The sequence below is a fragment of the Balaenoptera acutorostrata genome, chromosome 1 (assembly GCF_949987535.1).
Source record: "Balaenoptera acutorostrata chromosome 1, mBalAcu1.1, whole genome shotgun sequence".
Lineage (NCBI taxonomy): Eukaryota > Metazoa > Chordata > Mammalia > Artiodactyla > Balaenopteridae > Balaenoptera > Balaenoptera acutorostrata.
Window position 1 is genome coordinate 120,877,296 of NC_080064.1, and position 144,179 is coordinate 121,021,474.

Consider the following 144,179-nt stretch of genomic DNA (forward strand, 5'->3'; position numbering starts at 1 on the left):
CCTCTAATCATATATGTGTTAATTCTACCTTCTACAGGCATAAAGAATGTTTCTTGATTAGGGCCCAGTACTAATCCCCGAGAGGAGTCCCCTAACCCATAGGTCTTCTCAGCTCTTGGTTTTTCTCTCTGGGTGTCAGTACTGTGCTCTAGATATCTTTTCTTTTTCAAAGGAAATGGCTGTGCTTGTAGCTGACTAACTTTTTCAGCTTGCTTTCAGCCTGAAGAAAGTTAGGGTCCCAGAGATCTCTTTCATTTTCCATTGTCTTTGACCCTTCTTAGTATAATCTAATAGCCCTTCCTTAAAAACTTTCTGGGATTTCTATGTATCAGGTTCTAGTTCATTCCACAAGATAAAATCCATTTACACAATCCATTTTCAGACAGATTTTCCCCTACTTGGAGCAGCATGTCAGGACAGTGCCTTTGAGGTTCTTAGATGCTCTTTTGCTTAGCTGAGAGAGTATAGCAAATATCACCTTAAATCTTTCAAAGAATTTTTAAAAAGGGTTTTACACTCTTGCCCTTGATTTTATCTATATCCTGGGGTGATTTCTTACTTTGAGAAACTTACATTAATTATAGAGACTAGAAATGTGAAAAAGTTTCATTTTCTAACCTTATGTATCCTTGGTCCATATTTCCTCTGAATTGTTTGGAAACTATTACTGCTCTAGATTGTTTCTCTTTTCTCATACCTTATGCAACTTAAAAAAAATAATACTTTCAAACTTCTGCTTGAAAAACTTCTTATCCTTGTTTTGCTACAATCTATTTTTCACAATAAATACAGAATGATCCTTGTAAAAGTTCATGACAGTGGTCCACCTCTAACACAAATAGTGTTTTTGAGTGAGTTTTAAAAAGCTGTCTCTCCCTGAAGACATTTGCTGACATCTCATGGAGAACTGTAATGGATATACATATTTATGATGTCTACAAATGTGAATGGCAGCCTCTGAAGTTGTACAGTGCAAAACCTGTATATCTCTATGACTGGTTTTGCATTATTCCATGCTCAAAACCTTCTGATGCCTTCCCTTCACAGTCAGAAAGCAATAAAGTTGAAAGCAATAAAATTGAAAGTATGCAGAATATATAAATAATTCCTACAAACTAATAATGTAATTGGTAAAACACTTGGATAGACTCTGTACAAAGAAAGATATAAAAATGGTCAATACGCACAAAGTATTCAACATCGTTAGATGTCAGAGAAATGCACATTAAAACTCCAATGAGATAGTTCTATGCACCCACTAGAATGGCTAAAATGAAAAAAGGCTGCCAATACCAAATATTGGAGAGGATATGGAAGAACCAGAACTCTTATGTTGCTGAAGGGAATAAAGAAGGATACAACTCTTTTAGAAAGCCGTTTAGCAGTTTTGTTTCATTTAAAGTCAAAAATACACTTACCCTATGACCTAGCAATTTCAGTTAAAAATATTTACCCAAGGGAAATGAAAAGATATGTCAACACAATGACTTGTACGCAGTAACGGCCAGAGGAAATAATTCAAATAAATACTAATGAAAATAGATAAATAATTTTGGTACGTTCATACATTGGAATACTAATTAATTAGAAGTAAAAAATAGGCTAATCATACATGCAAGAACCTGGATAAATTTCAAAAAACATATTGAGCAAACAAAGACTTACCAAAAGAATGTATACTCTGTGATTCCATTCATATGAAGTTATAGGATGGGTGAAACTAATCCATGATAGAAAAAAATGAGACTGTATGCTTCAGGAGGCAGGGTGGAGACTGACTGGAAGTGGATATGAAAGAACTTTCAGGGGTGATGGAAACATTCTATACCGTGTTTGAGATGGGGTTACAAGGGTGAATATAATTATCAAAATGTATCTAATTCTCTACCTAAGATCTGTGCATTTCACTGTATACTAATTTTATTTTAAAAAGAATCAGGGGCTTCCCTGGTGGCGCAGTGGTTAAGAATCTGCCTGCCAATGTAGGGGACACGGGTTCAAGCCCTGGTACGAGAAGATCCCACATGCTGCGGAGCAACTAAGCCCATGCACCACAACTACTGAGCCTGTGCTCTAGAGCCCGCAAGCCACAACTACTGAGCCCGCGTGCCACAACTACTGAAGCCCACGTACCTAGAGCCTGTGCTCTGCAACAAGAGAAGCCACCGCAATGAGAAGCCCGTGCACTGCAATAAAGAGTAACCCCTGCTCACCACAACTAGAGAAAGCCTGCGCTCAGCAACGAAGTCCCAATGCAGCCATAAATAAATAAATTTTTAAAAATTTAAAAAATAAAAAAGAATCAGTGCCTGGGTCCAACACGATCCTTCTCCTGGCTGCTTCCCCCGTCTCATATCCTACCACTCTACTCCTAACTTACAGTGCCCCAGGCACTATGCCCTGCTTGTTCCTCAAACCTACCAAATACACTCGCACATTCTTTTTTTTTTTAATGTCTGTTCAGTTCTTCTGCCCATTTAAAATAATTAATTAATTAATTAATTTTTGGTGGGGTTTCTCTAGTTGCGGCGAGTGTGGGCTACTCTTCATTGCGGTGAGCTGGCTTCTCATTAAGGTGGCTTCTCTTGTTTCAGAGCATGGGCTCTAGGCACACAGGCTTCAGTAGTTGTGGCACACAGGCTCAGTAGTTGTGGCTCACAGGCTCTAGAGCGCAGGCTCAGTAGTTGTGGCACAAGGGCTTAGTTGCTCTGCGTCATGTGGGATCTTCCCGGACCAGGGATCGAACCCATGCCCCTTGCATTGGCAGGCGGATTCTTAACCATTGGTAATAGTATTTACCAGAAGAAACTTGAGGTCTACAGTCAGGATGATAAAGCCCATGTGCTCCATGACAATGGTTTTGCAGTTTTAACAAAGTAATATCCATACACAGAACACAGAATCCTCCAAAGTCTGTTCCAAGTTTCATTCCCAGAAATTACTTCAATGAGTAAATACTTTCTAACTCACTTGCAGCTTCACTATGTCCTGCTAATTCATTATGCTGCTCTTGCTCAGGAATGATCTTTAAAGCATTTAACATAGCAAAGTTTATCAAACATATTGTTCCCCAACTGCTTGAAGTTTATCCTACAACAGCTTCTATGACTCATGGAGAAAGCAAGCTATAAGGATTACAAGTGATTTTTTAACCTTTTTAAAAAACAGAATAAAAAAAAAAAACTTTAGTAGAAACAGTAACATTTATAAGAAGTAAAAAAGAAAACAAATTAAAGAACTCAGAAAAGAAAATAAGCGCAGTTTTTCCTCAACTCTGGTTTTGACTCACTGCATGCTTGGTGCCAAAAAGCAAGCAACAAAATAGATTCATGGAAAAGAGTAATCCATGAGAGCAAGACTGAAGACTGAAGAATCAAAGGACTCCGTATAACAGAATCATCCAGAGGGTTTAATTAATAGAAGGCTTTCATTGTAACAGTTCATCTATAACAAGTCCAATGACATGGACACTAAAGAATCATTGTCCCAGGCTTCATTGTCATTGGGAAAGGCTTGGTTCCATAATAGACATCTAGAGTTCCACCTCCTAACTATTCTCCCTCTTTTCATACCCTATAAAGGCACACAGACATTAGATTCATTTCCTTCTCCCTGACTCCCCTATTATCTAGGTAGACGGGGGTGAGAGAGTACTGGAGAGAGATGATCTGAGAAATAAAACCTTAGATGATGACATTATTGAATGTACTCTGCTGAATAGATATTTCCTCCAAATAGCAACAGTGAAAAAGATGTATTCCTGAAATACATCAGCAATTTTATAGCTTTAAATCTCTTCCAATATTTTTCTTGGGAAATAATCTGTGGTCTTGCTCTTTTCACCCACCTCTACCTTTCAAGCCTTATTCTCTCTGATAGTCCCTCGTGTACCCTGAACTCTATTCACTCATCTACCTATGGACTTCCAAGCATACCCTATATACTTGTTCAAGAACCCTTGCCCAGAATTCTCTTCTTCCCCCATGATAACTTGTAGGAATAGTTCTTTTGAAGTTTCACAAAGCTTGCATCTCTTCCAAAGAGGCTTCACAGTTGTCTCTTTTTCTTTTAAAATACTACTGTAAGAATTTCTGCTTCTAACAAGTTAGCACTGATGTCATTTTGCTTTCATAAATGTCTGATTCCTCAAACATTGTAATACCCTAGAAATCAGTAACGACAACTTTTATATTTTTGCATCTCCTGAAATTCCTGGCATAATGTTTATTGCATCAGTATTGAGAAGGCAAAAGCAAATCCTAGCTTTTACCACTGACTACCTATGTAAATTTCAGTACAGTATTTTACCTCTTGGAAACTCTGATTCCTCATCTGTAAAAATGATTACAAAAATGTCAATTTCAAAGAGGTGCTGTAGGGACTCACTATGACAGTATACGTAAAGCACTTGGAATGGCACTTGATCCATGGCGTGTGTTCAACAAATGATAGCTTAAACAACTTCTGTGTTCTGTACGGTTGAGGTGTAGTAATTATCTTCTCCAGATAACTCATTCAGATAATGTCCCCAATTTGGCCTGCAATTAAAAGCAGGACAGTCACCTGTGAGAAAGAATACCTAAGTACTTAATGACAGCTCTAATCTACCAGAAGGACAGCTCTTCTTAAGGTGACTTATTGTCACCAAACCCACTTGTCTCTATGAACAATTTACTCTGCAACGAGTCTAGTATTACCTGTCAATTCCTCTGGGATTTATTGCAATGTGATAAACTTTCCAAACAATGGAAAGTCTTCCCAAGGGATAGTAAATAGCTATCTGGATAATTTAAAGACAAATTTGATGGGAAAATGCAAATTTTGTTCTAGTCAAGTGAATTGGTGAGGTTTCAGGGCTCTTCGCAGCCTTGCAGTATGGTACCATTCTTAAGCCATGTCTTTCCAACCATATTGTCTGCGACATGGGTGAATTTCTATTTCAGATCAATTTAGTATGTAATCAGTAACTATTAGGATTGACTATCAGGCAAACACGTTCAATTAAATTACATTTAACTGTACCATAACATTTCAAATCATCTATATACTTCTTTAGTTTTTGAAATTTTATTGCATATTGCAATTGGATTGAAGTATGTACATATTTCCTTTCCTGGAAAAATGGCCACTCCTTCCTGACTGATCCCATTGCATATTACACAAAGTTCTTCCACAGCACCACCAATACATTATTGCTCCTGGGGGGCAGGCAGCAACTAATATTTATTCATCTTTTAATCTTACTCTTAGAGCCTAGCACAAAGCTGGCCCATGGTAGAGGATCAACAGTTTATTCTTTCAGTCAATTCATACGCTTTCTCAGTTGTTCCTACTCCATCACTAAGTTGCTCTGTGATGTCGAGTAGATCATTTCTCTGGGCAATGCCTCTGTTTCCTCCATGGAAAAGGAAGGATTTGAATCTCTGAAATTCTATCATTTTATGAAAACAAGGAAACAGAATGAAAAGAGACATTGAATACAATAGGCTTATCCCTAGGGCACTCACAGATACGTGGGCGAGACTGTCCTGGTGCTCAGCTTTCCAGATCTCATTTTCTTCCTACCCATATTATCTCCCTCAGGACAGAGAGTGACAGTGTTAGTAGGAGCAGAGATAAAACCACCTTCTTTATTAGATCTGCAAGAGACAAACAGGCCCCCCATACATGTAGAGAGTCAGATCTGCCTTGGCTTTAATATGGTTAGAGAGCGTTACTGGACCTCACCCTTTAATTTTTTAATGAACTGATTACCAGGCTCAGGGATCAAAGACTCCTGTTGTTTATCTTTACTCTTTTAGTTTAATGATTTCTGACACTCGATCAGGGTGTCCTAAAGACCCAGATGAAGTTTTGATTGCCATTCAAGATAAAATAATAAAAAACTCACCAGGCTCTATAATGTCCTACTATGAACCTAAGGGGTGATGGAGAATAGCATTACCCATGTTTAAAATGAGCTATCCCTGATCCTTATTTGATAGATAAGGAACCTAAGACTCAGAGACAAACTGATTTCCTTGTTCTGGGCACTGGTCAAGCAGGGAAGCAGGGTTTCCTCAAAATATTAGGGAAGCATTTTCCTGGAAAAACACTGCTTGATGAACACAAGTCTTTTATTTCTATCCCCACTGATGCTCCAGGTGCTAATAATGCTTCCTCTAGGATTATAGCAGGTATAGAGAGATAAAAGGTGGAAAGAATCAGCTTTATTGATGGCTGTTCAGTAAACACAAAATTCAGAGCTTCTTGATAAGTTGGATTTGAAATTGTGGCTAGCATCTTGGGCCAAGCTAGGACCATCTTAACACTTCGCCCTAAATGTAGACATTGACATCAGTGGGAAGGGTAGGGTTTGATTTACTCATTCAAATGGCAAGGAAGAAACTGGAAAATGGTCCACCTTCAACAAATGGAGGAATATCTGTCCTGTTTATCTGCTTCATGATGGAAGAGTTGTCCCCTCTTATAAAACTAGGGGCAGAAAGTACACGAGAGAAGGAGAATGAGAAAAGTACTTACATTACGATTCAATTTAGTAAACATACTGCAAGTGAAGTTACCCCATTGAGCATGAGGTTCTCGAATTTCAAATCATCTGCACCTGCTCCTTGAGTTGGAACAAAAATGGGTGGAAAGAGACAGGAAGTGTCCACTCCAATAATCTACTTTATGGGGAGTAGAGTAAAAGTGTCTCTTCTATGGAAATGTAAGAAAGAAAGAATCAGTTCCTCCTTCTGGAAGCTTTTAGTTTAGATCTTCATTTCTCTCCTGTAGTATGGCCAATAAGCGTCTTAGTATGTTTGTCAAGATTCTTCTAATTTATGTTTTTCACTGCATGAAGGAAGGTCTTCTTTTTAGAAGATTAAATAATGCCTCCAACTTTCTACCAAACCTTCAATATTTCCTTGAGAAAGTCATCCACTCTTTCCTCAGATTCCTATTAAATGGGGAATGATGGTAATTGTTGTGCAAGGTTTTTGTGCAGGTTAGATGAGTTAATATCATAAATCACTAGTAAGTACTAGTTATTAGTTTCCTCATTATATTTACCTTCCACTGCCTTCTCTCAGCTACCCCTAGCTCAGTACATGGTATTCCAATCAGTAGGTATAATACTACCATTGTTCCTAGGGAAATATGGGCTTGAGCCTGGAAGTACTTAGCTCATTCATTTAATTTAACAACACCTTATAGATCTCGGCTGACACAGGACACAAGGCCCCAAAGACGTCCATTGGGTTCTCCAGTTGAGTTCTAAGTCTTTCTGCAAACATGGGTTAGGCTATGGTGTTGCAGAGCTAACTGCTGATCATCTAGAACTGAGGCACTAGTAGAAAACATGACTAGAGACACAGTTGTGAATTTAATAATTTGGAAACAATCACTACAGCTATGAAATTATCATAAACTGAGTGCAAAGAAGAAAAGAAAGCCAAAGACAAATATGTAAAGAATATCTATTTTTAGAGCAATGACCTTTAACCATCTATGTGTCTTGAACCAATCATGAATATTGTCTCAAGTTTTCCCACAGCAAATTTAAGAGGTGGTTAGGGTGAGTCATTATAGCTTCAAGATTAAATGGCTTGTCCAAAGTCACACAGTGAGCTAGTTGCACAGCTACGAATAGAACCTAGGTTTCCTAAACCCCTGCTAAAGAAAAGCTGCTAAAGTCAGGTATGGTGGGACTAGAGAAAGCCTTACTGTTGCTGATGCCAGAGTGAACTTTCAAGATTTGGTCTTTGGAGAAGAAATGCCTTTCCCTGCTCACCTCACTACTTTTAAGCTCTTGGCAGAAAGAAACTGAAAACATAAGAAAATATTATTAGTGTTAGAAAAGTGCCAATCTCAGCTAAGCTCTGTTGAGTCAGTAATTCAACATAAGAGGATTGGTAGAGAGGGTAAGAATAAATAACTTCTAAGCTTCTCTGAGCATTTGAATTTATGATCTATAAAATTCCATCCATAAAAGGGAAAAAATTTGGACATGTAAAATTATAGACCAGTTCTGCCCAGGGCTTAGTCATTAGCAAGGGAGTTTTTCATAAATAAAAGGTTGGGGGTGTTTCTGGGTTTTTAACAGACCTAAATGTCTCAGATGTTATGGAAACTTGCTAAGTGGAAGGCACTGTGCAAAAAACTTGATAGGTACTATCCCTCACCTTATGAAGCTTAGGATCAAGAGGAGAAAAAATTCAGTGCTAAACGTTGTCCAGTAATGCATTCAGATTTTTTTCTTTTTTCCTCAAGTTACATTTATGTAAGACAACATAACACATACCCAGAGGAACTCAGTCCTCTGTCATGCCTATTAAACATCTTAGCCAATATATTCCTTGATTTAACAAGTTCTTTTTGAAGATGTTGGTTTCTCAGTGGAGCCAGAGTATATATAAGGATCACTGAGCAAGCAGTAGATTTTTTTTTTTTTTTGGTCTTTAAGGAGCTTACAAACAAAACAAAAAAGTTTTAGTTGTACTTTTTTCATTTTTGAAGTAATAAAACTACACTGAGAAAAATATGAAAAAGAAAATTAATGTCACCCCATAATCCCACCATTCTAACACTCTCTGGTCACATCTTAGTTTCTTATGCTGATCTCTCCTTTTCTCATGGATTCTTAACTATCTCGAGACCTAGGACTTGGTCCTTGGACTTTTCATCTTTTCTATCTTAACTTTCTCCAAAGTGATCTCACTTAATCTCCTGGTTTTGTGTGCCATCTGTATATTGATGACTCCCAAATGTATAACTCCAGCCTAGATTTCCAGCTAACTCCTTTATAGTTATACCCATCTCGCTCCTTAGCTTCCAGCAACCACTAATATGTTCACTACCTCTATAATTTGGTAATTTTGAGAATGTTACTTAAATAGTATCCTACAGTATGTAACCTTTTGAGATTAGCTTTTTTTGTTCAGCATAATTCCCTTGAAATCCTTTCAAGTTGCTACATATATCAATTGTCCATTCATTTTCTCATTATGTATGTACCACAGTTTATTTAAACATTTATCCATTGAAAGATACTTGAATTGTTTATAATTTTTGGCTATTACAAATAAAGCTTACAAATAATGTTCTATGAACACTCATATACATTTTTGTGTGGACATTTCATTTCTCTGCAATAAACCCCCAGGAATGTGATTGCCGAATTGTATGTTAAGTATATATTTAGTTTTCTAGGAAGCTGCTAAATTATTTTCCAGAGTAGCCGTACCATTTTACATTCCCATCAGCAACGTAGGAGAGATCTAGTTTCTCCACACCCTTGTCAACACCTGGTATTGTTTGTCTGTTAGATTATAGCCATTCTAGTGGGTGTATAGTGGTATCTTGTTGTGGGGTTTTCCTTTCCTTAATGTTTAATGATGTTGAACATCTTTTCATGCATTTACTTGCCATCTGTATATTCTTCTTGATGAAATATCTTTTTCATGTCTTTTGCCCATTTTTCCAGTTGTAGATTTTTGGGAGTTCTTTATATATACTTGATAAATCTTTTGTCAAATATGCGGTTTGTAAATATTTTCTGTCTGTAGCTTGATTTTTCATTCTCTTTACAGAGTATTTTGCATAGTAAAAGTTAAAAATTTCACTTAACTGTGTTTATTACAGTATTTCTCAATTGATTTTACCATGATTACCTTTTTTTTGTCCATAATTAGCATCTTAAGATAATGAGCATCTGCAAAACACAGATTTAGAAATGCTGTTTCAGCCATTTCCTTACTTCTACCTCTGACATCCAAGTGTACCTGTCTGATGCACCCAATTCTCCCAGGGTAGGGGCCAGGAGCTAATCTGAAAACCAAATTTATGGCAGTGAGTGCTATGAGAATGCACCATATCCCCAGTTGCATATTGTATTCTGTCAGGGGCTTTCTAGAGGCAAACTCAAAGCAAGTAGGAAGTGATTTGGAAGGTGAAAATTTTAGTCTCCATGGAAGCTGGCAGGGAAAAGACTTCAGATGAATAAAAGAGAAGCACTAGATATGGATTCTAATCCTAGATATGTCACTAATTGTCTGTGTAACATTAAATAAGCCACTCCATTCTGGGCCTCAGTTTCCTCATCTGTAAAAGTGAAAGGGCTAGCTACAGCAAATTTAATATTCTATAATTCTAAATCACACCAATACACCAGCTGATTGCAAATGTGAATCTCATCTTTGATGAAGTTATTGTATGATTCTACTTGGAAGCTCTTAAAGGGGGATAATTTGAGCATTGGGTGTGTTTAAATAAGCCCTTAGACCCCTCCAGGGTGAGCCAATTTTCTGCACCACTTTTCTAATAAAGACATAAGGTTTTCACTCTGTTTCTTCTAGGATCAAGGTGTTGAAGCAAGCCTCCACTTCTACAAGTTTCCCATGTCAAGATACTCTGAAATCTACACTCTGTTTCTCTGATGTTTTACTTCTAATCTAAATCAACATTGAAAATCAGTGATCAGGAATAAATTAGGACAGAATGAAACCATCTTTTCTAAAGTTAAATGGAGCTTGAGGATAGAGAGGGTACAAGAATAAGAGATGAGGAAGAGGAAGTTGGTGAAAAGGCTAGGATGATGATTAATTAGCCAGTAGGCAGATACACATCCATCCAATAAAAGAGTGTCATTAAGATTGGTTTATAATTAATTGCAACAGCTTCTTTGCTTAAAAGGAACTTCACACAAAAAAAGCACATCACCTAAGCAATTTGGAAATCAGTTTCAAAAGATGCTTTTTTCCCAACCTGTCATCCCAAGACAGGGGAACAAAGAACACTGTCCATATATGGAGGGGAAAGAAGGATGAAAGTAACTGTCAGTCTAACAATGCTGATATCCTGGTGCGGGAGGAGAGAAAGGCAGAAATGTTAAGTGCAAGAAACAGGTACATGGAAGTCTAAGAAAACAGACAGTGAGGGTTGATGTGGAAGAACATCATCACAAAATCATGCTGATACTTAGAAAACTATTAATTAGATCAATAAAAGTTTAACAATCTCAGATCTGAAAGGATTTGGAAGGTAATGTTGTCTGCCACCTTTCCCTTTTTCGTGTGCTCACATTTCTTTTCAACACAATCATTCATTCATTCTTCCATTTAGCACTTATTTTTTTGAAGTCCTACTATGCACCAAGTACTACCATGAATCCTGAGAACACTGAAGTGATTAAGACACAATCCTTTTCATCAAGGAGCTGTCATTCTAGTCTAGATTAGGCAACCAAAGAAATATTTATGAAATAATGTGATGTGTTTTTTGGCAATACCGACTGGGGGCTATTGAAAGCAAAAAGGAAGAATTCTGCCTGGGTGAGTGGGAAACCCACAGGAAAGGGATTTGTGGTTTGGGAGGTTAAGATTGGGAAAGGATTCTTAGGATTATTTAAATCTAGAATTCCCTTTGGGGATCTTACAGCACGAGTTTTGTTCTCTCTGAGGTATTCAACTGGTGAATCTGAGGTGGGGAGAATGGGGGATCTTCAAAGTACCAGCCTGCCATCAAATGGCAAAATATTACCCTCTTTCTGTTCTTGAGAGCAGCACTATAGAATGTTAGCGCTAGAAAGTATCTCACAGAAAGTGACATTTCCAGGAGGAAACTGAGGTCCAGAGAAAGATATCAACACACACACTGGAAAGTCTAACACAGTTGGGACTAAACTCCTAATCCAGTTTTTTTTCCATTACCCCTCTCTCCCCCACCCCATGCCCCTTTTCTCTTTTTTCAGGCTATACTTATAACCTCCCTAGGGTGCTAGATAATACTTGCATATTCTGGCTATTTTCATTTTCACGTAATTTTCCCATGAAGATTTTGTTGTTTCCTCCTTCAGACATGACCCAAGACCACAGGCTGGCCTCATTAACTGATCCCTATGACACCTTAAAGGACAGTCCTCCCTAGGGAGACACATGGACGGGGATTACTAGTCCCCAGTTACTGCATTCCCACCAGCCCTGGCCCTTTCTGCAGAGCTAAGATGCAAGCAATTTGCAAACCATGTTGAGGAAAATATTTATGCTTGCAGCCAGTTTGGCTTCTTCCAATGTCGTTTACAACCTTTGTGGTTTGAATCTGTTCACAGAAGAATTAATTGCTGGTTTTGAATGTTATTAGAGAAGAAACCCAACTAGTTCTCAGGGTACCCATCTGGGAAATTTTCAACTTCAGGAAGAATTGTCAGATGGTTTCAAAAAAATAACTTGACAAATTAATGCCCTTTACAGAAGTTAGTTGTGGGTGGGTGGGAGATGAATATAAATCTGGAGTAAATAGAGATGGCTTAATAATGGCAAAGTCCTTTCCCCTTCTGTATCTTTGCCTTTCTACAGTGACATTCAGAATCCTAAAGCCAAAGCCCATATTACACAGAGGCAGAAAAATGCAGCTATATTTACATGAGATTTGGGAAAGCTAAAAGCCCTCATCTGCTAAAAGTTTCTCTCTCCATTGACCCTCCCTCTGGTTTGGCCTGATACGTTTCTCTTTTAGATGCACACGCTTTGAGTTATTTAAACCAAACTCACAACCTTATCTTCAGAAGGAGAATACTAAAATGTATATTTTACTACATGCAAAATCACCAGCATCATGCTAGGCACGGAGCCAAAGTGTTCTGTGCATATTAAATAATGATGATGGTTTATTCCTTCATTTGCTGAATTAAATATCTGAACTCCCAGTTTACATCCAGCGCTGTGGTTCAAGATAAACTAAGACAGTTTCAGCCTTAAAGCGCTTATAGCCCCTGACTAGAGAGAGATCTATAAACAGATGATTGCAATACAGTGCAGCAAGTAATTATAATGGAGGGAACCACAAGTATGATGGAAGATCATTGGTACAGCTGGAGACAGGGAACGGCCTGTGATATCTGACTCCTAAAAGCCAGTGGGAGTTATTATTATGTGAATCCTGGCAGTCGCAGAAGTTCTTCATCACTCATAGAATTATAGGCTGGAAAGGGAGAGAGAACATGGCATCAGCAAATCTAGAGTGGCCAGCAGGGGGACAGGGGCTTGCTTGGGAGGAATGCATGAGGGGCAGGAGCCCTGAGCACTGGGTACTCAGGTAACAGACTTGACTATATCCTCTGCCAGGAAGGGAGGCCACCTAGATAAATGCTGGGGAATGGAGGTCAAGTGCAAATTCCAAAAAAGAACACTGAAGGCATCTTCTGGTTGCTTCAAAATATCCCCGTGTTCCACTCTGCTCTTAAACCAGTGACGTATTACCAGTATACATTCTTTCTGTTCCCACTTCTGTATGTCATCCACACGTATCTGTGAGGGGCTACATGGAAGGGAGCTAATTTTTTAAAATAATTATTAGGTGCTTACAGTATTTTAAAATTATAATTTATAATCTTCCCAACAGCAAATCAGTGAGTTTGGAATTACTAATCTCCTTTTATGTTATAAGACTGAAAAAAAAAAGTTAAGAAAAGTTAAGTAACGTGCCAAGATAATATAACTGAAACAGGAATTCAGATCCATAGCCTATGTTTTTTGTTCATGATGCGGTAACACTTTGCAAGTTTTGGAATCAGGCATGTTTGGATTTAAATTAATAAAAATATATTTGTTCCTTGTGTGATTTTTACTTTTATTTCCCTTTATTTTATTAATAAGGTCTTTGGCTGGTTTGTTTTATTTAAGAATCTACATAAATATTTGCTTCTCTCATTTGCCTATTTTGGCTTTCTTGAGAAAATGTTCTTAGCTTATTGAAATGATTGTCAGTGCTCCAAAAATCATGAGTTCCAGTCAAGTCAGTTTAACAGCTTCACTGGGCAAGTATCATGTATTCGAAACTGGTGAATACTCTAGATACCTCTCTTGCCCTGATTTATAATTTTCACATCCCTAATCACCACCTAAAATGTCATATAGTTGTTCATTTGAATATTGTTCATCTCTTTTTTTTCAGGCTGTGCAGACTGTTTTATATTCTGCTTTAAAAATATTCCTTAATCTTAATATGTGGAATTTAATATGTGGATTAATTCCCTTACATAATACGTGGTACACTTTCACAGTTTAACAGACCACATAGTTGCTGTTTTAAATGTTTAATAATTTATTAAATATAATAAATTATTATATTTATAATATTTAATAATTTATTAAGTAATAATTGGAACTTCTGCAACTGCCAGGATTCACATAATAATAACTCCCACTGGCTTTTAAGAGTCAGATATCACCTGCCCTTCCCTGTCGCCAGCTGTACCAATGTTCTTCCATAATGTTTGTGTGCTTCACTGATTTCCATATCACCAGAATCAGAACAACCAAGGACAGAGGAGATGAAGCAGTCTGGTCTGAGCCCAGACCAGAAGAATTTCTGTGATCTTGAGTCCTTGAATGGGGTGGATTGTACATTCTTCTGAAGGCCATCAGAATGTTGTCCATCTCTTGCACTAGACTGTGAACTCCATGAAACCAGGAACATCCCCAGTTTTGTTCAAAGACATACCCTCAGGAACTAAGCAGTCCTGGAAACCCATCGGTGCTTTACAAATATGTTAAATGATTGAGTGACTATTAAATACTGAAGGAAATATAAGGATGTGTAAGACACCTTTTGGTCTCAATATGTGTGCCTGGTAGGGGACCCAAGACATAAATGCATGAAGTTGCCAACTGACATAAGTGATAGTTTACCTATTATAAATTTGAGGCCTCAAATTCAGATGTGAAGTAAATTTAACGTTTCTGTTTAATAATCAGCCTAAACTGGATTTCAAGCCTCTATTCTGCTAGTGTGGCAGAAACTTTATGTGTTTCCTCTCCTTTCCCCGATTTGTGTCTAAGACTTGATGAGAGCTTGTGTAGGCCAAGCCCCAGGGGTGAGGATGCTGTCTGGACCTCATTTATCTATGCACACCAGTCATCAATTTGATGACCTTTGGTCCTCTCTCTGCAGCTCCTCCAGGACTGGAGTTCTCTCTGTCCCTTCTTTTCTTGTGCATAAAGGCACAGAAATCCTTGTCCTTTTTTTCAGCTATCTCTTAAAGTCTGCCTTTGGACCTCTCTGCATCCATACCCTCTCTGAGGTTTTGTCACCTTTCCTGGGCTCTGTCTACAGAACTGGGTCCATTCTCTGCTCTTGAGAGCGCCACAGCCCTCATACCACCTCCTGGGATTATGCCAGAGAAGAAAGGTATAGGGCCATTCTCTCTCTCAGGCCCACAGAACTCTGTTCTCATAAACTCCCCTGCATTGTTCCTTCCCTTCCCAAGCCTGGAAGAGTATTTTTCTAGTGTAGGAAGGGGGAACACCTCATTTTTCTCAATCCATATGTCTTCCAAACATTTTTATCTCTCCTCTAACCCCTTCCTGTAAGGTTTTAGGAAAACAAAGCCAGGATCAAGAGACTCACAAGCTTTGTGCCCTTTCCTGGAATGATGAACACAGATAACTAATATCTTGTATAGAAAGAAGGGAAATGGGGAAATATCAGGGGGAAAAAAAGGTTAATATTTCAAAAACATTATTTTACTATATTATTCTCCTAGTAAACCTCTGCATTCCTGTGAAAAACAGGTATTTTTCATCCAGTCGCTTTATCTCTACTCCCTCCCCAAAAGGTTAGGACCTGGGTCTGTCCTAAATTGGGCTCTCCAGGGCAATAATATCATAATCAAAGCAACCCACTTAAAAGAAAATAACCTAGTCTATATAATGGAGCTAACAATCTATAGGTCACAAATCAAACTGGCCAACGTGATTAACACTGGAATTGAGAAGCCAGTTCACATTCTGGGACAAGAGGTGAGTACTCTGTGGTTAATTAGATTTAACTCAAGTACATTGCCTTCTCCTCATAAGGCATTTACTCAGAACATCCATTAGTGTCAGTATTTTAGTAATAGGACATGATTTCTTGAGGGTTGGCATGCCCATCAGTGTCCATTCTTGTTCTTAGATGGCATGTTGCTAGAAAGTCTAAGATGCCATCTGTTTAAATGGCTCTATGTAGGGTCAGTTTTCTAGGATTCTTTCTTTATCGTCAGGCAGCTGTCTCTGTGCTGCAGACATCATGGGACTGGATTGGGATGCCATGGTCCTCGGATGGCAAACATATTGCTTTATGCCCCCATCACCATCATTTTCTACATCCTCTACAATGTGCGAGGTAGTCCCCTTCCCCATTGATTAGAGAATCCCCCGCCTCTTTATTCAGTCCCCCAGTGATTGCTCCCACTGTACCTAGAAGAAGCCCTCTCTCTGAGGTACACAGATAGTTGATCCTTTTTCCATCACTGCTACCAACATCAAAGTTCTTTCTCACCTTAGACATCTCCATGGGCTGGCGATTCCTGTGTCTCTTTGAGTAGGGGTGAATTCCTTGCTGGGAGGAAGAACTTGATTTCACAAAGTGGTCTAGGTGGTATCCCGTGCAGCTCACCTCTCAGCTCAGCTTGTCCCCCACTCCCCACTCATACCCACACCTTATGCGGTAAAGAACCTCAGGGACTACATTACCTGAATTTTACACCTCAAGCTCTTTTCATAAAGTGTCATCTGAAAATAGCTTGCTTAACATTTGTGGATCTTACTATTTCTATACTTTTAATTTCCTTTTTCTTGCCATCTGTAGGCTCACTCCATCCAAATTCATGGCAATCTGACCATTGCAATGGCATTAGGGAAATGCCATTTAGGCATTTCCCTAAATGGGGGGGCCCTTTCTTGAGTCCTCCAAATATTCACTCTAACCTATAGTCAAGGAAGAGATTACTTCCTCAGAGTCTTGAATTCAGTTCTTTTACCTTTCTAACCTCTATAGAAGTGGTTTTGGGTATTTGTACCTCCCACTGTTAAAATGTATTTTCTCCTGATGGACAGTCCCCTGACTTAGTTACTAGGTTAAATGTAACTTAGTTACCATTTCTTGAGTGCTTCCCATATTCCAGGCACTACTATTGGGTAGGGAAGAAGCACCAAAGACTCCCCAAAACCTCATTCCTTCACGGATAAACTCTGAATGCAAAAATCAAAGCAAAGTAGTAAAGAGAAATTAATATTTTTCATTTTTCATTTTCTGCCTTCATAGTTATGGTGAGTCAAACAGCAGGAATAAATGGTCATAATGTTGTCCAAAAGTACAGAGTGTGATTCTTCCTCCCAGAAAGCTTGGTGTTTTAAAAACATTTTGTTTAAATAATTATCAGTACTTTTATCTTTGAGAGGAAATTGAGAGTCATTAGAGAGAGATAAACAATAAGATCTGAGCCATCCACTTTTTTTTTTTAATCCACTTTTTTATGTTGTTGTTTTTAAGCAGAAATACTTTAAGTAGCATATTGGATGCTCCATCCCTTAGTTTGTGACCTCTTCATCTGACAAGTTAAAGGTGTAATAAAGCTGAGTTCAACATCAAGTAGCATTTGTGGTCTGGCAGAGGGTCAGTTCCACTCTAACTCAGGCAGCTGAGGAAGGGTTATGCCTCCTGTGTATACATAAGCCTTTTGTTTTCGTTGGTACAAACTGGCAGAAACACTCTTCACTTCATCCAGAGGCTTCTAGGAAACCACCTTTTACTTAAACCAATGGGCTTTAAATTACATATTTTTGTATTTTTGGTTTGGATTAAGGCCTTATATCTTTAGAGTACCTCTGTGAAATGTGTGCTGGAAGGGGTAAAATTTTATGTTTGTTAAGACAGTATCTTACCCTGGAAAGAAAAAAGGATGTGTAGTCAAAAAATGTGGACTTGAATTCTAGCTTTATCACTTACTGGCTGAGTGGTTTTTGTTTGGGGGGGTTCCAACTTAAATCACTCTTTATCTGTAAAATGAGACTAATAGTCATGTCTGTGTCACAGGTTGTAAAGATTAAGTAAAATAATACCTGAGTAACACGGTGTAAACTCTGAGTTGAATAAAAGATCAACTGTTCATTATTTATCCCATATTACATCCCACATCTCGTCATTAAGCATTCTGGTATGACTCATAATCTTCATTTTCGCCCCAACTCCTGCCAAGATCACCTATGATTGCATCATGCATGTGGATGCTCAACCAACAACATGGTCTTAAGCTCCTTGACCCCAAAATTCTTCCACTTCAGTAACCCAAGCACATGACTGAACTTGGACCTTGGAATGCCCTCATCTCTGGAATGGTAAATTCCAGTATTCCAAGATCTGACTATCATATCCTATCCTTATAGCCATTTTACTCCCTTATGTCAACCTATTCTTCAACCTCCTTGAGAATGTTTTGCTTACATTTTTCCTTTTTGTTCTCAATTCATCATTCTCTTTATGCTTTCCCTTCTCTTCCTACTCAATCTAAAGCTCTAGTAAGTCTCTTAAATTACTCTCACTAGTACTTCAATGTCCACAGACTCAAACCTCTATATCCTCCCTGTCAATTCCTAGCCATGGATAAACCCAGACATGTACCCTCACCACACATACACTTGAACTGCTGAGCATTACAAAAGGCTATTACATACGTATGTGTATTGTTACCACTAGAAATGTGTGGACTCCATCTCAGTGGTACCCCCTGTACTCTGTGACAAACCTTTTACCCGTCTCTGCTCAGTCTCTCTTCCATCCCTCACAGAGGCTAGCTAGTTCATGCTTTCTTTACACTTCACAGATCCTTACTCCATCTTTCCCGCAACTTCAGCAGATTTTTATAGGGAAAAAAATGAGGATATCAGAAGCTAAATCCCTTACCATCTTACCTCTGACCCTACAAACCTACAACTTATTTAAATGTATATTCGCCCTTGCTGTTTCTGCTTCTATATCAAAGGAAGCAGTTTCTCTTCTCTAGTTCAGTGCTATTTTCTTCACATTTTCTACATCTGATTGCCTATTCCTATAGGTGAGCTTATACCTTCATTATCCTCTTCTATCATGTATTTACTATCCTTTCTTTTTCTAACTCCTTTCAAATAGGATATAAACATGATCAAGGTCCTTTAACCATAATTTTTAAAACATCTTCTCCTTAAACCTTGCATCCTTCTCTATCTGCACCCTATATCTATCCTTCCTTTTACAACTCAAGGCAAGACCCAGTCATTTAACTGGGAGTCAGAAACTGGGAGTCACTCTAGTCTCCTCCCTTTTGTTGATCTGCTCACATTTACTCACCCATTAAATTATACGGATATTCCTTATTTTATATTTCTTGTATTCATCCCCACATGCACCTCACTGCCATCATCATCTCGTCATCTGTTTTCATTCTTACAATTGTCACCTAATTTGACTTGCATCCCTCAAACAACCACCAAAATGATGTTTCCAAAGCATAATGTTTTTCTTCCGTGGTTCCCTACATTTTATAGGCTAAAGTTCAAACACTTTAGAAGGTGATAAAGGGCTTTCAGTGACCTATCTCCACACCTTGTCTCAAACTTTAATGTCCACACCACTCAAATCTTTCGATCAAATACTTTATACTTAAAGATTTAGCTAAAAATTACTTCTCTCTGTGAATTTTTACTCTACTCTTGATGCCCCACAGGCTCTCTCATCTCCTTCTGGTAGAATGAGTCATTTTCTCTTTTGTACAACTAATTTTCTTTGTCTAGACTTATATCTCTGTGTCTTAGATACTTTATTATATTTAGCATTTATCTCATCTAATAGATTGCAAGGCAAGAGAAAGCAGGGACATATCTCGTTTGTTGACGTATTTCCAATACCTACTACAGTGCCTGGAAATTACCTAGTTCTCAAGTATTTTTAAAGAAATAAGTGGAGGAGTTGGAACCCTAAGTGGGCTTTGGAAGATGAGTGGAATAAAATGATATAGTAAAAAAACAAAGTTGAAAGATGCTCCAGAGAGAGAAAGAGACAAGAGTTGTGAAAATTATGCACTTTATGATTCTAGGAAGTGGTATTCACATGGTGTTCTGGAATAAATGTTTGTGTTCCCCAAAAATTCATATGTTGAAGCCCTAGTTCCTGATGTGATAGTATTTGGAGGTGGAGCCTTTGGAAGGTAATTAGGTTAGATGAGGTCAGGAGGTAAAACCCTCATGATGGGATTAGTGCCCTTGTAAGAAGAGTCACTAGAAAGCTTTCTCTTTCTCTCTTTCTCTGAGGATACAGAGAGAAGGTGGCCATCTATAAGCCAGGAAGAGAGCTCTCACCGAAAATTGAATTGGCCAGCACCCTGATCTTGGACTTCCCAGCTTCTAGAATTGTGAAAAAATAAAAATCTGTTGTTTAAGCCACCTGTATGGTGGTATTTTGGTATTTTGTTATGTCAGCTTGAGCAGACTAAGACACATGGTGATTATTGTTAGTATGTAGAGCTTCTCTGGTCATCCAAACCAGAGGTTATTTATCTATCTTATGAAACTCTGAAGTGCCTTTCCCCTCATAGTTTCTTACACTTACATGTTGCAAGATGTACATCTTATCTAAATTGAAAGCATCTGGAGAGCCAGGATTAAGTCCAATTATGAATCATGGCCCCTAGAGTTGTATAGCCCACAATCTGCACAACCACACATGGCACTTCTATTCTAAATCTATTCCAAAGTTATAATGTATGCAGCCAGGTTAGCATTACTGGGGAGTTATGTGAGTTGTGTAAAGGTTAGGGAGGGAGAATAAAGATTTAAGGGCATAGATCATAAACAAAAACCATGAAATGAAAATTACATTTTCTGAACTTCTAAATTTTTAATTTATGTGTTATAGATAATAATCTGAAAATAATACTTCTAAAATTACCTGAGTGGTGCCTGGCCTCTATAAGTTTCACAGATATACATGTGACCATATTTGGCAAATGAATCAGGGAGTTGAATATTAATTTTGTCCAACTAAAAGATTAATTTCATTCCTAGTGATTTATATACAAATAATATACCATATCTGATCCAACTCATCCTCTAATAAAATTTGAATGAGATTTGTCTGACACTTTCCCCCACTTCCTAAGGTTTCTGTGGTTTTACTAGATAACTCAAAATTTTTACCTGCTCAGTTCCTATTGAGGAAAAAAAATGTGTAAATTAGACACTAAATATTTTGGTGCTAGAGTTGTTAGGCTTATCTCCAAAAAGTATAGTTATTCAAACATAAACAATACCTTCTAGTGAAATAGAGCCACAGTTTTAACTATAGCTGTTACTCACTGGCATAAGAAAAAGCTTGAAGCACATAACCCAGAGCCAAGGGATTTTTCCTCATAATCAGAGAATATTAGAAACACATTAGAGGCCACTTCTTTCAATACTTCGTTTTACAGACAAGGAAACTGAGGTCCTGAATTTTGAAGCAGCTCAAAAAAGGTCTGTATTGACTATATTTTCTAATTTTCTATATCCTTGATGCTCTTGCAAATGAGGCCTTGATACTAGAGACACTGCCCCTCCTAGGGCTGGCTAATTCTTAGAGATAGCAAATGACTCCCCTGTGTGTATGCTTTTGATACACAAATCAACCAATCCAGAGCCCCCAATCCCAAGTATCTCTTTTATAAAACTCTCACACACCAAGTCAATATTCCCTCTGCCCTAAATCACTCCATGGTGCTGGGACTGTGACTGTAAACTTCTTCCTTCATGACAATCATTTCCGTGTCTGCTGTCTTATCCATACCTGATTAAAACAAATCCTAGGTACATTTTAATTTTATTTATTTATTTATTTATTTATTTTTAATTTATTTATTTTTGGCCGCACTGGGTCTTCATTGCTGTGCGCGGGCTTTCTCTAGCTGCGGCGAGCGGGGGCTACTCTTCGTTGCGGTGCGTAGGCATCTCATTGCAGTGGCTTCTCTTGTTGTGGAGCATGGGCTCTAGGCACGCAGGCTTCAGTAGTTGTGGCACGTGGGCTCAGTAGCTGTGACGCATGGGCTTAGTTGCTCCGTGGCATATGGGATCTTCCCGGACCAGGGGTCGAACCTGTGTCCCCTGCATTGGCAGGTGGATTCTTCACCACTGCACTACCAGGGAAGTCCACCGGGTACATATTTAGAAGAAAGTCACTTACATTAATAGTAAAAGATCTGTGACTAGGACCGGATTCTCCAGACTTCCAGACTCTGTGCTTTGTACTAGCCCCCTGGAGCACCTTCTGCAGTTCTAAAAGGGATGAAGACACCAGAGATGTATCTCTGGAGGAGAGGAGCAAAAGAGGACATAAAGATACATAGCTCTTGGAAAATAAAATATTTTAAAAAGTTCTATACAAGTGTACTGCATTACTACAGTTTCTGGGAATATCTAAAGAAATCTAGGAAATATTTATGTGTGTGCATACTTGTGCTTACATGTGAAAAAGGGTTAGTATGAAATTGGGCTGGTGCTGGAGTAGGGCATCAAGTTTGCTCATTTGTGTTTGTATCTATGCAAGGTTCTGTGCTAAGCATAGTGGTAAATTAGAAGATCAAGGGGTCCAATCCTTGCCTCCAGTTGCTTTCAGTCTGGATAATACCTAAACATCTTTTCAACATATCAGGGTCAGAGGGATGTGAGAGAAAAGGTACTACAGGATTACAGAGGAAGGAGAAATCCATTCTGGTTGGGATAGTTCAAGAAGGTTCTATGTCCAAACAGTAACTTCACATATTTCATATAAACATTGTTTACCATATGAAAGGGTCACACCTAAACTTACCCTAGAAATCAGTTTGGTTGTTTTGTATACATATGGGAATGAAGATATCAAAGTATCCTCCTGCATGTGTTGATACACATGGGGTAAAGGAGTCTTGAAGTTTTTGTGCTCCAATCCTGAGAAAATTAAAAGATGCTGTGTATCTCTAACCCGGCCCAGGAAGAAGATCTGATACCCATTAGAGATAAAAGGACAAACAAAGCACTAAAAATGCTGTCTTTATGAGGAACACTGGAATTTGAGGCCCATGAAGTACTGCTTTAGGGCTCAGGTAACAATGTGATGCAGAGATGGGAAAAAGAATTACTCATTGCTCTGAAGAAGTTGGCATGTTTCTAGGAACACCATGAAAACTAAAGGGAACAGAACTTTCAAGCACATGAAGGGTTTGTGATGTTGAAAGTACAGAAAATTAGTAGTCAAGGCAGTAATGAGGGGTCCCACACAAGTGACAGACAATAAGAATGAGGTGAGGACAGAAAAAGAGGAGAAAACTTATTCCTGAGCATTCATGAGATCAAGATACCTCAACTAGGGTTGGAGCCTTATGGTCCTGAATCATTTTGGGATTTTAAGGCAGGGAAATTTAGGTTATTCATATTAATATTACTTCATTTGTATGCACCCTAGGGCTATAGGACCTGGAGATGTGTTGGTTAAGTTAGGTTACACATTAACTTTTTCATTTTATCATCACAGTAGCACCATACAACTATTATGTTATTATTAATTACCTTTAATATATGGAGAAAAAAGAGAATTGAAGATTTTAAATGCCAGAATCACAGTTATTAGTAACAAAATGGAAAATAGCCTCACAGTTTTCTGACTTCTGGTCTATCATTGGCTTCTGTTTCATGTTGTTTCTGAACTATCATAGTCAGCCCTCCGTATCTGTGGATTCTACACCCATGGATTCTACATTCATGGATTTGAACCGCAGATCAAAATTAGTTGAAAAATTTTTTCAGAAATTTCCAAAAAGCAAAATTTGAATTTGCCTTGTGTGGGCAATATTTACATAGCATTTATGTTACATTTACAAATATTTACATGTTCATTTGTATGTTGAATTCACATTGTTTAAGGTATTATAAGTAATCTAGAGATGATTTAAATTATATGGGACGATCTGCATGGTTTATACGCAAATCCTATGCCATTTTTTTATAAGGGACTTGAGCATCCATAAATTTTGGTATCCACAGGTGGTCCTGGAAAAAATTCCCATTGGATATTGAGGGATAACTGTATTTGGAACACAAAAAATATTATTTAAGCTCCAATCTGCATGCATATAAAACTGAATTGACTGCTTTACTTGCCTAGAATGATTTTTCTTTTCCCCTTAATGAATTCAGTGAATGAGCCATTTATTTTTGACATATTTGACTCTATCAATTCTAATAGGAAAAGGGGACATAATCTCAAATATAGCAATAAAATAGGAGATCTATATTATTAAAGTCTACAGAGTAACTATTTATCAATATATAACTTCTTACAATTTTGTGAATGCATAAAGTTATCATGTATGTGCTTAGGGTTACTCTCCCTAACCGCTCAGAGATCTTTGAATTCTTGACACAATTCTTTTTCCTTGCCTAAAGAGTTCACAAGGACATTATAGCTTGCTATAATTTTGTGTGCCCCCAAAATTCATATCTTGAAGCCCTAATCCCCAATGTGATGGTATTTGGAGATGGAACCTTTGGGAAGTAGTTAGGTCATGGAAGAACCCTCAATAATAGGATTAGTTCTCTTACACCAAGAGGCACCAGAGAAATGACCCCTCTGCTATGTGAGGATATAGCAAGAAGGTGGCCACCTACAAACCGGTAAGAGGGCTCTGAGCAGGAACTGAATCAGCCTTCACCTTGATCTTGGACTTCCCAGCCTCCAGAACAGTAGGAAATAAATGTTTTTTTTGCTTAAGCCACCTGGTAGTTATTTGTTATAGCAGCCTGAACTGGCTAAGACATAGCCTTATAGTTAATTTAGTCTGTGGGGATTTCAGAAAGTGAATTTACCTGTTGAGAAGAGAGATTACTGGGCAAATAAACAGAACTACTGGCACTCTGTCTTAAATTAAAAAAAAAAAATTCTACGGTTTTCATCATTAATGAAATTTGTGCCTCTGTTATTTGGATGTTTCTCCTCTGAAGACAACAGAAAAGTCAGAAGTCCTCTAGGGAATTAAGCATTTAAATTTCCCATAAACTTTTAATATTGAAAGCAGAGATAATCAAGTCAGACAAGAAGGAAAAAATAATCTTTTGAAACCCAGTCTTTGTCTAAATATACAAAGCCAGACTTGCTCAGAGATCTTGGTCTTTGTCATTCCTCATGGGTTTTTAAAACGTTTTTTGGAATAGCTATATTGAAGTATAATTTAAATGTTATGGAACTGTAAGTATACAATTAGATGATTTTTAGTACATTTATAGAGACTTTCAACCATCACCACTCACCAGTCTTAGACCTTTTTTATCATGCCCAAATTTTCCTGCAAGGTCATTTGTAATCTACTTTTTCACTACCGTTCTCACTAGCCCCAAGCAACCACTCCTTTCTGTCTCTGTAAGTTTCCTTTTTTGACTATTTCATATAAATGGAACCATAGAATATGTAGTCTTTTGTATGTGGCTTCTTTCACATATCATATTTTAAGGTTAATCTATGACGTGGCATGCATCATTATCTTTTTCTTTTTACTTCTGAGTAGTATTCCATTGTATAGATGTACCAGACTTTAATCATTCACCAGTTGATGGACATTTGGCTTGTTTCCAGTTTTAATCTATTATGACTAATGCTTCTGTGAACATTTGCAAATGACTTCTTTTGTGGGCATATGCTTTTATTTCTTTTGGATAGATTCCTAGGAATGGAATTGCTAGGTCATATGGTAAATTTAAGTTTTTAAAGAAACTAAGTAGCAAATTGCTCTCTAAATTGACTTTACTTTCTCACCAGCAATGTATGATGGATCCATTTGCTCCATTTCCTAACCAATGCTTCATATTGTCTTTTTGACAATAGACATTCTTTTGGGTGTGTAGTAGCATCTTATTGTGGTTTAAATTTTTATTTTCCTGATAACCAATGATGTTGAATACATTTTCTTTCATATGTCTTCCTTGGTAAAATGCATATTGCTGTATTTTGCCCATTTTTAATTGGATTATTTCTTCTTACTATTGAATTATAAGAGTGTATATCCTGGGAAAAAGTCCTTTACCAGATATATAATTTGTAAACTGTTCTCCCAGTCTGAGGCTTTCCTTTTTGTTTTCTTGATAGTGTCTTTTTTGAAGCACAGAAGTTTTGATTTAATGAAATCAAATTTATCAATTTTTTCTTTTAAAACTTGTGCCTTTATTATATTATGTAAGACATTTTTGGCTAACCCAAGGTCACAAATATGTTCTCCTATGTTTTCCGTTAGAATTTTATAGTTTCACCTTTTATATTTAGGTCTATGATCTATTGTGAGTTAATTTTACATAGGGTGTGATGTAGGGTATAATAATAATTAAACCATGAAGTATAATTTTAGGTGTAGGTACTTTGGAGATGCCCTTAAACAGGTTGAGGAATTTCCCATCTATTCTTACTTGTTGAGAGGTTTTATCATCAGTAGGTATTGGATATTGTCAAATGCTTTTTCTGTATTTATTGAAGTGGTCTTGCATTTTGGGTCCTTTATTCTATTAATGTGTTATAATATATTAGTTGATTTTTTTCTGATGTTAAACAAACCTTTGATTTCTGGGATAAATTCCACTTGGTCATGGTGTATAGTGCATTTTATGTGTTGCAAATTTGGTTTGCTAACATTTAATTCGGGAATTTTGTGTCTTTGTTCATGAGATATTTCGTCTGTAGTTTGCTTTTCTCATGATATCTTTGTCTGGCTTCAGTATCGCAGTAATACTGTCTCACAGGCAGGCTGGAAAATGTTCCCTCTTACCCTGTTTTCTGAAATAATTTATTATAGATTGATATCACTTCCTATTTAAACATTTGATAGAGCTCAACAGAATTCACCAGATAGAAGTCATCTGGCTCTGAGTTTTACTTTGTGGGAAAAATTTTAAGTACTAATTCAACTTCTTTACGTGGTAGAGATCTATTAAGATTTTCTAATTTATGCTTTTCTAGAAATTGTCCATGTCATCTAAGTTGTCTAATTTGTTGGCATGAAGTTGTTCATAATAGTCCCTTATAATACTTTAAATTTCTTTAGGGTCAGAAGTAATATCTCCTCTTTCACTTGATTTTGGTAAATTGTGCTCTTATTTTTTTGGTACAATCTAGCTAAGAATTTGTCATTTTTGTTTGTTTGTTTTTTCAAAAAAAACTTTTGATTTCATTAATTTTCTTTTCTTTTCTTTTTTTTTTCTATTTATTGATTTTTGCTATGACTGTCATTATTTCCTTTGGGTTAGATTCCACCTTTCTAATTTTTTAAAGGGGGAAGCTTAGTTTTTTAATGTGATACTTTGCTTCTTTTCTGATATAGTTGTCAAAAGCTATACATTCTCTTTAAGCATTGTTTGAGCTGCATCCTACAGATTTTGATGTTTTAGGTTTTTGTTTTCACTCATTCAAAATAAAAACTTTTTATCAGTATGAAATATCTTAGTAACATTTTGACTACAGGATTTTCACTTGGTTCTTTTCTATAATTTCTATCACTTTGTTGAAATTCTCTATTCATTGAATCATTTTTATCATACTTTCTTTTAATTCTTTAAACATGGTTTCCTTTAGTTCTTTGAACATATATATAATAATTGCTGTGACGACTTTGTCTGATAAATCCAACATATGGGGACACTCAGAGACAGTTTATATTGACTGCTATTTTTCCCTTAGTGTGGCCACACTTTCCTGTTTCTTTGCAGCTCTTTCAATTTTGTTGTTGTTGAATATTAGGCTTTTTAGATAATATATTGTAGGTGGTATCTCTGAATTCTGATTTTCCCCTCTGATGTTTGTCATTGTTTTGCTTGCTCAGTAACTTGCCTGGAAAATTTTGTGGAGCCTGATTCTCTGAAATGCTGGTCACTGATGTCTTTGTTTTTATCTTTTTCTTTTTATATTTGAGTTTGGATTCCTAGTGGTCACACCTGTATCTGCATAGTTCAGTGTTTAGCCAAAGATTTAGTCAGACATTGTGCTCAAACACCTCACTCCAAAAAAGCATTCAGTGTCTGCTGATGGATTGTGTGTTTGCTGGTGTCAATCTTCATTTTTTCCTCTGAGATAAATAGAAAATTAACATGGTTCACAGTGAAATTGTTTATGTCACAGGTTCCCTGAGGAGAGGTTTACAGGTTTTGGTCCACAGCTGCAAAGTGGTTGCTCTTTCCCTTCTCACCTTTACTCCACTTCACCTCCAGGCAGTTTTTCTGTGTAGAAGGCTAGGTCAAAGGAAATATAAGAATGGCTCCTCTTTCAGCTTTATTCTCCTTGTAGTCTTTATCTGGAACCTGGTCTTTATAGAGACATTCCCCAACCTCCCCCTGTCTCCCCAACCCCACTGCCAGTTATACTACTTTCATACTACCCACACTACTGGGTCTCATCGGTTCAATTAAAGAATCACTGATGAGCTGTCAGGACCATGCCCTGTACTACTTAAGTTCATTTATACCCTGGTAGATGTCTAAAATAATGGTTATACACTGGTCCATGCCATTGGATTACATGTTAAAGCTGGTGGCTACAAGCATGAAGTTTCTGAGAAGTTATTAGGGGGCCAAAGATCCACCCACCAAATTCCTTCCACATGCCTTCTGAATAGACAAGACATCAAGTACCTCTTTAATAGGATTCCTCCAATATATCCTCCAATGCATAAACCTCATTACTTTCCACCACAGCTTTCTCACTAATTTGTCCAAATATTATAAAATTGAGTGGACTGCCTTCATATTTTGTCTTCCTCATGTCCTTCTTTCAGTTTATTAAAGATGGAGTTTTATTCTAAATTTTTGGTTGTTTGTTATATTCACTGCATTTTCTGAAGGCAGACCTTCAGGGTGTCATTGTAACTTGAAGTCCCCAAATCTATTATTAATCCTTTCTGAACATCCTGATAATTGAGCATCTTGTAAACCATAAAGACAGAAAATAGATTAAAATTTTCCTTTATAAATTAGATAAATTTAAAAGCAGAGTTTCTATAAGCCCTTTCCTCCTGACGCTAATGCATTTCATTTTCTTTTCAACTAATAGGCACAGTAGAACCTGTAAATTGAGGTCCAAGAAAGAACTCACTGAACCTATTAGCTCTGAAGTTATATTCAACAGTTCTATATTTAGGCAAAAATGCATAGCAATAATAATCATCTGTAAATGGATTTTGAGTCCTTGGGAGAGAACAGAAATGAGAGAGAGAGTTTAAAGTTTTATAACGATATTGTATAGTGGGAAGAGCTCTGGACTGGGAGTTACTTCAATCATTTGTTGTTCCACTGTGTAATCTGATTTCTAACACCGTGGATTTGGCAAAGATTACCAAACATGACCCAATAGCCAAATCCAGTGATGCTTTTCAAGCCTTATCTTTCTAGCCTTCGCTGCAACGTTTGATATTGTTAACCACTTACTTCATGAGATTCAATTCTCTCCTTTAGCATCTATAATCTATTCTATTAATTCTCCCTTTTTCTTCTCTGGTCATTTCTTGATAATTGTGTTTATGTTTTACAGATTTTTAAATCAGGGTCCAATAGTCTTCATTATTTATGCAGTCTCTAGTTATCTCATCCACTCTCATCATTTTAACTAAGATCTATAGGTTGATGATTCTCGCATATATCCCCCTAATCTGACTATCCTGAGCTGGAGACTCACATATTCTTTTGGACATATCAACTTGGATGTCCCACAAGCACCTCACACTCTGTGTTCAAAACTGAATTCATTTTTTATTCCAAACACAAACTTTTCCTGTTCCAATACTTAGACACCATCATCTATGCAGTCACTCAAATTGGAAACTTGAAAGCAATCATAGACTCCTTACCCTTGACAATTTTACCTCCTCATATTTCTTGAACTGCCTCTCTTTGGCATTCCTATGTTGGCATATTCCAGTTTTATTACTGTTCTAGATCATGGCCTCATCACTACTTGCCTGGGTTGCTCTAATCACTTCCTAATTGGTCGCTTTTCTTCCATACTGCAACCAGATCAAATAAATTCACATTCAAAATATTCTCAGGCTTAAAACCCTTTGAATGCCCCATATTACTGTTCTAAAGGATAAAGTTCAAATTCTGCCAATGTTGCCCTCCAAGACCTTGTGCAACAATCTCAGCAAAGTTCTTGCTACCTTCTGCTTCCACACTCTTCTGCTCATTGTTTCCTGTACACAAAATACCCCTATGCCTTTGCTCCTGCAGTTACTTTTCCCCAGAATGCCCTTCTTGTCGTTCTTGGCTTGGCTAACTTGTGTCATCTTCTCCAGAAACTCCATGTCAGGCTCTTTGTACACCTCTATCGTAGTACTTATGATACCATACTCAATTTTTAAATCTAGGGAATGCGTGGAATGCTTGGGTCTCCTGTCAGATAGTGAGTAATCAGATCAAAGAAAGGATTTGTCTTATTTTTTAAAATCTTTGTAAGTGCTTAATATAATTATGTTGCATTAAACTTAATTGTGATATTAACTATGACCTTGTAAAAGTTCATCTTTCTGAACTTTATTTTTTATACTTTGAAATGCTATGGTGGGTTTAACTGATCTTTTAGATCCCTTCCTGATCTAAATTTCTGACTATATAATTCTATTACCTTCTGGTTCAGTGCAACAGTGTCCCATTTCACATCTAATCTTACAAACAACATATGACTGGTGTCTCCTTGTCTCCTGTAAAACTCTTACCAGGACTACTGTATAGAATTTCTTCATTGTTTACTAAGTCATCCCAATGTATTTATAGAGATGTCTTTTTAATAATCTAATTGTGCCTTTATTTGTTGCCAGCAGAGGTTTATATATTCTCTTGTAATAAATCATATTAGTATTATATTCTCTCTCATGGCAATACATCATATTCAAGTATCATGTCCAGAAGACACCTGCAGCTCACACAGAAAGAAATAATAAATCTTTCAAAAATTTCAGACTTTAGGGTTTCCATAGTTGGAAGAGAAAAAGATAGGCTTTCAAATATCAAAAAAGGTGCTTCTCTTGATTCCTCTTTCATACCTTCACTAAAGAAAGGGTACATTTGATATTCTGAGATCAGCCCAATTTGAAATCTTCTACTCACAATTAAATACAGTCTTAAAAATGGCTGTTATAATAAGAAATATCACTTGAATAGAATTCTTTGGGTTTAAGACTAGGGAGAAAAAGGACAAAATTATGCTTGTAAGTGGCAACCACAGGAATTTAATAATTTAAAATAATGGAAGAGTTCAAACTATTTGTTGTTCTCCCACCTCATGGATTTTATTGACTTAACCAACTGAATAGAAAGATTTCTTTTGATACCAGATAAATCCTTAGTGCTGCAGATAGCTTCAAGGCATCCATTCTGAGACAGAGAAACCAGGCCATTAAAAAAAGATAGGGTCTTCTGTTGAATCAAAGAGCTGTCTACTACCTCAATCTCTAGTGTAGCTTTGTTATTTTCTTTAATGTATTGTGAATTCCAAGGATAAAAGACACAGATGTGCCAACACAATTACTTTCCAAACCCAAATGGAAATGATTTTGATGTTGTGTAACATTTAAGATTGAACTCATTTCTATCTTCTCCTTTCTCATTATTCTGAAAAATGTGCAATTGTGAACAGATCCAATGTAGAATAACCATTTTACTTGTGGGACTGATAAACAGAATCTTTGTGATGCGAACTAAATGGTGTTAAAGAAAGAGAAAATAGCACGTGTTCAGGTTCTATCAGCCTGGTTACTCTGATAAAACAACATTTGAAACATATTGATATCATCTATTTTTACCATTTAATCCTAGATTGACAGTAAAATCACTGGCATTAGGAATCTGGAGAATACATTCCAAAGGAAATCAGGCACTTCTTTTTAGTTTCATTTCTGCATGTATAATTTAGTCTGGATAAGTTTCATTTTGTAGGGGACACAAACATTTAAAATACTGTTCTAATTATTTGTCAAAGTAATCTAAGCATATTTAGGTAATTTAGAAAATATTCAAAGAGTATAAAGAAATACACAAAAGTTCCCTATGATCTTACTCTGGAGGCAACCACAATAAATAATTGGGGTTAACCTGTACCTATAGTGTTATGTTCTGACCTTAAAAAATGTAATAGTGTGTTGTGAGTATTTGCTGTAATGGCACTGTGATAGAAAAGGAAACACAGATTTTATGTAAAAAATATGACTGAAAACTAAAAATAGAAAACCTGTTCCATTAGTGAATTTAGTTTAAGAAATAAATTATGTAGATGTGAAAAAAAGCGGGAGCTTGAGCTATTTCCTCGAAAAGAATTATAGAATCAGCAAAGATAGTGATAGTCTCATGTTAATGGGAAAACTAAACTCATCGCTGTGCTATGTGGGGAATTTGGAAACCAAACAAAATCAGGATTGTCACTTAGGACCATAAGCGATATTTTTGTTAGCTTATCCAACATACATATGTAGCCCAGAAGATGGGTCAAAATACTTGCATTCTTTCCCCATCAAAACACCACCAATTCAATAGAGACAGACTCAGATAATGTTGGCTAACATTTATAAAATAACTACTTATCACCCACTATTCTAAGGAATTTACATGGATAATTCATTTAATTCTTAAAATAACTCTTTGAATTCAAGGCTATTATCTTCCTTATTTAATAAGGTGACAGATTTAAACTTAGGCATCTAATTCCAGAGAATCTGACATTAACCACCATACCGTACTGCTTCCCAGATCAGGATATGCAAGTTGCTCTATCCTTCTGTTTCCTCCCATTTTTTCTCTTCCTAGTCTGCCCATCCCCACTCCAATCTCACATACTAGAATCCATTTTGAAGGTGCACCATCAAGACATCAAAGCTTTAAGCAAATATCCTAGCTTCATCCTTGATGGATGACATCAGATTGATACTGTGGATCTTCAGAGGAGGATTTTTGATCCTTAAATTCTTCAGATCATGGTATTTACAAGACAAAATTTATTTCTCTTTATATATTGACTCTCACTTGTTATGTTAGCCAAGTCTCCACCTTTGTTTTTTGTTTTTTGGTTTTTTTTTTTTAAATCACATCTTCCTTTTCACAGAAATGGGCAGGGCAGAGAAAAATGAATAAGGGAGAAAGAGAATTCCATCCTACTACAAGTGTAATCAGAACAAGGAGCAAAATGAAATATATTCCCAAAAGTATATTCAATCATATGATTGAAATATACTCAATCATAACTGAATTTATGATGAACAAATTATTCTGAAGACACTTGTAACAACAGAGCTAATGTTTTGTTTTATCTTATTTTATTTTTTGAGCTGGTAATTGTTGATTGCCAAGTCATTTAGGAACATCAGTAAAGTTGGTTTTGCTTGGAAACTGTTGATTTTTTTTTTTTTTTTAAATACTGCCACTACTATTTACTATGGATAGGTTTGTAGATTGAAGTTTTTCTTTCATTTCATTTCTGATTGATTTGACAAATATTTGTTGAGCACTAAAAATACACAAGACCCAATGCAAGGAATGAAGGGGAAATAGGACATAGAGATATGAAATATCTTTTACACATGTATATCATTTCATTTGGAGCAGCAGGACACATACAAGCATATATGTATATAACAATTAGTTAAATTCCAAATTACTCTAATGACTGCTATTATGTAGTTTAAGTAGATCATTACTTACCTGTGGCTGCTGGCAGGAAACACAATCCATACTTCCCTTTAAAAGAATTCTCAAATTTTTGTGATAGAAGCACACAATTGAGAGGACGGCCAGTTGTGTGTTTCCCTTGTCCCTACTCTGAAATCCAAACACTATGTTTCACAAGAATTATTAAGCCAATGGCATGTTCTCCTTTTTCTTGGGGTAGGCACTGGAGGGATGCAAAAAGGAGCTATACAGTATAAACTCTTGAAACCCTACGATCTAAGTGGACAGTGCAGTTGTACAGCATTGGAAGAACAAATTATCCTCTTCCATCAGAGAAGTGAGTTCTCCTTGAGCAATACCTCAGTGTTTCAAATGCCAGTCTTCCTTCCTTTGTAGCTTTTAAATATTGGGAGGAAATGGCTGTAGAGAAGCTAAGTGGAGAATAGCAACCAACATTTCTCCTTTCTTTTTGCATGTCTTTCCCAAACTTGGAGGGCTTCTGAAATAATAATACCAGCAGAGGGTTATTATTATAATAAACAATTAAGGAATGAAATGTGAAATGTGAAATGCCTTGAAAAGCTAGAAGCATATTATATGTACAAGGTACTGTTCTTTGTTGACGGAGAATCTAAAATAAACACTGGGATGTTTTCTCATGGAAGGAAACTATCTACAGGTCACTGAGACGTGAACATTTTTGAGAAATGATTTGGATTCTGTTTCCTAGAGGCCAGTGTTACAGCTTCTGAGTAAACATCATTGCTCTTTAATTTGGTCTAGTAGGGTTATTCTTTCCTAACTGAAAGACAGGAAAAGAGTCTTCTACCAATGGTGTTTCCATTGTTTTAAATTACAATTTTACTCTGTCATTGTTTTGGGAATACAGGCTTACCTCATTTTATTGTGCTTCCTTTACTGTGCTTCACAGATATTGTGTTTTTTACAAATTGAAGGTTTGTGGCAACCCTACATTGTCAAATGATGGTTAGCATTTTTTAGCAATAAAGTATTTTTTAGTGAAGGTATGTACATTGGTTTTTTTAGACATAATGCTATTGCACACTTAATAGACTACAGTATAGTGTAAACATAACTTTTATATGCACTGGGAAACTAAAAAATTCGTGTGACTCATTTTATTGCAGTACTCACTTTATCCCGGTGGTCTGGAACCAAAACTGCAGTATCTTGAAGTTATGCCTATATTTGGAGAGGTGGCATAAATTAACCTTTCTAAAATGACTCATACATGTTTTGTTTTTAAAAAAAGAACAACACATTACTCCAGAGTATCAAGTCCCACTTTCAACTCTATAGCATCTAATGCTGGTTTCAACCACCATTTATATTTACCGTGTTTAACTTTCATGCTTCCCAAGGTAAGCAGTAAAATTGTCCCTTTCCTAGAGAGGCAGAAAGACAAGTAGAAAGGAGGTTTTCACTCAGCTATCTCACTACCAGAGTGAGTGATTGACTTTAGTGAGCCCCAGGAAGATTAAGGCTTGGAGAATAGATGGGATGGAGGCCAATGGTCTTGCAGTTCACCCACATGAGAGAGTGTTCTCTTGTACGGGGAGACAAATGAGAGCTAAGTTCTAAAGCAGCGTGATCTCAGTGTTCCCAGACATTGAATATGATTGGTCCTAATTCTGTGCTCTGTGATTAAGCTTTCTTCAGCTTCTCCATCTAACTTCAAATTCAAAATGTCAAGCACTAACCAGGTTTTCAAGTCCTAACCCAAATAATTTGATAAAAATGTGGTGTGATGTGCCTGACCATCCTGTTCTTCCTTCGTGTCACAGTCTTATTTTTATGTCGGCTATTTTAAGACTGAAGGTGCTCTAGCAGTTAACTAAGGAGAGCTGTGATAGGCCTCAGTTACTGAGTTTACTGACCCCGAATACAAAGTGTGAGAATGAACCTAAGACACAGCTCATGTTGTGCTGTGCATAGGAATAAGCTTGAGAGAAAACTGTAGGCTTGATGGGGAGAGACAAGGGAACAGGTAGTTTTTCTTCAGCTGCAAATCTATTTTGGATACTGAGCAATGGGGACTGGAATGAGGTCAAGGAGAAAAGATATGAATTAAGGTAGCTACTGATGAGAATTCATTTTTGAAAGAAAAATGCCCAAATGGGGAGGCATTATCTGTAAACGCACAATTCAGCAATGGTGGCTATTTCAGACCATGACAGGGCACTTTGCGTAACCATTCCTCTAGGTGCTATTCTTAGAGAACAAATTTATCATCGGTCTTTGTGGCCCATTTTACATAAACAACTGAGAATTCTAGGGGAAAAAAACAGAAACCAGAAGAATAATCTAGAATGAATCTTTACAAGGGATAAACTGTCCTATTATTCCTCAAGTCTCCCCTTCCCTCTGGCTCTCATAGGTGACACACACTGTTATTCCAACAAGCACAGAGCAGCCCTGAGACTCCCTGGTTCACCAGCTGAGGTATAACTTTCACATCATTTGGTTAGGCCATAGATAAGTAAGTAGAAATGTCTGCTTTCACTTAATAATTACCCAGAGACACTCAAGCTCTTCCCAGGATACCCATTCTACCCATGCAATATTTAAGTTAGGAAGGAAACCTAGTTTTTTTTTGTTTTTTGTTTTTTTTTTTACATCGAGGAACCAATTTAAAGCAAATATTTGGCCCCGATATCCCAAATATTTGCTACTAGGTTCTTCCTGTTTTTTTCAGTTCAGATGGGTATGTTGTTCTTTATTTTAAAATATTTAATTCTTTATAAAGAGAAAAAATAAAGATTTTGAAAGGAAGTTTTCTATTTACTTATAACATCTTCACCTGTTACAAGAAAATAAACTCTGGAAGCTAGAGAGGAATAAGTATTTAGTAAGCAAAATAATAACGCAGTAATTAGTATCTGGTGAGCTCCTACTGTGTTCCAGGTACATGTTGGTACCTACTCACAACATCTAAGCATAACAAGAGCATTGTTGGTCCTCTTTTACAGATAAGGAAACCACACTTCAGAGACAGGAACAAACTTAAGGTCAGTGGGGAAATGCAGATTTGAACTCGGAATGTTTTCACAACAAATCTTGTGGTTTTCCCACTTTACCGCATTTCCTCTCCACTTAGTGATATTTTAAGATATGTTTTTTCTTTTGTGAACAAAGACGACACTAATGGGCCATGTTTTCTAGGAGATGATTGGTTTGGGATGATTCGTCATACTCTCCTTGTCTCTTTGGTGTGCAGTGTCACCCTGGATCATAAACCTTTAAGCATCAAGTCAAACTCCTTGGCCTATTCAGACTTCTAGCCTCCATCCTTCATATCTCTGTCTAGGCTTTCTTGGTATGGCCCAAACTCACCTTTCAGATCTTCTCTGCTATTATTTCCCTTCACTAATCAGGCTTCAGTCAAACTGAGTGACTAGCGGACCTCTCTCACTCTGTGCTGTCCCTCCAAGACTTTACTGAATCCATGAACTCTACCAGGAATGCCTTCTCCCTCTCCCCTACCACATTCATGTGCCTTCATCCTGCCATCTTTCTCAGCCCAGCTCAGAGTCTTCCCTTGCTTCTCAAGCCTGGAAGTAATCTCTCCCTCTTGCCAACTTTTATAGCCTTCTCACTGTATGTTTCTGATAAACTTATCACTTTTTGCTTTGTAATATGGTTTTTCCATTTGAGTCTCTTTTGACTCAAGGGCAGGATCTATACCTGATTCACTGTTTCATCTTCCCTGGAGCCTAGGTTTTAATAATAAGAATGCCAGATTTAGAAGAAAAAAAATTAAAGATACCTAGTTAAATTCGTTTCAATTAAAGATTAATTTTAAGCCTAATATTTGAATATTTAAATATTACTTGGAGCATACTTATAAAAAGTCATTGTTCCTTATTTGAAATTCAAATTTAACTAGGTATCCTGTAATTTATCTGGCAACCTTACTAATAGATGCTCACCAAATAGTTTTTAAATGAATGAATTTCACCTTAGCGCTCCAAATCTGACTATGATATCATTAGCACTGATTGAACTAGCCTCAAATACTCGTAAATTACAGATAGCCTTGGAAAGGATCATAGTGGTAATTTAGTCCAACCTTCTAGTATTAGGATTATTTTTAAAAATGGGATCTCTCTAGACTTGCTCCAAATCACACAATTAGCCGATGTCTTAGCATACACCTCCTTGAAACTGGAACTTTTAAAAACATAAAGTAGATCATCAAAGCTTCAGAGGGCTATAAGGATGAAGAGAACTTCAACTCTACTTCTGTATGTGTTCACTTCCTCATTCTGAGGTGAGCATTTGCACCTAGGTCAGCTCTTGTTTTATTGCTCTATGTGTCTATACATCTGCACACATTGTTTCAAATTGGAAAGCCTTAAGAGTCAGTGACTGTCCTATCTGGTCACTGATTGATTCTGCTATATGAAATATAATTGTAAAAAGAACCCTGAAATACATCAATAGAACAAGGACAGACCCAAGTAAATTGATCTAGGCTACAGCTTTGGTTCCCCCCACTTCTGGCAGAGCTTCTCTTCCTGGTATCCCTGCTACTCCCCTGGAGAGGTTCAGGGAGCCCTGCTTTCCAGGCTTCCCTCCTTGTAGGGCCTTCTCTCTCTGGCACTCTTTCCTCCCATCAGAACTTTCCTGTCCTGCTCTCATCAAACTGCCAGGTGGAAAAACAGCCCTATAAACTCATCTGAGCAAGGTATTAAAGGTTGACATGGATTTCACAGTCTTAGTATGCACCTACCCCAAGAACCAGCTTAATGTCTTGCTTTCTGTGAAGCTTCTATTGATTTCCCCAGGAGGTCAACTGCTTCCTCCTGAGAGTTACTCTACACTTCTATCCACTCTCTAGTAGGTCTAGTAGTTCTATGGTTGAGGTATAATTAGCTGTTTATAAACACACACACAATGACCTAAAGGACGGGACAATACTTTGTATTTATACTGCCAACACCTAATATGGTTTCTGCTTAATAATAGGCTGCCAATATAAATTTGTTAAGTTTATTTAAACAGGGATTCCTAGATATACAACAATCAAATAGTGACTCTTTGACGATTAGAGGGTCAACCACTGAGAACAGCCAAAAAGGAAGGCTTTTTAAAAAAAAACCCTGTGGTCTAACAGCAGTCTTCAATTATGCCTAGCATGTCAGCCCTGAAGATCCTTCTGGGACTAGGACTATGACTGATTCAAGAATGTTTACAATGTAAATATTACAAACCTTAAACTGTTTTGTTTCTTCTAATTATTACCTCCAACTAGGCTATCTTAAATCTCTCATTTCTTTAATAGTATCTTGGACAGATTCCATAGTTTTTTGGTCACTTTTAATTACTAAACACAGACTTGTCAGTTTAAAACGGGAGGGGAGCAAGTGAAGCATGGCATCTCTTCCACTGCTCCCCTCCCCTCTTGGGTCTATTTGTTCTGAAGTTGGGGGCAGGCAAGAGGGACAGGAGAATCAGAGGTCATCTTACAAAACCATCCATATAATAGACCAAGGTGTAAGGCACTTCTAGAATCTCCCAGGCTTGGAATGGCTCTATACTGTGCTGGTGGCTTCAACTGATATGATGGTCTCTGTAAGGATGGAGTGCTTACTTCTTGAAGAGGTGTTCAGTTGTCCTAATGCTAGTCTCCCTCCAACCCTGCTGCAATATTTTTTCTGGATGGGGGCTCCCTCCCTTGGTCCTGTGGCTGTCTGAGCTGATTTAGAGATCTTGTCCCCCACCCAACCACAATATCCTTTCCCATGCAGTCTCATAACCCATGTGTTCTCTTCCAAAGTATTCTTTACTTTGGTGCCTTTAAGCCCTACCGGTACAGGCTACACTAATATGCTTTCTGCTTTCAGAATATCTAAATAAGTTATAGGCACTTTCTTCCATGTTTACAAACATGATCTTCCTCTGAATTCCTTGTCAAGCTTTCCGAAGAATTCTCCCACCACACTCCACTGTGTTCCAGTGGGAACTCTCAAGCAGGCCTGTAGGTTCTACAGATGAACATGGAGCAAGAGGACAAGCTCTCCCTTTTGTTGGCATATCTACCTCTACTTGTGATTCTCTTGTACCATGCCTTCCTTACTTTATCCCCTTAGCCAGATTTTCTTAAGTAGGGTCACTGGTCTGCAGCTGATCAGCTGTGAGTGACACTACAAAACTGTGGTACAGGGTGCCCCCCGCGATGCTGATATATAACTACCTTCAGAATGATATGGATGTAACGTGTTCATTGAAAGCTGACTACACATATTAAAACAAACTTTTTCACTATTAGCAAACTACCATGTTATCAGCAGTCTGGAGTTTGGACTTATTTTTAAAATCGTTTCTAAACTGATACATGCTCACTCTGTTATGTTCCTTTCAACTTTATCTTTGTGTATTCACTAAGTGCACAGTTTTAGAATACATAGACACTGTCAGTCCTCAGTAAATTAGGATAGCCCTCTACGATCTGTTGAATGAAACCTACTTTTCTCTATGATGACTCAAAGTGTCACCAATTCAATTACCTTTGTTTGTTCCCTTTGAAGATATTCAAACAGTGCTTTTTAAGAGTTCTGTTTCTAAGAAAAATAAAATGAACCACATGTACCGAGCATGTTGCACTCAAAAGGCATTAGTAAATATAAAAAAATAAGTAATTAGTATTCAATTTAAAAAGGAGGTATAATAAGGGATTGTATTCTGCTCTGAGGGGAGCTGGCACGTTTGTCCTGGTTTGAACCCTCAGGCTATTTATAGATCCTGTTCAGGAAGGCTTTTGTTTCACGGTGTTGTGAAACATGTTTTTATGGATTGAATTATGTCCTTCCAAAGACCTATGTTGAAATCTTAAGCCCCCAAATCTCAGAATGTGACCTTATTTGGAAACAGGGTCTCTATAGAAGTAATCAAGTTAAAATGAGGTCATTAGGGTAACGCTTAATCCAATATGACTGGTGTCCTTATGAGAAATTTGGACACAGATACACAAATAGGGAGAATGTCATGTGAAGATGAAGGCAGAGATTGGGGTGGTACATCTGCAAACCAAGGAACACTAAAAATTGCTATCAAACCACCAGAAGTTAGGGGAGAGGCATGGAACAGAGTTTTCCTCAGAGCCCTCAGAAGGAACCAACTCTGTTGACACCTTAATCTGAAACCGAGTCCCCCCAAAACTGAGTTCCTCTGCCGAGTTTATGATTAACCTCTCTATCCAAAATTGTATTGCCTTTCTGGTCCCAATCCTGTTTCCCTCAAGATTGAGGAGTATCAAATAAAAGGGGGGATTGAAACCACATACAAGCCCCTATTCCCTGTCCTTTGAAGTAAAAGGCTTTGCTTTAGTCTCCCAGGCCTCCCCAGAGTCTCAAAAGCCTGTCTCAAGAGTTAATGATTAGGAAACGTGAAGATGTAAAAATAAAGAATAGTTGTTGGGTTGGAAATTAGTAACAATTTAGACTATAAACCAGCCACATAGCAGACTCACTGAACTCCCAGTTCCCTGAAAGATATAGATAAAGGCCTGACACACATTCTTAAGTTGTTTTTACAGGGAGCAGACCTCCACCAGATGAAAACTGCTGACCGCAAGCATGTACACCCCAGATTGGTTGAAACCAGAAGACTGGTGATGCTCGAAACTTCACCTGGATTTCTTCACCAACCAATCTGAGAATTGTGCACAAGCTGATCATGTACCCTGCAGCCTCCTCCCTCACACTGCCTTCAAAACCTTTGTCTCCAGCCTGCAACTTGAAGATGGTCTTAGGACCTTAGTCCACCATCTTCCCAGGTTGCTAGCCTCCTGAATAAAGCAAATTTTCCTTTCCACCTTTCAAACATTGGCCTTTCACGTGGTGAGCAGCTGAACTTAGGTTCAGTACCGGCCTTGTTCAGTTACAAGTCTTGTACTTCTAGTCTCCAGAACTATGACACAATGAATTTCTGGTTGCCAAAGACACCAAGTTTGAGATACTTGTTACAGTAGCCCTAGCAAACCAACACATAATGCCTTTTTTCTAATCTCTTAATTTCTGAATTCATATACAAAAGAACTCATCCCACATTTGCAAGCAACTCCTATAAGGGGTAAGGCTAAAACAGAGGAAGGAGCTACTGGGATTTTGATATGACCAGGTTACTCAAAGTGTGTTTTTTCCACCCTTATCTCTCTAGCCCCTGCTATCTCTCCTTACCTCATCCCCTTTCAGAGCCAAAGAGATGTCATCATTCACTAAAAACTAACTCTAGTATATCCTTTACTTATTATTTTTCCTGAAATAAAATAGTTTCCTCCAATATAAATCTAGGATTCTACATTGGAAAAGTGGTAATTAGTTGGAGAACTTAATGAAGTCTTCTCAATTTTTATTTATGACATGAAAATGAGAAAATTTTTGTCTTTTTTTTTTTCTTAAGCGGAAGGACCTATCAAATTAACTAGAAAAAGTTCCTATTTTATTGAGTAGGAAACTGAAATCATAGAAACAATATATTGGTCTTTGCCCTTGCTTCCTGGAACAGAGCTCTTAACACCCTTGTAATTTAAGAGTTTCCTAAGTGATGAGAGCACTAGGAGCATCTTTTGTTCTAATAATTGGTCTTTGACCCTACTTTCTGACACAGAGCCCCTAAATCCCTTGGAATTTCCTGGATTATAGGAGGTCTTTGTTCTAATGAGGCAACTCTTGGTGGGCTTCTGGATAGTTTCAGGATGAGGGCTGGTCTCCAGAAAGACCAAGCCATGACTTGAAGCTTGGAACTTTTAGTTCCAACCCCCATTCTCTGGTAAGGGAAGAGGGGCTAGAGATTGAGTTAATAATTAATCACGCCTACATAATGAAGCCTCCATAAAAATCCCAATAGTATGGAGTTCAGAGAGCTTCAGGGTTGAACACATCTACATACTGGCAGGGTAGGGTACCTCAACTCCACAGGGACAGAATCTCCTATGCTTAGGACCCTTCTGGACCTCACCTTATGTATCTCTTCATCTGGCTGTTCATCTGTACCCTTTATTATGTCTTTTATAACAAACTGGTAAACACAAGTATTTCCTTGAGTTCTGTGAGTCATTCTAGCAAATTATCAAACCCAAGGAGGGGTCATGGGAACGCTGATTTACAGATGATTGGTCAGCAGTACAGGTAACAACCTAGAATTTGTGATTGACATCTGAAATGGGGGCAGTCTTGTAGGACTGATTTCTGAATTTGTGGGATCTGATACTTACTCCAGGTAGACAGTGTCAGAACTGAATTGAATTGCAGGACACCCAGCTGGTGTTGAATAATTGCTTGGTGTATGGAAACCACCACCCCCATCCCCCCACATCTGGTGTCAGAAGTATTGTGAGTGTGAGTTAAGGAGAAACACAGTTTTTCCCAGACAGAAACCAATATCCAGATATTTTCTAGTCCATTTGGTCCCTTGCTGGTAAGAAAAGGAGTAGCAGGAACCTGGGGATTAAGAAAGTACTACATTCCTGCAACTTAATGACAAGTAGGATGACCTTGGCTTCAACAGTAATAAGAAAAAAAAAAAGAGCTTTAGTAACACACAACTGGTTCAATAATGAGATTTGCAGTCAAGAGCAATGTCAAATAAATGATCAGAAACTCTCTATTCTACTCACTGAAGCATAAGGGGATTTCAAAGGAAGGAAAGGAGGTAAACTAGTATTTATTGACCATCCTTATTGTGTTACTACTTTATATTCACTATCTCATTTAACCCTCATCACAGCAGCCTTATTAACCATATTTTCTAGAACACTCAGCTGAGATGTAAAGACGTTTAGAAACTTTCCCCAGAAAACAATGACTAGTAACAGGCAGAACTGGGTTCTGAACTTAGTTAGCAGCTGTTCTTGACTCTAATGGACTACCTACATCAGAATCACTTGGGGAACTACTTTAAAGTGTTAGTTTAAAGTTCTTAAACCCAGAGATCCTGAGTCAGTTGGTCTGGAGGTGGGGGTCCAATAATCTGAGTTTTAAACAGTTCAGCACCACACATGATTTTGACAGAAGTCAGCAGTGAGCCACATTAAAAATTTTTTTCTGTGAGAGTGATTCTTAATCTTTAGTTCAGATCAGTCACTTTACCAGAGAACATGGGCTACTCTACAATTGAATAAAAAGAAACCCTCCCCATTTCAATGTTTACCAGCATGTTTTCAACATATTTAATATTTAAAGCATCTTAAATTGAGTTGGTACTCAACTGAAACTTCTTGAATTAATGAGCCATGCAACATGAATTAAAGTAACTAAGTCGTTAAGTTCTTATGTGACACCAGTGATGCTCTGACTTTTGGATTATTTGAAACAGTACAAGCAAAAGCTAGATACTGACACAAGATTGACAATTCTGTACGTTGACAAATAGGAACATTTAGAAAGCGGCCATCTATTATTATAATCATCTTGGAAAAAATGGTAATTCAACTTAAAAAATGTAGAAAAGACATAATACTAAACTGGTTTTTAAACAAAGTAAATTTAGCTTTATGAAAAACTCACTACACTGTCCTTATTTTTCTCATTTAAATTGATAAAACTTCATCAGGGAGCAAAATAGGTCCATGGGTCAGACCATATTTATAGACCAACTGTAGGGTTCATTGTTATAGGGTGTATAAAGAAGAAGCTTCAGTCCCTGACTTTAAGAGTATTTGCAATTTAGATAATCAAATTTACCTGTATGGAATGATTCAAAAGCTATATAACATAGTTTTTTTTTTTTTTTTTTTTTTAGTATGTAATTATGTGGTACATACTGGGAGAACAAATAAAAGAAAGATCTGTGTGGACTGGAGCAGGAAGTGAAGGATTGGTGAAAGAAATGATAGCTGAATTGAATTTGGCTAGGTTGGAAAGAGGGGGAGGAGAATCCTAAATGGAAAAGGAACAAAATGCACCAGGTGGAAGTAAGCTACTGAGAGTTGATAGTGATGTGAGCCGGGATTGTTGCAAGGAGACAAACCTGATAACAAAGGGGTTTTGTTTTTTATGTCTTATAGAGCTGGTTATTTATTTAATTCAGGGCCCAATCAAGGTTTACACATTACACTGGGTTTTTTTTTAAAACATCCTTATTGGAGTATAATTGCTTTACAATGTTGTCTTAGTTTCTGCTGTATAACAAAATGAATCAGCTATATGTATACATATATACCCATATCCCCTCCCTCTTGCGTCTCCCTCCCACCCACCATATCCCACCCCTTTAGGTGGTCACAAAGCATGGAGATGATCTCCCTGTGCTATGTGGCTGCTTCCCACTAGTTATTTATTTTACATTTGGTAGTGTATATATGTCCATGACACTCTCTCACTTTGTCCCAGCTTACCCTTCCCCCTCCCTGTGTCCTCAAGTCCATTCTCTACGTCTGCATCTTTACTCCTGTCTTGCCCATAGGTTTTTCAGAAGTTTTTTTTTTTTTTTTTAGATTCCACATATGTGTTAGCATACAGTATTTGTTTTTCTCTTTCTGACTTACTTCACTCTGTATGACAGACTCTAGGTCCATCAACCTCACTACAAATAACTCAATTTCGTTTCTTTTTATGGCTGAGTAGTATTCCTTTGTATATATGTGCCACATCTTCTTTATCCATTCATCTGTTGATGGACACTTAGGTTGCTTCCATGTCCTGGCTATTGTAAATAGTGCTGCAATGAACATTGTGGTACATGACTCTTTTTGAATTTTGGTTTTCTCAGGGTATATGCCCAGTAGTAGGATTGCTGGATCATATGGTAGTTCTATTTTTAGGTTTTTAAGGAACCTCCATACTTCTCCATAGTGGCTGTATCAACTTACATTCCCACCAACAGTGCAAGAGGGTTCCTTTTTCTCCACACCCTCTCCAGCATTTTTTGTTTGTAGATTTTTTGATGATGGCCATTCTGACAGGTGTCAAGTGATACCACATTGCGGTTTTGATTTGCATTTCTCTAATGATTAGTGATGTTGAGCACCCTTTCAAGTGTTTTCTGGCAATCTGTATATCTTCTTTGGAGAAATGTCTGTTTAGGTCTTCTGCCCATTTTTGGATTGGGTTGTTTTTTTGTTATTGAGCTGCATGAGTTGCTTGTATATTTTGGAGATTAATCCTTTGTCAGTTGCTTCGTTTGCAAATATTTTCTCCGAGGGTTGTCTTTTCATCTTGTTTGAGGTTTCCTTTGATGTGTAAAAGCTTTTAAGTCCCATTTGTTTATTTTTGTTTTTATTTCCATTACTCTAGGAGGTGGATCAAAAAAGATCTTGCTGTGATTTATGTCAAAGAGTGTTCTTCCTATGTTTTCCTCTAAGAGTTTTATAGTGTCCAGTCTTACATTTAGGTCTCTAATCCATTTTGAGTTTATTTTTGTGTATGGTGTTAGGGAGTGTTCTAATTTCATTCTTTTACATGTAGCTGTCCAGTTTTCCCAGCACCACTTATTGAAGAGACTCTTTTCTCCATTGTATATCCTTGCCTCCTTTGTCATAGATTAGATGACCATAGGTGTGTGGGTTTACCTCTGGGCTTTCTATCTTGTTCCATTGATCTATGTTTCTGTTTTTGTGCCAGTACCATATTGTCTTGATTACAGTAGCTTTGTAGTATAGTCTGAAGTCAGGGAGTCTGATTCCTCCAGCTCTGTTTTTTCCCCTCAATACTGCTTTGGCTATTCGGGGTCTTTTGTGTCTCCACATAAATTTTAAGATTTTTTTGTTCTAGTTCCGTAAAAAATGCCATTGGTAATTTGATAGGGATTGCATTGAATCTGTAGATTGCTTTGGGTAGTACAGTCATTTTCACAATATTTATTCTTCCAATCCAAGAACATGGTATATCTCCCCATCTGTTGGTATCATCTTTAATTTCTTTCATCAGTGTCTTATAGTTTTCTGTATACAGGTCTTTTGTCTCCTTAGGTAGGTTATTCCTAGGTATTTTATTCTTTTTGTTGCAGTAGTAAATGGGAGTGTTTCCTTAATTTTTCTTTCAGAGTTTTCATCATTAGTATACAAGAATGTAAGAGATTTCTGTGCATTAATTTTGTATCCTGCAACTTTACCAAATTCATTGATTAGCTCTAGTAGTTTTCTGGTGGCATCTTTAGGATTCTCTACGTATAGTATCATGCCATCTGCAAACAGTGACAGTTTTACTTCTTTTCCAATTTGGATTACTTTTCTTTTTCTTCTCTGATTGCTGTGGCTAAAACTTCCAAAACTATGTTGAATAATAGCGGTGAGAGTGGGCAACATTGTCTTATTCCTGATGTTAGTAGAAATGGTTTGTTTTTCATCACTGAGAACAATGTTGACTGTGGGTTTGTCATATATGGCCTTTATTAGGTTGAGGTAAGTTCCCTCTATGCCTACTTTCTGGAGGATTTTTATCATAAATGGGTGTTGGCTTTTGTTTGTTGGAAGATTTTAATCACAGTCTCAATTTCAGTGCTTGTGATTGGTCTGTTTATATTTTCTATTTCTTCCTGCTTTAGTCTCGGAAGGTTGTGCTTTTCTAAGAATTTGTCCATTTCTTCCAGGTTGTCCATTTTATCAGCATATAGTTGCTTGTAGTAATCTCTCGTGATCCTTTGTATTTCTGCAGTGTCAGTTGTTACTTCTTTTTCGTTTCTAATTCTGTTGATTTGAGTCTTCTCCCTTTCTTTCTTGATGAGTCTGGCTAATGGTTTTTCAATTTTGTTTATCTTCTCAAATAACCAGCTTTTAGTTTTATTGATCTTTGCTATCGTTTTCTTCATTTCTTTTTCATTTATTTCTGGTCTGATTTTTATGATTTCTTTCCTCTACTGACTTTGGGGTTTTTTTTGTTCTTCTTTCTCTAACTGCTTTAGCTGTAAGTTTGGGTTGTTTATCTGAGATGTTTCTTATTTCTTGAGGTAGGATTGTATTGCTATAAACTTCCCTCTTAGAACTGCTTTTGCTGCATCCCATAGGTTTTGGGTCGTCATGTTTCCATTGTAATTTGTTTCTAGGTATTTTCTGATTTCCACTTTGATTTCTTCAGTGATCTCTTGGTTATTAAGTACTGTATTGTTTAGCATCCATGTGTTTGTATTTTTTTACAGATTTTTTCCTGTAATTGATATCTAGTCTCATAGCATTGTGGTCGGAAAAGATACCTGATACAATTTCAATTTTCTTAAATTTACCAAGGCTTGATTTGTGACCCAAGATATGATCTATCCTGGAGAATGTCCCATGAGCACTTGAGAAGAAAGTGTATTCTGTTGTTTTTGGATGGAATGTCCTATAAATATCAATTAAGTCCATCTTGTTTAATGTATCATTTAAAGCTTGTGTTTCCTTATTTATTTTCATTTTGGATGATCTGTCCATTGGTGAAAGTGGGTTGTTAAAGTCCCCTACTATGATTGTGTTACTGTTGATTTCCCCTTTTATGGCTATTAGCATTTGCCTTATATATTGAGTTGCCCCTATGTTGGATGCATAAACATTTACAATTGTTATATCTTCTTCTTGGATTGATCCCTTGATCATTATGTAGTGTCCTTCTTTGTCTCTTGTAATAGTCTTTATTTTAAAGTCTATTTTGTCTGATATGAGAATTGCTACTCCAGCTTTCTTTTGATTTCCATTTGCATGGAATATCTTTTTCCATCCCCTCACTTTCAGTCTGTATGTGTCCCTAGGTCTGAAGTGGGTCTCTTGTAGACAGCATATGTACAGGTCTTGTTTTTGCATCCATTCAGCCAGTCTATGTCTTTTGGTTGGAGCATTTAATCCATTTACATTTAAGGTAATTATTGATATGTATGTTCCTATTATCATTTTCTTAATTGTTTTGGTTCGTCATTGTAGGTCTTTTCCTTCTCTTGTGTTTCCTGCCTAGAGAAGTTCCTTTAGCATTTGTTATAAATCTGGTTTTGTGGTGCTGACTTCTCTTAGCTTTTGCTTGTCTGTAAAGGTTTTAATTTCTCCGTCGAATCTGAATGAGATCCTTGCTGGGTAGAATAATCTTGGTTGTAAGTCTTTTCCTTTCATCACTTTAGATATGTCCTGCCACTCCCTTCTGGCTTGCAGAGTTTCTGCTGAAAGAACAGCTGTTAACCTTATGGGGATTCTCCTGTAGTTATTTGTTGCTTTTCCCTTGTTGCTCTTAATATTTTTTTGTTGTATTTAATTTTTGATAGTTTGATTAGTATGTGTCTTGGCGTGTTTTTCCTTGGATTTATCCTGTATGGGATTCTCTGCACTTCCTGGACTTATTTCCTTTCCCATATTAGGGAAGTTTTCAACTATAATCTCTTCAAATATTTTTTCAGTCCCTTTCTTTTTCTCTTCTTCTTCTGGGACCCCTATAATTCGAATGTTGGTGCGTTTCATTTTGTCCCAGAGGTCTCTGAGACTGTCCTCAATTCTTCTTATTCTTTTTTCTTTATTCTGCTCTGCGGTAGTTATTTCCACTATTTTATCTTCCAGGTCACTTATCCGTTCTTCTGCCTCAGTTATTCTGCCATTGATTCCTTCTAGAGAATTTTTAATTTCATTTATTGTATTGCTCATCGTTTGTTTGCTCTTTAATTCTTCTAGGTCCTTGTTAAACGTTTCTTGTATTTTCTCCATTCTATTTCCAAGATTTTGGATCATCTTTACTATCATTACTCTGAATTCTTTTTCAGGTGGACTGCCTATTTTCTCTTCATTTGTTTGGTCTGGGGGGTTTTTACTTTGCTCCTTCATCTGTTGTGTATTTGTCTGTCTTCTCATTTTGCTTAACTTACTTTGTTTGGGGTCTCCTTTTCGCAGGCTGCAGGTTCATAGTTCCCATTGTTTTTGGTGTCTGCCCCCAGTGGTTCAGGTTGGTTTATTGGATTGCGTAGGCTTCCTGGTGGAGGGGACTGGTGCCTGTGTTCTGGTGGCTAAGGCTGGATCTTGTCATTCTGGTGGGTAGGACCGCGTCCAGTGGCGTGTTTGGGGGTGTCTGTGAACCTATTATGATTTTAGGTCTCTGCTAATGGGTGGGGTTGTGTTCCTGTCTTGCTAGTTGTTTGGCATGGGGTGTTCAGCACTGGAGCTTGCTGGTCATTGAGTGGAGCTGTGTCTTAGCATTGAGATGGAGATCTCTGGGAGAGCTCTTGCTGATTGATATTACATGGGACTGGGAGGTCTCTGGTTGTCCAATGTCCTGAACTCGGCTCTCCTACCTCAGAGGCTCAGGCCTGACACCCGGCCGGAGCACCAAGACCCTCTCAGCCACACAGCTTACGTGTAAATGGGTTAAATTCTCCAATCCAAAGGCCCAGCGTGGCCGGCCGTCTGCGCTCTGCTCAGTCCTCCAGCTGGGCATTGTCCTCTGGGCCCGGTTGATATGGATAGCCTGCTTTGGATCCAGGTCCAGCTGCATACCCTAGCATCTAGAAGAAGCAGCCGATGCCCCCATCCTCCCCTATCCCTGCTGCAAGTCAGTACAATCCTGGAGTGCCCAGAGGGCATGTTTTTAAAAGTAGTAGAAGACAGAAACAGACTCACAGACAAACAGAACAGACTTGTGGTTGCCAAGGGGGAGGCAGGATGGAGGAGGGATGGACTGGGAGTTTTGGGTTAGTAGATGCAAACTACTACATATAGAATGGATGGACAACAAGGTCCTACTGTACAGCATAGATAACTATATTTGAAGTCTTGGGATAAACCATAATGGACAATAATATAAAAAAGAAAGTGTATATATATATATATATATATATATATATATACACATACATATATATACACATATACATATATATAACTGAGTCACTTTCCTGTACAGCAGAAATTAACACAACATTGTAAATCAATTATACTTCAACAACAACAAAAAAATGTAGTGGAAGATTAAGTTGGATAAGAAAAGTGGATTGGATGATGTGAGAAATAGACTAGTACCAGAATAAGGAGTCTAAATTTGAACAGATAAAAGGGCATTGCAGTTTCTCACTGTGATATTGTGATATAATAGGAAATATATATTTGGTCTTAGTCCCTGGCTCCTGGCTAGAGCTACTAAAAAACCTACTAAAACACTGATAAAGGTGCTAGGAGCATCTTCTGTTCTAATAATTGGTCTTTGACCCTAGTTCCTAACACAGAGCTCCTAAATACCTTGGGTAATAGGAGCATCTTTTGTTCTGAGGCAACTTTTGGTGAGCTCCTGGATAACTTCAGGATGAGGGCTGATCACCAGAAAGACCAAGCCATGATTAGAAGCTTGGAACTTTCAGCCCTGACCCCCATTCTCTGGAGAGAGGAAAGGGGAGAGGGGAGAGGCGCTGGAGACTGAGTTAATAATCAATCATGTCTATGGGATGTAACCTCCATAAAAATCCCTAAATATGGGGTTGTGAACACATCAGTGTGCCAGGAGTATGGGGCACCCCACCTCCATGGATACACAAGCTCCTGTGCTCAGGACCCTTCCACACCTCACCCTATGTATCTCACATCTGGCTGTTCCTCTTTATCCTTTATTATATAACTAACCGGTAGACATAAGTGTTTTCCTGAGTTCTGTGAGCCATTCTAGCAAATTATTGAACCTGAGGAGGGGGCTGTGGGAACTCTAATTTTTAGTCCATCAGTCAGAAGTACAGGTGACAACCTGGGACTTGCAATTGGCCTCTGAAGTGGTGGCAGTCTTGCGGGACAGAGCCCTTAACTTGTGGGCTCTGACACTAACTCCAGCTATCAACAGATAGTGTCAGAACTGATGCTGGTATCAGAGAATTGGCCATACGGGAAAAACCCCACACATTTGGCAACCACAAGTGAAACAGTGTTGAGAGTAGAAACAGAGTTTTTCCCTTTTCACTCACCTAGAGAAGAATACAAAGTTAAAACGTTATTTTGCACTTGTAGGAAATCTGTCCTAATTTTTGGTTCTGAAAGTATAGTGTCTGACACATACAAATATTCAATGAATTCCTGTTGACAGTATCATGGCCGTTATCTTTACAATTTATACAAAATCTTTGCAATCTTGTCAATTCTGATTAACCTAGGGGTTAGAATCTTAGTTTAAATTTCTATTCCCTACTAAGCTACCACCCTATGTGGTTTGCCACTCTGCTTTCTGTCTCCAAGCCTAAAATGAAAACATAACACAGTGAAATAAAATGTCCTCACCCCCCCCCCCCACCGCCGAACAACTACACCCCCACTGTGGTTAGGGGAGAAATAAAGTGATTTTGAGATAATTCATTGTCACTCGAGTTGGGAATGATCTCCTAGCACAATATAGTCTGGTTTATTCCTAAGAAATAAGTCAAAATTATGTTAATACTGTGATTATGAATTTCTCATATAGAGCAAATAGTGGTTTTCCTAAGGAAATTAATCCTTGGGGTGGAGTAAATGCATTAAATGTGTTGTTTTAGTTAATATTAGCTCCATGAAAAAACTTTTGGTGGAGCCCGCATCAATGAGCAGAACCAGAAGCAAATGACAACCAACAAATGGCTATAGCTGTGAAATTTCCTGTTAAGACAAAGGCAGAAACAGAGAGCCTGGAACTTTATTCTTTTTCTTTGGAATGATCATAGGTCCCAGGGAAATAAGGGCTGGGAGAGACCCTGGAAGCTGCCAAATTGTGGGAAAAGAGGGTTAGGAATGTGAGAATACCTACACAGGACATCTCTGAAGGCCTGGAATGCCCTTGTGAGGCAGGCTGCCAGTCTACCCAAAAGCCTACAAGAGGGCATAATCCCTAGAACACAAGGGAAAAGTAGATCAAAGAATCCAATCAACTAAATTCCTCCCCAAAGAACTGCTCAAGGCTTCATAGGTATTTTGTGAGTATTGTAGGGGGTTGGTAAAGGGTGGAAGGTATCTAGAGATACAATCTTTCCTAGAAGGACCCAAGGATACAACCTGAGGAACATAAAAAGAAGGGGTCTACTGCTCAGGTTACAAAAATTAACACTGTCCCTACCAGTTATAGGGTTCAAGATTAGGTAGCACAGTACAGCAGATAAAGACAGAGTTTCCCCCATTAGATTACATGGGTTCAAATTTTGGCTCCGTTTTTCTAGATATATGACTATAAGCAAATTGTTTAAGTTTTTTAAGTGAGTTAAGTTTTGGTTTTTCATCTGAAAAATGGGAATGGAAACTACTTCATGCAGTTGTGAGAATTAATGAAATAATACATGAAGAGGACCTAGCACCTAGAATATCTTCTATGAATGTGAATTATTATTTAAGTACTGTATGCAAAATGTATATAAATGGAAATTGTCATAATGGGTTATCTTAGGAGCAATATTCAGGTATCAATTTTGAATTTATATGGTCAACCTGTTTATCAGGTTGCCTGCTTAATAAATAGTCAGTGAAAACTGAAGGGTAATTTTTTCAACTACTAACGATGAAATTAGATACTCTTACTTGGTACTTAATGTAGAAATGTTTTGATAAAACACTCAGATACAGTCTCCTTTCTGAGAGAAAACAGGATTAGGGGCTATGAAAAGATGTTGAGAACTCAGAAGTTATTTCCTTCTAAGGGTTCATTAAATAAAGTCCATACTAGAAGAATTACTCTAGATAATAGAAATCACTAGTAAAAAAGAATCTATAGGAATGACAACGTGACACTAACACTCTGACAAAAAAAAAACTAGTTATCTCCAGAGTTTTCTGATTTGTGATACTCTGTCATTATTGGTTCTGTTTCTTTTAACTTCCTTTTCCAAAATTTGTTATGATTAATTTTAACATAAGCGTTCATTAATATTAACATTTTCCCCCATGACAATCTTTTAAACTCCTTTGAAATAACTGGAAACACCACAGAATATTATACCAAAATTGGAAATACCCAGAGAATAAAAATTGCATTTAAAAAAGTCACACTGGACAAATATTTTTATCAATATCCAATTTTTTGGACTATTAATTCCTAAGGCTCTCTATACTGTGTTAAAATAATATAGGTTGATGTGAAAGCTGGGGATAGGATACTAGGACGTTAGAATATAACATACCAAATTTTTGCTTCCTTAAATCTGCTTTAGAGTTCATCGCAAATTAACAGAAGACACATTTTATGGTTTCAAACTGAAAATTTCATCTGAATCCAAAACAAAGATACTGTTTACAGTACCTCAAATGTATAGCTCAGTTTCCAAATCTACTAACAAAGATGAACACAGCTGAGGAATGAAGTAGATTAACAGGTCTGGAATGATTAAAAGGTAATAAAAAGCAGACAGCTACTTTGAATTCAATGCTGCTTGTCTTCCTAAGCCTGAACTCTAAACATGTATCTTAAAGCCAATAAATTCAGAATCTAATTTTTTCCACCTAGAACATTGTGTACAATGTTTACACTCTAATTCTATTTACTTATGTAAAAGAAAATGAAACAGAACTTCCAAATTGTGTAAGGTTAACATTAATACAATAGCGCCACCCAGTGAATATGCTGTGCAAATAAAAATGTTACTAGAATTTACCACTTTAAATATTAGTGCATCTTCAATATACCTATAACCCCAACCTTTTAAATAAAATTATACACTAAAATGTCAATTCACAAATATATAAAAGCATTTTTACCTATTCATTCATAATTAACTACAGTTAGGACGTGTAAAGGATATTCCAACACTTGTAAATAAGGGTTTTGTATATTAGATACTACTTGTAATGTTGGCAAGCAATAAATGGTAGCTGCCAGGTCAAAGAGGCACACTGTTTCCTCTCACATGAATTGTTAGCCAGATGTAAAACTATGATACTCATTTGCTTTAGTAGATTTTACCTATACCTCACGATACATTGTTTCAAAGATTTTTTTGATGCCCTTAATATAAAGTATGTGTTCATAATTTCACTTTAGCCTGCTATTCATGGTTAGTCATTATTTTTAAGACATGAATAAATATTAATTATTTGTGTAAGTGAATTGAACAATGGCATCAATGATAGTCATCAAATTTGTAAACCAACTGATAATGTGATGTGGTCAAACAATGCTAGTATGGGGCTTCCCTGGTGGCGCAGTGGTTGAGAATCTGTCTGCCAAGGCAGGGGACACGGGTTCGAGGCCTGGTCTGGGAAGATCCCACATGCCGCGGAGCAACTAGGCCCGTAAGGCACAATTACTGAGCCTGCACACCTGGAGTCTGTGCTCCGCAACAAGAGAGGCCGCGATAATGAGAGACACGCGCACCGCGATGAAGAGTGGCCCCCACTTGCCGCAACTAGAGAAAGCCCTCGTACAGAAACGAAGACCCAACACAGCCAAAAATAAATTAAAAAAAAAAAAAAAAGCTAGTATGACCTCAGATATCATTACTATTCTACTCTATACCAATCAGATCATAGTTGGAGTACTGTTTTCAGTTTAAAGTTCATACAAATAGAACACTTCTTTCTCATCTTTTTATTTTTCATAGGAAATATAAGCACATGGGGGAAAAGTATAAAGAACCAAAGTATATTCAATAAAAAGAAAATCTTTTCACTCTGAGCCCCAGTCTCCCTCCTCAGAGGCTACTACTATTACTGATTTCTCCTGTTAGATGGACCATGTTTAAAAAGGAGTAGTTCAGGGCTTCCCTGGTGGCGCAGTGGTTGAGAATCTGCCTGCCAAGGCAGGGGACACGGGTTCGAGCCCTGGTCTGGGAAGATCCCACATGCTGCGAAGCAACTAGGCCCGTGAGCCACAATTACTGAGCCTGCGCGTCTGGAGCCTGTGCTCCGCAACAAGAGAGGCCGCGATAGTGAGAGGCCCGCGCACCGCGATGAAGAGTGGCCCCCACTTGCCGCAACTAGAGAAAGCCCTCACACAGAAACGAAGACCCAACACAGCCATAAATAAATAAGTAAATAAATAAAATTAAAAAAAAAAAAAAAGGAGTAGTTCACAATTCAACAACAAACACTGACTGGGTACCCAGTTTGTGCTAGACACAAGCGTTAGGTGCTAGGGAATCAAGTCATTTAGAATCAGCCCTGTGCAATAGTGGAGACAGACACAAAACTGATCATTTCAATAAAGTATAAACTTTTATTTTTTTCAGTATACAAAGAATACACGTGAGATCTCTCCCAACTGCATTGTATCTATCATTTTCATGTGTATCTTCCACAGGCATCTTGAGCTAGACATGTCCAAAACTCAATCACCAGTCACCTCCCAAAATGAGTTCACCTCTATATTTCCTAAATCAGAGAATGGCATCCCATTTATCTAGGGGCTCAAGCCAGAAAACTCTCACTCAGCAGATATTTATCAAGCATCTACAATGTCTAATGACGTCTAGACCATGAACATATGATAGCAAATAGGGTCCTCACTAAAACTTGTTTATGGAACTCATTCTTGACTTCTCTCACCTCTGCCCTCCCAATTTAGTCATCAAGTCCTGCCACGTCTACTTCCTGAATTCCAGTGGGATCTATTTCCATCCATGCTGGCAATACCCTAGTATAGGCTGCCATCTTCTTTCCCCTGGATTACTACAATGAGGTCGTAACTGGTTTTCCTTCCTTCAGTCTTGCCACTCTTCAATTCTATTTTCTCACAGCAGCTAGTCATCACCTAAATACAAACCTAATCTTGTTGAAACCCTTCAAACGTCTTATTACTTTTAAGAAGAAGTCCAAACGCCTTAACATGACTAGTAATACTCTTCATGATCTGGTGCCTCTTTACCTCCCAGCCCTGTGTCTAGAATCTCTGTTCCTAGGCTGTGCTCTCCTCTCATGTCTGGGTCCTCACGGTTGTTACCTCTCTTGCCCTCCACCCTTTAACGTGGCCAATTTCTAGCTAGTCTCCTGCATGGAGCCACTCAGACTAAACCACAATTTTATTTTATTTTTTAATTACTTGTCTCCCTTCCCTATGAGAGTATAAGTTCTATTAGGTCAGTTATTAGATTGATTATTATCACATATGCTTGTTCATTATTATACTTCCAGTACCTAGCTCAGTGTCTGGCATAAAATAAGAGGCTCAATAAATATTTTTTGAATGAATAAATCTATACCTAGAAAGTCAGAAGGAAAGTCAACTAGTTCAGACTGTGGATTAGGGAAAGGCTTCTTAGAAGACATCTGAAAAGTAAGTAGAGAAAGTAGGGATCAGGCAAAGAAAATCAAGACAGTCCAGACGGAGTCAACAAGAATAAGAAAAGGTCTCAAAGTATAAAACAGCCTCATGAATGGGCAGTGGGTGTGATGGGAAATGACAGTGGAAACATAAACAGTGGCAAGATCATGGAGGTCCCAGGGTGCAGGTTATGGAGTTGGACTTTGTCTTGGAGGTGATGGTGGGAGGGGTTGTAGAAGTTTAACCAGACCAGTGAAATAGTCAGATTTACATTTAAGACTGATCATTACGGCTGCTACTTAGAAGACAAAGTGGGGGATGCAGGTGAGGGCTGTAAGGCCCGAAGCAACAGTGAGATAGATTGGGCAGTTGAAAAAAAAGAAAGGGATAAATTAGAATTTGAATGGCTCATGAGCCCTCCCAAATGCATCTATCTAGGAGGCAAGGAAATAAAAATCTGAATCTCAAGGAAGAAGTCAGGGATAGCAGTAGTTTTTGGATCCTTAAGCAAATAGATTAAAACAATGAGAATGGATGATACTCTGAAGAAGATTTATGCAAAAAAAAAGAAAAATCAAGGTTGAAACTTACACTGTATAAAGGGCAGGCAGAGAAAGAGCCCCCTAAGAAGCACGAGATAGGCAGAAGACACAGGAGAGAAGCAAAGGGACTTAGGTTTCAAGAAGGGTCTGATTAATGGTGTAAAATGTAGCAGAGAGGTCTAGAAAGAGGCACTGATTAATAGCACAGGAGGAGTAGGCACTATTCATCTTCTGAGATCAATAAGAGAGAGGCAGATAAATGTGGTGGTAAGGGAAATGGGTGGGCAGGAAGTTAAGGAATGTGCTGCATGATGGCTTGAATTTTCTCAATTAACTGGGAACAAGGTTGCTGGAAATGTCTGTGGCCCCTGGGAAATCTCTATATTCAAATAAGTGGGTGCTTGACGGCAAGGAGGGTGTAGGACCCAGTCTGAGTATTTCATCTATTCCTACCACACTAGACCAAGTGAATCAACTGTTCATCCTCACTGACCCACTTAAAACAAAGCAGAAACAACAATTTGGAATTCTTGTCACTTAAAAAAGAGATTTTAAAAATTTTAACCAAAAGCACTAGCTACCACAGGACCACCACCTGAATTAAAGATAAAGTCCTAGTTGCAGGCTGCCATGGTCTCACTGAGCATCCCATCTTGTCAGTCAAAGGTCTGCTCAGTCCTTACAGGTCTGTCATCCAGGATCTAAAGTGCAATCTAGAAAAGGAACATGGAATTAAAATTAGAAAAGAAACTGGCATAAAAGTCGCAGATGCATGTGAATGTGTGTTAAGTGCTTGAAAAATATCTTTTACACTACTCTAGTCACCTTCAAATAAAAAGAGAAGTTGAAGCTGAGGACGGCAAGGTAGTTATGAGAAATCACTGCAAGTTATAAGACAGGGAACTGACAAATGATAAAGGAGTGTCAAAAATTGGGGGTGAGCTGAAGCTGCAGACCAAGAACCTGTTGTACATCACTTTGTGTGATTTTTCTCCAGGGTGCCCAGCTGGGGATTTATGGGACAGATTCAGGGTTAGGATTTTGACAGGCACTGGGGTCAGAGGCAAGGGATGCTGGGAGTTTGGATGTTGATAAACCATGCAGTCTAGGCTGGGAAGGCAGGTAATGGGAGGAGAGCTGACAGCGAAAATGAAATATAAGAGCAGATACAGAGCATGTGAGGGTATATAGGTCCAGGGGAAAAAAGATGCTACAGCCATAAAGAGTACTGGAGTCTAATTTTCTCCTGTAGTTAATGTCTTTATGGATAATGACAAAACTCTAGAAAGTTTAGGTTGGGATTTCTGGATTTCTGCCCTCTACTTCACAATGACCAGTAACAGACAACTGAATTTTGAAAAATCAGATCTACCCTTATAATCGAGACAATCTGAATAAATACCCATTCGTTTTTTCTTAATTTTACTTCTAATATAATTATCAATTTGCCATATCTACAGTAAAATTATCCACCAAATAAACAATTATTTTATTGTAAATAGAGTCATCCTGCTCTTCCTTCACCTCATTTTTCTCTCTCCATATGGTCCATTCTATTCTTCGTTTACATATAGGTCACTCTTTCCTTGTCTGGACTCTTAACAATGGTTCAGGCATTTGTCGAGCACTTACCATTTGCAAGATATTTTACTAGGACAATGTATAAATAATAATAGTCAAAATAACAGGTAATACTTATCGAGTGCTTACAATTCTGCCAGACACTTTACCTGAATGAATCCATTTAATCTTCATGACACCCTATAAAATATTATCGCTACTTTAAAGATGCATAAACCAGTTTACTTAGGTTAAACAACTTGCCTGAGTCCATACAGATAGTAAGCAGTGTGATGAGGGATTTTTTTTTTTTTTTTGGCTGCATTGGGTCTTCGTTGCTGCGTCCGGGCTTTCTCTAGTTGCAGTGAACAGCGGCTACTCTTCGTTGTGGTGCGCAGGCTTCTCATTGTGGTGGCTTCTCTTGTTGGGGAGCACAGGCTCTAAGTGCGCGGGCTTCAGTAACTGTGGCACGCAGGCTCAGTAGTCATGGCTCGCGGGCTCTAGAGCGCAGGCTCAGTAGCTGTGGCACACAGTCTTAGCTGCTCTGCGGCATGTGGGATCTTCCTGGACCAGGGCTCGAACCAGTGTCCCCTGGGTTGGCAGGCGGATTCTTAACCACTGCGCCACCAGGGAAGCCCCGTGATGAGGGATTTAAACCCAGCTCTTCCTGACTCAAGAGCTGAGCTCTCAGCCATTATGCTAGCTATGGTCCTTTACCCTGCCTCTAAGAAGATACCGCCTAGTGGAGTATGTGCATGCACAAGTAATCAGTTTGATTTGGTAAGTGCCAATGAGAAAGGTCTTTTTTCTCTCCTCTCCTCACTCCAAGTATTTTTTAAAAAATCTATTTTCTAACTCACTTTTGAATTTTACTAGATTCTGACTCTTGAGAATTACATCAGTAAGTGGACATAGAAAAGGAAGCCCTAAACTACTGAATATGAAATGTATTTTTATTTCAAATCGGTATAAATTTCTATATCAATAGGTATAGCCTCCACCACCCCCCTACAACAAAGCACCAGAATTTGTGTACTTTCAATACAGTCTTTCCAGTATTATTTTTCACTTGATTCAGTGCAGACTTCCCACCCAATACACCACCCTCACTAGATAATACTGTACGCTGCAGTCAGAAGCAAGTCCTATTACGGCTTCTAGAGCTCCAAGCCATAATAAAACTAAATGGTCCCCCCACCCCCGACAATTAGGCCAGTCGTATCTTCTGCTGCAAGACCCAGACTTGTGATCATGTATGAAGTGCCACGCATCATATGAAGAATCCAACTCACTCCGGGACGTGCAAATTTGGGGAACAGTTCAATGTTGGTAGCACCGGGAGTGCCTGGCTCCTGTAGAGGGATGAATGAAGGGAGGGAGAACAAAGGACACGGGTTCTACACTAGATAGTGCCACTTACTATACAAGTGGAAACAAATCACTTCTAAGCCCCAGGTTTCTTGCCTGAAAATGTGAAAGGATTTGACCAGATGAACTGTTAAGACTGCTCCCACCTCTTGAAGTTAGGCTCATCAACGCAGAATCAGATGATCTGTGTCCAAATCCTGGTTATGCTACTTGTGAACTACTGCGCACAGCTTTGGGCCAGTTGCACAATATCCCTTATTTAATCCCTCATTTGATGATAGTATCTATTAGCCCCCTTTCCCTTTTTAATGAAGCCTAAATGAGATAATGCCTATAAGCATCCAACACAGAACCTGGCGTCTCAATCAACGCTCAAAAAATATCGGTGTTATTACTCTGAGACTCTATGACTTACCCTGCCCCACTGAGAGCCCCACGTCCTCCTTCCCTTGGCCCCTTGAGTTTAGCTCGTTTCCAGAAACCCTCTACTCACTTTCGCTCTTCACCTCGGACGCCAAAACTGTTCAAAGGTCTCGCGGAACTTCGTAGCAGCCCCGGACTCCTCCCCCAAACCACGGCGCTCCCATTTCCTGCGGAATTTAGGTCCGACTAGACGCCAACTCCGCGAAAAATAGTTCCGATCGGAGCCCGGCGTCCTCTCTCGCAACTCCAGCACCAGCCGTCTCGTGTCTTTTGAGCCCAACCGGCACCCGGCGCGGCGGAGCGCAGGAAGTGGGCGGGGCGGAATGGGGCGGGACTTCCAATAGAAGGCGGCAGGTTTGAAAAGAGACAACGGTCGGTGTTTGCTGATTTTTGAGTTCGCCTGTAGCTGCTCCGCGGACTCGCAGCCTTCCTGTGGGCGGCTGGTGCGGTAGGTGAGCGCAGACACTCGCGGACAGAGGACGCGAGATTGAGTGCGCCCTCTCGCTCCGGAGCAGCCAGCCGGAGCCTGGCAGTGTTTTCGTTACGCGTAGAGCTGGGGAGGAGGCTGGAGAAGCCAGCCCCTGGGAGGTAGGGGAAAGCTCATAGGTCGTTTTTATTGGATTTTAGTCCCCCAAACAACCTGAGCCCAGTTCCTACGAAACGAATGGGTGTTTGCTGGTACAGCATAGACTACGGGAAAAGAAACTTGAGGTGCAGCTGGTCAGTTAAATCTTGTATTTGCATATTTTTAACCCAGGTATTTATAAGGTTATGGGGTTGCAGATGCTGGTCCACTGTCTTTGTAGACAAGTCTCCGTTGCTCAAACATCGCTTAACCAAAGTAAAACCCAAAAATCAAAAGGCAAAAGTATCATACTTAATCCAAAAGTCAGAGGAAGAGAGCGGTGTATGCGTGGCGCTTTGCATGCGTGGCGCTTTGCATGCGTGGCACGATCATTTTCCCTGAATGAGTTCAGGAAACTTTTTACTTAATTTTTTGAGGTTGGGAGTCTTTTCTCTTTGTTTTTGTTTAGCCTCTGCTTCCTGGGAGTTTGATTTCCACGATCTAGTTTATTTTAGAAAAATGAAGTGTCTGAAATTTAATCGGTATTCTTTCAATACCTACTGTGCACAGGATCGTGGTGTTGCAAATAAATGAGGAACGGAGGGGTAATTAGTAGTAAATGCCTGCTACTTGGTAGGCGATCTGAGGGTCACTTTACATATACTAGGTCATTTATATACTTTATCCCACCAGAGCTCAAACTGTATTGGAAGGTCTCTCTCCCCCTCTCTCCCCTCTGTCCTTTTCTCTCCCTCTCTACACACACATGAATGAATTGGAACTGAAGTTGTACTATCAAAGAAAGATAGAAATTGGATATGGGAGGTGGTTCCAAAAGGAAACATTGGAAATTTGGGAAACGTCTTGAAGGAGACTAACTTGTAACAGAAAATTCATGAGGTTATTTGATGTGGTGGGTAGGATGAGTAATTAAAGTATTTTTGTAAAGATGTTACATGATGCATTTGGTGTTCTATACAGATTCATCTGATAGCACAGTGTGCAAGACTTTAGAAGAGAGGGATGTGCGATAATAATTAATGAAGATATTTTACACCTCTTTCTCTATTGTGATCATCTCTGATCCAGATATAGTTTGTTTTGGAAAGTTGACTTTTTCTGCAGTCTTTGGGCAATTGATGATTTTTAAATCTATGACTTAGGTGAAAATATAGAATGCATATTTATGTTGAAAAGGACATATAATATATGGGGTGTCAGAATCTGGATCCAAAAAGATTCTGGCTGTAGAAGTAAAGATTGGAATTATGAAATTCAATAATAGGAAATAGGAATAATAGGAAATTCAATGATAGGAAATGCAAATTACAAAGTTCAATAATAGGAAATAGGAATAATGGGAAATGCAAATCCTTGCTTAAGTTTCAAATAATCAATTATGTAAAAAGAACATGGAGAAGTCCTGGCTTGTTGGCTATGAAGTCACGTAAGAAGTCATGGAGAAGCAGGCTATGTTGAAGAAGTTCTGGGAGTTTCAGTCAATCACACACACATATATATATATATTTGTCAATAAGTGTTATAGTAGCACAAGATCAGCAGTGACCATCATCAACTGTGTTGATATTCTGCCCTAAGCAGACCATATCTGGAGTATTGTGTTCAATTTGAGCATTACACTTTAAGAAGACATTGACAAAACAGTTTTAGAGGAAAGTGAGTAGAATGGTAAACTTTCTAAAAGTCATAAAAGGAGTGGCTATTCTTAAATTATACTTACCTTAGACAAGACAGGGCTAAGCAGAGATATGATAGCTTTCTTCACGTTTTTGAAAGTGGAGTCATAAAAACAAGGATTAATATATTCTATGTAGTTGCAATGACAAGAAGTAGGACCAGAAGGTAAGAGTTACAACAAACATATTTCTACACAGTATGAGAGAGAGTTATCTGATTATTAGAGACATACTAAGGTACTAAGTACCTTACTATACTTAGTAAGGTACTTAGTACCATACTAAGGTAGACAGAAAGTTTCCTTGAGACAGTGAATTCTGTGATGTTTGCAAGTGTTTAAGCAGAACTAAGAAGTTATTTGTTAATCATCTTTTAGAATGGCTTCCTGCATTTGTCAGTGGTTAAAGTTGCCAGAGCTGCCTTTTAACCCTAACATTCGGAGAAACATTAGGAGCCTAAAGAAATAGATTTCCAGAATTGTGGGTCATTTCAGTTTGTTTGCAAAAGTGAGTGTATTCATTTTGGATCTCTGGGCTCACACTGCTTCCCTAGAGAGTAGGAGATCCATAAGTAATGAACCAAGTATTGTTAACTGAGTGGCAGAGAAAGTGGCTTCTGTTGCTGCTGCTTCTATTACTATTGCTATTCTGTTAGGCATAGCTAGAGATATGGAGAAAATGAAAGTGTCTTAGCTTACTGTTGGCTCACAATGCAGTGCCAGAGTTCTATAAAGATTATCACAATACACTGTGGCAAGTATTATAACAGAGTTCAGTGCTAGCTGTAGGGTAGGATTTCTTAACCTCAGCATTATTGACATTTTGAACTGAATAATTCTTCGCTGTTGATTGGCCCCCTTATGCATTGCAGGATGTTTAGCAACATGCTGGGCCTGCTACCCACCAGATTCCAGTAGTGTCCTCACTCTAGTCCTGACAACCAAAAGTGTCTCCAAAGTTGTGAGAACTACTGCTCTAGGAGAACACAGGTGGGAATATTTTACTATCTAAGGACATTAGGGGAAGTGGTTTTTTGTTTTATTTCATTTTATTTTTCAAGTTCTCACTCTAGTGATTGGAATTCCTGCCAATTACAGTTGTTTTTTTTTCTTTCTCTTCCTACTTACATCTCAAACCGTATTAATCATCTCACTGTGTGTACATTGAATAGAATGTTAAATCAGATTACCGTTTTATTATTTATGCTGTTTTGCTGTTGTTTGTGTATAGATTCTGCTGATAGTGTTGCCTATATATCTTGCTTTGAGGATTAATTCTCAGGATAGATCTTATTAAACTCTGTGCCCCCCAGATTTAAAGAAGTTTCTCATCTGTCTGTTCAACCTGTCTTCTTTCCCATATGAAAGAAAACAGCATTAGGAAAACTAGAAAATGACTGTGTTGCTTTACAATAAAAGTTGTTTTAGGATATATTTGTCTTTAATGTTATCTTACTAGGATGTTTGATGATTTGATGGTAGTTAACACTACTATGAATATAGTTCAACCTTGGGTTGTTAATTTTGTCCTTATATTTATCAGCTTCTAGATAATGAAAATCGCTAGTTGTGCCATGTTTCTGATCTTTGTTTTCAATTCCTTCAGACTAACAGGAGACTCCCAAGATGGAAACTTTGTCTTTCCCCAGATATAATGTAGCTGAAATTGTGGTTCATATTCGAAACAAAATCTTAACAGGAGCTGATGGTAAAAACCTCTCCAAGAATGATCTTTCTCCAAATCCCAAGGTAAAATGTGGTTGTGTTTGCATGTGGTTAATGTTATTTGAAAAGAAATTAAACTACTAGGTCTATAGAATGTGGAGAAAGGCATATATATTACTATTTGATATAGGCTAGTCATTTTAATCCAGAGAAACTCTCTCACCTAGTGTAATTTTAAAATAACATTAAGTTTATATGTGGGGCAACGTCTACATTCCCATTAGGAATTCAAATCTTTTATATGGTTGTTTTCTCCCCCCGCCCTGAAAAAAAAGCTTCTAAACCATAGGCATATTAAAGTATATTAAACTTTTTATTATCAGAGTAGTGGTCTGAGGGTATCATTTATTGGTAAAGCTTGAAGGAACTTAACTCCAAGTGGTTTCCAATCAGAAAAAGTGCTTAGAAACAGTCTTCTTTGGAAGCTTACAGATTAATTTTCTTGCATTATGCCCCAGGGGGGAATTGACTTGTTTTGACAGACACTGTTCTTTATATCTTTAGTTATTAAATGCAAAAAAGAACTATTCATATGTCACAGAAAATCCCAAAGTCTCCTTCCAGTTTCCTGTGTTCATCTTGAAGTGATAACATAATAAAACCTGGTTTAATGATGTAGAACTTAAACTTTTTGATATTGATGCCTCTTTAATTCTTTAAAATAGAACAAATAATCTCAGAATAAATGAACTTGTATATGGATGAGAACAGGTTCTATAGGCCAGCATTTGGGAACCACTGATTTAGAAGATAAAAGTTAAAAATCCCATACTATCCTATTAAATTTATACCTCCTGGGTCATAGTAGTCACTTTAACAGCTAAGGCATCTTAACCTTAACATCTGAGGCATCAAACTAGGTTTCCCATGTTCTTTTTAAAAAAATATACCCTCATTATTTTTGTCATATGTCTGACAACCTGTTTTGAAAGACTAACCCATCTTCCATTCCCTAATGTGGATAGATTGCCTGGATTGGATTTGAATATACTTGCTAACATTCTGTATATAAGCTTAAACAACTGATCTTATTGACACTTATCACATGTGAGCAAACTGGTAAGTATATAAGGTGTTTTAAAATTTGGAAAAATTAAATATTTCAAGGGGAATGGAGTAATGTTATCACTCTTTTCTTCTTTGTACCCATTTACTGTAATATTGGACAGTAATGGTGATAGTGGTGCAACAGAGTATTAAAAGTTATTTTTCTATTGTAGCCTGAAGTCTTGCATATGATCTACATGAGAGCTTTACAGATAGTATATGGAATTCGACTGGAGCATTTTTACATGGTGGGTTTAAGATGAGGCAAAATTATGTTTTTTGCTGCATTTCTCATGTTCACATTGAGTACTGGTTTTCAGGATGGGAAGTTCTTGACTTTATTTTTAACAAAATCAAGGCTTATTTAAAATTAATGTCACTTACACGGGAATCTTAGGCATAATAATGGCCTATACTGATAGCTTTAGTAAGATGAAAACTATTACTAAAGACCTAAATGACACAAGTTATTGATGCTATGCAGTTATTGACAGATTTACAGTTTGTCTTCAGAGACTATAGTAAGCAACAACAAAGTCTTTACAGATACTGTTCTCTTCTCAGGAAGGACTCCCAAATTAGAGTAGGAGATACGCACTAAGATTGAAAACAATTGAAATAAGGCAATTGAGCTTTTAGCAAATTAGGTATTTCTAGTAGGAAGATTATTTTTCTTAATCTTTTTTTGCTGTTGTTGTTAAATCATCAGGGCATCATCTGAAGATGTACAAAAATGTTATATCTGTAGAGTCTCACCAATATTATATATTATTTAAAAATCAAAGGGTTTGTCCCTTATTTGCTACGAAACCTTGCTAAAGCTTAGTTTCTTTGTCTATAAAATAGGGATAGTACTCTGTCCTACTGTGGTTATAAAAATTAAGAAAGAATATATTGAAAATGCTTATAGCATAGTACCTGATATTTTGTAAATGCTAACCATTACCCCTTTATTTATTTTTTTTGATATCTTTATTTGAGTATAACCCCTTTATTTTTTAATTCATTTAAAAAGTCTTTATTGAGCACTGACTGTGAACCTAGCATTATTAGTATTAATGACAACTCTAGTTTTGTGGCAGGATCTGTATTGTTTGCTTGTTTGTTTTAAATTAATGATAATAAGTTAATATATTTTGATTGTAATCTATGATTAAGATTTCTTGAGGTTGAAGATTTTTCTCATTTTGTCTAATCAATGTGTAACTTAGAATTTCTGGTTTATTTCATTTAGATGCCAGTGAACTCTGAAGTCATGTATCCACATATAATGGAAGGCTTCTTACCAGTCAGCAATCTGTTTATTCATTTGTGAGTAAAGAGTCATTATTTTCTTAGTCCACATTCGTATGTACATTACATTCAGCTTTCTTAAAGACATGATTTTCTTTGGGAGGGAATTTCTACTATTTTTCTTTCCACTCCATCCCGTAAATATCCAAAATTGTACACTTTCAGCAAACACAGCTAACTGCCTCCACCTGTGGCACCTTCAGTTCATTCAATTGATGTATTAAGATATTGTGAGTCTAAAATTGTTGGAGGGTTTTGCATTCTTGGAGAGTCCTAGTACCTCAAAGAGTGTGGGTTGTTTATTAGAATCTGTAACGATACCTTGGTATTACATGAATATTTGTGTAATATGCAGAAAAGGTAGCTTTCAGTGCTGTAGGATTATATATTGTAGTAGACTTCTGACTTGGTCCTTTGACATTGAGAAATATATCCAGAAATCTTTTTGAAAATAAGATGTTTATGCCCTTTGGCTTAGTATGTAATTCACAGTACACTTTTCAATATGCTTGCTCCACTTTATCTTCAAGGGACTCATTTCTGCCCATCTGTCGGGTGAATGACTTCGAGATTGCTGATATTCTATATCCAAGTAAGTGAGAATTTAAAACAATTTTTAACGTTTGGCTTCAATCTAACATTTTACCTTTCCATCAATAAATGTGAAAAAATAAAGAGAAAAAGACTTCAAGGAACTTGGATTTAGAAAGTATATCTGATTCTCAAGGATGAATTTTTTCATATCCTATTATTGGAAATTTTTCCTTTGTAAAGCCACAGAAAAGCTGTTTTTCTGATTAGTTTTTTTTAACTCCTTACATTTGAAAAATGTCCTGTAAATTTGAGAATATGAATACAAATAATATGCAAGCTATGATGTTGCATAGTGGGTTAATTATACCAGTTTTATCAACTGTAGTAATTACTTTTTACCATGAAGAAAGTACCTTTTAGCACTGATAATAGTCATGATATTATATTAAAATGTAAAATTCTCCTAACTTTGTGTACGTTTATTCATTTGACCCTTTTGTATTTATATATCAGGTTATCTTATGTTGGAAGATATTTGGTGTGCTATTTAAAAATTTGTTTTTATCCTCTTTTGGATCTCCTCCTTTTTTTGTTGTTGTTTATTGACATATAATTTACACAAAAGTTCACCAATTTTAAATTATAATTGAGTAAATCTTAACAAATATATACAGTTATATAACCAGTGCCACAATCATGACCCCCGCAAAGGTCTCTCACATCCGTTTGAAGTCAGTTTCCTTTGGTCACCCCCTTTTACCTGCAATCACTGATCTGCTTTTTATCACTATAATTTTTTGACTTTTCAGAACTTCATGTAAATGAAAGCATATAGTCTGTACTCTTTTGTGTCTGGCTTCTTTAACTTAGCATAATGCTTTTGAGATTTGTCCATGTTATTTGCATTTACTAGTACTTTGTTTCTTTTATTTTGGAATAGTAGTGTGTCATATAAGTATATACCACAATTTGTTTATCCATTGTCCAGTTGATAGACATTTGAATTGTTTCCAGCTTTTGGCCATTGTGAATAAAGTTGCTGTGAACATTAGTGTACAAATCTTTGTATGCACATGTTTTCATTTCTCTGGGTAAGTACTAGAAGTAGAAATTCTGGTTCACGTTGTAAGTATATGCTTAGCTTTTTAAGAAACTGCCAAACTGTTCTTCAAAGTGGCTGTATCATGAAGCTAGTGCATTACCACTAGCAATATGTGATAGTTTCAATTGCTCCACATCCTCGCTGGACTTGATATTGTAGGTTTTTAATTTGACATGCTAGAGGCTGTCTAGTTGTATCTCATGGTTTTAATTCACATCTCCCTGATGACTAGATAATAATGAGCATATTTTCATATGCTTATTTGCTATCCATATGTCTTTGGTGAAGTGTCTATTTGAATCATTTACCTACTTTTTAAAAATTAAATTGAGTTGGAAGGCTTCTTCAGATATTTTGGAAACAAGTAGTTTATCAGGTATGTGTTATGAAAGTATCTTCTCTTGGTCTGTTGCTTGCCTTTTTAATTTCATAACTGTGTCTTTTCAAAGCAAAATATATTTCAATTTAGGATATTCTAATTGATCATTGTTTTTCTTTTGTCATTCATAAAACTATTTTTTGTGTTCTACCAAGAAATCTTGGCCTTAAGGATTTATTTGGCTAAATTTTATCCTATATTTTGCTGTAAGCGTATTGTAGTTTCAGCTATTATTGTTTAATGACTGAATTTTTGTATATCATCTGAGGCATAGGTCAAGGTTCATTTTTTTTCCTTTATGCATATGGTTATAAAATTATTCTAGCACCATTCATTGAAAAGATTATCCATTCCCCATTGAATTACCCTGGCACTTTGGTCAAAAGTAATTGATTAACCACTGTACATCTGTTAGAATGGCAAAAATCTAAAACACTGACAATACCAAATGCTCATGAGGATATGGAGCAACGGGAACTCTCATTCACTGCTTGTGGGAATGCAAAATGGTATAGTGACCTTGGAAGACACTTTTCAGTTTCTTACAAGACTAAATGTATTCTTACTGTATGATCCAGTAGTCACGCTCCTTGGTATTTACCCAAACGTGTTGAAAGCTCATGTCCACACAAAAACCTGCAAACAGATATTTGTTGCAGCTTTATTCATAATTGCCAAAATTTAGAAGCATCCAAGATGTCCTTCAGTAGATGAATGGATGAACTAGTACTTCCAGACAGGAGAATATATTCAGTGCTATAAAGAAATGAGTTATCAAGCAATGAAAAGACATGCAGGAATCTTAAATGCATATTACTAAGTGTAAGAAATCAATCTACAAAGGCTGTTTACAGTACCATTCCAATTATGACAATCTGGAAAAGGCAAAACTTATAAAGATAGTAAAAAGATCATTGTTTGCCAGGGACTAGAGGGAGGGAAGAATGGATAACCAGGGCACAGAGGATTTTTAGGGCAGTGAAACTATTGTGTATGATACTGTAATGGTGGATACGTGTCATTATACATTTGTCAAAACCCATAGAATGTGCAACTCCAAGAGTGAACTCTAATATGAACTATGGTCTTTGGCTGATAATGATGTGTCAGTGTAGGATCATCTTTTGTAACATATATACCACTCAGGTGTGGGATGTTGATAGTGGAGTAGGCTGTGTGTGTACAGGGACATAGCGTATATGGAAACTACTTTCTGCTCAATTTTTCTGTGAACTAAAGTGCTCTAAGAATTCTGTTTTAAAAAGTCAATGATCATATATATATATGAGTATATTTCTGGCTTCACTCTTTGCTCCATTGATGTCTGTCCTTACACCAACCATACAACCTTGATTACTTTAGCTCTATAGTAAGTCTTGAAATCAGGGAGTGGAAGTCCTGCAACTTTGTTCACTTTTTCAAAATTGTTTTAGTTATTCTGGTCTTTTGTATTTCCATATAAATTTTAGAATCAGCCTGTCACTTTCAACCCCCCTCCACTCCCCATAGCCTACTGGAATTTTGACTGAGATTACTTTGAATGTATAGTTCATTTGGGGGATAATTGACAACTTGATAATATTGGGTCTTCTAATCCATGTGTATATCCCTCCATTTATTTAGGTTGTCTTTAATTTTTCACAACAGTGTTTTATAATTTTCAGAGTACAGGTCATATACTTTTTGATAAATTTATCCCTAAGTACTTCAATTTTAAGTGATATTGTAAACTTCTTTTAGTTTAAATTTCTGATTGATTGGTTATTGCTAGTGTAGAGAAACAATTGATTTTTATATATTGACCTTATTTCTAGTAGATTCTTTAAAATAGATTCCTTAGGGCTTTCTACACGGACAATCATATTGTTTGAGAACAAAGACAGTTTTACTTCTTTTCCAGTCTAGATGTATTTTACTTATTTGTCTTTCCTTCTGCAGTGGCTAGGACTTCTAGCGTAATGTTGAATTAAAATGGTGAGAGCAGGCATCATTGTCTTGTTCCTGATCTTAAGGGGAAAGCATTTAGGCTTTCACCAGTAAGTATAATGTTAGTTTTAGGATTTTCTTAGATTGCCTTTATCAGGGTAAGCAACTTCTATTCCTAGTTTGTTTCGTGAATGGGTGTTGACTTGTTTTAAATTGCTTTTCTGCATCTAGTGAGAAAATCAAATGGTTTCTCTTTTTCAGTCCAGTGGATTACATTGTTTGATTTTTGAATGTTAAACCAACTTTGTATTCAGGATGAACCCCATTTGATTATGATGCATTATGTTTTTTAATATATTGCTGGATTTGATTTGCTAATATTTTGTTGTGTTTTTGTGATGATGTTCATGAGGGCTATTGGTCTGTAATTTTTTTGTAATTTTACTGCAGTGACAGACTTTGGATATCAGGGTATTGCTGGTCTCTTAGGATGAGTTTAAAAAGATTCCCTCTTTCATTTCCAGGAATAGTTTTATAAAATTTGTGTTATTTCTTCCTTAAATGTTTGGTAGAATTCACCAGTAAATCCATCTGGGACTGGAGTTTTCTCTGTGAGAAGGTTTTAAATTAATTAATAATTCAATTTTTTTTTTTTAATAAATAAAGGGCTACGCTGTTTGTTTATTCCCAAAGCTACTGAATGAGCTTTTGTAGGCTACCTTTTTCAGCAAGTTTATCCATTTCATTTAAATGGGCAAATTTATTAACATAAAGTTGCTCCTAATTTTCCCGTATCATTTCAATAGTCTTTGGGGTTAGTAGTGATGTCCCATCTCTCATTCTGACATTAGTAATCTGTTTTTTCACTCTTTTATTTTTCCCTGATCAGTCTGACTAGAGGTTTATCAATTTTGTTGAGCTTTTAAAAGAACTAGATTTTTGTCTCACTGATTTTTATGTATTTTATGTCTATTTTCTGTTTTATTGATTTTTGTGCTATTGTTATTCCTTCTTTTTTCATGCTTGCTTTGGGTTTGCTCTTCTTTTTTTTTTTCTCCTAGTTTTTTAAAGGTTAGAAGCTGAGGCCATCAGTTTGAGATCTTTCATCTTTCCTAATATAGGTGTTTAGTGCTAATAAATTTCCCTTTAGCCCTGCTTTAGCTGTGTCCCACAGACTGATTATAGATGGTTTCGTGTGTGTGTGCACATGCACGTGTGTACACGTGCACATGCATTTTGGATTATAAATTTAAGCTCATCTTCAGCAGGATAGTCCTGTGCTTCTTTGGCTTCTGGGCCATATCCCTCCTGAGATATCTTTTGCTTTTGGAAGTTATTCCAGGATTATCATAGGCTAAAGACCACTTTTTATCTTAATTCCTAATTTCGATAGTTCTTGGATCAAATATATAGTTTAATTTAAACCAAAAACCCATATGGCAATGGGCCCAAGGTTTAGAATTCTCAGAGGAGACTATTTCCTTACTAGAGAAAAGGCTGAGCCACTAGTAACTTTGTCATTTCCCTGCACTGTTATGAGAAATTTTTCTTTCCTGAATCTACCTTTTCTCTAAGGATGTAGCCTTTCTAGAGTCCCACATCTAGTAGGGATCTCAGTTCCAGTTCCCTGTGTCATGTGAGTCCAAAGCATCATCAACTGTTTCTATATGAAAGTTGATAATCTAAACCACTTGCTTACTCAACCTTGAGTTATTCTCTCTTGGTTCTCCTCATTTCTGGCTGTTTTTTTTTTTTTTAATAAATTTATTTATTTATTTAATTTTTGGCCGCGTTGGGTCTTTGTTGCTGTGCGTGGGCTTTCTCAAGTTATGGCGAACGGGGGCTACTTTTCGTTGTGGTGCGTGGGATTCTCATTGTGGTGGCTTCTCTTGTTTTGGAGCACAGGCTCTAGGTGCTTGGGCCTCAGTAGTTGCAGCACACAGGCTCAGTAGTTGTGGCTCGCGGGCTCTAGAGCGCAGGTTCAGTAGTTGTGGCGCTCAGGCTTAGTTGCTCTGCGGCATGTGGGATCTTCCCGGACTAGGGCTCGAACCCGTGTCCCCAGCATTGGCAGGCGGATTCTTAACCACTGTGCCACCAGGGAAGTCCCTGTCTGTCTGTTTTTAATAAGACTTTCTCTTTATCACACATTTTCAGCAATTTGATTATAATGTGCCTTTGGGGATTTTATTTTATTTTATTTTTTTACCCCCACTTAGATTTGCTCACTTCCTTGGATATGTTTATAGTTTCTATCAAATTTGGAAAATATTTAGCTATTTTATAAAAGTTTTTTCTGCCATTCCTTTTTGTAGGACTCCAATTACACATTTGTTATGCTGCTTGATATTGTCCCTCAGTTCATAAGTTCTCTATTCTTTTTTTTCTCTCTGGCCTTCATTTTAGATAGCTTTTATTGCTATGTCTTCAGTTTCACTAATCCTTTCATCTGTAGGTCTAATCCTATCTAGTGCATTTTTCATTTCAGGTATTTTATTTTTCAATTGTAAAATTTGATTCAGGTTTTCCCTTTCTCTCCTTATAATGCTAATGCTTTTCTCTACCTTCCTGAACAAATGGAATATATTTATAGAATATATTCATAGGCTGAATGAATTCAAAGGCTGAATCAAGAAGATAGAGTTTTTATAAATTCTAGTTGCCTTGGCCTCTTCAGACTCTAAAAATTATAGTTGGTTTCGTCTCTCCAAACTCTAAACTCTATCTTCATGACTCAGCAAAACCCGTGAGTTCTGTTTATATTCTACCTCCCTGGGGTACAGCCTGAAAATTCCCTTAAGTGGTGGGCTAGTGCATTCATTAATAGGGTTCACCTCATTTTATTTCTTTTGTGGATTGCTGTCCTATATTGCTTGTTGTTCAGTGTCTAAAATTTGTTGTTTTATATATTTTGTCTGGTTTTCTGGTTGTTTAAGATGGGATAGTAAATCTGGTCTCTGTTGTTCTTTCATGGTCAAAGTGTTTTTTTTTGGTTAAGATAATTCTGATCATCAAGTTAGAGCAGAAGTTCTTCACTTTGGTTAATTAGCATACACACATTTTTGTTCTGTAACTATGAGAGGAATATATGGTGGAAAAATGATAAATTTTTACTTTTATATTGTTTCAAAGATTTATTTAAGGAGTCTTTCTTTCTGTTTTAGAGGCAAAACGGACAAGTCGGTTTTTAAGTGGCATTATCAACTTTATTCACTTCAGAGAAGCATGCCGTGAGACATACATGGAGTTTCTTTGGCAATATGTAAGATTTAAGTGTATTTTTTGGGTCACATACCAGATCAATAACATCATTTATGCACCACTAATCTGTTTTGAAATGGTTGTCACAGATACCTAATTGTTTTATGGCCATTAGAATTAAATTTACATATCGATATTATATTCATATGAAATTGCAGATTTTAGTAAGCTGATCTCAGAATGAGATTTTCTTCTATATTTGGTATCATTAGGGAGAAGCTGGGGTTTTTGTTTTAATTTTGTAGCTGAGACTCCTTTTCCTTTATTAGGAAATGTAAGGGAAGAGAATAGTGATAACCCATTCCTTTTCTTTGAAGTTTAATAGATAATGTAGTGTTCTTTAAATAATTGAGATATTTGACGTTTATATTTGCTTTCTGGCCTAATTAGGTGTTTTGTTCTATTTATCATGCTTACTCAGCATTACATTATAACATTCAGTTCAAATAAATCACTTTAACAGATAGAAACTCATTTCATCAACAATTTAGGGAATTTGGAAAGATTATGGGTCATCTGTGTGATTTGTTCCCATCTGCCCTCAGTTTGAGGGTACCATACTTTTAGAAAAGCACCGGAGTAACACCGGAGAATTAGGCCTTTAGTGACTGAGCTACAATGATAAATATTTCCTTGTACAAATCATGTTCAGCTTATACCACCTAAACATCACATACTCTCCAAAGTGTACAGATGTATGTGCCGACACATACAAACACACAACTTTGTTTGGCTAATTTCACTTCATTTTTTTAAGACATGGCTCAGACAGCTATCATTTCTATGAACCCTCTGCGATACACCTTCCCAGCCATTGCCCAAGTTGGATTGGATGTCATTATATTCAGTTCTATGACAAGTTGTTTTGTAGTTTTATATTCGTTTTTCTGACTTGTCAAGGAGACTGAACTACTTAAGTCGAGGAACTACAAGTTAGTCTTCTTGGAAATTATTCCTGGTACCTAGCACAGGGCCTGACTGTAGTAAGAACTCAACATTTGTGTGTTGAATAAGTAAAGGAATTCCTAAGTCACTTGTCGTAAATGCCTAATTCTTTCTTAAATTTCTTATTTCTCACGGTGAAAGTTGTAGAGTGAGGAAGCATTCTGTAGCCAGTACCGGTAGATACTTTTTTAAACATGTCTCTGATTTTGTTGAAAAACACTAATATGAAATTGTTAAAATTGCTTTAATAGAAATCTTCTGTGGACAAAATGCAGCAGTTAAATACTGCACACCAGGAGGCAATAATGAAATTGGAGAGACTTGAGTAAGTAGGAGATATACAAATAAAATAAATGCAATTTCAAAATGCAAAATGAATGTAAGTAGTATTTTACAGTCTACAGTCTACTTCATCTCTTTTATCTTGCTTATTAAATAGCAGAGTGTTTAAGTTTACCTTTTTTGAAAAAGAAAAACTAGCTTTTCTTCTTTCTAACTTTTAGTGCATAATTTACTCTTTTACTTCTTTTTTGTTGTTAGTGCATCAGCCAGACATGTTTAAAGCCATTAACTTACTCTCCTAAATTATATCTAGTGGTATTTATCTTACATAGGTGAGCAGTAACTGACAGGATTCTCTTTTTTCCTTCAGATCAGTTAATTCTGTTAAAATTTTTATTCCTTCCACAGAGGTTTGCTGTTTTGTTTTGTTTTGTTTTGTTTTTTGACTCAAAGGTCAGATAGGAGAAGAAATCATTCAAGGGTTATGATTTCTTGGCTTTATATATATTGATTTTGAACAAAAGGATTTTTTTATCCCTTCTAATATGTTGATGTCTTTGGATTTTTCTGTTTCAGGTGAGAGCTCTTTTTTAGCCTACCCTGGCATAAATTGCCTTTAGAGACAGCAGTAAGCTGAAAAGACTGGGAGTAGGAGGCAGATATTAAAATTTAACATGGTAAATTCACCATAAACCATGTCAAAAGAGAAATGACAAACTGGAAGAGAATATTTGCAACATATGCAGCAAAGCCTTACTATCTCTAATAACAAAGGCCATGTAATATTCTTAATCTACAAAGAACTCCTACAAACTGATAGGAAAAAAGATAATGGAAAAATGGGCAAAGGCTATAAACAGGGAATTTACAGAGGATTAAGTACAAATAGCTAATTAAAAATATGTAAAGATTGTTAAACTCAGTAGCAGTCAAGGAAATGAAAATTAAAGTAACAATTCTACACCATCTTTTAAAAACTAAAGTTGAGAACATTCATATGGAAGAGACTGAAATATGTGTAAGTGCTGTTAGGAAGGATTAGGAGAGCAAAAGAAATGGGTGATACAGGAGCGAGATGTGAGAAAGTGAGAGCCAGAGCAGAGGTGGAGGAATCAACACTAAAATTAGGAGTGGAGTTAGAAAGGGTAGGTATGTATGCAGATGAGTCCACACAGAGATTTGGTGGCAGGAAGTTGAAGGAGCTCCTCTGATTTTTATTTTCTCTTCGTAGTAGAGGCCAGCCAGGTCATGGATTTTAAATTACTGTCATTTGGAAGAATGAGAACTCATAAACATGAAAGCAGATAGTTTTTTTCATTTAAGTTATTGGAAGGCAGAGATTGTTTTTGTTCTTTCAAGATTAAGAACTTGATATATGTTATTTTAATTTATTTTGCTGTGTTCAGTTCTGTTCCAGTTGAAGAGCAAGCAGAGTTCAAGCAGCTTTCAGATGATATTCAGGAGCTGCAGCAATCGCTGAATCAAGAGTTTCGTCAAAAAACGGTATCTGTTGTTGGACACCTTAAACTTTTTTAAAGTTTTTTTGTAGATGTGGAGGAGCTAAGATCACATTGCTTTCAATTACTAAAGAAATGGGGTATATCGCTGTGTCCATTTGTGCACCTTATAACAGATATATACTTCTGTTGTCCAGGTCAAACCATGATTATTTATTGATGTTGTCAAAGGTATATGCTATCTTGTTGACTAGAAATTTTTAAGATTTTTCTGTGTCTAAACCTGATGTTTCCAAACTCTGTACTGAGGCACCCTGGATACTGCAGCATACCCCCAGGGTGCTTCAGGATATTTTAAATTTTAAAGGGAAACAACATTCAGCATCTGTCATACACTGCTTGAACTTTTCTAGCTCAAGGTAGTTCACAGTTTCAACATGAACTCACATTACCTTCCTTTCGTATCTTTGTGAACATGGGATTTTGGCTTTTGCCATGATAAAAAGCAAGTGCTATGTGAAAATCATCGTGCAACAGGAAATAAGAATTGTCTGTGTCCAATGATTATAAGATGTGTGAATTTGTGCAGTGCCCAATTTTTACAGTACATACATCCAATTTGGAAGTAGTTGTGGCTGTTTAAGAATAAAATAAAAATAGTATTTTTCTTTCAATTTGTATGTATTACTTTTTCAAAGGGCTACTAAGTTATTAGGACATAAATACTTATTCAGTTATTTGGATTTAACTACTTAATAAAGGAACTGTTAGGTGTTTCTTTTGTCCTTAAGGTCATAATGAACAGAAAGTTTGAGCTTATCTGGTCTAATCCATTTAATTCCTCTCCTTTCTTACTTTTATTTTATTAAAAAGCATTGACTAAATTTAGATCTGTTTTGAATCATTATAAAACAGTTGTTTGCTTCTTTCCGTAGATAGTACTGCAAGAGGGAAATTCACAAAAGAAGTCAGATATTTCAGAGAAAACCAAGCGTTTGGTAAGCATCTTTTCATTTAACTAGCATTTAAAAGGTTTGAATCTTTTGTTTGGAGGAGTATTTTAACTGTGTGTTATTATTGTTAAATGTTTCTCTCTTTTTCCCTTAAAGTGAAACTAATTTAACTTTTGCCAATTTAAATATAATAGATGACTATTGTTTTAAAAAATATGGAAACACAAAAATGTATGACAGAAGTGAAAATCACCTGAAAGCTCACCATGCTGATACATGTCATAGATTACATTTCTCTGTGCAAATATACACATATATGTGTAATTCTACATAAATGCCATTACACTACATGTCTCAAACGTGCTTTTTTTTCATTTTACAATATAGTGTAAATAGTTATCACGTCAGTATATAGCCTCATTATTTTAATAACTGCATATAGTTGTGCATTCTATGTATATACCTTAATGTAGATTGTTTTAGTGTCTTATTGATAGACATTCACATTGCTTCTAATTTTTTTGCTATTGAACAATAGCACATGTGTGTTACACACCTACCCATGTACCTGTATATTTGTGCACCAGGCTGCTTTTTATCATACAGTAGATTCCTAAATGTAGGATTTCTGGGTTAAAGGGAATCACACTTAAATTTGGCCCACATTGCCAAACTGACTTCTAAAAAGATATCAATTTGCACCTCTACCAGTAGAATATGAGAGTATTCTTTTCCCTACATTGTTGTCAAAAGTGGATGTTTTTACTTTTTTTTTCTTTTTATCTTTGTCATTCTTATAGGGGAAAAAAACACCTCATTTTAATTTTGATTTTTTTGTTGTTGTTGTTTAGTGATTTAGACCACCTTATTCAGTGATTTGTTGTTATTTCTTACTTTGTGAACTATCTGTTTATGTTCCTTGTTCATTTCATTTTTTTTTTAAGTCCATGAATTAGGGGTATTAACTCTATTTGTCTTTCAAATGCATCATTTTTTCCTATTGGCAGGTTTATGTATTTTTGTAGTAAAATTGATAGATATAGTGTTCTACATTTGGGTTTAACTCGATACAGAGAAAGGCCTATCTCATTCCTCATTTTTTTAATCCCATATTTTCTCTTGTACTTTTATTATTTCCCTATTTTTTGTTGTTGTTGTTTTTTTAAATAAATTTATTTATTTTTGGCTGCGTTGGGTCTTCGTTGCTGCATGTGGGCTTTTCTCTAGTTGTGGTGAGCGGGAGGCTACTCTTCGTTGCGGTGCACAGGCTTCTCATTGCTGTGGCTTCTCTTGTTGAGGAGCACAGGGCTCTAGGCGTGCAGGCTTCAGTAGTCGTGGCTTGCGGGCTCTAGAGCGCAGGCTCAGTAATTGTGGCTCACGGGCCCAGCTGCTCCGTGGCATGTGGGATCTTCCCGGACCAGGGCTCGAACCTGTGTCCCTTGCATTGGTAGGCGGATTCTTAACCACTGCGCCACCAGGGAAGTCCCCCTATTATTTTAATGTTTATACTTTATAGCTATCTGAAATTTACTTTGGTATAATATATTCCTTATTTTTCTGTCACTTTTTATTGGCAGATGTTTTCATCAGAGTAGTATTGACTATGGTGCAATTTTATTACTCATTTCTCTCTGTCCCATTTAAATCTATATTAAAACAAAATCACTTTGTAGTTAAAATAGCAAATTTAGGCTTTTTGAAAAGGGAAGAAAATTGATGAAAGTCAATGCTAATGTGAGGAAAATGATCTCTAATTTTGTAGGGTGTTAAAAGAGTAGATAATGTGGTGGTGTGCTAAATTCTAAGAATAAAGTAAATAATATTGTTTCAAACATTCAGTTTTGGCCTCTGAGTTAGTTGATGAAAAGGTAAGAACTTTTTAAAATTTTTTAGTTAAAAATAATTTAGGCAAATTATACAAGCTGTATAGTAATATATTCCTATTGTAAAATACTCATATAACACACATATGCATATATAAAGAGAGAGAGAGAGGGAGAGAGAGAGAGACATGAAAGCCCCTCTTCTCTCTGCCAACTGTACCTAGAGGTTACACTTTTCCAGTCCTTTCTCTGTGCCGTTACATGCACAGATGTAGGTGCATATAGTCATTTGTTGCTGTTTTGTTGTTCTGTTTTCATAGGAATGCATTTGTGTTATATAAGAGAATTCTCAGATACTCTTCATCTTAATTCCCCAAATGGTTTGAAATTCAGGAGAAGGAAATTTGTTTTAGTTTAGTAACTGTGTACTGAGTACCTTCTCAGTGCTATTACTTTCACTGGGTTCTGGGAAAGCAAAGATAACTGTTCACAATCCCAGGTTGCTCAGTTAATTCAGAAACACATATTAAATACATAGTTATAGTATCACATGTACAATAACTGTTTATAGAAGGAATACAGAGGAAGTAGGAACAGGATTTTCAAGGATTAATAGAAACTCACTTGCAGTACAGGAATGGGATGATGGTACTCAGGAGGACCATACTATCAGAGAGAGATCACTTATAATTGTCCAGACATAAGACTGACTATATTACCAGATTGTAGAGTATAGTAGGAAGCTGGTGGAAGATGACACTGGAAAGGAGAGTAAGAGCTACATAATGAAAGATCTTGAATGGTGTGTTAAGGAGCCTGATCTTACCCTGCAGACAAATGTGAGCAATCAAGCAGGGGAGTGATGTGGTCAAAATTTAATTTAACCCCCACTACAACAAACACAGACCCATTTCTTTGTTCTTTTCCATTACTGTAGTGGCTAATCACCAGTTTTATTATTATATCTAACAATATAAAAATGTTTCCTCAACAGAATGAACTAAAATTGTCAGTGGTTTCTTTGAAAGAAGTACAAGAGAGTTTGAAAACAAAAATTGTGGATTCTCCAGAGAAGCTTAAGAATTATAAAGAAAAAATGAAAGATACAGTCCAGAAGCTTAAGAATTCCAGAGTGAGTTTCCTTTTAATTTTAATGCTTTTCTCTTTTTCTTTTTAGCAACTCTTGTTTAATTGTGTGTTAATTTTCTAATTTCCAGATTATCTATACATCTCTTCTTCTTAGGCTTTTTGCCCTTGTCTTTAATTTTTAGCTCTTCTCTAAAATGGATGTAGAAAAAGAAGTATAATTTCAAGATATTTGTTTAATTATGCAACAAATTTTTGAGGCTTTTGCCCTGGGTGATCAAAACAGAAATGACCTGTCCTCATGAGACTTAGTTACTTTATCTTAAGTGAGAAAGGTGTTAAACAATTTTAAAATTAGTTATATAATTATAAATTATAATATGTATTATGAAAAAGTATAGGGTGTGCATGTGTAGAGGCAGGAAGTATATGGGAACTCTCTGTACCTTCTGCTTAATTTTGCTGTGTACCTAAAACTGCTCTAAAAAATAAAGTCTATTTTTAAAAAAGCATGAAAAAGAGAAACAAACAAATAAAAAATAGGATAGGGTGCTTCAAAATAACATAATGAGAGTAGCCTAGTTTAGTATTTTGGAAATCAAGAGGTGGAGGTGGGAAGGAATGGAAATTTATGTTGAGATCTGAAGGATGAACAGAGGTTATATTAATAAATTGATATTGGAAGAGCATTCAAGGCAGAGGGAACAGCATATGCAAATTCTATGAGTTAGTAGTAGAGAGTAAGTTATATTCAAGGAAGAAAGCATGATGTATAAGAAGGAGAATGGCATGAGATGATGATGGAAAAATGGGCAATGGGCAGATTATTCAGGGTGCTGGATTTTACCTTAAGAGCAAGGGCATACCACTGGCTAGTTTAAAAGGGGAGTGTTGGAACATGGTATGATTTAAGTTTAAAAAGATTATGGGTTACTCTGGGAGATGGATTGAGGTATGTGGGACAAAAGTAGAAGTGGGTAGACAATTTAGCATCCTTTATGAGGAAAGGTTTTTAACTATTAATTAAAAAGAACATTTCTGGTTTATCTCTGAATTTGTTATTCAAGTCATTCCTGATAATTGAGAATTATCACACGGGAATAGACAAAGATTACTAGAACAGAAATGAGAGCTCAGAAATAGATCTGAGTATTTATGAGATCTATTTATTTAATAAGCAATTCTGATTCAATTGGCAGTTCATCTAGACGAAAAGCAAGTTGGGTCTATACCTTGCACTATTTACAAAAATAATTTTTAATTGGATTGAAAATTTAACAAGTTTACAAATTTTAGGAGAACACTTGTATTATCTTGGACTGGGATAGAATTTTTAAATTAAGATTGGAAACTCAAAAGCTATAGAGAAAAGTAGACGTGTGGAACATATATATAGTGCATATGACAGGTAGAGGGATTATATCCATGATATGCAAAGACACAAGAGTATTTACAAATTAGTAGGAAAAAGACAACCTAATGGAAAAATGAGCTGAAATATGATTAAGCATTTCACTGAAGACAAAATCCAACTGGTTAATAAGGCGGGAGGAGGGAGAGACTAGTGGGGAAAGGAAAGAAGCCTTTGTATTGTTGCAGTGCTTGTGGTAAACATATGCTCATTTCCTAATTTTAGAAGATTAATCTTTTTGAAAGAATTAGCTGTAGTAATAGTTATTACACAAATGAATAGGAAGATTATAATTGGTAATATAATTGCCCAGGAATAATCAGGAGTAGTTTGAGTATTAGCAGAAATGAACTCTTTTAAAATCATTATGAATAACCTTTGGAAGGTACTTCAATGAGTGATTTAGTAAAATTATGGTAGTTTTTCTTTGTTCAAGGATATTTGGCAATTAGGAAGCATAATTATGTGTGCTTAGACACATGTCAGTAATAGTGCTTTGTTACTGACCTAGAAACTTAATTGTTCTCTGCTCTTAAGCTTTCAGTATTAAGTACAGAAATTATTTAAGAGCAAACAAATTGACATTACTGCAGTTTCATAAAGGAGAGTGTCAACCTGGTTTCTGTGTTTTTTTTCTTTCAAAGCAAGAAGTGATGGAAAAGTATGAAATCTATCGAGACTCTGTTGACTGCCTGCCTTCATGTCAGCTGGAGGTGCAGCTATATCAAAAGAAAATACAGGACCTTGCAGATAATAGGGAAAAATTAACCACTTTCTTAAAGGAGGTTTGTATTGTATGGAGTTTTTATGTCTTTATTATGTAATAGTTTACTGTAGTCCCTTGGATTTGCTTTTACTTTCTGTTGCTATTTTCCTACAGAAGAGCTGGGTCATTCTACATTATAATAGATGTGGCAATGTGTGCTCAAGGATAAAACACTGTTGTTTTTAAACATAGCAATAGTAGACCCATTTTAACCTTCAGATGAAATGAATAATAAATTAATTAACATAGCATATTACCATGTATATTTTGGAAAAAAGTAATGGAATTTTAAACTTGTTCTGACAGTTGGAAATGATCTTCTAATCAGTAAGCATAAAGTCCCAACTTACTGCCTAACACTGTAGCTAGGATCTATAAAGAGATTTAAAGTTTAAGACACAGACCCTGCCCTGAGTGAAGATGGACAGCTAAGGCCAACGTTTTTAAGTTTCTTAGGCTAGAAACTTGAAAATCCTTTTCACTTCATTGTCCTAATCCAGACTGTCCCCAGGATCACTGACATAGCGTTTGATGAAAGATTTCTTTCTTGAGGGAAAAAGGGGTTGAAGGGTGCGTAGCCTGAGATATTCTTTCCCAGCTACACACTTCCCTTATCTCCCATCAAGAGTCAGCACAAAAAAAGATTGAGATCCACTGCTTTTGTTTCTAGGGTCTACTCTTTCCTCTTTATTCCTACTACCTTAGTTCAGACGCTCACCCCCTCAACTTAGCTTGTTGGCTGATCTTATTAACGTGTTCCTCTATTCCAATCCTTGCTGATAAAATGACCTGATAAATAACACCTCTCTAGGTGTCAGGTTCTTTCTCAGTATCCCTAGTGCCTTCCTGTTGTCTGTTTTGTTCAGTCTGTGTTCTTGTGCTGGGCTTTCAGTGTTTAAACAGTTTTATCACATTTAAAAATTGTATTTTATTACAGCTCATCCTAGAAAATAGTCCTTCATTTTATTTGTAAATCCTAATTGGTTGTATTGACTTTAAATACATCTCAAAAAATACAGAGCCTGAACTTGGAGGACAAAATTGAGAGTGATGAGTCAGAACTGAAGAAATTGAAGGCTGAAGAAAATTCCTTTAAAAGACTGATGATTGTGAAGAAGGAAAAACTTGCCACAGCACAGTTCAGAATAAATAAGAAGCATGAGGATGTCAAGCAGTACAAACGCACCGTGATTGAGTATGAACTTATTTTAAATTTAATGCATTAGAAAGTAATTAGAAAAACCTAATTCACTTTTTCCCTAAGATTCCAAATCTCCTATAATTTCAAAAAGGTATTCCACTGTTAGGTGACTAAAACAGATGAGTTAATTATGCATCTCATAATGTTGCTATATCTAGATTTAGAAATGTTTTAGGTACTAGTTTTTTTTTCTTTTCCTGATATCACAATTCCAAATCCTTTGCATAATTCTTCAAAAGGGTTCTGGTGCTACTGCTTATTTCAGTGTACTTTAGAGACAGTGGTCTAGAGTTGTATTAGAGTGAATCAACTGGTTCATTTTATTGTGCAGCTGGTCTGTAACATAGCATATTTTGAGAAAAAGTCTTATTTTTTTATTCATATACGAAGTAGTACTTTGCTAAGCATTTTGTCATGGCCGTCGTCATCATTGTTGTTGGCCAGTATGTTTGGGTGTTTCATTGGTAGAGTCTTCTTCCCATCCGTTCCAAAAATGTGTTTTTAGAATAAATGCCCCAGATATGTCTATGAGATGACACTATTTCAGCCTCTAAAAGGTGTATTAGGATGGTCTGAAGATTTCCTTTGCTCTTCCTCATGCAGGTGAAGAAAAAGGCAGAACCTGAGGGTTTTAATTTGTTGCCACATGCCTTGCAGGAAAGTTGTGCTGATTCGCACTCCTAACAACAGTACATGAGTGAGCACAACTGGGGAGATGTGACTTAAGATCTCCATGTTAAATAACAGCTTTGTGTGGAAGAGCTTACTGTATGCCATGACCTAAATATAGCGCCACCCTGCGATTCTCATCTGTTTGCTTTTGTATCTTGAGAAGAGTTTTAGGTGTGTCAGTCAAATACAGACAGTCTCTTTGGAATCAAAATTAGAGTTAAATGCTTGACTGTTTAGATTCTTAAGAAGAATTATAATTTAGCTGTCTCTATTTTCCTTTAGAGACTGCAATAAAGTTCAAGAAAAAAGAGGTGCTGTCTATGAGCGAGTAACCACAATTAATCAAGAAATCCAAAAAATTAAATTTGGAATTCAACAACTAAAAGATGCTGCTGAAAGGGAGAAACTGAAGTCTCAGGTGAGTATATGTTCATAAGAAATTAATTTTAGATTAACTCACAAGTTTAAAATGTAAATTGTGTCTTCCTCATTTTGAAGATTTTGTCAGTTCTCCAGAGTAGAAATTGACCCCTCAGGTCTGTTGCTTTTATTTCCATTTATAGCACCTTTTCCATTTCCCTGGGATAGTTTGCATGTATGTCTCCTCATACCTTTTTTTTCCTTGCCTTTTTTCCCTGTTAGCACCTAGAATCGTGCTTTGCAATACAAGTAGGTGCTCCATAAAGGTTCTGAATTTTTTTGATACATGAATTTAGATGGTGATTTAAAGTAATGTCTTCTAAAAAATTTTTGCAATTTTTCCTGATAAAAGGATCTCAAAAGTATTTCTTATCATCAGTGTTAAATGTATTTGAGTTACTACCGGTATTTTGAGATTTTTTTTTTAATGATAACTTTATCATAATTACCTAAAGTTACTCTGCTTGTTTCAAGTGTATTTATTTTATTGTTTCATAAACAGTCTCAAGTTTAATGAGGACAGGCCTCTTGTCTTCTACATTTTTATCTTCCAAAATGTCAGTATAATGCCAAACATAATATGTTTATTATGTTTATTTCTCTTTTTTTTGTTGACTGCCAGAGACCCAAAGAAGTAGTCTATTCCTGCTGCCTCTATCATATCTCATTCTATCCTCAGCCTTTAAAGTTTGTCCAGTGTCCTCAAGATTGTCCCAAACTGCTCTACCAGAAGTCACTAAAAACAGCCCTTTATCATGTAAAATCCCTTAGCCTCTTTTTTTTTCTCATTCTTCATCTTGCCTGCATTGATATCTTATCCTAAACCTCTGAAACCTGAAAGATATTTAAACATGCTGTCATTACCTTTCACCATTCACATTTAATTTGCAAGGATTCTTAATACTAAAAGAACCACATTAGGCAATCCCCTCTCTTGTTCTCAGGAACTTTTATCCTCTGAAATATTAGATTGTTAGCATGTGCACATGTAAGTGTATATATACGTAGTGAGGATTGTCTCAAGGCTACTTTAAGAGGAAGGAAAGAAAGAAAGGAATGGAAGAAAGAAAAAGAAAATGGCTGGGTTTCCCCTCCCATGGTCTGCCCAGTACACTGTCCTGATTTTTTCTATTCTTCCTTTTCTTTCTACATTCAACTACTTTTTTTTTTTTTTTCTGCCCTTAACTGGATATCTACCAAGCCTTTGGCCCTCTGTTTATCTCTAGAATGGGGGTTAGAAGGACCTTAGGAGATATTTAATCCTACTTCTTAACCAAATCAAATGAGCAGATATTTATTTGTTATCACATGGTCAGATACAATTAATGAACCAGTTACTAATGTAAGTACCTTTTGTCTATAGGTCATAAAAGGTGCCCGTGCCTGCCTTAAATTCCTTTTAGTTTTGTGCATATATGTCTTGCCAATAACATTTTAAGTTTCTCAACAATAGCAATCTTATTTTTTACCTTAGTATGTCATGTCAAACCATGCCTAGAATGCTGCCTTATATGTAGTATGCTTTCCATAAGTATTTGTAAAATTGGAAAGCCATGTAGCATGCTGTTTCTTAAAATTAGCCATGTAGTAGAACTCAATGAGGAATTTAAAGATGAGCAACCCCCCACCAAAATATATTGAATTAGAATTACCAGCAGTGGGGCCCATGAGCCTAAATTTTTTAGCATGGCTCTTGAGAACCACTGATGTGTCCTGCTTCATTGTTTTCAATATTATAGAGCTCATCACTACCCAAGCTGTTCTACTAGGACAGCTATAGTTATTAAAATGGTACTTCTTATTTTGAGTTTAAAAATTTTCATTTCTGTACTCTAGTGAACCAAGATCACCTCTCTGGAACAAATCTGTGTCCTCTTCTACTGAATAAAACTGTACTTAAGACATCTGAGGGTAAAGATCATGGGTTCTTTCAGCCTTCTCATCCAGGTTAATTAGCCCTAGTTTTCCAGCCGTTCTTTATATAGTTTAATTTTCAGATTCACTTTTCTGTTTACTGTCCTCTCTACTCTGTTTCCTGCTTTTTTTATTCTGTTTAAAATGTAGAACCCAGTACTAAACATAGTCTTCCAAGTGATGGTGTGACCAGCCCCAGAGCACAAGGCTACTGTTAATGAAGCATAATATTGGTTTGGATTTTTAGCGGCAGCATCTTGCCCTTGGCTCATATTGTGCTTGTGATCAATTAAAGGACCTCTGTCTTTTTCATATGAGGTTCTGCCAACTTAAAGTTTTTTCACCACACTTTAATGCAACTATTTTTTTGAAATTTTAATTCTGGATTTTACTGTTATTTATTTTAGGTTTCATGTTATTTATTTCCACCTAGGTTTCCAAAATTTCAAGGTCAGTTTAAATCTATGTATCATTCACATTAACTATTTCTCATGGCTTAGCATCACCTACAGATTTGACCAGCATGCCTTTTGCTCCAGGGGAGATAAATGTTGAGTAGAACTGGGCCCTTTGCTGTGTTGTATTTCTTCCTTCAGAATGGCATAGAACTATTGATCCAAACTTTGGATACAGCTGTTCAACTTGCTAAGTTGTTCTAACCGTACCTCTACCCAGACAACACTGTGATATCCACTTGTTCCAAAATAGCTTGGGAGAGTCTCTAAGTCCCCTGGTGAAATCAAGATATATTTTGTCAAAGAACCCTCTTTAGCTTACTTCATAATCATCTTTCATGAAAAGGAAAGAAGGATATGTTAAGATTGCCAAACTGTTCTTTGTGTAATTCTGTTGGATCCTAATGATCATCATATCCTTTTTTTCACTAAATATTCTTTTCCATAGATATTTCATCTCTTCTAGTTTCAATCATCATATTTATTTAGATAGCTTTCAATAATCTGTTTCCTGTTCTGTCCACCTCAACTCTACTTCTTATTTTAGCTGCCTGATGGATGTTTTCAATGGATTAGCTTATCACAACAAAAATAAACAATTATTAAATTACATTCAACATCTTTAGTGTCTTTCCTCTTCCTCACTTTCTCCTTCCCCCTCTCTCTCTCTTTCCCCTTCCCTTTCCCTCTCTCTTTCACTTAGTTTCTTCATATTCTTCAGTGGCATCATCATTTTCAAAATATCACAAAGAATTGCAATTTTGGATTTTCTTTAGATAATCCTGATATCCAATCACCAAGATAATGTCATTGATACTGTTCAGAACAAATCCTTTCTAATCATACTTCTATCACATAGTTTTCTAATACTCATGAATTCCAGCAAACACTGGCTAAATTTCTTCCTTGACTTAAGATTCTCCTGCATCAAATCTGCCCTGAATCCTAAGTATTGCCAAATTTAACCTGCTAAAATATCACTCTTATTACTACACCTTCTCGTTTAAAACAGGAACTCCCTGTTTTCCTGTAGTTATTCATGCATTTAGTCAGTCATGCAACAAATGGTCTATGCACCTACTAGGTGCCAGCCTTTATATTTGATTCAGGGAGTAAGTATGAACAAGGAAGGCATGATCCCTACCTTCTAGGATTTTTAAAGTTTTGTATCTCAGTTAATCATTTTCGTTGTTTAAGGTTTAATGGAAAGTGTATTCTCAATACAACTTTCTCTGGCTCCTTTCAGATATCTTTGATTTCTCTCCCTCTCAAATACTGTAGCATTTTTAGTCTATTCTGATCTGGGCTGTCCAATGGGGTAGCTACTAGCAACATGTGGCTATTTACATTTACTTTTAAATTAATTAAAATGAGATAAAATTTAAAGTTTAGGTCCTTGTTTATACTAGCTATATTTTAAGTGCTCAGTATCCAGTCTGGTCTGGATTGTATGTTTTTTTAGGGTAGAAAGCGTAATTGCATGTTCCATTGTACTGTTGTACTATTTACAGCGCTACTTGTAGAAGGTACTCAGTAATATATTGGTTGATGAATGAATACATACTTGGTGGGTACATGGCTACACTGGCCATAAAATTCCTTGGCGGTTATGTCATCTTGAATTTCTCTGATTTGAGAAGTGAGATAATTACCTAGACCAATGCTGTCCAAAGAACTTACTGCTAGGAATGTTCTGTACTGCTCAGTACGGTAGCCATTAGGTACATGTAGCTATTGAGCACTTGAAGTGTGGCCAGTGCAACTGAGGAACATGTAGCTGTTTAAATGTAAATTTAAATAATCGCGTGTCCCTAGTGGTTGTCATGTTAGGCACTGTAGAACTAGAGTTTGAGTTTAAAAGTATTTAACTTCAGCCAAGCGATCACAGTAAGACTTACTTATGATGTGAATGAATATGATAAAGTTCCACTTGGATACAGAATTTAATTGGAAATTGAAATATGTAGCTTTTGTGAGGGCTGTGATACATTGCTATTAATACCCTGTGAGGGCTGGCTTAGAACTTCCAATGTTTGTTTGCTTCTGTGGATGTGCCAGTGGAATTGGGCTTTAATGTTTCATTCATTTATTGCGGCTCTGCCTGTAGGATTTGGCTCCTCCCTGAGAATACAGTTGTTCTCAGGAGAAAATTGTTCCTCTGAGTGTGTTAAAATGGTTGGTTCAGATATTTACAGATCGTATATCTTTATTTAACCACACTTCATTTTAATAGTTTCTCATGAGTAATGTCTTTCTACCAAATTTATTCAGCTTTCTTTTTGGAATGAATAAATACATATCTCTGTAGAGCCAGGAAATTAAATCGATCTGTAGCTGCTGAATGTGCTGATTTTTTTATAAAAATGGTGTTCACGTAAGATAGCAACTAATTCACCTTATTTTTCCTACAAGATTTAAGAAATAAAGGTATCAAAACCTTTTGATTTATTTTCCTAATGATTAATATTCCATCATAGTTGTAGTAATTTGATGCCTGATTTAGATCTTGGGAATCTAATTACCCTCTTCTATTTTTGTATTAGGATTTAATAATGATCTATGTTTAGATTTTGGGAAAATGTTTAGCCTTAAGCATCTATTTATATTCGCTTAATCTAGAGCAGTAGTTCTCAAACTTGCATAGGTGGCAGTCTCTGGAAATAGTGTCGTTCTTTTTTGGAACATTTTGAATCCATACTATATTAAATTACAATCTATATAATTTGCTCAAAATCAGACAATATCTACACTAGAATTTAAACTAAGATAAATAGTAGCCAAACTATGGGTTTAAGAAAAGTTTAATGGGAGCAGCACTTAAAATTGAGAACATTTATACCCATTTATTGCTTTTTCCTTCCATTGGAAAAGGCCTGCTGTTTTATTTCAGTGGTGAAACACCTTTTATAATCTTCCAGAATACTACTTTTTCTTGTATCAAGGTTTGAGAATTGTTTTGTTTAAGAAAAATCAATAATGAACGGATCAAAATTGCATTTGATGAGTGTGAGATAGAATAAAATGCATGCAAAGTGGTTCATTTATTATTTTCTTCAGTCTATAGAAATTGTTTTGTAATTTTTTCTTAATTCTTAACACATCCATATAGGTTTATATGAAAACTCACTATTGCTTATAGTAGGACTGCCTGACCAGTTTGTTAAAACAATTCTAAAAGGTATTCATATATTTCTCAGTCCTGTAGATTACTTATTAAATCGGTTTACATATCATTTAAATAATGATCAGGGTCAAGTGCAGAGTACAGTAATCTAGGTATTTGCCAAGTAAACATGAAAAACTCCAAAGTAAAAATTTTTCTTTGATGATTAAAAATATGTTCTTAATGTCTTGGAATTCAAGCCATTGTTAATGTCTCTGCTTTATTCTTTCTAAGTAGCTGACTTTCTGATGCATCTGCACAGCTTAATAAGAGTAGGCATACGAGTGTGTACATGTGCATAAGGTACTTTAGGCTTTAAAATATTATTAATAAATATGAACGAGACTGTTGGAATTCTTGTAACTCATTTTTACTTTAGGTCGTTGCATGGAATCATTCTTATTATATTTCATTTTCTACTTAGGAAATATTTCTCAGCTTGAAAGCTGCTTTGGAGAAATACCATGAAGGCATTGAAAAGGCAACAGAGGACTGTCATACTAAAATAGATGAGAAAACAGCTGAACTGAAGAAAAAGATGTTCAGAATGTCAAACTGATTAACAAAATTACACATCTTTTTGTAAATAGCTTGCCAATTTTTAGTTTTATATTCGGAAAGGGAATAGTTAAGTTGAAGTTAATGGAAGTATCAAAAGTACCAAATAATGTTGGCTCAGTTATTTTTTATATACTATCATAGGTTATCATTTTGTAAGATAATGCATTTAATGTAGACTTTTCTGAACTTAAAATTAAAATGGCTTGTGCAGCCATTCATGTCTCTACTCTGCTCCTTGTTGTAAGTGGTGGTTGGAGTAAAACAGAAATAATTGCATTTGAAATATATAATTTTTCTCTGTTATTATCATGGCTGTTGCTGCTTTGTTTGTCGACATACAGAGGTATAGTAGTATTGAGCCCTGACTTTGCACTAAGCATTGTGGGATCTCATTTGATCTTCACTCAAGCAACTCTAGGTAGACATTTTTATAACTACTTTATAGATGAAGTAGCTATGAAGGTCCTGAGCCAAAATTTGAACTGTGCTCTGTATGAGACTGAGGTCTGGAATGTTTCTACTGTACCACACTTTCTAATGTAATTATTTAAAAGAGAAAGTATGAGTGTGGTAGTCTAATTCTTCACTGATGCCATGGCATTTTTATGAGGAAAATAAGTTAAAATGTGCAAACTGCTTAGAACAGTGCCATGGTAGACATGTATATGTCTGGTAGACATATGTATATATTAAGTATTGGTATTTGGAGTTCCAGGTACTTTTCTCTTTGTCAGAAATACTAAAATACTACGGTAAGTAGAGAGTAGGCTTTCAGTGAGAGGAAAAGCCCTGGAATAGGAGGAGTGGAAAGAGCTAGGTGTCCAGGGAGGAACAGTTGGAACACGAATTTGACCTATTGCTCTATCCCTTTCTTGCTTTTTTAAAATAGAATTTTAATCCATAGAAAGGTCTGTTTAGGAGGCTAGGTAACGGGTGTAAATATGACCATGTCTCTCATTTTATATTTAAAAAATTTTAACTCCCCTGGACCCATCTCCACCTTCAGCTCTTGCTCTTTTTTTTCCCACAACCGAATTTCTAGAAAACCTAATCTATACATGTGCTTCTACTTCATTCCCTGCGCATCATGGCATTGTTACTTCTCTGCATACCAATTCACTGAACTTTCTAAGATCACATTAATAGTTATCAAAATTCCCTGGACGTGTTTTAATCTTTATCGTCCTTACATTCTACCCGTCCAGTACTTTTTCCCCTTTGTCTCAGTAACACTGCTCTCTTGGTTCTCTTAATTCTCTGTTCCTTTTAAATGTTTTTCCACGAGGGCCTCATTCTCTGTTCTTCTCTGATGTGTTTGTGTTCTCTAGACTTCTGCCCTTGACCCTCCTTCTCTTCTCAACCTCTGTACCCCTCCTTGAAAACTTTTATCAACACCCACCACTTCAATCACGAATTAAACATCCATGCAACTTTTACTGCATTATATACATTTAGTTACACTTGTCCTATTTTTCCGGAATTTCAGACTTGGGTATCCAATAGCCAGTACAGTTTACCCTTGACAACCCTGCTTTGAACTGCAAGGGTCCACTTTTACGTGAATTTGTTTCAATAGAACTACATGATCCACAGTTGGTTGAATCCGTGGATGCAGAACCACAGATACAGAAGACCAGAGCATAAGTTGACAAAATCTGAGGTGGGTCCTGGGACCAATCTCCAGCAGATACTGAGGGATGACTGTAAATGGTTTGAACCTTTTGGCATTCTGGTGAAGCCTAAATGGACCTTTTCAGAGTAATGTTTTTCATGCATGAAATAAAACACAGGACTGCAAGCGATTAGATTCAAATATGATTATCAAAATACTTAAAAACATGTTATGGAAAAGGAACTGACCCACTTTCCCTCTTATGCCACTACCCCTCACTCCTTTATATCCATTTAGTTAGCAAGAACTCCATTGATGTACCCAAGTCTCCTTCTCTCACATCTTTGCCCATGTTGCAGTTTACATCATCATCATTTCTCAGCTAGTGTACTTGCAATAATCTTTTTTACCAGGCTTCCAGTCTCTAGCCCACCTCTACAAAGGTATTAGGTTATTCTAAACATGCAAATTAGATTATGTCAGTAATTTTTACAAAGTTTTTTAGATTTTCAAATTGTGCTGCTCGGGTGCCGTAGTGAACTCACAGAGAAACCATGCAATATTTAAATTTGCAAAGAAAGCAGAGTGATAGTTGCTATCTATTGGACACCAATGCAAACTACTAGCTCAAGGAAGTTCACAGTTTCAATGTTAGATCACACTACATTCCTTTCAATGATCTATCTTTATGAAGCTGGGTTTTTGGCATTTGCTGTGATACAAATCACATATCACATGAAAATCATTATGGAATAAGAAATGAGGATGGCAACATCCAATCTGATTTCAGGATTTGAGAATTTGTACAGTGCCGGATAGGCATGCACATTCAATTAATAATTGGCTATCTAAGAGTAGAATAAAAATACTCTTTCACTTTGTGTGTTTTTCTTTCTTAAGTACACGTTGCTAGGGCATAAATACCTATTAAGTTGTTTGAACTTAGGTTCAACTTGATACTTGAAACTGCTTGATAATGGAACTGTTCAGTTTCTTGTGTTTTGATTTTTTTGGCCAAGGGGCACAGTAAAAGAATTTCTGATATACTAAGGGCTTCATGAACTGAGGAAGTCTTGGGACCTGTCACTTACAGGAGAAATTTGCATGAGGTTCAAGACCCTTCATACTCTAGACTCTCATGTCTTTTCTCTTGCCAGTTCTCATTTGAACTTTATCCTCAAGTAACACTGAACTGTTTTAGCTTCCTTAGCACCTCACACTTCTGTGTGTTTTCACATTACTTCTCACAATTTTTTTTTTGTATGTCCAACTGGAAAATATGCATTTTTCAAGTCTCCACCTGAACTACAGCTGTAATACCTTTTTAAATGTCAGGTTTTCCTTTTCTTCTGTTATTATTTTCACTATAACTTGCATCATTATACTGTAATTTTTTACACATCCTCCACTGTGCTAGGCTTCATGTTTCTTGAGGCCAGTGATGTCTCTTTTTTTAGTACTAATAGTATAGCATAGTGCCAGGCACCTGGTTGGCCACTTTGTTTACTTAAGGAATAGCCATTTTTCTCTCCTATGACCAGATAATATAGCCATTGAGGCCAAGTTATCTTAATCCAAGAAGAGATACTTACCTTTCATGCATTTTTTTTCACATCAAACATCAACAGACGTTCTAGTAGTTCAGTGTCTTCACTCTCATCTTTTTTTTTGGCCCCAAACAGATAAAAGCCTTAATTAAGAAGCCCTCAGTATAATCCACATTAAAACCTATATTTGGCTGTTTTGATTGGAGAACAAATGACAAAATTTAGAACTTTTTTCTAACACCTTCTTGGAAATGACTATTTGGGCTATGTAACCTTTAAAAGTTTATTAATATAGAGAAATGAATGCTCTGAAAGAAGGCAGTGGCATCATGTATATGTGACATATGCTGAGGCCTGATCTTGAAGGAAATTCTGTGTCTATATAGACTTTAGTTATCTTTTATGAGTCCAGCTACTTATTAGCTATATGTAGAGCAAATATTTAATTTCAGGTTCAACTGACATATTTCAAGGAGCTAATCCATTTTATGACAAAGCAAGGGAAATTGAAATATGCACCTTCATAAGGCTGAAGTTAATACATCTGATTTTAGTTTAACGGGATGTTTCCTATTTTTAGTAAGACCAGAAAAGTTTTATATGAAATTCCATTTCAAGTTCAGGGCCTGCCACCTATTTCAATTAAGTTGGCCCTCTTTTGATTGAAATATGCTTCTCATCTTCCTATCCATATTGCCACCAGGGGGCATAACACAACTTGTATAACCAATGCTAGAATAACTCGAGTTTAATATTTGAAGCATCAAAGCTGCAAAATTTTAAAGTGATAGTAACTCAAAAAATTGTCAAAAGGAACTTAAAGACAATCTATTGGATTGTTGAAATCTATAGAATTGAAATAGGTTCTAAACAGTATCTTAAAATTCAAAGTTTGCTAAAAGGGTGATCCTTAGGCCAAAGCTCCAATCCTGACCCTATTTTATTATCTTTTTTAGATTATCTTGTCTAAGTTATCTTCCTAGTACTTGTTCAGGATTTCTAGCTCAGATTGCATGCAACTCTTAAAACTGAACTTTCCTGAGACAAGAATTTGAGATACTCATAAAACAATGAGCAAGTCACTTAGGGAATGAACCCTAGACCACCACCTGGCATTGATGTCTCAGTGTGACATGCTTTTTTTCTGATAAGATGATAAAGTCAGTCTCTACTACCACCATCCTCCTCTAATCCATTCATAACTGCCACTACATAGATCTCCCTAAAATACAAATTTAATCATCTCTTTGCCACTGCTTTACAAATCTTTGCTGCTAACCCATTTCAGGGTAAGATCCATAATACTTTGAAGGCCAGTACTTTGATGGAGGCAGTGTGGTGTGGTATAGTAGTTCCCAGACTGTAGTGTGTGTAATATTTGCCTGGGGTACTTGTTAAACATGCCTTGATTTGGTGGGTCTCTGGGAATCTACACTTGAAACAAGTGCACTAAGTTCTTGAAACAATGATCTTTGGAGATCACTTTAAGAAGCTCTGCTGTGTGATTAAAAGCATACACTTCAGAGTCAGTATTTGCATTTCTTTTCTTATAAAATGAGGATAATAAATACATCTATAGCTCATAAGCTCATATAGCTCATAAGGATTGAGTGAGTTTTATAAAACAGCACACCGCCTGCTACACAGCGAATACTCACATGGTAGCTGGTGCTGTTATAACTGGTAGTAGATTGCTCCAGGGACCAATCTGATATGTTTTCTATTTTCTGCACAACCTCTATCGGCAGTCCTTTACACCTACTTGGTGATGAATGAATAAATGTTTGCTGAATTAAAAACCCTAGTCTGCTTGACCAAAATGAATGCAGGATCCTAAAGCAAATAGTTTACAGGGAAAGAAATCAGCTTTGTATTTTCAGTGCAAAAAACATAGATCATGACGGTTTTATCTTACCAGGGGAAAATAGCAGGTACACTCAGAAAACGTGCAAGCTTCCCTTGGCTCCACAGGGTGTCACTGCTGACTCCTCTTTCCAGGTTGAGCATAAGTGTGAGGACAGTACGGCGTTTGGAGGAGGGTTCTCAAAGCTCAGGTTTCGGGCTTCCCTGGTGGCGCAGTGGTTGAGAATCTGCCTGCTAATGCAGGAGACACGGGTTCGAGCCCTGGTCTGGGAAGATCCCACATGCCACGGAGCAGCTGGGCCCGTGAGCCACAGCTGCTGAGCCTGCGCGTCTGGAGCCTGTGCCCCGCAACGGGAGGGGCCGCGATAGTGAAAGGCCCGCGCACCGCGATGAAGAGCGGTCCCCGCACCGCGATGAAGAGTGGCCCCCACTTGCCGCAACTAGAGAAAGCCCTCGCACGAACCGAAGACCCAGCACAGCCAAAAATAAATAAATAAATAAATAAATAAAATTAAAAAAAAAAAAAAAAAAAAAAAAAAAGCTCAGGTTTCATCAGAATCACATTGAGGGCTAAGACAGATTGCTGCCCCAGAGCTTCTCATTCAAAAGGTCTGGGGTGGGATTCTAGAATGTTCATTTCAATCAAGTGCCCAGGTGAAGCGGACACTCCTGGTTCGGGGATCCCACTTAGAGAACCGCTGCAGTAAAGAAATCCACCCACAGCTGGGGATAGGTTTTTTTTTATAGGTCTTCCACAGCAGTAGGGGCACATTGGTGTGCTTACAAGTCCCCTAGAGATCTTGTTAAAATACACATTCTCATTCAGCTGGTCTGGGCGGGACCTGAGATCCTGCATTTCTGAAAAGCTCCTGGGTGATACCGATGCTGCTGAACCACAGACCACACTTGGGATACCGAAGTCAATAGCCCTCCCTGTCTCTCCTCATTGATTCCAGATTCATAGCACCAAGTTCTTTGCTCTTCAAAAGAGATGGTATATGTAAAATGCTTGACACAGCACCCAGTGCATAGCCCAGCACTTTATACTGTGTTAGCAATTATTAGGATGAGGTATTTAGTGCAGTGGTGAAGAATGTGCGTTTTGGAGAGACTTTCAAATTCCATGTTTGTAACTTACCAGCTGTGTAAACTGGGTCATGTTACAGAATGGCATTGAGCCTTGGGTTCCTCATCTGTAAATTAGGGATTATAGTAGTCTTTATTTCACAAAGTTCTTGTAAGAATTAAATCAGAAAATAATTGTGAGCTACTTAGCACTCTTTGTATATGGCTATTATTACTAGTGAAATCCAAGAAATAGATGAGACAAAAATGGCTGCAGCAGATGCTAGGTGAGATTTTACGATTTGAAAGAAATATAATCTAAACAGAAAAAAACACCAGATACTCATGATTATGACCTACCCACTAGTAATGTTTATTTATTGCTCTCGGGAATGTCACCAGGCATACCTCAGAAAGGATTCAGAAAACACTGAGATGCTTAAAACCATCTTTTAGACTAGACTTGAAGAAGAAAATGTTATAGAAATATTAATATCTTTTTAAAAGTTCTCAGAAATCAATTGCATTTTATCTCAGAGGCAAATTTGTCCTCATGTAATCAAGGCAATTTTATATCAGCGCTCTTTCAAGCCAGAGACTGTAATTTATCTTTTAATCTACAGAATTTAGCATACAATGGAAGCAAAATAATATTTGGTGAAGAAACGAATGAAGAAACCCCACTGTATTCAAAGGTGCTAAGGCTGTCCCTTGTTAAGTTCTCCTATTTATTTTCCATTTTTCTTAGAAGGGTTCCTTTAGTTCTCTCACTGTCCCAGTTTTAGCTCTGAATGCCCCACATTCCGGGAAACTGGCTTCTGAGGGAACCCAGATGGTTGGTCTCCTTAGACATATATATTACATGAAGCCCTATTTGCTCCCTTACTTGTATCCATGGTTGGGCTCCCTTTACTTTCACAGAATTTAAGTCTCATCTTCAATCAATATCTCAGTGGTCATTTACTAAGAGTCCGCTTTATACCAGATGCCATATGAGTATATACACTGGAAGAAGTCAAGTGAAAAAGATAATTCCTGCTCTCAAGAAGTGTCCGTGGACATTGTCATCTCTTAAGGACCTTCTCTCCACCCAAATGTTGTTAGTCTTTTTTTGCCCAAATCCTTTATTAATTATCCATTGCTGTGTAACAAATTAGGTTACCAGGCCCCAGACACTTCTGGAGAAATCTCTCCCATTCTCTACCAGTACAGAGAAGTCCGACTATTTTTTTTCTTTTTTTGCTTACCTTTTATGTTCAGGGTGAAGGAAACTACCAAACTTTCTGTAAGCGAAGATTATTTTTCCAACTGCTCAGAAAGGCAGGTGGGGAACAAAAGCCAGAGCTCCACATGCCGTACCCACCAGAGGTATGCCTCTGCAGGGCATCTGCCCAGAGGTATGCTTCCTTCCCTCACTCCCCAGCCATCTGCAGAAGCCAGGGGAAAAGCCCTTCTCCTTTCTACATACTTAGCCCCAAAGTCACACTTAGCCCTCCCCTTTTGTAGGTATATGAAAAGGAAAAACAAAGCAAACCATGGGGTTTGGGCTTGAGTTCCCCCAGTTGTGATGTAACAATATATCAAGGAAATAGTTGATGTTCTAAGACCTTCTGTGACTGTACATTCTCTATATTTGCACTTAGAAATATTAAAGATTTATTTAGTTATTTAAAAACTTTGCTTCCAAATAGGATCTGATCTTCTTTGAACTTTTAATAAAAGCAAACTCATATTAGCCATATTTCTAGAATTTAGGAACCCATAGCCTGAACTCTACAAACCAGGTGAAATTCCAGAAATTTAGATCTGAAAACTTTGGGAAGCTCTGTTTGGCTCTTTAGCTGGGGTGCCTATATAAGAAACACAAATATGGTTTTGGGATGCCCAGTTTGATGCCTTTATAAGATACAAATATGGATCTTTTCCCACCCTTGTTTCTATTGTGGCAGTCTGGGATTACCATGTCCCATATATGTCTTGGTTGTCTGCATTTTTTCCTTGAGGACTCCAAACCAGCATACCCTACACTAGTCCCAATGATTTGATAGCTACATAGCATGCCCCAAAGAGTGACTCCTCCCAAAGGTGATTGCAGAGTAAACTAGTTCCTCCAATGTAGTCCTGCTTTCATCAACCCCAGGAGACGTGTCCCCTCAAAGTCTTTAAAATAGGTCATCGCCATGCGAGGTTAGGTGGCACTGCTCTAGTGGAAGAAGACTAGTAATCATAGTCACTTTTGTAAGTATCCACTGAGAAGTTTTCCCTAACTCTTCCAGATAAAATTAGTTTTAATTTTCTATTTTCCCTAAGGTCATCATCTTTTTTTTTTTTTCCTGGTTAAAAGTGAATTTCTACTAAGAAATTATAATCATCTGACATGGGGCCCTAGCCCAGAAACACTGACACAACATCAATGAAGGCTCTGTTTTAATTCATACTCAACCAAATCACAGTCACCAGCACTATTCTCAATGTAATGAAAAATCTCTAATGTGCTTAATTTGTCATCAGCTAGCGGAATCTATTCTGGATATTCAGAATGTCAGGCAGACTCTTTAGTTTGTTTTTTTTAAAATTTGATTGTAACATTTAATAATCAAACTCTTTACGTAATGACTGAGCATAAAGATGTTTCTGTTTTCCTTTAAGAAGGTTATTATATTTCAGAAACATACAAGGCTACTACATTGTGAATAATAATGAACATCCATGGACCATCGCTCAACTTAAAAATGAAGATACTAGCAATACAATCGAAGCCCTTTCCATAGCCCTCCATGATGACAAACCCCAGTCACTGCTCTCAGGTAACTATTATCCTGAAATTGATATTTATTATTTCCATTAATTTCTTTATACTTTTACTGCCTAGATGAAGCATCCCTAACAATATGTAGGCATATTGTTGAATGGCATACTACATATTCTCCTGTAACTCACTCTTCACTTAATGGGAACAACTTGAGAGTGATGACATTTTTGTTCAACGCTGTCCATATCCATAGCACCTAGAACAGTGCCTGACACATAGGAAGCCTGCAAATATTCTTTGAATGAATAAGCATTCTATTTTTGAGCTATGTCCGTATTTATATGTGTAGCTACTTTTGTTTCATTTTTCACTTCTGTGTAGTATTTCATTGCATGGCTATATCACATGCTCCTGTTGAGGGACAGGAGTTTGATAACTTCCTACTTTTTTTTTTTTTTTTTTTTGGCTGTTGTAAATATGCTAAGCACTAAGAAAATCTGTCTACATATTTCTTTATGCACTCATGGTGAAATTTCTCTGGGATATATACCAAAGAGTAGAATTCCAGGGTCTCCAAAGTGGTTTGCCATTTTTCATGAGTACTAGCAGCATTTGCGTGTGCCAGAGATTTCATATCTTCATCACCACTTGGTATAATCAGACTTCTTAATGTTTGCCAATGCGATGAATGTGAAATGACATTTCACTTTAGCATTCATTTTCCATTTTCCTGTTTACTAGTGAGGATAAACATCCTTTCATATATTTATTGGCTATTCAAGTTTCCCCTTTGGTGAACTACCTGTGCATGTATTTTGGTCATTTTTCTATTTGGTTACTTATTTTTTTCCTTATTGCTTTCAAGGATACATATTCTTACATTCTGGATACTACATTTTGTCTGTTGTATGCTTTGCAAATGTCTTCCATTTGTCTTCCATTTGTGGCTGGTCTTTCATGTTCTTCTCCCCACAGCACTTTTTAAAAACTTTCACTGTTGTACTTGTTCCACTGAATTGTAATGTTTTAATCCACTACATCTATTAAATCCGTTAAAAGTTTACTCCACTAGACTGTGAGATCCTTGAAGGCCAACTATTCATCATTTATGATTGAGGGCCTCGCACCATGCCTTGCCTTGATTGGGACACAATCAATGCTTTTTGATTTTGAGTTTTGATTTTTGAAATGAATAAGGCTCTTTTTCCTCAGACAAGGTGAAAAGCAGCTGGTAGGGGTAGTGCTGGGTTTGGTAAACCAGAGCCCATGGGCCAAACCAGCCTGCTCCCTGCTTTTGTAAAGAAAGGTTTATTAGAACACAGCCAGGCTCATCGCTCACATATTGTCTATGGCTGCGATCATGTCAAGATAGCAGAGTGCAGTAGTTGTGACAGACACCATATGACCCACAGTTCCAAAAATATTTACTATTTGGCCCTTCACAGAGGAAGGTTGTGAGCTCGGTCTAGTAGATAAAGGTGGATGCACTGGGAAGCCTGCTTACATCACATATTTATGGCTTCCAAAGAAAAAGTACACCTCATCTCTTTGCTGTCACTTTCTTTACATTGCCAGACTATGTATGTTGCAACTTCTTACCTCACCCTACCTTAAAAGAATGAATAACAAATGATATAGAATAGTTTAAAATAATCTGAATTAATGTAGGTCCCAAATAATGCCATCAGCCCCCAAATAATGTCATCATTCTATCTCTAATCCATCAATACAGAAATGGATCTTATTTCATAAGAATGTTTACCAAAAATTGCCTCCTGGATCATCAACTACTCAAGGACAGAGGGAATGTCTTTGGATTCCTTTATAATCCACCTTCCCCCTGCCCTCCTCTCCTGGCACCTCATTCAGTGTTCTGGTCACTGAGGTCACTCCATAAATGTTGACTTGGGGCTGGTGATGTTACAGTGGGTTATTTACCTTGCTGTGCTTTGTAAGAAATAACTGTGGCAGACAGACAAGGTGTAGGATGGGTGTGGGGCAGGCAAAGCGACAGAGGGAAGCAATGGAGAAAGTTAGTCCTAAAAGCATTTGTTAATTTACAACTCCTGGGGCTGCTGAAACCACTTTCAAATTTTGCAGCCTTTGACATTTTTGCAATTTTTCCATGTCTTTGCTGCTGTTCTAGTACCACAGATAAGAAACCCTCAAACCTTGCTCTGTTCTTGAATAATGAGATTGGAGAGAAAAGATCTTTTTCATCTTTTTAACATTAAAAAAAAAAAAAACTAGTCAAAGCCCAGCAGTTCAACAAATATTACTCATGTCACGGCAAGAAGAAAAAGGGACTTTTGAATAAAAAAAAAAAATGGAAAAGACGAACACAAGAGGCATTGTTTGCATATCAGAAAAATTAATCTACATAGGAAAGTGTAAGAGCCTGCAATTCAGAAAGCAAAGAATTAGGACAGCCCAGCTGAGAATAATTTTCTAGCCAGTTAATTTAATTGCATAAATCATTCCTTTGTTAGCAATAAAGAGATATAATTAAAATGAGATTGCCTCTAGTTTCTATTCTCTAGAAACTAAAGGAATTGATTTTGGGCAAAGCATTCTTCCAAATACCAGATCGGCAAATTACATTTACCTTTTTAGAAAAGCTAAATTATTTTGCTGTAATATCATGGTGGGTTTAATTAATTATAGATCTGCCATATGATCTTAAAGAAATAATTTATTTAATGTCCTTATAACAGAAGTTTGCAATCATGTGTGTATCCCTTTGGTAGATGGTGTGCAGATTTTTACAAACAGGTCAGAAGTTTAACAGGCAGCTGTCAGGAGGAATTTGAGGCAGTATAACGATTGTTTGGGGTTTTGCTTTGCTGTCCTTGTTTAAAATAAAAAATGCCACTGCTTAGTATTGCATAATTTAACTGAACTCATTTAGATTGGCTTTATTCTAAAATTGCTACTGGTAATTATTTGCTGTCTCTGAACCTTTGGGATTTAAAGAGCCTATAATTGTCTATTAAATAGGGGGAAATCAGATCAAAGAGGATTGCAAAAAGTCTCCTACTATAAAGCCCAGGTCTGCTGATCAGTCAATTGAATGTCAGAGAGAATTGCAAGCTGTGACAGAGAAGAGGCTCATTTTTATGGTAATGAATTTGAATTTTTTAAAATGTACTAAACTACAGTTGCTTGCTCCAGATTTTTGAAATTCATTGGCATTACTTAGCAACAGGGATTTACACAGAGGTGGGAGGGGATCCCACCAGCCTTCAGAGGGCCTGGGCTCAGGGAAAACTATGCCCCTGCACTATGGCTGCTGTCAAGTTTTCATACCACATCCTACCCCCGCAGAGACCGGTGACCCTCTTTGCTGTTTCAAACTTTAATTTCATAGTAACGTTTACCTGAGAGCAATGGGGGAGCTTGTCATCTTGGAGGGTTACAGAAGGGGTTTCGATTGTATTGCTAATGTTTTCTTTTAAGTTAGGCGTGGAACATGGGTGGTCATTATTATTCACTCCATAGGACGGTACAGATGGATCTGAACTCCCTCTGCTTTAAAAGTTGCAGAAGATTCCTGTCTCTGCTGGGCAATCTCTGTGTATGGACATCTTCTAGGTAGGTACTGCTAGAGCAGGTCCAGAACTTAGGTCCCAGATGCTTTGTAGACTTTTTACCTCATGCCACAACTTTCAGTCTCACATTTCTTCTCTTGGCTCGTTGCCTGACACCATGAAGATTGGCTGGTCCCTCATCAACCCTTTCAATGTGCTCAAAGCCGGCAATATCTCCTTGTCTTTGTGACTAAGACCATTGACTTGAGCAGGCTATTAGTGCAACTAATAACTAAAATGTAATGTTGAGGTTAATCAACAAATATCCTGATTTATTTGGAAAGTCTGGACTGGAAAATTCATCTGGAGGCACATTTAGTGTTGAAATGATGGCATCAGCCAGAATGGTTATGGAATTTAAATAATATTACAGTGTTAGCATTAGAAACAGCTCTTTACCCTCCAGTGGTTTCCAATTTATCACCTGATTCTGGATAATCTCTGTTAATTAATTTCAATTTTAGTCCTCCCTCTACATATTGTTTGTCTTAATCCACATCAATCAGATGAGGATTCTGACTTGCTCCACCAATAATGTGATTTTGGTTTTACTTTCTATTCAGTAAGTTCATTCATGGGTGGTTCAGATAATGTTGCTAATTAATTGGGTATATCAAGGGACATGCCAAGATGCAAAGCCTAGCCCCATGTACTTCAAATGTAATGCCTGTCCTGAAGATACATCTAAAAGACATATTAGTGTCACCAGGTGTAACAAGAATACTTAGGATACCTTGGGCCATCCCCTGAGTGCTTGGTCTGCTTCTGAGACATCATGACATTCATCCTCAAAACATTCAGAGTGTCACATGCCGTGAACTAGATTACTGACTGGGGACCTTAGGGTCAGAGCAGCTTAATATCACACGTTTAGCCCAGGTACAAGGAGCAAATTATCAGCAGTTCCTAGTAGCAGTCTCTGGTTTTCCCACATTAAAACTTAGACCCCATTCAGTCAGCTGTCCTGCACCAAGTAATGGTGAGCTGATATTTAACCAAATTATTTTGCCTCAGTACCATATATGGCCCTCATTACTGTAGTGTTTGAGAATAGTTTCAAAATACCCTCCAGTACACAAGTGCTTTTTGAACTGTTAGGAGTTTTAAGGGCTTTATCTTTGCAAGTACTGATAAGGGTTAGTAAGATTGCTTGATATAACCTGTCCTAGGGTTAGGCATTTGGGCTGCAACCTAGGACCAAACTCACCACCTCCTCTCCATGGTGTTCCAGACCATTACTACCACTTCTCTCTTCTGTGTCCCACAATTCCTTTACCTACCTCTTCATGTCTCACAGTAGCTTATTATTATTTCCCTGTATGAATAACTTCACCACCATCTATGAGCTCTTGCGCTTGCTTATTCACTGTTTAATCTCCAACATCCAGCGCAGTGCCTGGCATAGAGACACTCGATTCCTGTTTACTGTCATTATTAACCAATAGGGAATTGGGGGGGATTCCACATCCTTGGCCTCCGTGGCATCCTATTCACGTCCTTGTCTTCCTATACACAGTTCTCATCAAGAGGTATGTTGAATGCATTATTCCATGCCTAGCACAGGACCTTTCTCATGCTGGGTATTTAATAAATTTTGCAGAATGAAAGTCATCCTGCACCATGACAGGTCTTTTAACATCCACCAGGAGATATGTTTAGAGGTTGTCTAGAGTACGTAACATTGGACATGAAAAACTGCCATGCTCCTGAGTGGCCGCAGGCTGGCACTCCTCAGGGCTGCGTCTGAGGCCCTCTTTTCATGCCCTGAACTTTCCCTAGGCTTTGTCTGCTTTTCTGATAACTCCCAATTCCACATGTCCAACCCAGACCTTTCTTCTGAGCCCCAGGCCTATGTATGCCAGTTCCTGCTGGGCACTTGGATGTCCTAGGGGCCTCAATCCAACACACCTGAAATATAACTCATCATTTTCATCTCCCCTTCTTAGCAAGCAGTACCACCAGCAACCCAGTTGCACAAGACAAGGGAGAAAAAAGCCTTCCCTCATTCCTTTCTCTCCCTCATGCCCCACAACAAACCAATCAACAAACCAACCAACTCTCTTTTCCAACCTGATTTTTTTTCCCATCCCTTGGGCCCATCTGCCACAGTCTGTCTTGCTCTTCTCCATTTCACATGCTACAGCAAAGCCAAAATAATCATTGTTTTTAAAAAAATTACTCATCTCCTTAAAATGCTCTGATGTTTTCCCATTGCCTTTGGGATAAAGCCTAAACTCCCAAACATGGCTTTCAGAGCCCTTGGTGATCTTCTTTGTCTCATGATCTTCTTGCCTTCCCCAAGCTTTAAACGGTGGTTGCTTCCTCTCAATGTGCAGATCTCAACACAAATGTCATCTCCTCAAAGATATACTCCCTGACCACCCTGGCTAAAGCAGCCCTGCCCCTAACCCACTCAAACTCTGTCTCATTATTGTATTTTTTTTCCTTTGATGAACTTATCAGTACATGAGGTTATCTTATTAATGTTTCCCTGTTTGTTGTTTGTCTTCTACTAGGATTTAAGCTCCTCTTCAATGCCTGTCATACTCAAAGCTGCACCTCTAGATTCTAGAACAGTGCCGGCACATAGTAGACACTTTATAAATATTTGTAGATTTTCTGAAGCTGGCTTTATGTTCTGGTTATTTCCACGACACATCATACTCTGTCTCTCTCATTAGGGGCCTTTACACATGCTATTTCGCCCCCCTACCCCATGCCTAACACCCATTTTTCTTTTAAGCTTGCTAACTGCATTATTTACAATAAACAAGATATGGAAGTAACTTAAGAGAAGGTGTGGTATGTATATACAATGCAATATCACTCAGCCATAAAAAGAATGAAATCTTGCCATTTGCAACAACATGGATGGACCTAGAGGGCATTATGGTAAGTGAAATAAGTCAGGAAGAGAAAGACATATACTGTATGACGTCACTTATATGTGTAATCTAAAAGACAAAACAAATGAACAAGAACATAACAAAACAGAAACAGAGTTATAGATACAAACAGGAGGTTGCAGGGGGTAGAGGGAAAGGGGGAGATCAAGAGGTACAAACTTCCAGCTGCAAAATAAATGAGTTACGGGTATGAAATGTACAATGTGGGGAATAGAGTTAATCACTAAGTAATATCTTTGTATGGTGACCTATCATAAGTAGACTTATTGTGGTGATCATTTTGAAATGTACAGAAATACCGAATCACTATGTCATGTAACAGGAACTAACAGTGTTGTAGGTCAATTATATGTCAAAAACAAACAAACAAACAAACTCATAGAAGAAGAGATCAGATTTGTGGTTGCCAGAGGCGGGGGCTGGGTGGAGGTGGAATTAGATAAAGGCAGTCAAAAGGTACAAACTTCCAGTTACATAAATAAGTACTAGGGATGTAATGTACAATATGATAAACATAGTGAACACTGCTGTATGTTATATATGAAAGTTATTCAGAGAGTAAATCCTAAGAGTTCTCATCACAAGGAAAATTTTTTTTCTGTTTATTTTTGTATCTGTATGAGATGATGGACATTCACTAAACGTGTTGTAATCATTTCATGATGTGTGTAAGTCAACTCACTATACTGTACACCTTAAGCTTATACAGTGCTGTATGGCAATTACATCTCAATAAAAGTGGAAGAAAAAATAAAGTAAAAACATTATTTCCTCTAGGAAGACTTTCCAAACCTAGGTAAGGCCCCCTGTGGCATCCTCAAACATACTATACTTTTCCTATTGAAGACATTCAACACTATTGAAATAATTGAAGAATTAACTGCCTTCCACACTAGACTATAAGGGGCATATTTATGTTGTTCACAGTCATATTCCTAGAGCCTAGTATAGTACCTGGCACATAATAGGCCCTCAGTAATAACGGGAGTGGAAGAATGCATGAATGAAATCTATGTTCCTACTCCGTGTTTTCAGATCAGATCCCAAAGAGAAAGCACTGCTTCCTTCCTCCCAGGAGGGTGGATAAATATTCTCCTGTCATCCCAGCATGCAGACAATCCAGTGGGCAGGATGCTGATTGCACAGGCAACTCAGATTAGAAAGCTGCAGCACCAAGCAGACAGATAGAGAAGCTATTCCTAGGGTGGTGAGTAATTAGCATACACTTGGCAGAGTGTATTGGAAGGAGCAAACATCCTTAGCAGTACTCTTGGAAAACGCTCAGAACTTAAAGCTGCAAGCAAACAATGACCAACTGCAGACAGATACTAAGAAAAATCTTCACATAGTAGTAAGAGCCTTATTGTTTGGAGGCAGCATTCCAGAAAGACTAATAGGACAAGAACAGAGTATAATATAATATATGGCGGAATCTCCAAAATTAGAACTAGGCAGAAGAGGAGGAATCTGGCTGTCACTAGAACAGAGCTATTTTTCTTCTCTTGGCCACACCAAGCTAAATAATTTTTTTTCTAATTCCTTAATGAGGAGCAAATTGAAGAGGAGTGTTCCAATCCTATTTTATGATTGGTCTGGTTGATGTATAGAGAGTTCTTCCTAAATTGGTCATATTCCTTAAAGTGAATATTTTCATTTGCAGTTCATACTTTTAAAAAAAAAATAACATCTTCATATTTTTTAAAAACTCCAATACCATTGTACATTTAGACCAGGTAGCTGCTACTGTGACACGACCAGTCAAAATGCTGGCTCTCAAGTGAGCAAATTAGGTAATTTGTAGTTTTGCTTAAACAAGCTTATGTCTCTCTGGGTAAGCTACATAAAATTCAGTGGAATCATTTGGTAGATAATGAAATCCATCAAATGACTTGCCCAACCAAAGCGTTCTAAGGTGTACTGATGAAAAAAAATGCAGCTGGGGCTGGAGAACAGGAATTCTGCCCTAACGGCATAATTCAGATACAACCTCTCACCTCCGTGTTCTCCTATGCCTATTAATAGTCCTGTATTTTCTCTAAAGAAGAGCCTTTGCCATCCCAGCAAAACCTTAAAATTAGGGTTGGCAGATAAAATATAGGGTGCCCAGTTAAATTTGAATTTCAGGTAAACAAGGAGTACTTTTTTAATATAAGGATGTTCCATATTCATATTTATTGTTTATCTGAAATTCAAATTTAACTGGGCATCCTCTCATTTTTATTTGCTAAATCTAGGAATCCTAATTAAAATTCATTCAACATTAAAAGGAAAATACCGTTCCTCTCAGTTCTTTCTACCCATAATCACATGAGACCACAGAAAGTTAGAGAAGGAAGTGAATAAAGGTTCTTTGAGCTCTTACTAAGTGCCTACTGCTGTCACATGAAGCATAAATGTTACATTACGTGGACTTCTTAGGAAGGGAGAAGAGTTAAGAATCTACTGAGGGAGGTGGCATTTGTGAAGCTGGTGACTGGATTTCCACACGTGGTTTTTCGTTGTTCGTATCTCTGTTGGCAAAGCAGGTTGGTGTGTTTTGTAGCATTTATCTCCGTTGATAAAAGCCACGTACTGATGAAGCTGTGAACTCAATTTTCAAGAGTATAGGGTGACTCATTCTCTTAGGTTAGGGACCTCAGTTACATTACACTGGGAAAAAGAGGGGCCCTTTGATAAATCGTAAACAACCAGCTGATTGATTGGTCCCAGGAATTTAAATATCTAGGCATTCATTATAATTGAGCACTTCATTGGAAAACACATAACATAGACTATAGGCTCTAGAACTGTGACAGCTATATTGCAGTTTTATAACCCCAAATTTAATCAGCAGGTGCTGATTAATCCTGCTGTAAAACTCTTCCATAGCAAGGCAGTTGCCCAGATTCTCTGTGCTTCAAAAGGGGAAGCGGGGGTGGGTGGATGCGGGGTGGTCAGTGCTAAAAACATAGATGGTCATCCTTTTATTTTTGCTCCCTCGTTCTCTGGGAGTTTTGATCTCAGCTGAAGGCAAACTACCCTCTTTAGCACATGTGTTCATATAACCACCGTTTAATATTTTTAAAGACTTAAAAAAGAGTCCCCTTTTAAAATTATCCAGCTTGGAGTTTATAAAGACTGGGTTCAAATTTTCATAGCTCACTTTCAATCAGGTAAATATAAGACCCCTCCTGGCACCACCTTCCCAGACTGATGCCCCTCCTCATTTCGGTGCTCTCTTCCCCCAAACTGCACAGGGCTTCTCCCCTTGACCCGTTCTCCTGCCTAGAATGCCCTCACTTTCCTTTGTTTAGCCAAGTGGTCTTTATACTTCTGTCAACCTCCAGCTCAGAGGTCACCCCCTCCTGAAGCCAGCACTACCTTCCCCCTCAGACTGTACCAAGTGCTCTTCCTCTGTGACCCCACAATTGCTTTGATGTGTCTGTATCACTAGATGCATGTACACTAGATTCACATTTTAAAACATTTATTTTTATCTGCTTCTAAAAGTAAAGTTTGCTGGTAGAAAATGGAAAAGTATAAAAAACTAAGAATCACCAGTAATTCTGCCATTCAGAAATAACAGCATTAATATTTAGATGTATTACCTTTTGGACTCCTCTCCACGTACATTGTGATAGGTTAATTACAAACATTTCACCAATTCTCCCCCCCTGCATGCATTCTTGTCATTTGCAATGTGACTTTGAGGGTCCTTCTGTCAAGAGGTGAGGTCTGCTTTCCCTCAGTTCTGTTTGGGTTGATCTGTTGACTTTATTTGGAAAATAGAATATGACAGAAGTGACGGTGTGCCAGTTCTGAGCCTTGTACACTTCCACTCTCTCTCGGAACCCTGATTCACCATGAGAACAATCCCAGGCTAGCCTGATGAAGGCTAAAAGAACATTTGGAGAGTAGATGAGTCATTCCAGCTGAGGCCATCCTACATCAGGCAGCTCCCAACTGACCAGCTAATCAAAGATGCCCAAACAAGCCTAGTTGAGATAAACCTAGATGAAAATCGCCTAGGTGAGCCCAGCCTAAAAGTGGCTGCAGAATTATGAACTAAATAAATGGTTATTTTAAGCCACTAAGTTTGGAGAGTAGTTTGTTATGCAGCAATAGCTTACTAATGCATATATATGGACAGGGACCTATATATGCAACAGTAGTTTACTGATACATACATACATATGTATACATATATACATTTACATAGTAGAGAGTACAGCAATTACAACAAATTTGTATCCTGCTCTCCCTGAACATTTGAATTAAAACCATACCATTAAAAAAATCTTGCCAAGGATTATATTTATCACTGTATGATAGTCTATTTTTTGAATGCAGCATATAAAACCTTACATTTTTTCTACTATTCTGTATCTATCTATATATATATATATTTATAATAGAGAGCAGTTTAATGGACATCTTTAAGATAGAAGTAGAATTACTGGGCTAAAAGCCATATGAACATTTGGAAAGCCCTTGATACACATTGAGTAATTTTTTTCCAGAAAGATTACAACTATCTACACAGTCATTGGTGCTGCCAGAGATAGCTCATCTTACCATGATCTTGCCACAGTTAAATATTACTTTTAAATAAATTGTAAATTTGATGGCCAAGAAATGCATTAAATTATATTTAAAAAAAATTTTTATAAGTGAAGTTGGATTGATGTTCTTTTTTTTTTAATTAGCTATTTGTATTTATTCTTTTGTGAGTGGTCTCTTCATGCGCATTGTTCATTTTTCTTTTTTTTTTGTGGTTTTGTATTGATTTGTATGCTCCATATATTAATAGCATATATTACCAATAGCTACTATTTATTTCATGACTACGAAGAAGCAAACACCTCATATAAAGTATCTCATCTAAATTCTCACAAAAATCTTTTCAAGGTAAATTCTAGTATTTTCCTTTTTTACAGATGGGAAAAGTGAAGCTGGAGAAATTTAGTATCTTGCCCAATATTATACATAGAAGATCCAGGTTCCAGAGTCTGGCTTTTACCTTTAGACACTGCTACTTCACTTTGTTCATCACAATTTTTTTTTTTTAATTTACTTATTTATTTACTTATTTTTGGCTGTGTTGGGTCTTCGTTTCTGTGTGAGGGCTTTCTCTAGTTGTGGCAAGCGGGGGCCACTCTTCATCGCGGTGCACGGGCCTCTCACTGTCGCGGCCTCTCTTGTTGCAGAGCACAGGCTCCAGACGCGCAGGCTCAGTAGTTGTGGCTCACAGGCCTAGTTGCTCCGCGGCATGTGGGATCTTCCCAGACCAGGGCTCGAACCCGTGTTCCCTGCATTAGCAGGCAGATTCTCAACCACTGCGCCACCAGGGAAGCCCTGTTCATCACAATTTTGCAAGAATTTCTTTTTTTTTGGTCCTAACTTGTCAGTTATGATATTACATAGAGATTATCTCTTTAGAAGTTCATCTGTCTTTCCCACTATACTGTAAACTTCTTGTGGTTGGAATCATATCTTTAAAGCCGCTGCATCTAACATGGTCCCTGGACATAATATACATTCCATAAATATTTGTTAAACTAAATGGTTTGCTCTCACATTGGCACTGATACTTAATGGCCAGAGTCTTTGTCTAATAGGCTATTAAATATATTAGAATTCCCTCTTCCCCAACCAGATATTATAAAATTAGCAGGCTAATTACATTAGATCATTTTACTTAGTCAATTTATTTTTCCCAGAATCAGATAGCAAATGATGCCAGATCCACAGTCTATAATCATGATTGAAAGCAAATAACATTGGGTTTTAGCATTCCCCAAATGGCTACGATCCCGAATCACCTGAGGTAGAAAATCATTCACAATACTCCTCAATCCTCTTCCATATGACTGGAATTTGGTCAAAAGTACATTGGTAGTAACTTTACCCCTTCTCCTTAAAAATCGTTAGTGGCCAATCCGACTATTCCTTGAAAAATAGTTCTGGAAAAAACAAAACTTAGTTACTGAATACAAGATCTGTGCACAACTTTTATGGTCTTTTTCATATATCGGTCACTTTGAAAATAAGATCCAAAACTATGTTTAAGAAGATATTAAGCTAACATAATGATACACTGAACTGATGATTTGTTTTACAGTACCAACTTAAAAACTGTGCATGATTCCCCTGCTTTTAAATTTTAAATTCACCCTAAATTGGCCCAATTTTGGACTTTGTAACTTTTCCGAATGCCAGATTATACCTGTTATTTCTGTGAAAGTTCTTCAAAATCCTTGGTCAAAATAGAAAAATTTCTGATCAGATTCATAAAAGAGAGCCTTTCCAATCTGCACGCATATTGTCTGTGGGTACAGTGAAATCTCCTTGGAAACAGGAAGGATGATGCCATATATATTTATACAATGAAATAGTTACTAGGTTAACAAATGAGTTCTCATAGGTGCTTACAAAAATTTGTGTGTATATGCTTTCTAAAGCAAATCAAAATTAAATAAGCAACACTCTTTTCTTTCCTGGTGGGACGTTTAGCAACCTTGGGGATACATTGACAGAACTGCTAGCTTCAGCCTAGGGAGGGGTTGGAATAGCCTGGAAATGCTGAGCTGTGCCTTTGTAGAAATGTGCAGCACCTGGCACTAGTATTTTAAAACCCCCTGGAGAGAGTCACCAGTTTTTTAAAAGCTGAGCAACAACTTGCTGGGCTCCAAACTAGGTCAGGGAACGTAGAAGGTGGGAACTTTCTGTTAAGATCAACTTCTCATTATATTTAATAAGAGTTTCAAAAACAAGGTGGGGAGGGCATGCACATAGGATTTCTCAAATGGAAAAGACCACCTGGCTCCAAAATTCTGAAGTCTATTTAATGATACTCCAATCATTTTTTTTTTCCTATGTTTTACAGCGGGGTTATTAACCAGTAGATTGGAATCCTTTAGCAAATACCTTTTTCTCTTAAAAATGAATATAATATCAGCTCAGAAATATGCAACTAGATCAGCTCAGTGGTATAGTATAAATAAATAGCTTAGAAGAGATATTGAAATATATATGAATTTATTAGATAATCAGTGTGATGTTTCAAAATGATGGGCAATGGCTGGTGTAGATACCAGAGGCTACTTATCTATTTTGAGGACACAAAAGCCAAATTCCTGTCTTCTACCTTGCATAAAAGTAAATGTCAAAAGAACAAAGCATTAAAAGTCAGAATTTAGAAAAAATTACAAATCTCGTGCTGTGTTCTTCATTAATCCTGCACATTGCCTTACATATTTATTTCTGGATACTTTATCCTTTTTCTGCCGATGGGATACCCTTTTCAATTATACTTTCCATCTGATTTTTAAAGATTTTTTTGATGTGGACCATTTTTAAAGTCTTTATTGAATTTGTTACAATATTGCTTCCTCTTTATGTTTTGGTTTTGGCGGTGAGTCATGTGGGATCTTAGCTCCACCACCAGGGATCGAACCCACACCCCCTGCATTGGAAGGCGAGTCTTAACCACTGCGCCACTGGAGAAGTCCCACCACCTGATTTGTTAATATCAAGGACAGCTGTTTAATGTTAATCTTATACCCAGCCACTTTCTAAATTCTCTTAGTTCTAATAGTTGTTTTTATTTTGGGTGAATCTCTCAGAATATATACATATGTCTTTTTATTTTGTTTATTTCATTAGCTATTAACTCCAAAATACTGTTTAACTGGTGAAGACAGTAGGCATTTCTCTCATTTTCGGCTTTAAGGAAATATATCCACAGTTTCACTATGTAATTTTACATTTGTTATTGATTTCTATTTCATGCTCTTTGTTGTTTTTAAAAATTTTCATTCTATTACTATTTTGCTTATGATTTTTTTATGAATTGATGTTTATTTTTATTAAATACATTTTAACAGTCATTGTTCAATGGCTTTTTCTGTTAAATAACAAACATATTTAAAGTGAAAAACCACTGAACACTAAGATTTTTTAAAGCATTTAATAAAAATAACACAAGTAATATCACTTATTGCTACCTTTTGCTCTTACTGAAACTTCTCAGAATAAGTTCAACTTGGTCATGAATAATTTTTTAATGCATTGCAAGACTCATTGCTAATGTTTTATTTGGAATTTTTTGTATCTAAATTCATAAATGTTATTGGTCTATAATTTCTATTTTGTGTTTGTTTCCACCTTTTCTAATTTTGATAATGTATACAATATCCTCTCTTATTACTGGTCTATTCAAATTTCTGTCTCACCTGAAATAAGTTTCGGGTAATTTATTTTCTTAGAAATATGTCTATGTCATATAGAGTTTTCAAATTAATTATTATACTTTATATTTTTAAATAATTATTTTATATTTAACTGTATTTGTAATTGTAACAACTTTGTTTTCTGAATTTGTATATTTTTGTTCCCCTCCTTTTTTTGTCTTTTATTTCCTCTTGGAAATGTGTTTATATATTTTTTTCAAGTTGTTACAGCTTTGTCATTGTTTTTTTTGTTATTTTCTAGTTTTATTGCATCATTCTTAAGAGAGTTTTGGAGTCTACTTTCTTTGTGTGCACAAATGTGTATTCTCCTTCAGTTAGATACAAATTTCTATATATCCACTAAAACAATGCATTATTTGTGTTAATCAAGTTATTTCCTTATTTATTGAGCATCTACCATGTGTTGGACACTGTATGAAGTTCCAGGTTCATAGTGGAAACCAAAATAGACATCCTCCCTGTTTCAGATTTTAATAATTTTAATGAGGTAAATTTTACATAAAATAAACTGTTTCCACTCAAAGCACACAATTACATGAGTTTCATCAGGTGTGTATACTCGTGAAACCACAACCACAGTCATCATACACGACATTTTCATCCTTCTCTAAGTTTTCTTGTGCATCTTTGCAATCCATCTCATCCTCCTGGTCCCAGGCAACCAGTGATCTCTATTCTGTCACTATAGGTTATTTTGCATCTTTTACAATTTTCTATAAATGGGCTCATACAGTATACACTGTTTTGTGTTTGGCTCCTTTCAAACTGCATAATGATTTTCGAGATTTATCTAAGTTTCTGTATATGTCAATAGTTCATTCCTATTTAATGCTATATGATATTCTATTGTAACGATATACCACAATTTGCTTATTGATTCACCTGTTAGTGGACATTTGGATTATTTACAGTTTTTTTCTATGATAGATAAAGTTGCTATGAACTTCTGTGTACAAGTGTTTGTGTGGACATATGTTTTATTTCCTTTTGGGTAAATAATTAAGAGTGAAAGCCTGAATCCTAGGGTAGCTATATTAGATTAATCTTTATAGACAGCACAAACTTAGATTTTGGCTTTGGAACAATGTGTACGTTTTTCTTTATAACAATAGAATTTAATCCATATATATTTATGGGCCCAACTGAACTATATAGTCTCACTTATGTTATTTTGTTTTTATATGCTTTCTTTTCATTTTTCTACTTAAATGTTTTCCCTGATAATTTTTTTCTTTCTGGTGTAACATTTCCCAAAATATGTACTATAGAATAAATAGTCCTATTGAGAAACTTTACAAAAAGTAGTTTTCATAATCAAATAAACTGAGAAAATGCTTCTTCTTAAATATTTACAATTCATATTAGTAGTTTTTTAACTTATTTTTTGTTTATTTTTGGCTGCATTGGGTCTTTGTTGCTGCGCGTGGGCTTTCTCACGTTGCGGCGAGTGGGGGCTACTCTTCGTTGCGGTGTGTGGGCTTCTCATTGTGGTGGCTTCTCTTGTTACGGAGCATGTGCTCTAGGCACGCAGGCATCGGTAGTTGGGGCACGTGGGCTTCAGTAGTTGCGGCATGTGGGCTCAGTAGTTGTGGCGCACGGGCTTAGTTGCTCCGTGGCATGTGGGATCTTCCTGGAACAGGGATTAGAAGCACTGAGGATTCAGCAAAGTTTCTGTGCCCATGTCGTTTACCTTTTGGTGGGGCCAGCCAGCCAATAAATGTCTAAAAGTAAACAATATGTCAAGTGGTAATGAGTGTGTGAAGAAAAAGAATGGAGCAGGATAAGAGGATAGGGTATGGTACTTTGATTTATAAAGGTGGGCAGAGAAGACATCTTCCATAAGGTGACATTTGAATGAAGACCCAAGATGAGTAAGCAGTGCTGCTATCTGGGGAAGAGAATTCCTGAGAGCAAAGAGCAAGGGCTAAGTCCCTGGGGTGAGAACTTGTTTGGCAAAGAATTGAGTATAGTGATAGCAAGAGGACTGCCAGGGAAAATGGGGGGTGATGAGGTCAGAGAAGGTGGGAGGAGGGGCGTGATGTTGTGCAGGACCTTGAAGGTTCTGCTGAGAGCTTTGAATTTAACTCTGAGGGAGATGTGAAGGTATTGAGCAGAGCAGGGATACAATGTGATTTATTTTAGAAAGGTCACTGGTTCTTGTGTGGAGAATATCATAGGAGGAAGGAAGATTGTTAGAAGTCTTTTGTAAAAATATAGATGCAAGACATAACTAGGTAATGGCAAACATAGTGGGAAATGGCAGGATTCTAGATATATTCAATATAGAGACACCAGGATTTGCTAATGGCTTAGGTTTGGGGTGTCAGAGAAATACAAGAGTCAGCCATCACTTGTGGGGTTTTTGGCTTAAGCAACAGTTCAAATGGTGTTGTCACTTATTGAGAATGAAGATTGTGAATGAGGAGACCTGAGTTTGGTTTGATTTTGCTAAGTCTGAGATGCCCACTAGAAATCCAAGGGGAGATGTAGATTAGGTAATGGAATATATGAGTCTAAAGTCAGGGGAGAGATCAGGGCTAGAGATATAAATTTGGAAGTCAGCAATACATTGATATTTTTTTAAAACTACTGGACTGGATAAGATCACCAAGGAAATGAGAATAGATCAAAAAGAAAAGGAGTCCAAAGACTAAACCTTTGGTTCTTTAGTGTTATATCACTCACGGTAGTTAAAACTGACCTCACTATCTAAGAAAATAAAATTACCATGAAAAGCTTTTCTCCTTGTTGCCAAACTTTTTTTTTTATTGTATGAGAAAAATTTCTCCTCTCCTTTCTTTTTGAAAACATATTTTTAATAACCATTTAGATCAGTATATGCTCACAGCTTTCTTGTCTTTTTTCATTTTATGTTGATTCATTCCTCAATTAATAGCACATATATATGTATATGTATAACTTATTCACTTTGCTGTACAGCAGAAACTAATACAACACTGTAAATCAACTATAATCCAATAAAAATTAATTTAAAAAATAGCAAATGACTTACACATTTTCAGGATCGGTACATAAATGATATCTTTTCTTAGTCCTCATGTATTTGAGAGTATCTTTTTCTTAACACAGGTATTACAACTTCACTGAATATGGAATCCTTGAATTATAGCTATTTCCTTTGTACGCAGCAGTTGCTGATCTCTTGTCTTCTAGTCTTCTGTCATTTACTGTTAGAAGGAGAGATCCTGTGTTTGTTGGCTTTTCTTTACTTTTATTGTTGTGGTTATAGGTGTTTGCCTTTTTTTCCCCTGACTGGATATTCAGGGGATTATTTCTTCATTAAATTCAAAAAGTTACCACAATATATTGAGGTCTTGATTTCTGTAATTTTTTTTCAGATTTTAGTATTAAAGTTATACTTTCTCCATAATATAAATTACAGAACTTCCCCAATTTTTTTATGGTTTAAAACAGTTTAAACAATACCAAATATAAATGATAGAATTTTAATTATTTTCCCAATTCTTCTATGGTATCTGGGCCTTTTCAAATTTTCTATTTCTTCACAGGTCATTTTTGTTCATTTACATTTTATTAGTAAATTACACATTTTCTCTAGGTTTTCAAACATGGCTCCACAGAGGTGCATGCTATATTCTATTCCAATTTTCAAAATTTCTTCCTCATTTCTTTTTCTTTTTTTAAGTTTTATATTTTTACTCATTTTTTCTTTTCCCCTTAAACAAGATTGTGTGGAGTTTTTTAAAAAATTGTTCTTTCAAACAGCTTTTGGAGTTATTAATATTCTTTAACATTTTGGGGTTTAATTGTGGCATTTATCTTTACTAATTCTCTTCTACTACTTTATTTTGAACCCATTTGTTTCTTTATAAAGTTCTTAAATTGTGTACTAAGCTCCTTTGTGACTATTATATATTTTAAAATGAACATTTTATTTTTAATACATTTTAAATAAATATTTAAGCAACATTTACTGAAATTTTCCTTTGAGTAGAAATTTAGCTATTTCTCATAAGTTACAATATGGCACTCTTTCTTTCTAGAGATTGTAATTTCAATTTTTACTTCCTTTTGGATCAATGGCTTTGTATCAATAGAACTACTTTTATTAATTTCTAATGAGTTAAAATTTTTATGCCATCTTTATTTCTATTTGTATTGAAATAGATTATAAAAATCTGTTCTCTGAGAATTGTTAAAGTTTGTTTTATGGTAGTTACATAGAGTGATATTTATGTCAGGCTGGGGAAGACAGGAGGGTAGGATAGGGAAGGGATGATATTGTTAGATGTATGTTCTGGTTGCTTTCTTACCAGTTATTTTAGGTAGGGTTTCTCAGGTGTTTGTAACATAATTAAAAATAATGAACAAACCATTCAACTAACTAAATAAAAGTAAGCTATGAATGGACCAATGGTGATGAGAATATATCATGAACTAGGAATTATGAATAATCCACTTTTGTGAGCCCAAGTTCAAGTAAAAATAATAAACTGGGCTTTTAAAACATTAACATACAGCTTCCCTCTTTGATTTGTTAATTAACTTTAAACAGTACCCCATCTGATATTAATCTTGATACTAACTTGTTTTGTTTGTTTGCATTTGTCAGGTACCTCTTTGCCTAACTCTCTGTTTTCAATGTCTTTTTATAAAATTGTTTTAAACATGTGTCTTGTAACATAATATTTCTCAAACTTTAATGTGCATGTGAATTACATGGAGATTCTTTTTGAACTACAGCTTTTGTTCAGTGGGTCTGGGGTGGGACCTGGGATTTTGCATTTTTAGTCCAGGCGATGTTGATGTTGCTGGTTCTACACACTTGGGGTAACAAGGTTGTTACAACTGAGCTTTGTTTTTTTGTTGTTGTATTTTTCCTTTGAGCTTCATTTTTTTAACCAAGAAAACCTCAGTCTCTGTGTTTTAACAAGGGACTTCAGCATATTCACATTTAACAAAAACAAGAAATATATTTGGTTTTAATCTTTCCATTCTACTTTATTTAGCGTAATTTAGCATTTTATTTTTTATGTTAGTTGAATCAAGTTACTATTGATTCACTTATTCTCTTGTTTGGAAGTTCTAAAATAATTTTCTATTCAACTCATGGTGTTTTTCTCTTTCTCAACACCTGCAATTTATTACTTCATCAAATATTAATAAATGCCTACAATTAATTGTTGAGTGTATTTCTTTACTATTCTTTGAAAATAAAATGCCAACTATTTCCTCCTTCCATACAGGATTCATCCACTGATTCTCCCACCCCAATAAAATTAGAACTTCAGACTATTTTCTTCTTCTCTCTGCCAACAAGGGAATATCTTTATAATTCATTCAACCCATCCCCCTAGTCTATAACCCGCAGGTATTGCTGTAGTGTTATACCTTTAAGTTCAAGCTATATTTAGGTTTTCCCTTTCAGCATGTGCCTTTTATTCTAAGAATTTTAGCTTCACAGTGATGCTGCTCATTATCATCACTCTGTCATTATTCTTTTAGATTCAATTATACACATTGCAAGTTTCATCCCTCACTTCTTTTTCCTCTCCTTTTTGTCTTCCCCCAACTTAACTTCTTTCTTGGGATTCATTCATTGTTTAAAGTCCCTTTCATCTATGTTTCTCTCAGGGAGGGTATGTGAGTGGTCTATTTTCTAAATTCTTATATATCTTTCTCTTATTCTGATAGATAGATGATTGCTATCTTGGCTGGATATAGAATTCTTGGGTTGCATCTACTAACTTTTTTTTTTTTTTTAAAGGTTTTTATTTATTTATTTATTTAATTTATGGCTGTGTTGGGTCTTCGTTTCTGTGCGAGGGCTTTCTCTAGTTGCGGCAAGTGGGGGCCAATCTTCATCGCGGTGCGTGGGCCTCTCATTATCGCGGCCTCTCTTGTTGCGGAGCACAGACTCCAGACGCGCAGGCTCAGTAATTGTGGCTCACGGGCCTAGTTGCTCCGCGGCATGTGGGATCCTCCCAGACCAGGGCTCGAACCCGTGTCCCCTGCATTGGCAGGCAGACTCTCAACCACTGCGCCACCAGGGAAGCCCCATCTACTAACTTTTAAAATTCAAAACTTACATTTCAAGTTCTAGGAAGTGTCTGTGCTTTAATTTACTTTCCTTAAGTGTTCATAGTATTATTATTACCATTATTTTCAAATTATGTTCAAATTGCCATCTCTCACCTCCAAGAGTTCTTCTTCACTAGGAAGGAGTTTGTGTGGGTGTTTGGCTTGTTATTCTTCTCTTTGAATATTTGTTTTTATCCCTTTTCTTTTTATGTCATTGCTCTTTCAGATCTTGGGGCTCAGGTTCAGCCACTATGCACTCTCCATGGGGTCAGTGTTGGTCATGAAGTTAAAATAGTGATGCCTATCCCTATGGACCAGGACCAGGAGTACAATGGCCAGCAAGTCACCTCTCCATCTCTCAGCTCCAAAGGCTAGTGCTCTTTAAATTTAGATGTCAGATACTTCTGCAGTTTTTCAGGAGCTGGGAGAGCAGATGGTCCCAACACCACTTGTTCATGTTTACTCTGTTCTTTCCCTTGCTGGTTCATTCTACAGGAAGACTAAGCTCCCTAAAGACAGAGTAATCTGACAGTTCTTCTCCTATGATCATTCACCTCCACATTATCATCAACACCAGGATCCCTACTACAATGATTTTCAATCCAGAGATTGTTTCCAAGATCCAGATGGCATGAGTAATTGTCTAATCGGACCGGGCAGTTATCTGATTACATTAAATTATGTCACACATCCAGGTGCTCAGGGCTCTAACATGATATCAGCATAGAATAGAGTTTTAATAAGATATTTTTCTGAAGGAGTGCCTTTGTTAGTTTCTTAGAGATTAAAAGCAAGAAAACTACTGGACTACCATGGCAAATTGTAAAAAATACAGATGTTAACCATAACATTTAGACAAACAAATCAATTCTTACTCCTCTTTAATGTTTCTAAAGCAGTAGCTAGTGGAATATAATTGTTTTTCTTTCCATTTTCAACAGAAAGATCTGTATTGACCACCTTGATAGGAAGTTATGGTTAAAACAGTTTTGGAATGAAAAACTATGCTGATTGCCCTGGGAAATTCATTGATTAATTTATTGTGACATCAACTGCACAGATATCTATTGAGTATCTGCTTTGGGTCTGCTGCAGCAGTAATAGCTTGGACTTAACACTTATGTCCACCCTCTGGATCCAGTTTCTTAATTTGAACAGTTAGGGGTGTTGATATAATTTTAGCTCTTATCACTCAGACTTCATAAGTCTTTGTATTTTGTCACTCTTATTATTTATATGACATCTAGTGAGTGATTGATCTTCTATAGGACCCTATGGTCATTCACATTTGCTTATCATCGGCACATGGGGGCAATCCACAGATTTATGGCTGCCAATAAAAGTTGTTACCAAAAGTACAATTTCTTTTTTTCTGTGTGCTAATTTCTAATAACTCTTGTGCATGAGAGCAATTACTGACAAAAGTCAGCCTCTGTTAATAGAGTTTATCACACTTCATCATATATCCTTTGTAGTTGGAAGCATTTTGACAAGCCCAGGGTTAATTAAAACCAAGAAGACGATAAAATACACCTAATCAAACATTACAGGTACAGAAATCAATTAGCAGATTTATAGCACTTTGGAGGTTTCCATAATGTATAAAATTCAAAGAAACTGTCGTTTCCATTTCCTCAGGACAGTGTAATTAAATTTCTAATTGAAACTATTTTTCAGTAGGTAATGTACAACCCACCCAAGTTTGATTTGCATTAAAGTGGGGTCTACAGAGGTTGAAAGAGCCTAAGAAATTAAAGAGATCATCAAGTCATTTCCATTACTGTTGTTTTGTCTACCTGAAAGTTAGGAAAAGTTATACTGGATAAAAAAGGGAGGAGGGAAAATAGTGCTTTGCATGATAAAGAGAAAAAGTGAAGTTGCCGTATATATCAAGGATCTCTGTCTTTACACAGTGCAAAAAAAAAATCAAAGGAGAGTGCATATCTCAGATAATTCACTAGATTTGTCGGCATTGTTAAATAATAAATCTGACTTATTTGTTTCCTCTAACTTGATTGATTCTTTTGACTGAATTGATTGCAATGATTTGTTGCTTTGGTATCATGTAGATGTGGCTTTAAGTAAATCACATCGTTTTGCAGTTTTATCTCCCACCCCTGCCCCCGCCACAGCTAGGTTAAATGTGGTGCTGACTGCCATGCCTGGAACACATTGTCTCAATGGGGAGTGGGCAGGGGGATCAGGCAGGCAATGTGTATTTGTTGAATGTCTGCAAGGCTGTGTTAAAACTCCTTGTGGGCTAGCTGAATAATGGGCACATTTTCCCTCATTGTCTGGGGTTTTCTCCTTTAGCCACTTGTAAGAGTTATTAACAAAATATCTTACCACTAGCTAAGCACAGAAATGATCATATTCTTTACCCTGCATTCAAAATGATCCCTGTTTTGAAATTTCTGTGCAATTGACATTTGATTTAAAGAAAAGAAAAACTTCTTTTTCTTTTAAGTACTATTCTCAACTGTAATTATTATATTAACAACAACAAAAATAACTTGTATTTATTTCCTGAGTTCAGAACCAAACCACACCCATTTTCAGGGTTTTACTTTTACACTCTGAACAAATCAAAATTTACTCTTCCTTTCATAGAATGATTGCTATAGAACAAACCTCAAGGTTAAATTTAGGCTTTAAATATTTCTTTTGGTTTGTGGGGTTGTGCCTACATAATGTCAAGAAAATCCAGATAATTTGAATAATTTCATGGAAAAAATCAGTTGAAACATTTTGGGGGTTAACATAGACAACAGCTAATTAATTATATTTTTCTGTTAAAGGTTAAGATATGTTGTTAACAAAGTAAAACAAATGAAAGATCCAAATGTACATACACCAATTTTAAGTCAAGTAAAGGCAGATATAATAATGTTTTCATAAATCAGACCTCAGGCTTCTTCTTCTTCCCTAATGCTACCTGTTTTCTGGCCAGTTCATTATTTTCAACAACTTCAGTTGAGTGTTAATGGGCATTCAATAGATATGAAAGAGACAATTATCCCGTGGTGGCTGATTTACACTGCAACATGTCCCTAGGTTTAGAATGGTGCTGTTTTCTGGGCTTGCTCTGCTGTTGATCAGTGCACGGTGCATCAGGAACAAACTAAGGCCGAAATTAGATTTTAAGCTTGAGCGGTCTTTGTTATTTTCATATACAGTCATCCCTCGGTATCCGTAGGGGATAGGTTCCAGGAGCCCCGCTGGGGATACCAAATTCCATGGATGCTGAAATCCTTTTTATAAAAAGGGGTAGTATAATAAATACAGCTGACAGTCTGTATCTGCAGGTTTCATTGCCACAGATAAGGAAGGCTATCTCTAAACCTTTCTCAGTTTTTCACTGGCCCTTCTTCCTTCTTCCAGTCCGTAACTATGAACATCTATTTAAGACTCAGACCTCAATTCTTATTCTTACTTTCTTATACTCTCTTCATCTGAGAATTCTTTTATTTTGTGGTGTCAACAAATTTTACTTTGCAAATAACAAATCTCTATTTCCTATTGAGTCCTTTCTCTTAAGCTTTGGTCCTGCTAGCTGCCTAATAGACTTTCTGCTCTGTTTTAGTATTTTCTGAACCCCCAAATGAACATCCCCTTCCCAACTCCCTACTTCTGTTAGTAGTACCACCATTCCTAAGACAATGGTTAGATCGTCTGATTCCTAAAATAATAGACAAAAAATGTATAATGATTCAAACTCAATAGAAGTTTTCTCCTTACAAAACAGTATAGGGTAGGGAACAAGTCTGCAGGGTAACTCTTCTCCAAGCTGTCATTTTGGAGCCCTGAGGCTTGTCTCCATTGTAGCCAAGTAAAAGGGAGGAAGAGAATGGAAGATTGCCTGTAGGGGGTTTTATGGATGAGGCCAAACTTGACCTTAAAGCATTGCATAATCTCTGATCTCTCAATTGCTAGAGCTCTGTGTGTCATGGCCACACCTAACTGCCAGGGAAACTGGGAAATGTAGTCTAGCAATTTTCCCAGGAAGAAAAAAGCAAATGGATTTTGATGTGAAGCCATCAGTCTCTGCCATAGCCATCTAAATTTAAAACTGTAGATTTCAACTTTGTTTCATTTCCCATATCAGGTCAAAGACCAAATACTACCATCTTCTCATTTAAATTGTCTGTTATTACTCCATATACTCCTAATACTATCTCATGGTCTGGGCTCCTATCACCTCGCATCTAGATTACTACATTAGTTTTCTAGGTGATCTCCACAACTACAGCCTCTTCTTCAATTCATCAAACAAACCTTTTTCATACCTGTTTTCCTTATGTACAATTTTCATTGCTTTATGTCATAGTTCAAAACCTTCAACAGCTCTCTTGTCTAACATATCAAATCTCATCTCTCCTGCTTACCTTTTAAGAAGTGATGTAAGTTAGAAACTCCTCTTCCTACATCAGCCAATCTAGATCAACTGCTTTTATGTTTTTGCAGGATTTTTCTGTACCACTTAATTTTGATGTAATATAAACTGTCTTGTGTTGTTTAATATTACTTCATGTGTTTTAGAGCTGTCTTCCCTACTATGTTGTAAGCTCCTTGAGAAAAAAAAAAAAATGGATGTCAGGTATTCTTTTTTTTGTCCCCCAAATAGCCTAGCATGTTGCTCAGTGCATACAAGGTTGGTTTCCAGTGAATACTTGTTGATGACATGGCTAGCTCTAAGAAGGAATTAATTATTATACTGATTTTTGTGAAATTTTACTACCAAAATGTGCCAGTCATATTGGCAAATCTTTGTTACAAACTGCCATTTATCCATGGAAATCTATGCTTAATTTTTTTTATGCTTAATTTTAATTGATGACAAAGTCTCTCAACATAGCCAGATGTAAACTAAAGACATTTTATAACCTTGGGGAAACTAATTTCAATTAATTATTTCTTTCATCAGTTCAACCAACAGTTTAAATTCTGGTCCCTGTCCTGAAGAGGCTCACAGACTGGAAGGGAAGTAAAGGTTCCTGCACTTTGTGGAGACAGAATTCTAAGGTGGCCCTCCCAATTCCTGCCCCTGGCGTACATGCTCTGTGTAATTCCTTCCCATAAGTGTGAGTGGGGCCTGTAATATGATGGGATATCACTTCCATAATTATGTTACAGTATATCACAAAAGAATTGTATAGATAAAACTAGAAGTCCTTAATCAATTGACTTTGAGTTAATCAAATGGAAGATTACCTTTGGTGGGTCTAACCTAGTCAGGTGAGCCCTTAAAACAGACAGGAAGCAGCTTTCCTGCGGGCCTGGGAAAAAAGCAAAGACCATGCTGTGAACTGATTATGGAGGGGGCCACATGGCATGGCCCTGAGGGCAGTCTCTAAGAGCTGAGTGAGATCCCCAGTGAAGAGCCAAAAAGAAAGTGGAGACCTTAGTCCTACAACTGTAAGTAACTGAATTCTGCTAACAAACCAAATGAGCTTGAAATAGGATCCTGAGCTCCAGATGAGAATGTAGCCCTGCCTACACCTTGATTTTGGCCTTGAAACACTGAGCAGAGATTATGCCATGCTCAGGTCCAACCCATGGAAAGTGTAAGATAATAAATGTGTGTTGTTTTAAGCCACAAAGTTTGTGGTTACAAATTTGTTACATAGCAATTGAAAATAAATACATACATTTCCTTCAACATGCTATATAATTTCTATGAAACACAGTTTTATATGAGTTTTATCATTTTGAGAGTCTATAAATTTTAATTTTTTTAAGATTTGGATTAATTACAATACAGTCGTATATCAAACAAAAATACTTTTGGACTTGAAAATACTAATGCTATTTATTTCCAGTTTCCTGACCTTGAGTCAATTAACATCTAACCCACAACAAGGAAGTGTAGATTGACATCACCTGGTCTGTTTTCAAAGACTTGTACAGAAGACAGTTCCACCCAATTATCAGTGTTTTGTGCGTAGGTTACTCCTTCACTCTTACCTACTCTAGCATGCATATTGTGCTGACTTAACATTATCTTCTGGGGAGTCCACTGGGTTAAATATTCCAAGAATCTTTGGAGGAGAGCCAAGTAGTCTTTTTGCTCTTTGAGAGGAAAGTGGTTTAAAGGAAGCTGCTGCTTAGCAAAGCCATTACTCTGTTGCAAAACAGGCATGTTTCCAAAGTACATTAACAACGCTAATGAGAAAACTAGCCCTGGAGTGAAAAAGAGAGAAAATGAAGAATTCATTTCATCATAGGAAGCCTTGGAGTGCTAGTTGAGATATGTGACCTCCGCTGGCTGATTGGCCCTGTAGAGCTCTCTAAGCTTCAGTTTTCTGATCAATAAAACGGGAGCCTCAACTAGATAATCTCTGAGTTCTCTTTCAACTTTGACATCAATGATTCACCAATCCAATGATAAAATGGAGGGAAAAAGTGAGAGATCTTAGTGGGAAAGGTAGCATGCTTAACGTTGTATGAGGATAGTGGTGAATGAATATATATACTCTGAAGACCAGTTCCCATGTGAAGACAGACTCTAGCTTGTCTTCAGCATATCAGCAGCTCTCTGACTTCCCACTGTTAAAATTCCATAATTTGAAATGCAGAATTCCCCTAGCCACTTCCTTTGGTCTTTTCCATTCTTAAATTTGTTATTTCCTTAAATAGTCTTTATGCTCCCTTCAAGTTGAACAGTTCATATATATATATGTATATATATTCTATACTTTCCCACCTGTGCTTGGCTTTTGTGGTACTCATAACTGGATTGCTTTACTTTCCCTTTTCACCTGACAAATCCTGGTCATCCCTTAAGGTCTAACTCAAAAATTACCTTCTCCATAAAGCTTTTCCTGCGGGTTCTGCTCTGTGTCCAGCTATGATTGAGCTTTGGAAACTCCCTTATAATCTACCCTCCTCTGAGCACAAATCTTCCTCTACCTTACATGTTAAGTGTGCATTGCTCATTCCTCAGGCTGCAAACATAGAGATTTTGTAGGAAGTCAAACTGAGTGGTTCCCGAGTCCAGGTCATAACCTGAAGGATAGCTCATATTAGCTTGTGTACCTAACACTGTCTTGTCTTCTTGTTATTCTTTTTCTTGTTACTAGAATGCAGTAAAAATAAAACTGTGGTTTTATGACAACACATAAGTTCTCAGGAGGCCTTCCTGAAGAATGGTCATGGTTATAAGATTCGGGAGACCAGATACTATAAAATTAGCCATGTACCTTCATAGGGGTTTTGCATGAGGCTGAATGTTGGCCAAGGTAACAAAGGCTCAGAGAGCCTAACTGATTTGAGGAGAGTCACACATCCAATTAGAGACTCAAACTCCTCACTCCTGACTCACAGTTCAGTAGGAGGTTTTTCTCCCCTCCTTTCCAACACAGGACACTGCTTCAGGGATGATACTGCTTTCAGGCCATCCATGAAAATTGTTCAGGGCTGCTATGATCCCCGAGGCAAAAGTATCTTCTGAATGAAGGGAACACTTATTTATCTCTTTACAAGTTTTACTCTCAGATGGTGACTCCAGACTTACAGAATCTCAATAACTTTTTATTCCCGCTCAGTCCGTGGCCGATTTGCAGTGGTTTTCCATTTATAATTTCCAAGTTGAAGACGTATAACTTTTCTCTTTCCCTTCTTTTTCAACTTGGAGCTGGAATCTAGAAAAAAATAGTTGTAAAAAAATAGTTGTAAGTAGTTAAGAGGAAATTGCAAAGACTTACAAACAGGAGGCTTAAAAAAGGGGAAAAAAAAACCTAAGGGAAGAAGAAAATCAGAGGAGTAAAAAGACAGGTGGAGAACATGGTCAGTACTACTCAAAATTACAGAAGTTACGAGCTGTGCTAAGTACTTATCTGTGATGCTTCATTTCATTGTCATGGCAACCGAGAAAAATTAAATAATGTGCCCAAGATCCCACAGTTAATAAATTATGGAAACGAGCTTTGGATCAAAGACTGACTTCAGAACTCCTGTTCTTTGTACCACCCTTTGCTGGGGGGATGCTGGATAGCACAAAGGAAGGCTGAATATGCATCAAGTAGGGGCTGGTTGGGAGATCGAGGGAAAATGATGGGCACATCTTCCTAGTTTTGAAATGAAAACAGAATACCGGAGCTGGAAGGCACACTGAGACGTCCTCTAATTTCCAGCTACTGTGGCAGAAATGTAGAGAAAGACAACCAGTGGGCTATAAGGAACTTAATTTAATATATGCTTCTAGGTTTCCACTTTCTTTGATTTTCATGAGTATCACATTAGGTATATTCGTCCAGAAGCTTTGTTTCAAGTGTTCTTCTTTTCCTTCCTCCCTTCCCTCCCTACCAAATATGATATTTTCACTTCTGAAAACCTAGAGTGGCCCATCCACCCTGACTGGGCCCTTGAGGTCAGTGCTCTCAGACTAAGAGGTAATGGGGAAGTGTCTCAGCAGAAAACAAGGAGTGGAATCGATCCGGCCCCAGTCACTTGGGTGATAACCTCAGGTTTCTGATGTTTTTGTAATGCATATGCCACTACCTATCCCAGCACTTCTTAGCTACCTAAAATTTAACCTATGTCTTCTGACTTGCTGGGATCAGAAGAATAAGGGGAAAGAAAAGAAAAAGGTAGTTTTTTTTAGTTCATTCATTTATTCACTCAAAGGTCTGCTATGCTGTGGGAGAAGTATAGATGAAGTACGTGCACAGTCTTTGCTTTTGAGTTCACTGGAGACACTAACCTAAAATTAGAGAATAATAAGACAGATTTAAGGCAGTGAAACGAAGATGACAAAATGTCTTAACACAGTGTAGAAAATAGGTGATAAGTATTATCAGGAAGGGAATAGGGCAGAGTGGGCTGAATGAGAGGCAAAGGGGGGCAGTTGAAAGAGACAGGAACTTGGACACCAGGCCAGGGATGTCAATTGGGGTATCCCTGGAGCCTCAGTGAAATTTGCCTGAGAACTGACTTTAATGCATGAAACAAGTGAATGATTAAGAGTTGGTATCCAGAGACAGAACCGAAGCCAGAAGAAGGCAGGCATTCTACCCGGTTGTTAGAGAGGGCTGCATGGGAGGAAGTCACCATGGTGATGCCCCAATGGTGATGTTCCTTCTCAGAGGTCCCTGGTGCAGTGTTTAAGGTAGGCTCTGGAGCCAGACTGACTGGTTTTGAACCCTGGCTTCTGAATGACCTTGTGACAGTTACTTGACCTTCCTGTTTTACAACTTCCTCATCTTTAAAATGTCAATAATTATTATGGTGCCCACCTGAGGAGTCAATTGAATGAATAATTGAGTTAACACAGGTAAAGTGCTATGAGTGGTTCCTAGCACTTGGTAAGTGATCAAAAATGTTAGTTTTCTTTGCTAGGTTTTGCTAGTTAAGGCCACCTCTCAAAATATAGTTTGGACGTAAATTTTGAGAATGATTTTCAAGTCTGTTCCTTGTCAATGCCTTAGCCCATTCTGGACAGACAGCTGAAGAGAAGAAAAGAGAGGAAATAAAGCAAAAAGAAACTAGAGGGACTAAAACAAACTCCCATAGTCCTTCTTTGAGAATCTCTTTGTGGGTCCAGTTTTAAAGAAGAGTACATGAAGATAATTTGAAGAATGGAGAATGTACATACTGACCACCTTTTTACATGAAATTTGTTGACTCCGTCAATACACTTCTGGTGTCACCCTCCAGTTTTCCCTGATTTTCCTTATGAAGAATAAGAATTCTGTTCTGTCCTCTCCATCCCAGACTCTAAATGCTCTTTTTTTTTCTCATGAAAGCAAAACTCCTAGGCTACATCCCATGTAACTTCAGCAATGCGAGCTTTTGTTCACAGTATTGGCAGTGTTTCTCCTCCGTTTGTCCCCCCGCCTGTCTGCAGGTCTCAGAGCTGCTTTGCTGTCAGAGATTGCACAGAGTGGGTGGACTCAAGCCATAGGGCTTCTTTTATGAGCCAAGTGCAGAGAAAGGAGTCTTTCATGCTCCAGCCTCACGCTCAGGTACTCCCTGGTGGGTTCCTCAGAAAACGTAGGACCTTGGGTCTCTTCCCCTGGAGTTGGCATTTTTTTTCTTATAGGGCATGCTCCTGGCAATGGGAGAAGGAAGAAGCAACCCAAGTCAGCAGCTCCCTCTGCAACCACTGCGGGTTGCTTTAGTGCTCCACCCATAGAAGTCAACTGGTTTGACCCAGTCCTCTCTAAAGCCAGCCTGAGTTCTTTATTAGTGAGCGTGAAAGATGCTTCAATCATGGCACCAGATGGTACCCAAACAAATTTGGATTGTCAGCTGAGGCCTACTCATTTCCAAGGATTTTGTCTAACATCAGTGTTATTTCCCTTACTACCCATCTAGCCCTAAGTCATGATCTTGCTGAGATGATTTTGATGAGAAATAATATTTTCCTCTACACAGGACCACAATCACTATTCCTTTGCATCTTTATTAATTCATTCAACAAGCTTTTATTGAGTGCCTGCTGTGTGCACTAGATGTTGTAGGGAATACCAAAGAGAAATCCATTTCTGTTCAAAAGATTATTAGTTGAGAATGTACAATGTACCAAGCACCATACAAGTCACCACTAAGATGAGGTACTTGTCTTTGAAGAACTTATAGTCATCGAGAGATGCTCAGAGTTGCACAGTGAGTACTGAGGTGAGGTAGGTGACCCAATGTCCTGACACATCTTTTTACATTTTTGCTGCTTGAGCTGTAAGCAGAATTTTGTTTGGAAGTCTATCCTCTCTTCTACAAGAGAAGTTGTCCATAGCATTAATATACCACCTATGTGGGGTTGCTATCACAGAAGGAGAATGTTAAGAAAGGATGTAGGGAGAGTCATGATTTGGTTCTCTGCTATCTTGCTACCCAAAGAGTGGGCCATGGACCAGCAGCAATGGCATCTCCTAGGAGCTTATTAGAAATGTAGGCCCTGCCCTAGACCTGATGGATTAGAATCTGCAGTTTTAATAAGATTCACAGGTGATTTATGCCCATTAAAGTTTGAGAAGCACTGCTCTGCTTGTTGTTTGTTCCTCAGGTATTTCAACAATGATGATGGACTCAATGAAAGACCACCATGTTCATTTTTTCTTTAAATATTTATTGAGCATCAACAACTCTGTACCTGCTAGTCACATAATCATTTTGTAAAAAAGAGGTGTAGGCAATTCCTTACACATGGGCTACTGAGTTTTGGGCCATGTCACCCTGACCTGAGGGCCACAGATGATAGGACAGGGTCTAAGCCAAAAATAGTTGTTTATGGCTAGGGACCTTTGCTGCATCCTGGCAAGAAAACTTTCTACAATCGGACTGCTTTATATTATATATAATTCTATATTATATATAACTAACCCAGTCAGAGGCATTTCCTTAGGGAATTAAAAAAAAAACTATATAGAATTGATATTCACCATAGGGAGAACTAGAGAGATACACAAAAAGAAGCAAGAGGAAACCATTGTAAAGAATAGATAGGGAATATGAGAGAAATGTGCAAGGCAATACCACCATTTGTATGTGTTCACTTAGGAAAATGTTGAGAACTTCACATATATGACCTTTAATTCTTACTACACCATAGAAAGGCCAATGTTATTATTGTATTTTTTAAATTGAGCAAGCTAAGGCTCAGTAAAAGGAGGTAATTTACCTCTGATTACTCAACTACAGAATATTAAAGTCAGAATTTTCACCCAGTTCTAATAAGCTTCAAGCCCAGAGACACCAGTCTTTTCATATTTTTCCTTCAGCTTATTGCCTGTGTCTTTGCCCCAGTCTTTTCCTGGGCTATTTTGGGGCCACCTGTCTCAAGGCAAAGTGATGGACAAAACTCATCCTCAAGAGCCACATAAAGGAAAAGGCTTAGTGTCCCCAGGGAGACTCAGGAGCACTTTTTCTTCACACACATTCACATGAAGTCACTGTGGGAACTAGGAGATAAATCCTGGCTTGCCTTCTTTATTCAAGTCTTTCTGAGGAACAGAGGGCTGAAATTGAAAAAAAAATGATGATGTAAGTTAGCAGATACGAGATTTGGAAACTTTATGCAGGTGGTAGGATTTTAGCAGGGCCATAGAAGAAGGGCTTTAGATAGATGATGATGAGGAGGGGTCAATCTAGGTTGGGGTTACAGTGTGACAACAGACAGGAATGAGTCTGTTGAGGTGTACGAGGGAAAAGTGAATCATCTCTTCTCACTTCTCAAAAGAGCGTCTAATTCATGCTCCGTGAATGCATGCCGTGGTCAGATATTTGCAAGGAATCTGCAGGTCCAGTAGGTACTGGAGACAGACTGCAAAGTGTCAGAGAGGAGAATCTAAACAATGAGGGGAAAGCCACGAATAAATGGACCTACTGGGGGTGGCCTGGAAGAAAGTGTAGATGAGTCAGACAAAGTGCCCAGTAATTGTGTCTACACTCAGAAGAGTGTGTGGACTGGAAAGTGGGTTAATCAAAGTCACTTTCCCCTCTCACTGCTGCTAGGATGGTAAGAGTTCTGAAGCCAATTACTTCATAAGTTTATTCTTGGAGCAGGTGGTGGTTCTACCACCTGAGTTGTCTCAGAATCTGTAATTATATGTGCCAGAGACGGTTAGTGCTCAACAAATATCCATGTGCACCCCTACGTTTCCTAGCTTCTCTAGAAGCTACAAGGCGGCCAGTGCTTGGGTTTTGTCCAATGGGATGCAAGCACGTGTCAGGCACTTCTAGGCCTGGCCCTTAAAAGCATCCCTCACGTTCTTCAATTCTCTTGTTCTTCTTCAATGATTTGAAGGCCGCATGTCCCAGACAGTGTAGCTACAAAATGGAGGAGAGCTGCTTATGGGTATTGAATTTGAAATATTCATTTAGAGCTGCTGAAAGTTTCATGTTTTTTGGTTATCATAGCCAAGTCCAGTTTATTCTATATTGTTTGTTTCACCCACTAGGCAGTAAATGTCACTAGGGATGGTCACCAGTATATTCCCAGTGATTACCTAACACATAGTAAGTGTTCATAAATATTTTCTGAATGAATACATGAACCATTATATCAGTCACTGGGACCAAGTTGGTATGATTTTATAATCTTAATTTTCTAGTCTCCAAGAGCAGAGTGGTTTTTTTTTTTTTCCCCTTTCTTTGCTCTTTTTCCTTCAAAGTTATCTTGAGATCATCTTTTCCTGGAGTTATCTGAGTTTTTGAGATAAAGTTGAGAAAAGAGTGAAAGGTGTTAGAGTCATTTTTCCACTGCCCTTGCCCCTGCTGGTGGTTGTTCTAGGGTCCATCCTCCCCTAGGGACATCCTTGCTAAAGGAACTAAATAGGTCAACTAAAAAGTCACCGCAAAGCCTGCTGTAGTTCTGCCTTTTGCCCATTTAAAGACTGCAAATCCAGGAAAGTTTTTCAGAAGAGCATTGCAAATCTCTGCAGCCTACTCAACATTTTACTTGTCTAATATATCCACCCAATCATGTCAAAACCTCTGAGTTTGAAAGAGATCAGTTCTGTGTTGTACTGAATACTTCTGCTATAGCTTGATGTCCGCAAGGCTCTGATTTGTACTAGAAATGGTGTAGACTCACAAAGTGCAGTCTGGATTCAGGGCAAAGGAAAGGGCTCCAGCTGGAACCCTTCTATTTCCTTACACACAAACTTTATCCACTTAGCTCCTCAGTTGGAACAAGGTGAGGATTTGTTTGTTTTGCAATTAAGTGCTAAGTGAAACCTTTTAGAAGTGTAGACTTTGGGGACCGATGTTTCCCACCAGGTCTCTACCCCCTCCAACCTTTCTGCTAAATATTGCTAACCCACATGCCTGCTGAGAGATCAGACCCCCAGAAGGTCTATTTGGAATCAGTGGCCTAATTTTTTTGAACTTCAAACTGATAATACAATAACAGCAACATGAATTTTTGTTTGTAGAAAAGTGTTTGGGGAGCCTGGGAGCATATCCATGATAAAACTGCATCATTCACTAATTAATACATGTCCCAATTTGAGTCCCAGCAGAGAACTGGTATATTTAGTCCAGAGAGAATTTAACCAAAATTTGATCATTTATTCCAGAATCCATTCAGAGTGACCCCACAGTCTTAGAGATGTGTAAAGCTGTTTAACACTCATGGATAGTTAAGACGTTTTCTCTCTGAAATATGAAGTTAATGCCTCATTATTGGGGGGAAACTGAAAACAACCAAGTTTACAAACGCACTACCAAATGACATCATCTGTGGCAGGAGGGTATTGAGAGAAGTGCTAGGCATGGGGAGAACACCCAGATCTTCGTTGCCATTCTACAGATAGCTGTGTGACCTTGGGCAGGTCTCACTTTTTTTTGATTGTCTTTGTTTTTGTAAAAATGGTTGGTCCACTAAGTGATCTTTGGTTCTAACAATCTAAAGTTTTCTGGAAGGCTTAACACAAAATAAAGCAGTAACATATTTGCATAGCAGAGTGGAAGCGGGGTTCCACTGTGCTGGACCCCTGATTGGTCCATATTTGTGGAGTCACTGTGTTTTAAAAATTCCCTTTCCTCCTTTGTCTCTCTTGTTCTCTCTTTCTCATTTTTCCACATTCACACAGAGGAGGCCTGCTTGTCTGGCCCTCTTGCTTGTTCCATTCTTCTTCTTTCCAGGGGTCTGCAGGGTGGAGAAATCAGACACCAGGACTTGGGAATTAGGAGGACTAAAATAAAAACGAGACCTCACAGCCTGCTTCCATCTGAAGCTATTCATGGCAGTCGGAATTGGGAAGAAGCGCTACTTGACCTCCCAACATCCACAGCATTGAATTTGGGAGCCAAACCTACTGGTTCATTGTGCACTTTCCCTCAGGACTCCAAGGGTGTGGGTGTCTCTGATTTTAAAGAGAAATGAGACATTTCTGAGTTCCCTGGCCTAGGACCATGTTAATTCTACCCACTGTCACTCTGATTTTTTTTTTTTTTTTTTTTTGTCTGTGCCGTGCAGCATGCGGGATCTTAGTTCCCCGACCAGGGGACCAGGGATCGAACCCCTGCCCCCTGCATTGGGAGTATAGAGTCTTGACCACTGGACCACCAGGGAAGTCCTCACCCTGATTTTTAAAAGTGAGTAATAGATATAGGTAGTCAGCCTGACTTAAATCAAACTATCAAACTTGGGTTCAACCTCCAGTGTTCTCCTCAACATGCCTTTAAAAACTAAACAAGGAAGAAAACATAATCAAACTTCTCCCCTTTCCTGGATGGTCTTAAGCCTTCAACCCTAAGTATGTCATCCATGGATAAACATTGGGACCCAAGGAAGGAGGGAAAAAAATACACAGACCTGGTTGGCTCCGAGTGCAGCTGCTGGAAGCATGGGCATTTGGAGGAGCAGGTGGCATTCCGTGTTGGGCAGGTGTATTTCTCTGACCACATCAGCGTGGAGAGTTCCATCTTTCATTTAAATCTACCTTCCATGGACGAGTTCCACTCTCCCAGCCTCCTCACCCCACGCATGCTCTTCCCGTCACCTGCTCCCTACCTAGATTGTGAGCTGGCGCTTATGTTTCCCTTCCTTCCATTGAGAAGATTTGCCATAGAAATCATTTGAGCAGTTGGGAAACTCAGCCAAGTGGCACCACATGTGGCAGAATCTGTCCCTGTTTTTCTGCACAGTTGGGGTTTAAACTTTTTTGTGGGGGGGTCATGCCTGGAGCTCATTTCCCTCCCTCACAGAAGAGTATTTGTCAGGGAGAAGCAAACAACCACTTAAATGGTCAACCAGATTCCAGCCTGTATTAATTCTATCATTTAGAGGTTGAGGGTTTTTTTCTTTGGCTTAAATATAGCATCATGAATACACAGCTGCAGAGACTGTGCCAAATAGCTCAGCCGGCTGTACGCAGTGCCATCAACAGAAAACCGTTTTTCTTTTCTCCTGCTTGAGGTGTTATCACCAGGAGCCATGTGGATGCTCTCTGGGCCAACCAGCCATCTCTCCAGCACATCCACAAAAGCAGCCGCAGTGGGTGGTGGGCTCTGCCTCGTGGAAGGCCTCCTGGGGGGGAGGTTGGGTGGGTGGGTGGGGGGCTGGGATGGGGAAGGAGAGAGGAAAGGGAGATATAGGGAAGTCTATTCTGCTGATCACCCCGACAGTAATTCTGAGAAATGAGATACTACATTCCTGAGCCAGGGCTATGATCAGAACATTGTACCTGAGATAGACATTGTTTCCACATTCTAATAAGAACTGTGGATAATGTATTTACGTCATTGACACCACTCGGTCTGGGAACAAGTTTCCAGCTTCCTCTGCTGTTCCCTTGGAGAACCTTGAACTCCATAAGGGAGTGGGGGACCAAGATCTGTGTCACAGACACTGCAAAATTATTATAGACATAATGAAATAATTAAAAAAACAATGCCAGGAAGTATACAGTTGTATCCTGCCCATACTTAAAACTGTCCGTGGTTCCCTGTTGTATAAAGAATGAATTTCCAATCTCATCACACGTGGATCTTCAGCAAGACCCCAGGCTTTCTTTGTAGCCTTATCTTCTACCTCTGTGACCTGTATGCTGTTCTTTGTCCACACAAAATTACCTACCACTCCCCAAACAAGGCAAGCACGCGAACGCTTCTTTGTGTTTGCATGTGCTCCTTCCTCCACTAAGAATGCCCAAATCTTTCTCCTCCACTTGGTAGACACCCACTGGTCCTTCCCATCCCGGCTCCAGTGTGTCTCCTCTTGTCCAGCCCTTGTTGATTTCCCCTGACAGCTAGCATCTTGCTCCTCTGAATCCCCTGTACTTTGCATCTCTTGATTTCCCAGCACTCAGCACATCTCCGCCTCAATGTTCTGCTGGTTTCTCTTCCAGTAGACTGTTAACTCTGCAGGGATCAAGGGTCACCTTTGGGAATTCCCAGCATCTGGATCAGTGCTTGGTACACAGTAGGTACTCCATGAATGTTTGTTAAGTTATTTGAAAAATATTTTAAAATAAAAAAATGTACACATGCTCAGTGGAAAAACTTTAAACACAGAAGGTACAAAGGAAAAAGGGAAAAGTTCCTTGTCATTCTCGTGCATTCACGCATTCATATATAGATACACACACACACACTTATTTTGTTGTTGTGCTTGTTTTTAAGAGAAGTGGTACGGAAAATGCACAGGAATGTTGCATGTTCAGGAAGATGTTCAGGAATGTTGTCTGGTAATACTTGGGGTGCAGTGTGGACTGGAGGGGAAGAAAATAGAAAGAGGGAGAGAACAGAGATAGGGCATCTGGTGTTACTCAGTGGTGATGGGGTAGGGAAGGAGGAGGTAGTTAATTTTTGTTGGACACCATCTCTGTCTTCCACATTAGACACCTTACCCTCCTTATGTCACTTACTCCTTCCATGTCTTTGTTTTAACTTTATTTTTAAATTTTTTATTTATTTATTTATTTTATTGGAGTATAGTTGATTTACAATGTTGTGTTAGTTTCTGCTGTACAGCAAAGTGAATCAGTTATACATATACACAGGTCCCCTCTTTTTTAAAATACCTTTCCCATTTAGGTCACCACAGAGCACAGAGTACAGTTCCCTGTGCTATATAGTAGGATCTCATTAGTTATCTATTTTATACATAGTAGTGTATATATGTCAATCCCAATCTCCCAATTCATCCCACGCCCCCTTCCCCCTTTGGCAACCATACGCTTGTTCTCTACATCTGTGACTCTATTTCTGCTTTGCAAATAAGTTCATCTGTACCATTTTTCTAGATTCCACATATATAAGCGATATTATACGATATTTGCTTTTCTTTTTCTGACTTACTTCACTCTGTATGACAATCTCTAGGTCCATCCACGTCTCTGCAAATGGCATTATTTTGTTCTCAGCCAGGTCTTAAGATGAAGATGCAGAGGAGGCTCAGAGTACCATGCATATGGCCCGAAGTCCATAGTTTTGAATTTGAACCCACATCTGTTTAGCTTGGAAACGTATGGCCTTCTCACTACACTTCACTGCTCCTCAGCCTGGCGAGGGGATTCGTGGGAAGTGGCTGAAGAGGAGAAGGGAGAGATGAGGGAGATGTTGTGGAGGATGGATCTCGGGGAGAGGGGGACTGTGAATGTGAACAGGGCTCACAAAAGCAGGATTTAGCATGGCTCAAGGGCTCATGAAGGGACCCATGGGGGACTCTTTTGACTTTTTTTTTTTTAACATCTTTATTGGAGTATAATTGCTTTACAATGGTGTGTTAGTTTCTGCTTTATAACAAAGTGAATCAGTTATACATATACATATGTTCCCCATATCTCTTCCCTCTTGCATCTCCCTCCCTCCCACCCTCCCTATCCCACCCCTCTAGGTGGTCACAAAGCACTGAGCTGATCTCCCCGTGCTATGCGGTTGCTTCCCACTAGCTATCTATTTTACGTTTGATAGTGTATATATGTCCATGCCACTCCCTCACTTTGTCACAACTTACCCTTCCCCCTCCCCATATCCTCAAGTACATTCTCTAGTAGGTCTGTGTCTTTATTCCCGTCTTACCACTAGGTTCTTCATGACCTTTTTTTTTTTTTTTTAGATTCCATATATACGTGTTAGCATATGGTATTTGTTTTTCTCTTTCTGACTTACTTCACTCTGTATGACAGACTCTAGGTCCATCCACCTCACTACAAATAACTCCATTTCGTTTCTTTTTATGGCTGAGTAATATTCCATTGTATATATGTGCCACATCGTCTTTATCCATTCATCCGATGATGGACACTTAGCAATGACTTCTGGATGGAGCTTTACTGAAAGAGGAACGATCTAATCCCCTAAGCTATATGTAATTCCATATATATATGATATATATATGATATAATATATATATTATTATATATTATATATATTATAATATATATTATATATATTATAATATATATATATTCCATATATATATGATATAATATATATATATATATATATATTATGTCCCTGTGCTCCTTCCCACCCACCCCACATTGTACTGAATTTTCCTCTTTTTGATGTTCTCTATGAAAAATCCCCATTTCTATTGCCACAAACTGAAACTGAACATTCGCTCTAACAACAGGCCCTTTGTAACTGTGTTTGTCAAAATGTCTCCTTGCAGTGACTGGAGTTATGTCAGTCATCTGAGAAAAAGTATGAGAGTGATAGGGTCATGGACACCCGTTGAGAAGGAGGAAATACTTGGGACTTCCCTCCCCCGTCCCTGAATCTAGACCCCATCTCAAGAACAGCCAGAGCAGAGGGTCATCTCCAGCACTGCGTCCCCCTGAACTTCTTTGTTCCACTTCCCTTGCATCTAGCACTCTCGCCTCTAGAGGGCACTGTTCGCCTTGAAATGAAGTTGCTCAAGTTTCCATCACCTTTCCCTCTGGGGTCTATTGTTTTTGCTATACGTACTCCGTTTTCTTCAAGAAGGGTTTTCTTTCCTTCTGTGCCTGTGTATTTGTGTGAGCGCCCGTTTCTCCTTTAGAAGTGAATTTAGCACGTATGAACATGGCAGATAATTACTCTGACCAAAGCCTGTCATTGTCTAGGCAGGTCTTTTGAAAGCTTTCTTCCCCCCATATATTCTTCCAGTGCCCCTCCGTCTGACCCGCAGTGCACCTCCCCCAACCCCAATTATTTCAGCCTGGGGTCACCGTCACAGCTCTGCCAATGCATCTCAATCCTGCCTCACAGCTGCCTGGGCCGGTTCAGCCAGGGCTCCCCACTCAGGGCAACTGAGCCTTGATTTATTACCTCGCTTTACACTGGTGCTGGTCTCTCCTCCGGCCAGACTGCTGATCATGTTACAATTTCAAATCGGTTCTGCACTGCAAACCAATGCCTGGGAGGGGCGATAATTTGGCCCTCAAACCCATTTCAACTATGACCTCCCTCGCTCAGGGGTGGACCTCTGCTCTGTGGACATGAAGGGCACCTGGCTGCCCCCTTTATGTTGAGAAGGTGGCTGGATAAATATTGCTTCTGTTTGCCTCTGCCTGAAACGCAGACACACACACACACACACACACACACACACAGGGTCTCAGCTATTATGTCTGTGTGGTGCACAGACACTTCAGGAGTTCTGAGCAAGGCTGAGCGCCAGGCTGGCTTGGGCTTCCCTATTCTTTCTTCATTCTGTCCCAAGGGCCGGACGGTTTCACGTTTCACGCTGCACATACGAGGGGTAAATGCATGTCTCAGGAGTGGAAATTAATGTCAGTGAACCTTGGGAAGGGAGAGACCCAGGACTGGAGAGCTGGATGGATAGAAGTTTCTGGGTAGAAGGATTGGGTGTTCCTTGGAGGCAGAGGGCATCTGTAGATGGCTTTAAGGAGGGGCTGGGGGATGACCTTTCCTGATGTAAAACCAACCAACGAAGATCTCTTCATTGTAATTCAGCTAATGGAGACACATTCATTGGGTCATTACCTCACAGCTGTATTATTTTTCATGAACAAGTCATTTAGAAGTGTTCATCTGAAAATGTTTGTAAAGTTTCTTGCTTGTTTGCGGAGGGTTCTCTCACTAACATATCCCAAGAGTATGTATCCCCCTCCCCCCGATCCCAGCAAGTACTTGATCACGATGCACCTGTGTGAAGTGAAGCAGGTAATGGGACTGACCCAGACTGAATGCATATGGGGGTCAAATGAAGTAACACATGTGGGCATGATCTGAAAATTATAAATCCCTGATATTGCCATTAAAATCCAGAAGCTGATTTATTTTGGGTCAGGGCGGTAGACACACATCTTTGCCCAAATCTGAGTCTGTTCCATCAGTACATATTTGTGGAGTGTGGCAGAGAGATCAGGGAATGCTTTCGTGCCCCATTTTCCTATCCATGGCTACTACATTCTCTAGAGCCCAGCATGGTGACCACCATGTAAGAGGCTGTCAGAGTTTGCTGAGTGCATATACTCTCAGAAACCTTCTTCTCATCCCTCTCTTAGACATATCATAGTAAATAGTCTCCTTTTCCCTCTACTCTTCACTATGGCATCAGGAAATAATAACTAAGCAAAGTGGTTTCACCCAGCCATTACACATTCTGTGTGTGTGTGTGTGTGTGTGTGTGTGTGTGTTTGTGTGTGTGTGTGTGTGTAGATAAGGCAGAAATATTCTCTGGCCTTAAGCCAACCTCTATCTTGGATTTGTGCTGTGTCTTTGGCAACACTTAAATGCGTTTCCATCTATAGAAAGAACAGAGATCACATCTCTTGAATTTTTTTTTATTAACTAGACTTGAATTTGAAGAAGGACATTGAATAATTAATACCTCATATCATGAAGAGCTAGATTTACTCTCAGATCTTTCCCTAGAAAGTCTGTCTCTCTTGATTCATATAACAGTGAAAAAAACAAAAACAAAATAAAAAATGATGCAGGCAATGGAGGGCGATATAGGTTCCACAGAGAACAATCAGATTATATTCCCTAAGTTTTCTCATTTAAATGCTGATACTTATGCTATCACATGTGTCTGGGACACCATTACCTCATTCTTTGTTAAGAAAAATCCTCTTATATGTCACCTTTTCCAAGAATCCAGACTTGACTCTACATCTTTTTTTCTCACTAAACTCTTGCTTTTGGTTTGTGCCTCTGTTACGAAGTTTATCATATACAGTCTAGGTTTTCAGTGTTTTAGGCACATACCATACGTCCCCTGGTAGATTGTAATTTTCTTTGGGGCAATAAACATATTTCCCCAAATAGAAAATACTTTGTTCATCTTTCTATCCTCATTTTTGTACTTCACACACTGGAACTGCTCAATTAAACCCTGTTGAATAAATAAATTAATGAAAGGGTAGAGATGCAAGATCAGGTTATGAATGACCACAGTCTTCTTCCTGAGCTGATCAGTAAATTTAGATAGAATGCTTACCTGAGCACCAGGCAGAATGGAACCTGAGTATTACCTTCAGCTGCTCAATGCTCAGTGTAAGAGATGGACTTGCCATGCTCCTTTTTTTTTTTTTAACATCTTTATTGGAGTATAATTGCTTTACAATGGTGTGTTAGCATCTGCTTTATAACAAAGTGAATCAGTTATACATATACATATGTTCCCATATCTCTTCCCTCTTGCATCTCCCTCCCTTCCACCCTCCCTATCCCACCCCTCTAGGTGGTCACAAAGCACTGAGCTGATCTCCCCATGCTATGCGGCTGTTCCCACTAGCTATCTATTTTACGTTTGGTAGTGTATATATGTCCATGCCACTCTCTCACTTTGTCACAGCTTACCCTTCCCCCTCCCCATATCCTCAAGTCCATTCTCTATGTCTGTATCTTTATTCCCGTCTTGTCCCTAGGTTCTTCATGACCTTTTTTTTTTTTTTTAGATTCCATATATATGTGTTAGCGTACGGTATTTGTTTTTCTCTTTCTGACTTACTTCACTCTGTATGACAGACTCTAAGTCCACCCACCTCACTACAAATAACTCAATTTTGTTTCCTTTTATGGCTACCATGCTCCTTTTTAAGGCTAAAGTCTCCACTTGTGAATTGTATTCTAACCCTCCTTGTTAATTAAGAAAATCGCTCCAGCAATTCTCTCTTTTCTCTCCTGCATCATCAAAATTATCCCTCTTTATCAGATGATTCCCATTCACATATAAACATGCTCTAATTTTCACCATATTTTTTAAAAAGAAAAAACAAAAGTCCTCTTGACCTTACATCCTTCTCCAGCCACTCTCTCATATCTCCATTGCCCATTACAATAAAACTTCTTGGAATTCTTGTCCCTACTCCCTGTCATCAATATCCTATGTTCCTTTTGCACCTACTCTAGTCAGCCTTTTGCCTTTACTTCTTTACCAAAGTGTTCTTGCTAAGGTCACCCATGACCTCCCTGATGTGATGTCCAGTGGTTCATTCCTGGTCCTCGTCTATCTTTCCTATCAGCAGCATTTAATATTCATGATTCTTCTCCTCTCACCTGGCTTCCAGAGTGCTGCACTCTCCTAGTCTACTTCCTAATTCACCGGCAGTTCCTTGTCCTGCCCTTTTGCTGGTTCTTCCTCATGGTCCTGCAACTCTAGAGTAACCTGTGACATGATGCTCAAACCTCTTCTCTTTTCTATCTCTATTCACTTCCTACCTGAAGTCCTCCAGCCTCATGACTTTAAATACAGTCTATATACTATGGGCTACCAAATAGATACCTCTAATATGGACCTCTTCTCTGGGTCCAGCTGCCTATTCAGCATTTAATCTTGGACATCCACAGGGCATCCTAAACTTAACATGCCTCATTTCTCATACCTGACCTGATCGTCCCTTCACACTTGTTTCCTTCTCTCCCCACAAGTGGTTCTCCTCATCTCAGTAAATGGTAATTTTATTCTTACATTTTCTCAGATAAAAACCTTAGTGTCATCGTGGAATCTCTTCCTTTCTTATTCCATAACCAATTCATCATCCAATCCTACCAGCTCTACCTTCAACCGACATCCTGATTTCCACCATTGCTCATCACCTTTATCTCTACTCTTCGGTTTAAGGTGGCCATCATCTA

General features: G+C 37.5%; 1 protein-coding gene and 1 long non-coding RNA gene across 4 annotated transcripts; one reads left to right on the forward strand and one right to left on the reverse strand.

Moving 5' to 3' along the window:
- Nucleotides 1–21,652: 21,652 nt before the first annotated feature.
- LOC103015631 (uncharacterized) lies at nt 21,653–60,665 on the reverse strand. Its single transcript, XR_003624189.2, has 3 exons — nt 60,512–60,665; nt 34,614–34,661; nt 21,653–22,111 (listed from the first exon to the last, which is right to left on the reverse strand). It is a non-coding gene; the product is annotated as an uncharacterized LOC103015631 (long non-coding RNA).
- Nucleotides 60,666–60,769: 104 nt separating this feature from the next.
- Nucleotides 60,770–91,378, forward strand: NUF2 (NUF2 component of NDC80 kinetochore complex). Of its 3 annotated transcripts, none has more exons than XM_057535122.1 (15): nt 60,770–60,893; nt 63,575–63,692; nt 64,309–64,451; nt 65,648–65,722; nt 66,709–66,785; nt 67,298–67,359; nt 73,870–73,967; nt 75,163–75,236; nt 76,600–76,696; nt 77,586–77,648; nt 80,421–80,558; nt 82,568–82,708; nt 83,709–83,884; nt 84,845–84,980; nt 90,939–91,378. In XM_057535122.1, the coding sequence occupies exons 3-15, from the start codon at nt 64,329–64,331 to the stop codon at nt 91,071–91,073; spliced, it is 1,395 nt and encodes a 464-aa protein (XP_057391105.1). In that variant the 5' UTR covers nt 60,770–60,893; nt 63,575–63,692; nt 64,309–64,328; the 3' UTR covers nt 91,074–91,378. The 3 variants fall into 3 exon arrangements, with proteins under 3 accessions (XP_057391105.1, XP_007191130.1, XP_057391133.1); XM_007191068.2 differs by having other exon boundaries at nt 60,770–60,889; XM_057535150.1 differs by lacking the exon at nt 60,770–60,893 and adding an exon at nt 60,894–61,029.
- Nucleotides 91,379–144,179: the final 52,801 nt, after the last annotated feature.

What these genes read in the sequence shown, in the direction of transcription:
- NUF2 (XM_057535122.1), top strand. Translation starts at nt 64,329, where the DNA reads ATGGAAACTTTGTCTTTCCCCAGATATAATGTAGCTGAAATTGTGGTT. An exon ending in TGCTGATATTCTATATCCAA is followed by an intron (nt 67,360 to 73,869) that starts GTAAGTGAGAAT and finishes TTTCTGTTTTAG; the next exon opens with AGGCAAAACGGACAAGTCGG. An exon ending in CAGAGAAAACCAAGCGTTTG is followed by an intron (nt 77,649 to 80,420) that starts GTAAGCATCTTT and finishes TTTCCTCAACAG; the next exon opens with AATGAACTAAAATTGTCAGT.